At 44.5% G+C, this 144,179-nt stretch overlaps 1 protein-coding gene and 1 long non-coding RNA gene across 2 annotated transcripts; one reads left to right on the top strand and one right to left on the bottom strand.

Moving 5' to 3' along the window:
- Positions 1–41,010: 41,010 nt before the first annotated feature.
- LOC118125671 (ephrin-A5b) lies at positions 41,011–109,562 on the bottom strand. The gene is made up of 5 exons (XM_035184503.2): positions 108,715–109,562; positions 52,980–53,272; positions 45,764–45,829; positions 45,594–45,674; positions 41,011–44,689 (listed from the first exon to the last, which is right to left on the bottom strand). Exons 1-5 carry the CDS (start codon positions 108,840–108,842, stop codon positions 44,565–44,567), a joined length of 693 nt encoding a protein of 230 aa, XP_035040394.2. The 5' UTR covers positions 108,843–109,562; the 3' UTR covers positions 41,011–44,564.
- Positions 63,657–69,313, top strand: LOC118125672. Its single transcript, XR_004698875.2, has 3 exons — positions 63,657–63,870; positions 66,504–66,667; positions 69,091–69,313. It is a non-coding gene; the product is annotated as an uncharacterized LOC118125672 (long non-coding RNA).
- Positions 109,563–144,179: the final 34,617 nt, after the last annotated feature.

Genomic DNA, 144,179 nt, shown 5'->3' on the forward strand with positions numbered 1-144,179 from the left:
GTTTTTCAAGACTTATGTGTGACGGTGATTCTGACGTGAAGTGTTTTGAAAAAGTCGAGAAGCGTCGAGCAAACTGAAGCTGCAGAGTGAAGAAGTTGATCTTTTGCTCCTGGCACACTCCGAGGTTTTGTGATTCAGAAGCTTTAAGAGGCTTTTGTGTCTGTGGATTCAAACTCTATAGTCACTGTGTGTCGCACGTCACTGCCATCTATTGTGGAGCCAACAGCTGCTGCACCCCCCCTGTGACAGACAGACAGACACACACACACACACTCACACTTTCAACTCCTTTGTAGTTTGATATGATGCTTACATGTCGATTGCAGCATTTTTCCAGAATAAAAAACTAAAGCCACACAGACTGAAGGACGAGCAGAGACGCTGATCCAGTCTGTTTGGTTCTGTTCTACTTTCCTTTGTTGCACAAACACTCAAACCCTTCGTGTCAGAGGAGAAAGAAAGAAAACGGAAAGGTAGAAACAGCTGAAACGTAATCATCCCTTTAAATCTCCACGGCAACCATCCCTGCACTCGCTCCATCTGCTGCGCAATTTAATGACGAGGAGAAAGGGAGCTGGAGAGAGGAGTGGATGGAGGAGGAGGAGGAGGAGATCGTCCTCGGCCCGGCACAAGCCGGCTGTCATTCATCCATTCACAACCAAATCCTGACTAAGAGCAACATCCCCCTGCAGCAGAAACACGACTGGAGCTGAAACCTCTCGCTTCACAAGCATCATGAAATCTCTCTCATGTTCCGCTGTCAGCTGGAGTCAATCACTCAAACTTTATTTGTGTAATCCATATTCACAAATCACAGTTTGCCTCATAGGGCTCAACAAGCTGCGACAGCCTCTGTTCTTAACCCTCCACAAGAGTAAAGAGTTACACTGTAGCTTAGCTTAGCATCAAGACTGGAAACAGGGGGAAACAGCTAGCCTAAGGCCCACTGCTGTTTGACAACACATACGCAAATGCACTGTGAGCGTTACTGTTCACGTACTTGCGTAGGTACTACGAGTACTACTGAGAGATTGCAGTAGTACCTTTTATGTGCATGTTGCATTTTGCATAAGCGTCACGTTACTGAGGATGAGCAGAACCTACACACCAAACGGAAACAGATCCAACTGCAGCTCTGTCCAAAGTTCAGAAACACACCTGAGGAAACCTGCACAGGTCACGAAGGCTTCAGATACTCACAAACAGAAAAGTAAAAATACTTGTTTCTTATTAAAAACACACTATTCATATTATTCTGTGTGTCTGAACTCTGTCACCCTGAGCCCTGATGGCTGCCCTCAACCTCAACCCTGCTCATACAGAGCTCGTCGCTGCAGCACATGCTGCTTCTCAAGTGTCCTTTCAGAGTAAAAGCCTCCTCCTCCTCCTCCTCCTCCTCCTCACAAAGTCTTTTCTGTGGGGCGCAGAGCTGCAGCAGATGGTGATGATGGGCTGCAGGCAGAGAGTGTGTGTGTGTGTGTGTGTGTGTGTGTGTGTGTGTGTGTGTGTGTGTGTGTGAGTGAGTGTGAGGATGACTTTTTAGTTTGTTGATGTTGTGGTTGAGCAGGTTGCCTTGGAAACAGGCATCACGCAGCCTCCTCCTGCCCGTCGGTCTAAATTCATTTATTTTTATTGGTTTGTTTACATGTGAATTTATCTTTAAATGACACATTTGATTAAATTATCAATAAATGACACAGTCAGTAAATGAATAGAACTCTCAGAAGTCTCAGAATAAGTTTAACGAGTAGGAGAGTGAAGTGAAAACATTCATTCATTCAAACTGCGTTTTATAAATTAATATCTGAGGAATCTCTTGAATGATTTGACAGTTTTGGGGGAAATTGTTTGTCGGAACAGTTTTCAAAGATGAATCCGAGCTGAAGAGTTTCAGACGTTAACCTCGGCTAACTCGCTGTCTGATAACTATGCTAATATACTTTTTAAACTATACTAATATCGTCCTCCATAATTAACATAAGCCTGCTGTTGTTATTCTGCAGGTCAGCACACACACACACACACACACACACACACACACACACACACACACACACACACACAGACACACACACGTGCGTCCATTCCCTCAGTCATCAGCTGTTGATGCTAATTCCCGTCTCACTCAGACCTGATTCAGCTCCTGATGAATCTAATCATTAATCAAACTAACGAAACCTGAAGCTGCTTCTCTCTCATTGGTCGACTGAACTTTAAAACTAAACCATTCTTTACACATTCAAACACTTTTTCTTTTCTCAGTCACATCAGACGCTGTTTATCTACAAGATAATTAGTCGTTAGTGTGAAGTGAAAGTGCCTCAGATTCTATCTGGACTGTAAATAAATAAATAGTGTGATGATCAGGTACTTTCATCTGTTTACGCTCAGTGCTGCAGCTCGTACGGACAAAGCAGACTCAGAATAGACAACTCACACACAGACACACACAGACACACACAGACACACACACACACACACACATGCACCCATTGCCAGCTGTTGCCAAAACACTGGCCTGCCTCTCCATTCAGAGCCGGGGCCCTCAAGGGGCTCGTTCAGACACTGCAACAACACTGAGTGAGTGTTGTGTTGTGTTGTGTTGTGATATCCAAATTAGAAAAATTCTAATCTTAAGCATTAAAGTTATTCTTGAAACCTGTGGCTTGACAGAAGAAAATAAATAACACTTATAATGTTATATCCACTCACAAGCTTTTTACTGGAGCTTTAACTGCACGTGGAAGATAAATACAATCACCTTTGGGCTCTGGGCGAGTTTTTAAATGACTTTTTTAGCAGATTATCGTCGTTTTAGTCGCCAAACAAAACCACAACAACCTACATGTGTGCTGTAGAAACAGATCAGATGGCTAACTGTGCTTGTACTGCCCCCCCTCTCCCTCCCCGATCACCCTCACCAATAACAGAACCCAGACAAAAGCTACAGCCAGCACTTCTACACCCTCATCAATGGGCACAAAGAGCAGAAGAACCAGAGGAGGGGCCCGCACAAAGGTGCACGGAGACCTCGGCCCTCTACGCTCCTTTGTGCAGAAGAATGGCGAGGTCCAGGAGCAGCTGCTGCGGCTGCACGGGACATTTGAGACGGCCCCTTTCACCAAAAAACAAAGTCTGGAGCTGTGAGTGTGCAGGCTGCAGGGCTGCAGGGGTGAGGGGTGGGGGTGGGGTGGGGTGATGTATACAAAACGAAAGGCACACTTTGCCAGATCCACGTGGAGCTGACTCCCCATCCACCCTGCAGATCCGCTGCAGCAGCAGGGGAGGCCGGAGGAGAGAGGAGGAGCAGGTCGGGGGGGGGGGGGTATGAAGTGAAGGAGGAAACCTTTAAAGTGAACGCGAGTCACATCAATCAGGACACAAAGGAAACCCGGAGCTCCGCCATATGGAGCCGGCTCGTCAGCTGCTCAGGAATCACTCAGAGAGATCATCCAGGGAGCAGCTCTACCCGGAGACAGCTCAGCGCCGGCCTGTGATTGGCTGCAGAGGTTCGAGTCATTAACACAGTTTCTCAATTAGCCGGACAGGAAGGAGGGCGCGGCGCGTTTCGGTGCATCAGGACGATCAGAGGGTGTCGGATTGATTAGAGCTGCTGGAGAACAAAAACAGGCAGGAGGAGGAAGTCGCGTTAAAATTGAATTGGTTTCCTCTCAACTTGTGGGGACGCTCTGAAACATGTCAGGCAGGAAATTGCTTTGAAAGACATTAATTAAAACTTTCTTTATAATCTAATGACTTTGTTTTTTAATAGAGAATTGGAATTGGACTTTGTGTTCGGCCGGTTTCTCTTCAACCGATCACAAGAATCAATCAATGATATAATGGAACAAATCAATGAGATGAATCAATACAGGATTAAGATCAAAGTCTAAGATTAAAGGTCATGCTCCTTCATTTCAAAATAAAAGGAGAAACTCTCAAATACACCACACAGATACAAAATCGAAACTTGTTTGATTTGATTCATCTAAAGCACAAAACTAAACTTCTCTCCATGTTTCCGTATAGAAATATAATTAGAAAACAGATAAAAGAATCATGTGGAAACATTCTTATTAAAATTGATTAATTCTAAGCTCAATAGTTCATGTTGATGATAGATGATTTTAAAAAGTCCCTTCGATACTCTTCATCGTGTGTAAGGCTCTTCATCATACAATGCATTCACGTTAAAGATGAACAAGATTAATAAGAATCAATCTAAACCTGCAGTCAATGATGTCATTGTGAAAAGAGGAAATAACATTTCAAAAATAATGAGCCGAGTTTGAAATATATTGATTGTTTCAATAATTTCCGGTCTCCATATGGACGAGAGGTGCAAAGATAATAATGTGTTATTGTTTAAGGTATATTAATATATATATATATATATATATAGAGAGAGAGAGAGAGGAATATTAACGTAAACAAGAGTAAATACTAAAGTACAAAATAATATGTCAATGAAACTTTCAACTGACCTGTTAGATTTTATTTGAAAGTCTTGTTTTACGAACCACTGTTAAATAAACACACTCCAGTCCTCTCACGCCCCCTAACGGTGTCACGATGGTACTGCAGGTTCTCATGTTCCTCTCAGGCGTCGTCACTCTGCTCCACTGAGGCTGAAGAGAACAGCACGACAGCCCCACCTAGTGGTCACGAACCGCTCCTGCATCACATGGTCTCCTGATTTGTTGTGATTTGTTTTTTAAATCATATTTTTAATGTTGTTTAAAGACATCTGCAGCTACAATACAACATCTGGTGGAAAGTCTTAAAACAGACGAGTGGAGGAGGATGGACGGATGGATGATGGATGATGGATAGATGGATAGATGGATACTTTATTGATCCCAAGTGAAATTTAAAATAATTCAGAGTGGGGGTGTCGTCCATCACAGCAGCAGATAACAATCTGGTGTCTCTGGATTAAGATGAACGACAGCACAGTTAAAGATCAGGTGTCCACATGTCTCTGGCCGTGTGTCTTCAGTTCCTCCACGACTTCAGCCTCTGAGGCAGCGTCTCCCTCCGGAGTCTGTGTCTCTCACTTGCTGCAGGAGGCTTTGTGTCCTGCAACACACTGATACCCAGAGTCAGTGGAGCGCACGAATCCAATTTGCTGTGTGGGAGTATTAGAGTAAAGTCGACTCCTGTGTTAATTTCTTTCTGAAATGACTTCCAGTCTGTTGTGTGTGCACCCGGGGACGGAGACGGGAGGGGGGGGGAAGAGAAAGACGGAGTGTGTAGAGGAGGGAGAGAGAAGTGAAAAACACAAGAGAGTGAATCAGAAGAAAATAGATACAAATCTGGAGGAACTAGAAGGAGGGATTGAAGAGAAACACTCAGATGGTTACATGTCAAATATGGATTCAGAAATATTGTTTTAAGACAGTCGTGTTTTGGGGATTTGAAAAGCCTGTAGGACAAAGTTTTGTACATACTTATGTTTCATATTAGGACAAAATGAAAAGTATGAGTTGACTTGAATGTCAGTCAGTAGAGCTCATACCTCATAAGTCTCTGAAACACACTCGTACACCCTCATGGTAAATAGATTTGTTTCTGGTTCTCCGTCACACTGTCATGACTTATTGGGACATTTGAATAGAACAGAGTCAAAGTTAAAGTCATTAGAAACACAGATTCTTAAACAGAAGCGTAAACACCAGCAGGTTAAAGACCGTAAAGTCTGTTGTGCGGCTCAAATGCTCCGGTAGAGGGACGTCTTGTTTTTTAAGAGCCTCATCTTATTTACACGTGCTGAACATACGTGTGTCTGCTGACGACCTCTGAGAGGCTTCACGTGGCGAGCAGCTGCATTTCCCAGAGCTGTGTTTTTCCTCAGCTAATAAACCATGAAAGTCAACTGCTGGATTTACGAGGTTTGGGCAGGATGGCGCTGATCCGCGGGCATGACGGACACATTATCAACAGCGGCTGCGTCGCTGCACCTCTGCCGAGCTCCTTAAACAATTTCCCCACGGCTCATTTTTTACCTGCCACGCAGCCGTCATCATTTAGCCCCGTAATTCCCACCGAATTCACGCATAATCAAACAAATTAGCCTTTAGCTAATTTCCTACGACTCAATTACGATGCAGGGCTGGCGTGAGCGACAGTCGTAATTAAAGTCATAACACTGGCAGAGGCATTACCAGGGAATGATGCGGTAATGGATACGAACGGAGGTTTCATCTGCTGCCGAGCGAGTTTACAGGAGTAAACAAACTCGGGTGTGTTTGTCCTACAACTCTATGAAAGGTCGGAGCAACGAAACAGACTGACGGACGAAACGACAGCTTTTAGAGAATCCTGTCTTTACGTCCGTCTGTAAAACTATCTGTGAGATATAGAGACAGACAGATGAATGGTGATCGTTTATGGATTTATGGATCATAATTCACTAAATGAACATCAGCTGTATTGAAGAAGACTTGAAACTAGAGATTGAGACATAAACTCATCAAGTTTACTGACGTTATAAAGTGAGAAGTAGAGTCACTTTCTCATTGACTTCTATAGAAACGACCAGTGGAGTCGCCCCCTGCAGGTCATGTGAGAGAATACAGGTTTCAGGCACTTCCACGTTGGCCTTACTGTCGAGATTTGTTGAGCTGCTCCAAGATCAGATGACAGATACAAGTAGGATGCATAATAAAACCAGTTAATGTGCATCCTCTCTCTTTTCCTATAAAAACATAAATAAAAACTCTAACTTTTCCTTTACTTATTATGAATGCTCTGTGGTGCCATTCACACATAATGACGATAATAAGTTCTTGTTATTTTCACAAACTCTTGCATCCTGGTTTAATTTTCCATACGGGGACGGTAATAAAAAACAGAACTAAACTGCGTCACGTAATGAAGAGAAGATTAAGTGTCTACAAACCATAAACTGGGACAAAGGCAGGTCAACGAGAGCGGTTCTGATCGGTTGCTTTCACATTACATAATTTGTGTGTTTCGAAAAAAACATCTCGAGAGAATTCCTGTGGGAGGAGGGAGCAGAGGAGGAAACTGTTCTTCTGGCAAACACGTTGATTAATAATCTCTGCTTATTACAGCGGGAGGATCTTTTTTTTCACGTCCGCTCTTGGAATTTGGTTCCAAAAAGAGATATTTGGCCGCTGATATCTGCCGCTGGAGCCGTGACCGATGGCAGTAAACGAAATCGCGGTCGTATCTCAGAGGATGGCCGGAGCCCAGGAGTTTGTGTCGACAGAATAATGAGGCATTAAGAGAGCTGGACGTCAGGAGTCTGCGGGGAATGATTCTTCTTTACTTCAGGATGGATGGATTGTGTTTTGGAAATAGTTCGTACACCCCCCCCCCCACCGGGCTCGTCATGGCTGAGTTCAGAGGTCAGAACGGAGGCGCTTGGCTCGTCAATGTGGGAGGGAATTTTCTAACTTGTGAAAAGCTGCACTGAGGTTCAGACGCTTCCCTGAGATCTTCCACTGGGGCTGGAAGTGGGAACGCAAAGGTCCGAGTCAGCTGCTCCAGATGTTTTCTTGAACTCGAGAGCTTTTGGGCGATAAAGGCCGAAGCCTCCCCTACTGGCGAGGGGTGTAACTACAAGGAGTTTTGAGAGTTGCATAGAAGAATTTTTAATTAGATTTGATTACATATTTAATACAGTTTAGTGCATTTTCTGTGTAGCCTAACTGATGCACAACCGTAAAAAGTAGCGTCTAAACAACAACGCTGATCTACAGCAGAATTTATACGTCATGTCCGGCCTCCTGCTGCCCCACCCAGGCTCCGCCCCTCGCCTGAATGCTCCCCCAAATTTTCCTGAATCCGACCCGAACAATCTCCTGCTGCGTTCCCTATAAAAATGTCGAGAAACTTTTTATTTCTGCATTCGCGTCTAACAAAACCGTAACTTTCCGTCACGTCCTCTCGTTGTGGATGAGATCTTTGTCAACAATCACAAACAACAACAGAACATGCGGGTCCATCAGGTTCTGCTTCCTCCTCGTGTTAGAGAGCGGCTGACGGTGAGACAGATGAATCCGGAGCAACCGCGGAGTAATTGCATATTTTAGGGCCCTCGGATGAATTATCCAGCGCTGATCTGTCATCATAACACCGAGACTCAGGCCGTCATTTGCAGTGAGGAATGTTGCTCTGGTATTTGCACAGCTGCAGGGGGTCATAAATTATTACAGAGGACATTCGCACATTAGTTCAAGTCTTTCATCACAAGTTCTCCAACAAGGTAGTGTCCTCCTCCTCCTCCTCCTCCTCCTCCTCCTCCCTGCATGTCGTCGAGGAGGAAACCTCTCACATCCTCCGTGTCCTGTTGCACCATCTCACCGTCTCCTTCCTCAATATTTGACTCTCTGTGTTTGATGAAGTTTAGAATCGTGCTTCTGGGACGTTTTCAGATCCGCCTGTCGTCCGTTTCAAACAACAACACTGATCCTGAGTCAGAGAATCACGGCGCTGGTGCTTCATTCAGACACTTACAGTAGTTTCCCAGACGTTCAGCCTCTTGTGGTCGAGTTTCTCAGAAGAGAAAAGGTGGAATTAAGTTTTCACTCTTGTTTTATTGCAATAATAAGTTTTTACGGAAAAGGTCTCATTTGCGGTTACATTCCTTCAACCGGAGCCTGTAAAGATTTAGCACCTCGTGTTTTACAAACATATTAAATCTGCGTCATTTAGTCTCGACCACAAAGCTCGCCAGCGATGACACATCTAAAGTGTGTGTGTGTGTGTTTCCTTCAGACTGACCACGACCTGCCGGGCAGACAAACTTTTATTTTGTCTCACGAGTCAGTGAAAAGTCGTCTTCTCTTGTGTTTCAGGGACGCAGCTTTTCTTCAGCTGATTTAGGCCACTTGAAAAATACACGTTTAGCTTCAAATAAAATGCAGTTTATCTGCTAAATCAACTTTTGTGCATCTGACAGTTGCCGTGATTTCTGATATTAGTGAGTCTGGTTGTGTGTCGCTCATTTCAGTGATCTGAATTCCAGGTGAGGATCAATCTCTACGTGCAGATCTGGAAACTCTCAGTATCAATCTGAGCCGACGTGTCGACACTAAAATCAACGCGACACACTGAATGTGTGTGTTTACGAGGATGTGCATGAACTGATGTGTGTGTGTGTGTGATGCGTTTAATGTCTCTCTTAACGACTCCTCATTCTCGCTGTGAGGAGGATATGGATCACCGCCGCTCCGCTGCCGCTGTTCAGTGTCTGATAACTCTGTCCAATTAGAGGACAGAAGCTGCTCGTGAGGGTGACAAATACGACAATTACCCAAAGTACCCGGCGCTGCTGCTCATTCCTTATTAGAGAATCAATCAGGGCCTGGAGCACCGGGGGGGGGCCCGGGGCTCCAGAGACCTGGGGGGGGACGGACGGACGTTATTCTCTAAAAGGGTTAAAAGTGCTTGTTGCTGTTCTGTAAAGACGAGTAAATAAAGGGGAGGAGTTCTGATTTTCCATCTTTTCATGGTCATATTCAAGGACGTTTACAGACTAAAACAGTCAAGCGTCAAATGCACTTTTATGAAAACAGCAAATTCTACAACAACTGATCGGGATATATTTATATTTAAGATATATAAGAACTTAAACTCCTCCCGTCCCTCGAGCTACTTAGTTCAACCTCTCATTCGGTTTCCCAGCGTCGCTCCACTCATCACTTCCGTGATCGTGGCCATTACTGCCGAGTCATCAGAGACAATGTCATCATCACCTTTAATTATGATCCTTATCATCAGCATCAGCGGCTGATTTGATTTGCGGCTCGACTCAGAGAAACTCGCTGGGGCTCATTACGCTAGAGGAAGTTGTGAGGAGTTCACTGACGTTCAGTCATTTTAATTCACTCTTAGCCGTCAGGCTCAGTGGACAGCGATCTCATCGGCAGGACGTTTAGCATCAGTCAGTCAATGGTGCTTTTAAATATACCCAAAGTATTAGGAGTAAAAGTACTTTACAATCTGCTACATCATTGAGTCTCGGCTCTGAGTCTCAGTGACGACCGGTCCTGTGTTTAAATCTCTATTAACAGACTCTTCATGTGAATAAACACAGACTGTAGGTGAGGAAGCAGATTGTAGGACCTGAAGCTTCTGGTTTCTGTTTCTGGCTCGATCAGCTCGGCTTCGGGGGCCCGGAGGTAAACAGAAAGAGGAAGATCACGCTGACCTCAGCTATCGGCTTGTTCATGTGTCCTCCTCCCTGTGCAGATAGATGTTGATGGAGATGAGCCAAAATGTCACCAGGACCTTAAACACCGAGAAACATTCGACTCGTGCTGTAAAAGGAAACAGCGTACGAACAGAAGATGGAGTCGTGGGTAATTTGTTGTTGTGATGCTGCTGCTGCTGTAGGAGGCGGGGTCTAATGTTACCTGCTCGTTCTGATTGGCTCAATGAACCAATTCCCCTCTTGTAATTGATTACTTTTAAAGATATATTATTAATAAATGAACATGTAACGCAGTGCTTTGTACAAATGTAGAGGAGTAAAAGTACCTGAAAGTAAAGAACAGATACATGAAAGATTTACGCCGGTGCAGTAATTCTTTAATGTCACTTTTTTAACATTGTGAGATGTGGGTTTTTACATTTTCTTTCATTTCCCAGGGAATAATTTATGGATCCTGATGAAAAATCAGGCATATTTAGGGGCTAATATCTATGAGTGAGTGAAATTTGGTGCAGCTGGATTGAATTAAAGTGACTGTTGGGCCTTTGTGGAGGAATGAGCCGAGAGTATGAGCTTCTATTTGTTATATAACATTAGAAAACCATCATTCTTGATTCATATATATATAAAATTTTACCATAATCGTCTCTAACCGGAGTATTTTCTCTTGCAATAGTAAAAACCAGCTGGAAAATCCCTTTAATCTAATATTCTTGATTAGCAGCAGATATATCATAATGTGCAGTCATGGTTTTTACCTCAGGCTGAGTCGTGTCTGTTAATGCAGAGTAAAAGTTGATCTTTTCTGTTTTTCATTTCCCAAGTTCTAAAGTTAGTCTAAAGTTGTTCTCATTTCTTTCCACCCGTCATCCTCAGACTGTTTATGGGCCTTTAATCATGTTTATCATGTCTGGACTTAACAGAAAACATGTTTTCTCATCAGCTGACACACTTGACTGCCGTTCGCATGGACACATTATTTTTCCTCTCAGGAATTCCTCCCTCCCCGGCGACCTGGAGCGTCTCCTCCAGACTCTCGGGATGACCCGACACCCGATCCCGTCCAGGAACCGCCGGGATTCTTCTGCCCAGCCAAAACGAACGCCCTGTTTAATGAATAAATAACGGTTTGGCCCGGTGCGCTGGATCACAGGCGGACATGTTTTGAGTTAGTTCACGGCAGGAAGAGGCGACACAGATACTGCTGAGGGAAATACGATGAGAGCGGGAATAACATTTAGGGGGAAGGAGAAGATCACAGCGGGTTCGGTGGAGCCGTCGCTCGTATCAGGACAAAAGGGAAGGGTGCGTATTTGATGTGGAATCAAACCGAGACGACCAGTGTCAGTTCAAATGGAGCCGGACTGTGCCAGAAGTGGTCGCTGACTGATGACTTACAGACCTTCACGTTACAGACACGACTTATCCCGATATATCTCATGCTAACGTGTTATCGTCTCTGCTCAGTGAAAACCATGTGTTTCAACATTTCATTATTTTTAATTCTGTTCATATGTTTTTCACTTAAACTTTAATAACTCGTGTTTATTTGTCTCCAACTTTCAAACCCACAGGAGCATTTAAGAAATAATTATTTTTCTTATCTAATAATGTGTTATTTAAAGCTTTACATCTGCTAGAGATGAAACAGTTTTTCAAATTCTGTATTTAGGGATTATAGTGAACAAAATGATCACAGGATTGTTGCTGTAAATGTTCAAAAATGACAAAGCTGTTACTCAAAAGCTTTGGCATTGGTGGGTGTGGAATTTGGAATATTACAGCCAGGCAAGTTTATGTGTATATGTGTATGTATATAGTTTAATAAAAGTGGGCCCAGAACCGAACCTTGTGGGACCCCCTTGAGTTCCAGTACCTCTGAGGTCAGTGGTGTGCATGAACGCTTTAAATAAGCACCGTTCATTGAACGTGATAATGTTTTTGGGGAACAGTAAACTGGACGGGTCACGTTTTACAGCCTCGTAAAATAGATGTTGATAGCCGCCCAATTTAAAAAAAACATTTAGTCTTTTGAAATCATGCAGCTGTAGCAGAAACCTCTATCAGTCCATTGCACAACATCTGAACATCATCTGTGCCACATTTTATTCTAATAAAGCGAAGCAGAGCAAAGTCAGAGAGGTCGTCAGTAAACTGAGAGAAGAAGTTCACCAGTAGGTGGCGGTAAATGCACCTTGGAGGAGTTTCATGGTGACATACAGATATTGGATTAGTGGCTTTACGAGAGTTATGGAGACAGAAGAAACTTGTCGCGATAAAACATCAGCGTTAAGACATAACTTCAATATGTTGCTTATTGATGTGAACTTTATTTATGAAGATACGAGCGAGACTCTTATTCTAAAAGATGAACTATGAATGTGAACTTCATTTGAATCTTTATGAACTTAACTTTGAGTCTAGCTCTCGCTCAGTCCGTGAGATAATATAAAACAAATGTAATATTTCTTAGATAACATAACTCAGCTTCCAGCTTCAACACTGTCTGGTCTCGGATTTTCCAACATTTCATCTCGGTGCCGTTTCTCCTTTTAAAGCCTGCGGTCGGGTGATGACGTGTTCAGACGTCCACATGCTGGATGTAGGTATGTGTTTTGGAACAGAAGTGTTGAGGTGCTCACATAAAATATATAGTTTGTTCGAGGAGGTTCATACATGAGCGGAGGCCCCCGGGGGCCCTCTCACTCAATTGGCCCCACGCCTCGTGTCATGACCCGGCTGCGACCCTCATCACTTCTCACTTCCCGCTCAGCATTTTCCCACCGACATAATGACGCACCGCTGATGGTCTCTGAGGCCGTTTAGATGCGACCGCTGCCACCTCGTTTAATCTAAAGTCAACAAAAAGCCGAAGGTCAGAGTCCTTTCAAAGATGTTTTCCTTCTTGTCCTTTTCAAAATAAACTCTTCCCCGCTGTTTTATTGATACACTGAGGGGGAATAAAATGGAAGGTTTGTTCTCAGATAGAAACGAGTTGGGAGCTGAGACTTTGTTTAAACTGCAGGTGAAGTGTGTTTACAGGTTAGTGCAGAGGTTCCTCTTGGAGTGACGGCCTTGTCAAATAAACATCACGCTAAGTGTTAGCTTGTTCCTTCATTTCCCCACAAAGAGTCAAACTAGCACGGCCATGTGTTTTACGCTACCGGCGTTCACCTCTCTGGAGAGTTTGTCGCACATGTTGAACGGGATTTTAATGACTCCTCGTGAAACACGTTTCCTGAAAGAAAAAAACTATTGTTCAAATGAAGCAATGTATAATTTGAGCGCCTGAGAAATGTCATCATTAACCATAAAAGCAACAAGAGAGAAAAGCTCGAGAGATTCACGTCACATTTCCCCAGGTCGGCATTTAAGGAAATCATACGTCTGTGAGTAATGTGCTTTCTCCACAGGGTTTATCACCCTGACTCCAAAGACTCAGTTCTCCCACAGTATTTATAGCCCTTCTGCATTATTCATAACAGCGGTGTCATGTTAAAAGAAATAAATAAAAGTTCAGGCTTTGTAGATGTTATCACACGTGTTCCTGTTCTGTACGTGCAGAGTATCGCGGCTGCAGGGTCGTCTCCCCCCCGCCCACTTAGTCAGAGGAGCCACTGTTTGGTCTGGTGAGGCAGAAATGTTTCGTCTGGACTCAATTGTCTCGATAATGATTGAATTTGGAGAAAATTGAACAGCTGCTCCCCCGAGGATCAATTCTACAGACTTTGATAATCCCCTGACTCTTCATTTAGCACCACCTGCTGGTCAAATCTCCCACTCACACCCTTTTAAATGTTTCAAGTTCGTCTTGGTTCATGTGCTTTGCATGAAAAGTGAAGCCGAAGCAGCTTGATCACCCCCTGGTGGCTGGCTGCAGTATAGCACATAAACTTTGCCTCCTCCGTGTCAATGTAGACATTAAATACATTTTTCTCAAAGATGGTTTCTGCTTTTTCCTCTAAAAAGGTCCACGTGATTGGCGTGGCACTACTCTCCTTCTCATTGGCTGTTTGTGTTGTCTGTTAAAACATGGATGAATGAGTTCTATCCACCATGTCTTATATTTCTATCGAGGAAAAGTTATTTAGCGATAATTATCTTTATCGTTTCATCGCCCAGCCCTAGCTCCGACTTACTCACGATTGGTCGAGCGTGTGTATCTGCAGCGGACTTACTTGTTGCCAAGATGGCAGCGTTTATTTATTTATTTATTTATTTGGATCTTCATTAATAATGTCTTCATGTCTCTACAGGAGGAAACTGAGGGAAATGAAACGGTTAAAATAAATATTGATAAATACGGTTTTAGACACGAGAAGAAATGATGTTTTAATCTTATTGTGATGAAAGCACAGTTAAGACAAAGGTCGATGTCGCTTGTTTTCTAACTTTTCTAAACTTCTCTAATGAAATGACGATGAAGTGTATGATTGCAGGTGTTGTTGTTGTTGTTGTTATTGTTGTTGGCCCCATTGACTCTCGTTGTCCACCTCCTCCTCCAGACCTGGATCTATATATAGAGAACATGACGGTGGTAACGAGATGATAAATGGACTCAGCGAGGCCTAATTTCGAGGGGCAGGAAATCACTGGAGAACAGCTAAACTGTAGAGGCCGTGATTATCCTCGGGGAGAGATCAGTCACAAACTACAACACAGGAAATGGACGTATCATGATTCACGGTAAAGTAACATGTCGTACATTCAATCTTCCTGTGATACCACCTCCGTCTGCTCGTGCCCATTTCTGAGTTTTCTCCGGGGGGGATACTTTCTGTGTGATATACTATTCAAATGACCTCATCTCAGCTCCGCACTGTTGGTCACTCACCACCGCTTCCTCCCCAGCTGCAGCTACACTGCCTCGTGTACAGTACACACAATACACACCGTGTTCGTGGAGTGATATACCGTCTTTGTGTGATGCATGTTGTTCTTTTGCGCCGTGTGGGATTGTGTTACTCCGCGTGTGCGTCAGCGTGCACGGCCCGAATATTTTCTATGTGTCCTCACGTCCACGTTCAAAGAAATGTGGAAATAAAATCCTGGCGGGGGGGGAGACTGCCGAGTCGATCGCCTGCAGAGCTTTTACAACTGCACCAGGGGGGGTAAGGTGACAAGAGCGATTCGTCAAACACAGAGCTACTGCACAGTTTCCTGTAATTAGAAAGAAATACAAACTCATAGGTTGTCTAAGCTTTGTGCTTATCAGAGCGAGTGTAAGAGTTAGAAGACGTCTAATGGTCAACATGACAGGAGCAGAAGAGGAAGCTAGGAAGTGAAGGAAACATCAAGTCGACGTTGTTTCCTCTGTCAAGGACGTTGTGTTTTCAGGTTTTGTCTATTTGCCAAATTCAAAATTTTTCAATTCTATTTCTATAGATTCACAAATCGAAACGCGACTCGTGCGGCTGGACAATGTGCACAAGGTGCGACATCCTCGACACCCTAACCCTATAACGCCCTGTTGAGGGAAGTGAACAAACAATCCTTGTTTGTCTGTTTATTCGGATCCACCCCAAAATGTCTTGGATCATCCCCCACCCCAAATGTCATAGAAACCTTTCCAGCAGTTTTTTGCGTAAATCCTGCTGACAAACACACAAAGCAATGAAAACACAACCTCCTCCCTGGAGCTAATAATCCATAAAACACTGTGTTTATGACCAGCGCATGTTCTATATTCCTCTGATTGTTAACACATCCCACAAAATGACACAATACACACGCACAACAGTGAGCCACACGATCCTCCACCACCACTGATCTCACGTTAATCCCACGTTCACCACACCCCTCTGCTGCTAATACTCACTAAAGAACCACGTGTGTGTCAATCCACCACGGAAAATAGTCCCCAACAAACACATCCTGGTGTTTGTGTTAAATTTGCGACACACAGGGGAGAGAAATCTGAAACTACTGAGAACCGACAACATTGAGTGAGAGCAGATTTAGTGATTTGAGGGTAAATAGCAGCAGTTGCAGTATGATACAAACATTTACTTTACAATCATTGCATATTTTCATTTTTTAGAGGAGTCCAAAAATAAGAATAAATATTTGGTGTTGAGCTTAATACGGTCGTCACCTCTGGATCACTGATGATGTTCCTATTCCATCTGCACCAGCAGAGGGAGCCATTCTTTGCCAGTTTGACCATCTCCAGTTCTCTTGGTTTAAACACACAAGTGTCAATCTTATCTTTGCAGGTCTTCACTGTGTGTGTGTGTGTGTGTGTGTGTGTGTGTGTGTGTGTGTGTGTGTGTGTGTGTGTGTGTGTGTGTGTGTGTGTGTGTGTGTTGTAATCCAATCTGCCTCGCTCACAGTGCCATTCGGCCTCCTCTGATGCTCTGGAGTAAATATGAAAATAAAGCTTCAAGCAGGAAAGCCCTAATTAGTCTGTCACTCCAAACGCACCGTCCAGCTCACCTCCCTCACCTCGTCCACCCCCCCGTCCTCACCCGCAGTATTTTCTCCCTCCTGTCAAGTGTCAGATTTAATCTGGTGCAGGGGTCGAGCGAGCCCTGGGGTGCAGGGAGAAACCCATCATTTTGAGTTTGTTTGTTTGTGTGTGTGTGTGTGTGTGTGTGTGTGTGTGTGTGTGTGTGTGTGTGTGTGTGTGTGTGTGTGTGTGTGTGTGTGTGTGTGTGTGTGTGTGTGTGATGGATAGAACAGACAGAGGAAAGGTTTGTGGCGCGGGGAAGGAAGCGGCCTGACAAATTCAATAAAACACCTCTGAAGAGCGTCCACCGCGCCTCCTGCTTCACTTCACCTCTCACAATAAATATGAGTTTGTCTAAATCCGCCGCTCGCTGCGTTACCGCCGTGTATAATCGTGTCATTCTTTCTGTTCCTGTTGTGTCTCAGAGTGAATCCAATTACAGGCGTCACCATCACTCATGGCGCAGGGTGGAGCGGATGATGCGGGGATCTGGACGACTGATCTTATTGATTAGCCGAACGCTCCGTCCACTTTCTATCACTCATTTCTTAACGAGGCTCCAAAAACCGCTAAATTTGATCTGTGAGAGGAAGTGAGATTGTATCTAGGACCCGACTCCGGACAGTTTCCTCTGAGTGATGCTCAGAGTGGAAACCAGATATTTGCCTCTGTTGAAAAACAACATATTTGTTGGAAACCGCGAAGAACAACTAGTCAAGAATAACAGTACTTTCACCAGATGTAAATGTGGTGGTTGTGCTGGTTTTATAAAAAGAAAACTTGAGCTTGAACTGTAAAAATCTCAGCTTCTTGACGAGCTGGAGTCTTGATTCTTGAGGCTGCATCTACAGAGTTAAAGAAAATAAAATGTGCCAGGTTTGAACTGAGAAGTTTGGAAACGCAGCTGGCTCTGTTTTATTTTGAAAAACTCTGGTTGGACCTTTGTATCAGAATCTTGCTGTTTTCCCACGAGCCAAAAACTGCTGATCCTACAATCACAACCTCAAACAGACGACAGACACACAACTGATTTGCGTGTGCGTCACATCCTGCACTGTAGGAAAGTAGATGGCGATAGTATCAGTATGAATGAAGCCTTATTCATCGGAAAACGAATAATTTGTCAGCTTATGTCACTTTGTTCACTTTTTCGAATGTTTTAATTGATTTATGTTCTTTCAAAACTCAGAGTGTGAACTCCTGAAGTTCACGAGTCACAGTGAACCTGATCCTTCTACTGAAGTTATGGAAGATTTATGGATCCTAAGAATGTTCACAGCTTCTTTTATCCCGAAAACAACAACACAGACATTTTGTGAACTAAGCGAAAAAAATCACAACAGCGTGGGTCTGTTCCTCGGCCGCTGGGGGTCAGGTTAAGTGACGGGGGTTAGAGGTGCAGAGAACCGATGCCCCGCTCCGAGTGTCAGGGGCCGAGGGCAGAACTCTCTCATCGACTGGCACCAAGTTCAGGACTGAAGTGAAACTAATGAATCCTTCAGCTGAACTTCACGTGGAGAAAACTTGAAAGATGAATCACACTCAGAGTTAGAAGGTAAAACATGTCGGGAGCAATGAGGGGTTAAAGCTTCTGCATAAGGAAACTGACGACACATATCCTCAACGTGTCTGAATATCACCTCTAACTTTTTCAATTATCTGCTGCCTAATTTTCATGTTCCAAAAATAACATCGTCGGTTAGTTTTACGGTGCATAAAAACTCATTTCCAGTGAGAGCGGCGAGACCTTTGTGGATGTGAACTTAATTAAAATAATAGTTGTACACTGTCTGGGAAGTCCGAGCACTTTAATTTGTTTCTCTGTTGTGTTTTCACTCCGACGTTTCCTATTCTCTTCCTCCCGTGAATTCTCTTCAACGAGTGTAAACCACCTTGAACTGTTGATAATCGATGTTCACCCCTTAAAAAACGTGGTTGAGCCGCTCCCCCCCGGGGGGGCGAGGCCTGGTGGCGTCTTATTTGTGAAACTCAACATGCGTGCGCAGAGAGTGGGCCGCGCTCCTCGGGCGGGGGGGTATCAGCAATCGTCTGGAATAACTTCCAATTAATGAGCCAGATGGTATTTTCACAGTAACACCTGGGAAGTCCAGGAGCTCAGCAGGCAGGAATTAATTCCACTTAGAGTAATATTTCAAAAAGCGTTATCCCCACATCCCTGTTTCTTCTTTTCTCCGCTGCTGGCAGCTCGAAGTGTAAGAAAACACCCGTTGCATCTCACTCCAGCGAGTCGGACGCCACTGCCCAGACCTCCTCTCTTGTTCCAGGGGCTTTTCAGACCTTCGTCATCCTGCTGAAAGACACAACTGTCTGAGAACGACTTCCAGGGGCTGAATAAAATGGAAAACGGCAAATTCCATGTGTTGCTGTGTGTGTGTATAAGTTAAGATGCCAGTCGGGCTCCTGCGGCGCCGAGCGAGGACCGTGGCCCCGGTGCACACGAGCTGAATCGTATTAGTTAGACAAACACGGCAACATGACAGGATTAACCAGGAATGTGAGTGAAGGCTCAGCGGCGTCCGATCGCTCGACTCACAGCGTCTTGTCCTCTGTAAGAAATGACTAATTATGACCAAGACCACATTAGCTGCATCGATAAATACAGAACGTGTAATGAATGGCTCTCTATGGGGCCGTTTGGACAGAGTGATGCATTCTGGGTAAAAGGTTTTTGCAGGAAACTGGCTTCTCATAATTAAGTCAGTGTTTTAATTTTAGATTGATTCACTTAGAAAAATACGGAGCCTTGAGGTGCCAAGTAAAACCTTTTACCGCCCCCCCAAAAAAAATCATAAAGTGGATGCATAAATAATAATACAAATAAATATTTCAGAAGAAATCAACAAGAATATTCATATTTAAAAAAAAGAAAATATGAAACAATAAAGTTAATAAAACCATCAAAAACTTCAAATTAAAAACAGTAATTTTCAAATGACTGATTTGAAAGCGTGAGCAGAATTACATCTCCTGCCCCTCCGCTGTGAAAACAGAAAATATTCCCAAGGTTCACAAAGTCAGAAAAACTATTCTAAAAAAAAAAGTAAAGTGTGTTTCTACAGCGCTTCAGTCCGGGTGGTATGAACATCAGAAACATGACAGAGAGGGAAAATGGCCGAGTGCTGCTCCAGACCACAGAGCTGAGGTTCACGTCCCGGCTCCGAGCTCCAGGCCCGAGCAGCTGATCTCAGAGCAGAGGAAGGGAAACGAAAGCAGCACTTTCTGTGACATTTGTGCACTTTTGTTTTCTCGAGAAGACGTCGAGTTATGGCCACGGAGAAAAAATGTGGGAGGTCAAATTCTCAAATGATTTAACCGCATTAACACAATGGGTTTAGATTTAAGAGGATGGAAACACTGCAGCAGCTTTTTATTACTTTCACTCCTACATGTTTGGAGAAGTGCTTCCAAATCCTCAAGAAGAGAAGTTTGTTATTTTGTTATATAAGAAACCGAAAATATGAACTGAACTGGTTTTTTTTTGTTAAATTAAAAGGATCTAAAACTTGTTCACAAATGTGTTTCAATCCATGTGAGTGAGCATGACTGTTGCAGAGGTGTCTTGAACAAACCCACCACATGATGTGAAAGGAGACATTTTCAGGTTGATAATCTTATTTATCACTTTAGGGGGCGTGTCAGACGAGCTGCTCGCTGTGCGTCGTGCAAACGGGACACGATGACGCCGACGACGTGTTTCAGCTTCAGTGTTTTCTCTCTTTACCTCAGACTTTGGGCTTTTTTAACTTTGCAGAAATTTTACACTCAAAGAAAAAACCCTGAACAACACACGAGAGGAAAGAAACGTCACGTGTTCTTTACATGTTATCACTCGTCGTGATAGTTGTGTTGTTGGTCGTGGCGGGGGCTGTAGTCAACACCTTCCACACAACACCAGCACAAGATCCAGAACAGATACTGAATCCTGACATCGAACCACTGACCCTTATTTTGTTCAATTTCTTGCACATATGTTTTCCGAGGGTGAGCGTAATATCTAATAATGTAATTTGAAAAGATCTTGCATGTTTTTTATTCCCGCTCGGGGTCATTATCTGGCAGCCACTCGTGTAATGTGTGTGACCTCTCGGAGGACCTCAACCCCCACGTCGGGATCCATGATCTAAAGAGAAGAGTGGGGGGGGAAGCAGAACTTTGCTAACTGCATCATCATCATCATCATCTGTAGAAATTAAAATAATTTCTCTCGGGGCATTGAGAGGAGGAACAGATTATCCCGACCCATCAAGTGCATAATGCAGCCATCCTTCCACGAGTGCGATCATTACCTTTCAAGAGGAGGAATACTCCAAATATCCAGACTTCGGCACCAGAGCCCATCGCCCCTGCTACGAATTTGAAACGCACATAATGAAAGCTGCCATGTTTCGTCTGTGCCTCTTTGCAGCGACAGTGAGTTTATAGTCGAGTGCACAATGGGCGTGCTGTGATGAGCCGTCTTTGATGATCACAAATGAAATCAGAGCTCGTTATGATGAGTTTGTTGATCATCAGTCGCTCCTCTTTGTTTTTTCTCTTTCCTGCTCATAACGATCAAAGTCTCCCAGGGATGTGCTCTCACATGCGGTTCGCTGTCGCGTCGTTTCCAGGGGCAGAGCCGCGGCCCGGGGGCTCGGCCCTCCATATGGAAGACATATGCACCCGGCTATTTGCTGGTGTAGAGACAGCCTGCCTCTCTGCCCGTCCGCCACCGGGTAATTAGTAGCTTCCCTTGTCAGGAATGAGCTTTGCTGTTTATCTTTGTCGAAGCCCGTCCATTAAATCATTATTAGCGGGCTAACTGCTTCAGGAGGAGTTTGCTGTCTGCTTCGCTGACTTATGACCAAATATCGTCCGTGTCTGACTCTCCTGTAATTGATGGCTCTGGTTAAACGCCGGTCGATCCATAAAGAGCAGTTTCTGCACTGTGGTTGATGCCGGCCTGGACATGTAGGAAATATGAGCTGGAGGAGGCGGTGAGTCAGCGGAGGACACACAAAGTCCTCAAAGTAGATTCATCCCCGTAACGTAATGTTGCTCATGTCCACCGCAAATTACTTTCTAGGAGATTAATACGAGGAGGTTCTCCTGAGGCCTCTTTTATTGTTTTAATCTTTTATTGCTGTTATGAGACAAATATGAACTATTCTAGAAAAGGTCTGGGCATGTTCCGGACCTTTAACATCGTTCGGGTCGGACAGAGTTCATCCTCAAGGAAGCAGGAATACAAAGATAAGATATTTGTTGTGTGCATGATCAGGCCCCGTGTGGAATGTAAATAACATACAGCTGATCATCCTCTGGAGAGAATGACTGGGACTATGTCCTGGATGCACGTGGACATTTTGAGGTGATGCAGGTGCTTAAAAGAAGTCGTCACAAGGATCCTCCTCTGGGGACCATGACTATTCGCAGCTGCACATCTGCACCACACTGACAGCAGGTTCAAAATAGTTTGACACCTAGAATTCATTATCTTCTTTTCCACGAGGGTTTGTTTTCTTACCTGATTTGAAGAGAACTCTGTGTGTGTGTGTGTGTGTGTGTGTGTGTGTGTGTGTGTGTGTGTGTGTGTGTGTGACGAACACTGCAACTGAACTTCTGACATAAATGTGAAATATTAAAACCTCCTCTCGCAGTTTGAAGTCGGCTTTCCTTGGCAAACCTGCAGAGGACTCACAGGGAAACGTCTGTCTTCACCAACCTAGTGTGTGTGTGTGTGTGTGCTGTTGTTTGTGAATGTGTGTGTCCCTCTGTAGTCCCAATTTGCCAGGAAGTCTGGCTCTGTGGGCAGCATGCAGTGATGCATGCTGGGAGCCTGAGGCATGGAGATATTAATTAGCTCAGAGGAAACAATAGATGACTGACGAACAGAGAGCGTTTTACGAAACAGGCTCATTTTGGTTCGAACTAAGTGAAATATCTTGTACACTGTTGTGAAAGATTCACTCCTGGTGTTTTTAATGGTTCAATACAACAAGCTCCTATTAAATTCATGATGGAGGATGAAGCAGGAAAAAAGCTGCTTTGCAAAGAAACTCTTAAACAAACAGAGCGTCTAGTTTGAAACGTACTAAAAAAAGTAAACGTGAGCACAAGTCTTCGTGATAAGTTTTCTAATTGTTTCCCGACACATCGCTGGGTGGTGCCGTTCCACATTCAGTTTCCCATCAGGCAACAAACATTAATTAAAATTCTTTGTGCGGTGAAATCAAACATTGCCGAGTTTTCATCCAAAGTGGTTTTTGTAACATTAATGTTTCAGATGTACTGGTTTGAAATGGGAACATTATTATTATCATCACACTGAATTACAACATCATAAATTAAGGTTTGTGTCGAGATCAGGAACGGTCACTGGTTATTGTGACAGTGACGAGCGTGTTTTTCTGTTTCTAATCAAACTCTAATTTGTCTAAGTTATGAAAATGAAAGACGACTCTGGATTCAGTGTTTGTTACTTTGGAGTGAGGAGAAAATTCTCTTTGTTCCTTCTCCTCTGGAGCTTGTGTACAAAATGAATAATATAACAATGGAGGCGACCCACCACGGTTTGAGGAGAACTGCTTTGAAGTCTTGGCGCCATCTTGGTTTTCTGAAACCAGAAATAATATTTGGAGGGGGGGTGGAGCCTGACAGAGCTCGATGACACTCCGCCCTCACCCTCAGCTGTCAATCACGTGGTATCCACTCCCCCAAAGCATCCGGTGCTTTATGATCTATTTGACTCTCAATGGATCATTATTTACTAAATGAACATCAGCTGTACTGAAGAAGACCTGAAACTAGAGATTGAGACATAAACTCCTTAATGTTTACTGACGTTATAAAGTGAGAAGTAGAGTCGTTCACAGGGAGCCAGTGTAAAGACTGGGAAATGGAAGGTAAATGAAAACCATTGGTCTAAAATGCACGTATTCACCCATTTCTCAGAGAATAATTCACGAGTCTTGATGAAAATAGATCAGACATTTAGAGAACTGATGTTTATGAGTGTGTGGATTTGGTGCAGCCCGACTGTTGGGCCTAGTTGGAGGTATGAGCTCTACTTTTATAGTTTTACGTGTACATATCAACAATTCTAGCATATTAGTCAATGACACCGATGAAGGACATGACACCTCTTCAACACCGTTTTCCATTTGTTTTCCACTTTACACCAGGTTCCTCTAATGTGCCTCCTACTTCCTTTTCTTTTTTATCATCCTCGTTGATACCTACGAGCAGTGAGTTGAAAGTCGATTTACTAGCCCACTGAAAACCTCAAAGGTCGCAGCAGGGTGCAGGCGGAGAAACCGAGCCGACGCTCCGCCGTGACGAGGTGAGAGCTGCTCTCGTGAGGCTGCGTAACGAGCCGCGGCTGCAGCGGGCGAAGCTGCGATTTCCGGCCATTAAAACAGAAACCCCCGGGTTCGGCCCGGCCGTCGTTAAGAGGCAGCTGTGTCTGCGAGGGTCAGCGCTGACACGGAGCGGGACTCTGATAGCGTGTCTCCAGCTAATTGTGAGAACACTCATTATGTCTGATAAAGAAGAACATAAATCACAGGGAGAGGCTTGACCCGCGGCTGGCCCCGGACGTTTGGCACAGGGAAACTCTCAGGGGCCGACTCTGAACAGCTAAGATCTCATTACGTCGTCGTCTTGACAAAGAGCCAGCAGCATCTTTGATACCGCAGGGGAGACCTGCTTTCATACACACAGCCTGTTCTGTGTGGCCGGATAAAAGCAACCTGAGACTGACACCAAATCGGGCGGCGAGCCTCTGATGCTGTTGGCTGGAAGTCCTGCCCGCCTCGCTGAAGAGACGCCTGCGATCCAGACCAACAACCAGAGGTGAAAATACTGTTTTACATTAGAAGTTGTTTCTGGACACAAGAGGGAAACTGCAGCGCCTCAGAACTGTGCTGGTTACTGGTCCGTCCTGCAGCTGACGACTGGTGAGAAGAAGAAGTTCCTCTTGAGCACTCGGGGAGTTTTCACACTGACCCTGAATCAGGTGCAGCTTGGTGTGAAAGCTGTCAATCAAAGTCTGGTGCAGACAAACACGGACGTAACTAAGTAAATTAGTTTATTTATATATATAAAGATATAAAGCACCTTGAATAGCAGATGGCGTTAAGTGCTTCACTACACAAGACAACAACTCACAACAGGACTGAGACCACTTGGTGCAACGTAGACGACCCAAAGGACTGTGGATGATTGATTATGGCATTAATGCAAAAGCTGAACCTCCGAGGAATCCAGCGTCTGAGAGTGTCGTCAGGTTGAGTTTAAAGGAAACAGAGAAATCAATGAAAATGTTGTAAAATCCGATATCAAAGAGTGTGAGAATAAAAAAATCCTGGCTCCGCCTCCTGATCTGGATCCACATCCAAATGGAAAGAGTTCTTTCCTGCTTCCTTCCACCAAGTTTCCTGGTAATCCGTCCAGTCGTTGTTTTGTGATCCTGCCGACTGACGTCAAACAACCTCTGTGGACGAGGTAACGACAGATCTGCTCACTTGTTCTCCAGGACTGGGTTACAGCACGGAGGACGTAGCAGTGTTTGACTTTCTGTGATATCACGACTGAAGATCAAAACTCACCTCAACTTCCTCCAACACAGACCCAACATTTCACTTTTCACCGGGTTCACAGATCGTGGACTTCATCCCCCGAGTGCACGAGAAAGAAAAAAACGGGTTAAAATGTGGAAACTGATATTTGGTTGTGTTTTTGTACGTTTTTCTCTTGACCCGTCTCCACGTCCTCCGTCCGTCCTCCGTCCGTCCTCCGTCCAGCTGCAGCCGCTCCACAGTCAGATGTTTTTAATGGGAGGGGGATTTTGGTTTTTGCAGTAATTTACTGTTTCCTGATTTAAAATAAGATGTTGATAGAAAACTGTAAATATCTATTTTAGATGCAACCTTTGCTTTTCTTCCTTCCTCTTTCCATCCTTCTTTTAGACCTTGTATCTGTCCTTTCTTTCTTGTTTCACTATATTTCAAACCATACTTCCTCTTTACATTTCTTTCTGTTCTCGTGCTTTTATTCTCATTTGTTATTGTCCTCCATCCCTTCTTTATCTCTTCGTTTGCTTGTCTCCTTCACTCCTTTCTTGTTTCCTTGATCCCTACATTCTTTCCTTCTTTTCTTTCCTACGTCTGATTTAAAAGCAAATAAAACATTTATCTCTATTCATTATATATATATTTTATAATATTGATGTGTTTGAAACATTCAAACCTTTATTATAAATCAATCTTTACATCAATGTATTATGTAACTTGTAAGTAAAAGTACGTGATTTCTTCCTCAGATATTCTCCACTGTAAATCTGAAGTTTAGTTGGAGTGGGCGGTGTCAGAGTTCAGCAGGGGGGGGAAGTATAGGTTTGAGGAAGTGTTTGACCTTTGACCCTTCCTGCACAGCACCAGAGGGTCGACAGCACTTTCCCTCCTGAGGAGCAGGCCTGTACGTTACTGCAGGATGATGACACGTGCTGTTATTCCAACACGCGGCTAATTCTCTCCCCGACACGTTGGAAGCCAAGACAAACCTTCCCTTCCTCTCCCCCGCGTGAGTTTGGTTAATCAACCGGGGGTGTGACAGCGCCGGGTGGAACATCTTGCTGCGGCGGTGGACGGCTGAGAATTCTCTGACTTGACGTGAGATGTGTCCACCTTCTTAGACGGAATGAAAGTAAACACCGGCAATAAACGTTTCCATAACATTCCAGCACTGTGAGAATCGAGGCGCAGCCACATCTGCACAGCGCTCCCCTCCTCGCTCAACCTCTGGCCGAGCCAAAGTCATTTCCAGCATTTAGCTGCTTTTCAAAACGCACTGACTTGTGCTTATTTTATCGGCGGGCACTTCGCTGAGTGTGAGGTAAGGAATTTACGAGAAAGAGACAAGAGAGAGAGAGAGAGAGAGAGAGAGAGAGATGACCCTGAGAGATCTTTGTTCTCCTTCACTCTTCTCAGGCCTAGAATATATGAGACAACGGTTCACATGTCTCATTGCATTTTGACAAACAGCCTCCGAGGAGCAGTAAAGTAATCAGAAAGCTCATTCCTCCGCCAACAGCCCTTTTTTAAATTCAATCAAGCTGCACCAAATTTCGCAAACTCATAGATATCAGACCCTTAAACATGCATGATTCAATTTGATCAAGATCCATGAATTATAACCTGGGAAATTGGTGAAGATAACAAAAAGAAATCTCACAATGATAAAATCCTGAATGTGCCCCTTGCCCCTGCTGTTTTGCCACGCCCATTTCCAATTACTCCAGAATATGTAAATTTGTATCAGGCCTGACGCGCCCGCAAAGTAGTTTTCTTTCATTTGTAATCTTGAAAACTATTGTCGTTCGTCCTTGATTCCAGAAATGACTCACTTGGAACAAACATTTCTTGACCTTGCAGAGATGATGAAAGATATTCTGGAAGACATCTGACGTGTAAACCAAATGTTTCTTCATTTTTCATGCATACTTATGTATTTGTTGCCCCTTGTAAGTTAGACTGATATAGACCCATCAGTACCAGACTTCGATGACCAAGGTCTAGTGGTAGATAATACATGTATTTCTTTTCCAAGAAAAAACTAACAACCCTTAAAACTGACCTTAAAAACACACGGAAAAGGAACTTAAGGCAGACATCTAAGTTAGATTTCTTTTTTTTTTATTAAATTTGTATTTCAAATACAAGTTGATAGATGTGAGAGGAAACTGAAGCACTCAGAGTAAACCCACCCTACCCTACACGTCATATCGTGGTTATAAGAGCTAGAGAGGCCCGTGAGACTCTCAAGTGAGAGAGAAAGAGAGAGAGATGTTTCTCTCAATTGAAGAAGAACTTGTAGATGGCCCCTCTGGACAGCTGACGTTTCAAAGAGGTGGCGATGCATTTCTCCACCTCGGGCTCCTTCATCCGCATGGCGACCAGCAGCAGCTCTGGACAGGCCCACCTCTTGCATAGGTCCTTGAAAATGGCACCGTTAAGTTTTTTAATATTTTTCGTGGTGAGATCCAAGTCGGTGTCTTCCAACTCAGCCCATGTGTTGTCGAAGAGATTTCCAATTATCTCCACTACATTCTCACTCGTCAATGCCACTTTGGTCTTTGTGTGCGCCTTCGTGACGATCTGGTTCACGAGTATACGGACATACATCTTCTTCTGGGTGTCTGACAGCTCGTTTGCTCTCCTCTTCTTGATCTTGTTCTTCTTGTTCTTCACTTCGTCACTGACCTCTGGGATCTCAGGTGTTACTGGTGAGCTGCTACAAGCGGCCATCACCCTGTTGGTGTGGCTATCGACCTGCTTGTTCACAAACCAGCTCATGATGGACAGGAAATATGAAACCTTCTTCAGTATGTCCGAGTACATTTTGGTGCCTGACTCAGGAACAACCAAAGCGCTTGTTGAATCTGGATCGATTTCCTGATTTGTGACGTACATGTAGAGGAGATCAGCGATTTCTTTAGTGAACAGAAGAACTCTGTCAGGTGGAATGTTGTTCACTTTTTCAAACACACAAGTCTCATTTTCAGCCGTCAGCCTCATCTCCGTCTGGAGCAGAGCGTAAATGTCCTCCATCAACTGATCGATCGACTGCCTGCTCTTGACTTTTGGTTTCTTCTTGAAACATCTCTTGACTTGGCAACAAAAATTTTGAAAATCCATGCTGTGGCAAACGTCTTTGCAAATAGGTTCTTGATCTTCCTCCTTTTTCCTGTGCTGCTCTTTTTCTTTTTGGAGTTGGAGCTGTTACTTTCACCTGTTAGAATTTTTATGCTTTCCTCAATGGCCGGCTTGGTAATTGCCTCTGCAGCATTTATGATCTCCACAGACGAATTCTGCTTGATGTTCTCAGCGTCTAACATCTCATCAAAAATGGGCTCTGTGATGTCAGTCACCTCCTCCACGATGACTTCCTCGACAGTCTTACATTCGTCACTGCGGACGCTGCTGGGTCTTGAGCTACCCATTGAGTTTATTGTTGTCTCAATGGTTGAGAATGAGGAGATCTCGCTCACGAAGCTCTCTGCAGGGTTCTGCTCCTGTGAGGGAGTCATCCTGCTTCGACGCTGTCGCAGTTTGCCCCCGTAAAGGCGTTTGATGTTGGTAGCGAATGCCTTGAACATTTTGCTGATGATGCAGATCATCTGGTGCAGTTTGCCAGGGTCTGTGACACGGGTCAGTAATACCTCCTCAGGGGGAACATCGATGGGACTATTACTCAGGCTGGAGTTGATAGTGTCCGTCACCTCCTGCACAACCAGGTCTGTGAGATTAGCCAAATTCACAGACTCCAATTTGCCGCCAGGCGCAAAACTCGCCTTGATTGTGTCGCCCAGACTGTTCCGAACATCCTCCTGAGTTATAGTTGAGAAAGAATCTTCCTGAGTCTTCAGCAGAGCTGTTGAAACAGTCGCTAAAATGTCAAGAAAAAGCTCTGCCAACAGAACCTTTGTGATGTTGTCGGGTTTGCCTAACTTTAACAGGGCCCACTCCTCTGGAGTGGTTCTCGTAAAGAAGTTCTCAATGAGCGGGCGAATGGTCTCCATTTTGATGTCAGGTTGAATATCTGACTGGGTCGCCATGGTGATTGTTTCCATTGCTTTGTTTCAGCTTCTCTGAAACTCTCTTCTAAGGTTTTCTCAATGGAATCGTTTGATCGCACAGAGGTAGGCTGTGGATATAACGCCTATTTGTATAGAGACGCAAGTGGTGAACTATTTGTATCTATAACGCAGTTTTCTCATCTAGTCACAGCCTCTTCTTCTGTTACTTTTATTGGCAGGTGGCATCCAACAAGGAGCATTATACATAAGCCTATAAAGGAGTATTGAAAGACCGAAATCTTCAAAGAAAAAAGGCTTCAAAGACAAGTGTTGTCATTCATGCAAGGTTCTTCTTTGGTAAATAGTGACATCAAAGGCATGTAAAGCCAAGTCATAGCATTCAATGGAATGCTAGGAGTTTTTTGGTCAATGCATTAGAATTCAAAAGTATATAGATTTAAGCAACTAGATGTTATTTGTGTACAGGAAACACAGTTGAGACCAAATTTGGAGTTTTAGAATCGTTGGATATGCTCCTGGTAGATGTGATAGGAGGTCAGGAGAACATGTGTGGGAGATGTTTGGGGCACAATTAGGAGCATGAGGGGAGTCAACTCCTGCGTCTGCTCCTCGGGTTGAGGTGGTGAAAAGTCTTTGCATCTTAGGAGGAAACAGTTGATGATGAGTTACTAGGTAAATCTTCAGGGGCATTCTGAAGGTAAACATCCAACAACAAAAGGTTCTTCGTAGCCAGAGACATGTCAATTAAGTCAGAAAAGTTATATCCCTACTGAACCGTTAACACCATCCTGGCTGTTCCCCTCAGCGTCGACCGATTTCTACCTTCTGGAAAAAGTGCAAGGACGATGTTTCATTGGCCTTGTGAATAAAGGCCAATGAAGGGGTGGAACTCTGATGAACTCTGAATTAGTTCATTCAAACCACACAAAATCTTAAGTGCAAAAGCTCCCAGTGATGAGAGCCGCTTGTGGAGTATTTTATTATCTACCAGGAGTCGACACGCACCTGTCTCAGGAGCAGTGTGCTGCATTATCCTCAATATGAAGCTGCAGTCAGTGGGTAGTGTTGTCTTCATAAACAGTTGACGGGCAAAGAAAGCCAACGCAACTATGTAATCACCACAACACAAGTGCACTGGACATGAAAACAATTATGTTGAATTTTGTCATGAAACTTGTGCAGGTCGGACAATGTCTGGTTAAATTAACACGTCACAGCCACTAATATGGTGGATCCGTCTTAAAAGTCACATCAGGTGGTGTTTGATGACAAATCCCAATGAGCATAAATATTCTATGATTAAATAGTTTGGAGGAGTGACGCAAAGAAACAACACAGTGCGGCCAAATGCTCAGACTGAAACAAAATAATTTAAGTGCAGTTACATTTTTCATTTGTAATAATTGGCTGTCTCCCTGCGACCCCTCTGGCCCTGGGAGTGGTGCCTCTTAGTGGCACATGCGTGACTAATGGACCGCGGTTATTCATCCATCAAACCATGTGAGCAGGCGTCAGCGAGCCACCGTACAGAGTCCTGATCCCCACGCACGGTTAGTGCCACATGGGAAACAGAACCAGGTGTCACCTCACTGTAAAGCTATGCTAATTAGCCCCGGCAATAAAAAACATTCGGGATAATTAAGAGCTAAAAGGCATGTAAAAGGAAGGAATGTCAAAATGTCCGAAGAGGGAACTCAAACTGCGGCTCACAAAAGAAGGAATGTCGAAGACCAAACACCAGCTGAGGGTGAACGTGCTCCGGTCTGTCTGCAGGGCTTTGTGGGTTGCATTTTGTGTGTGTGTGTGTGTCTGTGTGTGTGTGTGGGCGCGCGTTAAGGGGTTTGTGTACGAGGCCACAATGTCTGAGAAAATCCAACCCCTTCCACATGTCGTCTGAGGGGTTTTATTTGATATTTCCAACAATTTTCTGCAGAAGTTGTCGACAACCACTTAATGCTCAAATTGTAGATTTTATCAATTGATAAATCTCGATGAAAAAAATCTATTAATGTTTAATTAACTACACCGAGGAGTTCCAAGATCCAAGTTCATATTAACGAGTGTACGTACGTCTATTTAAAGGTTAAAAATTTGATTATGATCAAATTGTATGTAAACAGGAATACAGATACATTTGTCAATGTATTAATCTCAATCATTTTATTGTTTAATTAAACATTTTCCAGCAAAAACTGTAAATCTTGACCCACGGTTGTCATTGGATCACGGAGGTCATAAGGAGTCCCACTCTGGGGACCATGATTGTCTTCATGTAGTAATTGTGGAACCATTTCTGGACCAAGGTGTTGGACCAACTGTAACGAGTCTGGCAAAATGCTCACAATCTTTCCTCTTAAACTTAAACCTCTCTTTATAGCTCAGACTCTGAATACTTATATTTATAACGAGACTTTTCACTTCTCTTAAATCCCCAGGGTAGGAGGCATATTTAGCTTTACAACTTCATTTTAAGAATTATCTCGAGATCCTCTTTCCACAACATCTGGAGTGTCTGATGCATGTGACCCTGTTTCATACAGGTCACGATGATGAGGTGTGTCCTCAGTTATTTTTTTTACCCAACAGAAGTTCTGACAGGACAGTTTCGGTCTCGTAGATTATCACGTTGTAAACAGTGAGCAGCTGTACGAGGTGCAGCGAGGAAGCTTCCTGAACCGAACACAACGCAGCTGCGTCGATGTGAGGCAGTAAACCGGACTGTAAAGAAGTCAAAACAGGAAGAACTTGGAGATTCCAGCACATCTGGGTGTTGGACAAGTATTTATGAGAGTCAGGTGAAGGATTGAAAACACCAGGCTGCCATTCCGGCCCAAGCTCCTCTCCTGCAGAATCATCTCCCACCTTCAGTCCGGGAGGCAGACACCTTCTCTGCGTTCAAGAGTCGACTTAAAACCTTCCTTTTTGATTAAGCTATCAAAATCTGGATTGTGGATCGTGATGGTGGTGGCAGCTGAACGTGGACTATGATTCCAACAAGACTTCTTGATATACAATACATCTCCTCAAAAAACCCAAACTGAAGGAAAGCCCTGAACGACCTTATGGAGTCGTGAGACCCTGAAGTGCCCTCAGTGTTTTGTCTTTCTACTAAAGCAACATAAATTAAGTACTAGTCCAAACAAACATTAGCGCTAATGAGGCTATAATAGAAGAACAAACAGTGGAGCTGCGGCTGTGGTGATGTAGTTGCTGGTTTAAAAGCAGTTTGACGGGACGGCGGAGATGAAATTAAAAGCCGATCGCTGATCAACGTGTTCCGTATCTTTCTCCTTCGACACAGACTCTTCACCTGTGGGAAACCGAAATCTGCTCAAATGTGATTGGTCAGAACCAGAGGGATTCCAACCCCCAAATCTTGTCCCTCGCCTCGAGATTCTTCACATTCACAAACTGAAACTGTTCACGGAATAAAACAACAGTCATTATGTGCAGAGCTGATTAAAACCACCGGGTTCATGCACTTCTGGCCGAGCGGGTCAGTACTTTGTCGGAGTCTTGGTCCTTCCGGGTCTTATCACTGACATTTGCAGACACTTCACCAGGCGCCCAAATATTTAAAACACGGCCGACAAACAGTTTATATCCTGGTCTGCATCAGAGAGACGCTGGTACTTCAGCTCAGAGTCATTCCTCACTTCCACTGCTGCCGTTAACAATAACATCTGCTGAAATTCAGAAGGCATCCCGGCCGAGTGAGAGCCTGGACGACTTAACACAAGTATGTTTGTACGTTCCCACAGAAGAAGGAACATGTGAGCTGATGTTCACAAGTAATAGGTCAACCTCTCCATCATGAATGTCCTTATAAAGCTGCTGGGACAAGCTGCTGGGACAAGCTGCTGGGACACTGATGATTCAACTCGTTGGTTTCCAGGATCTTTCCCCAGGATCTCTGGGCTGGTGTGATTGTGGCGTCCCACCCGTACATGCACTCGACCAATCAGAAGTCACGCTCAGCTGTCAATCATGACGGTTCACCTTGATTCTATATCATCAAATAACCAATCAGAACCAAACTTCATCAGAAACATGAGCACATGAACAAACATCAGTGTGATAACTGAAAAGGCCAGAAACCATTTTAGAGAAGATCAGATGTGTACTTTGATTTTCTTTGTTTGGCTGGTGTCCTATCTGCTAACATGGAGGAGGCAGGCTTTATGACCTTATACTGCAGCCAGCCACCAGGGGGCGATCCAGGTGATTTGACCATCATGGCATCTTTATTTACAGTCTGTGAGACAGACAGTATCCAGTTGGACGGACATGGCTTCAATAGGTTTGTACATGGACAGTTTCAAGAGCTCCAAACTAATGATTTGTGACATGTTCTAAAATTAAAAAAACTAAATGTCCAGTTTTTCATTGCTCGCGCTTTTATTTTGTTTCCAGTCACCGAGCGACTGAACCACTTCAAGAACAACGATTCTCTCTGAGGGCGGAAGCTGCTGAGTTTAAACTGTCTTTAAGAAAAAAGACTTTTATTATTTGCCTAAGTTACGATCGGATGCTCCAGATTTTATTTCCAGAACTGCTCCAGTTACCTCGTAACACTTTGCACTAACTCTGCCCGGGAGGAGGTTACCTCCACAGCGACAGGTTGTGTGTGTGTGTGTGTCAGAGTGTGTGTGAGTGTGTGTGTGTGTCAGAGTGTGTGTGAGTGTGTGTTGTTGAGCTGCCCTGTCTCTGAGCTGGCTCCTGGGAGCTCATACAGTGACATTGTTGTGAAGTGTGTGTCTACATTACAGTAACAGTAAGTGTGTGTGTGTGTGTGTGTGTGTGTGTGTGTGTGTGTGTGTGTGTGTGTGTGTGTGTGTGTCTCCGAGGCCCCGGGCTGGGAGAACACCTGCCTCTGTGGTGCCTGCAGCTCCGTGGTTTTCCCGTGTGTGTTCGGCTTCATGTTGTTGTGTAACAGTTACTGAAACACGCTCGTACCTCTCACTACTACTCACACGTCGAACTGGGTTGTGAGTAATTCAAGTCGTGAGTTGATGCCGTGAACATGAGCATAAAACATCTGCAGAATCGTATTTATTTCATTAGCACACAATATTAAAAATCCACTTTCAGCGGCTGCTTTTGGAAAGTGTCCATGATATATAATCATAAATCTACGTGTCCTGTTGTAGAACATAATCAACACCGGGCTCCAGTTTGTTTGGTGGTTGCGTTTCGTCTCCGTCCATAAATCTCCTGGTGCATTTATTGCTGCTGCCTTCAAGTGGGATTTTATTTAATGAGTTCATGAGAAGTCAGTTTCAACAACACTGCAGTTTGGAGTGAAAGCTGCAGGTTCATGATGTGAGTGAATAACGAGCTGAACTTGTTCAGCTGAGAAGACAACGTGTCCCATTGATTCTGGGTGAGTCACCTTTCAATCAATGTGTTGCATTTGTTGAAATGAATAACAAACACATTTCTTCTGCATCTCCAGACATGTAGAGACGTTCTCTTCTGTCATTTCCTCGCCCTGCGTCTGCATATTTCAGGTCTGATGGATGTTTTCACAAAGGCCGATCAGAGCAAGATCCAGTGAAGGTTAAGATGCTTATTAAATATTTCCTACATATTTTCCCAGTGTTAATTCTTTATTTATCTCTCGTTAAAAAAACTAATATCACAGTATTTTCTTACATCAAAATCATGGTCTCTTTTCTGCAGGAGCATTAGAGCTAAAACAAAGATTTATATTCCATTTTCCCTTTTAAGAATAAAGTTAAAATGTTGAGAATAAAGTCAAACTTTGAACATTTTATCAAACTACTAAAGTTAGCAAAAGGCCTTGTGAAGATGAACTGGTGAACTCCTTCTTCAGAATCAGTTTTAGTAACGATGCAATTATTTCTTTTTTGAGGAATAAACGGTGTCGTCATTGGTGTTTGAGGAAACTGTGCCGATAACTGCGTCTGTTCACAGAAGGAAACCACACAAACTGGGAAAGATGGAAAGAACCATTGTAGAGAGAAAAAGATTAATTATCAGACAGGATGCTCCACACTGGGCCGTTTTGCCAATATTGATTTTTTTCCCTCAGGTATGGGTTCTACCGTTCACTCCTGTATTTGTCTGAATAATAGATCCGGCCCGTTTCAGCAGCCTTGAGTCAATCACAGCTCGGCGCTGTGTTTTCTCTGGCTCTCTCCTTTCAGGGAGCCCATTCAGCTCGGAGCCTTGTACAGCGAGAGCACGGAGCAATGAATATGTTCTATTCCACTCGGTCTTTATTTTTAGTTTGAGTAGACTTACAGATGGCCTACATAAAACTGAATAGGGCTTCATTTTAACAGCAGGGCAGAGAATTGGCCGGCGAGCCTTTGTGCGGTCTCTATTATGGGAAAACGGGGGAGTTGGGTAATACAGCCTTTCCGCTGTACCACGCGCACGCAGCCAAGATGATTTTTTAGCGATGATTTCTGAAATGGGCTCGTCCTCCGGGTTCACTGCTGCGCTGCCACGCGGTCGAAGGTGACGCGGTGCGATTCTTTGGCTGCTGATATTACATCTCATCTCCCTCAAACACTATTCATCAGACGAGCGATTCCATCAGCTCGGGGCCTTCAGGGGAATTAAAGATGAGTGGAATAAAAGTTTGGAGATCTCCCTGTGAGATTAAATTAACACCAGACGCTGTTAAGATCAACACAACGGGAAAATGAATCAGAGGAATGAAGGATTATGAATGAGAAGGTGTCAAACCTTTAACTTTCTGCGTTTCCCTTAAACTGTGATTCTTTATTTAATACAACCTGAAAGACCGATCAGTCAGTCAAAGCTTTAATCCAACACAGGACCAGATCAAACTTTATCTTTCATGACGGCCACAGCCTCAAATTAGTCAATCTGAAGCCATTTTCACACGTGACCTGCAGGTAAAGTCTGATCAGGTCCGGACTTTACTCACAGTTTTCTTTTCACACATGAACAACACAGCGGGAGGTTTTCTGCAGATCCTCCACATGATTCAGGTGAGAGGGGGAGCAGCCGGAGACAGGAAGTGACCTGTTACCTCTGCTGCAGAGATCGTGTGATTTCACAGAGATTCACTTAAAGGTGAAGCTGTCTGGATGCCCGGCACATGTCCGCTGAGGCCAGCGTTGAACCCACAGGTTTAATTCATTTAGTACAAGTCTCCTGAGTGGTTGTGGCACAGGAGGTAGAGTGGGTCGTACACCAACCGATGCCAAAGTGGCAAAACACCGAATACTAAATCCTCCCTGACACGACCCGGCTCGGGAAGCCAGAACACAAAGAGAGACAACTCTGTTAAAGGTTTGAAGAATCCTCCTCGAACCACAGCACATGAACTCAACTATTCAAAGTAAATCTGTGAAGTCAGAAAAGCTGAAGGACAAACTCAGGGGAGCTGTTGATGTGAAAAGGTGTTATGTAAAGAAGCTTTGTGAGGAAGTGAGTCGACTCTGAGTGCTAAGACTTGGAAAACTGTGTTAATACAGTTCATTCAGCATTTACTGTTCCTGACCCCAGAAACTGTGGAGTGGCTCCAGGTCAGTGAAATGAAATCTTCCCTCTTCGCTTTGCAGTGATTAGACCCCGCAAAGAAAATCCTGACACACGTTTGTTTGTGTTCTCACTATTCAGGTAAAATAAGGAAATGATCCTTAACTTTCATCTTTGCTCCTGACTCCCGGGTCAAATGATCAGATAGAAAGATCGTTAATCTAAAAAGAAAAGGTTGGTTCCAAGATGTTTTACTCATTTGGTTTGAATAGAAATAACAGTAATTGGGTTCAGGAGGAGAAACTGATTCTCTGTGGTGAGAACCCACAGGTGCCAGGTGCCGTGACGACACGTTTTCTACACGTGTGTCGGCCGCTTGGCGAGCGAATAAACCACGAGGCCAAAAGTGTGTGGACACCAAACATTACAGCCAACATCAGTTAAACAGTAAAAAAACAGACAAACTTCATTTTGCTTATTTAAGGCATCCACAGGATTTTGCTCCTGATGTTGTGCAGATGTTTGGTGATAGCATCTGGCTCGATAAGCTCCAGATCACCTTCACGGTGTGGGATGTGCTGGAGGTCAGGTCGATTCAACTCTTCCATTCATCCTTTATGGATTTGTGTCGTATCGTTGGATTAACATTTCCCCAGAAGAACCCAGACCATGAAAAACAGACTCAAAGCAAAGCAGACGGTGTCCACATAGTTTTTGGGGAGAAACTCTCTGCAGCTGCCGTGTCTCCACTGTATCTCAGACTCTCTCAGACCACACAACAGACTCCACTTCCTGTTTTCTGGAGGTGGCAGGTTTCTTCACGGCGGCGTTAATAAAGGTGACGCACCTCGCACCTCCTGCTGAGGCGTCTGCGGAGGGAGGCGCGCCGCAGATGGAGGAGCTGAGAGGAAACAGCTTCTAGTCTTTTACTGGTTTTAAAAGGAAATAATGGAGCTGGTTTCCTCCGCACGCTCTCAGGTGGTTTAACTCTCCCATGATGTCACGTCACTGTCCACTGAAGAAAAACCCACAAACTTTAGAAAGGATTACGATGGTCTTATTATAAAAAGGAACAGAAATATCCACCCAGGGTTATAAAACTGTCTCTTTTCTTTGATTCACAGTGAAAGTGCAGAGATGAGTTTTTAAGAACACGTCCCTCATGATAATCTGTGAGAGTCTCACGTTAATCTCTCCAGCAGCAGAGCGGACACACTGTGATTCTCTGCAGATAATCCTGCTCCTGTCAACAGGTTCCTGCCTTTATCCTCCAGGATCGGACAAAAACATCCCTCAGTGCCGGAAAACACTGATTAAACCCTCGCAGAGAGACGTGGGTAACCATGACTGATGCAGGGTTTTGATGATATGCTGGAAAATTATATAAAGATGAAAATGTTCATATTACTCGATTTAAATAATGACCTTTATAAAACGTCACAAGACAGATCTTTGCTCCTGAGTGGAGGTTGTGATTTGAATCTCTTCCTCAAACACTTGTTATTCAAGTTAACTGATGTTTCATTTTCGTCAGATCCTCTTTTTTTCGTTTTAATATGTTCATGATTTTGTCCTGAGTCTCGTCAGGTAGATTTTCATCTGCAACGCTGGTGAAGACAAAAACTCCCATGATCCCACGCTGCTTCACGACATCATCAAATAAAGTATTTTGTTATTGTTTTGATTTAGAGACCCCTACTGGCCAAAGGTTCATATTGTAAGAAGTAGATCATCGTGTTATTTGTCTGTACTGTGGTTACACAAAGCATAAGCAATATAACAATGTATAATATAAATCGTTATGTTGCTATCAATTAAATTTTTTTCGAATGGAATTATAACCTTTTTTAATTTTTGACGTAGTTTTTAATTGTGTATTTTTCATGATGTGAAGCAGTTAAATAAACTTTACTGACCTTAAAGCGACGGCTGGAGCTGTGCTGAGGCGTCTGATGTCAGGTGGTAGTGATGAGGAGAAAACAACTCGCTCAAATAAATCCTCACTTTCTCTGTTAGCGTCATGTTCGGCTTTCACAGACTTTATTTCCTCCCTCGTATCAAACTCGACAGAAATGAAAGATTGACGTTGTTTGTTGTTTCGTCGCAGATCAAACGTGCGACTCTTCTTCAGGTCGAACAATTTCACTTTCTCTGTTTCCAGCAACAAACAAACTCTTCACAGTTTGAGCTTCTTAGCGATTAGCTCAGTAACTTGTCTGTGTCTCTTTTTCCTCCCACGCTTCCTGTTTCCCGCCACCTGCAGCTTGACTTCGGCGGTTTCCTCCACTTCCTGTTTCCCTACACCTGCAGCTTGACTTCCGGTTTCCTCCACTTCCCTCCACCTGCAGCTCCACTTCCGGTTTCCTCCACTTCCTGCTTCCCTCCACCTGCAGCTCCACTTCCTGCTTCCATCCACTTCCTGGTTACCGACCACGAAGCCCCGCCCACAACCAATCATGGTGCGTTCACGTGCTCCTCGGAAAGTCCCGTGTCCTAGGTGGTGAAGTCATGTTCATGAGCTCTGATGTCAGAATGTGGATAAAACCCGGAGCCTGTGAACAACATGTGTTGTATTTATGTGTTTAGAGTTTAAACAACATCTTAACTTTACAACATTTACATAGTGAGGATCAGGTGTTACAGGCTTAAATGTATATAATTTAAAACATGTGCACGTTAATCATAAAAACGTCTTTATCTGCTAAAAAGTGATGTTGGGTGCTTGTGAGAGATGAACATGCAGTTTGAAAGTGTTCACATTAAAGGTTATATTTAAAACTGGCTGTAAAATTATGTTAATGAGCCGATAAGTGATGATGATCCAAGTGTGAAAGTGATTTTTCAGATTATTCTGACACCACATGAAAGCACAGGCTGCCCACTCTGCCAGAGGAGAACCACGATACAACGAAAACCAGACACTCCAGGTCAGACAACAGAAAATAAATCACAGTGACCTATTAATATTCATGCAAAAATACTTCAACGTGACAAATACACATGAAAAACAACCAGTTCTAATGTGACCAGTGGATTCGTCCTTGCAGCTGATTCTGTTTATTTTCGCTGCGAACTAGACGCACTTTTCTTTATCAGTTGTTCTTTTCTCTTGGAATCTTCTTGGATGTATTTTTATTTTGCAGCGTGATGTTTGTGAGACACACGACAGGGACATGTGTGTTTACTTCACCCTGAGCGGACAGGGATTCAGCCAGAGGCTCCGAAGGACACGTTCTTCAAACAGACAAAATAAGGCTGTCGTGGGAATTTGTTTTAATTCCTGAGTTGCTTTGCAGTTAGTTTTTCACCCCGTCATGAATGTGTATGTGCAGAATCATTTAAAACTGGAATTCACTCTGTAGAGTTCATATCTCAACTGTCCCTTAAATTTAATAAAGCTGCAGCAAATTCCACACATTCCCCCTGAATCCATCTGATTTATTTCATCAAGATCTTTCATATATCTATTATTCCTTGTCAGTGAAAATGTAAAATAATCTCACAATGTTTAAGAGAGTTTAAATCCTCCATGGCGTGTGTGGGTGTAATGAACGACACTGTCAGGTTTTCATCACAGAAGTTGGAGAACTCTCGTTTTGTAGCTTCATCGATTCAAAGGGAATAAAATCAAGGATATTTTATTTTCAGTGTCTTTTGTGGGACTCAGTGAACTTTGCGGAGGAGCAACATCAAACCGCTGGAGTCCAGAGGAGATAGAAGAAGATTTCCTTCCCCACCAGGAGGTCACGACTCCTCCGAGGCAGAAACCTGGATTTCACTCCTCAGCTGCACTTTATTACCGTCGATAAAACAGCTTGTTAGTTACATCTGACCAAAGAACAGCGTGTTCTTGACCTTTTTCTGAAAGATTTCCCGACAGCGTGCCGTTCTAAATGCTTCGGGGGTGCAACGTCCCGGTGGAAGGTGGCAAAGTCAGAAGAAGAGCAGGAGGAGACAGACAAGGTGAAAGTGAGAAATGGAAGCAGACAGCAGAGGAGGCGAGGAGCACAAGAGCGTGCGAGACGAAGTTCTCTTGGCAGAGCTCCCGAAAGCGCTGCACATTCCCGCAAGATTAATCGAAGCTGTTTCTGTTTTTGTTTTTTCAGCCTGCGAATTACCTCCAGATTATAGAGAAACAGCTGTTCACCCACTTCCCCCGGACTGTGTGATTATGCAGCGAGTGACAACCAAGACAAACACGCGGCGCTCGCTCGAGCCGCCGTCACGCCTCCTCCATGTTCTTTCCATTTCACAAACTGTCACTCATTTACATCCGCGTTAATAAAACAACACCAGACACAGTGATTACAACGACAAAGAAATATTTATTAAATCATTTTTGTTGTTTTGCTTATCTTGTTAGTCATAGCTGCTCCGACACGTGTATTTACAAAGAAATGGCCTTTTTGTAGAAAAGTCTAGTGAGGGACTGAGCAGGAAACAGACAGCAGAAGAGTCTGGATGAGTAACAGCAGAGGACGGAGCTCGTATAGGCACAAGGTACAGATACTACCATGTCAAACAGAAATGTGCGGCGCTGCGGCACGTCCAGGTGTCGTTAGGCTGCGAAAACATCACGTGGCTAAAACAACTAAAGTTTCCCAACGCTGACAAAAGCACACGTCCCTTCTCGGGATGGAGAGAAGCTTCCGGCTACGTGGAACTCGAACCATGTGAAGAGTCGTCCTCCTTCTAGCACATGTTCCAAAAAAACGTTGATATCTGATGCGGAAAACACGTTTTTCTTTCATCCACAGACAAACACATCGAGCGTTTTCACGGCCGGACGAGAAATAAGCGAGAGGCCGTCACGTGCGTGCACCTCGAAGACGACGGCAAAGATGAACAAAAGCAGATTCTTTTTCTTTTTTTAAATAAAGGAGATTCTCCGTTCTTTCTTCTCTTCGATCCGTGATCGCCGCCCGACCACGCTGAATGTTTGATATGCGCCACGCTCGCACTGACACACGTGCCCACAGGGGGCGCCGTTACAATCCTGCATTTTTTTTCTTTCTATTTCATATAAAAGACATATAAAATGAATTAAAGCATTTATTATATCAAACGTTGACTTTTTTTTTCTCGCTAAGAACATTAATGTGTCAGTTAAATCGTTCCTTGAAAAGAGGTGTGAAAAAGGGGGAAGTATCTAAAATCGTATATGTTACAACAGGCTAACTGCTGGATACACAGTATCCACGAAAACAAACTGATCGGGGTTTTGACGTTGTGGCGAAGGACTCCAGTGACAGTGGACTTTTATTGTGAAATGTACGCAGGCGGAAAGGTGTCAGGAGGAAAATAGTTTTTAACATTTTTGTCCCTCAAATTAAAAATCATTCCCTGAATAATCAACATGCTGAAAACACATAAACTTCATACCCTCAACATGCTTCATTTAATAATCATAAATTTAACGTCATCACCGGAAGTTATTTCCTCTTTCAGCTGAGATTTACTGTTTTTAAAATGATTTCACATTTGAGATATGAGATTATTTTTTTTAAATCTGGAGTGAATATAAGAAATAATACAAGGTTATTGAGACGCAGTAATATCAGAGATTTCTGTGACTATTTGGGATTTTTATTTTAAACTCGTTGACATTGTTTTTAACGTCTGACCCTGATGACATCACAGTGACATCATCAGGGTTCAGGTTCGATCTCGCTGACACCGAGAAGTTTCGCTAGTTTTTGGGCCACTGACGAGAGAAATACACGTCTAGGAAATAATTTTTAGTCTTATAATAATGAATATTTGTTAAATAGATTTTACATCTTTATTCATATATTATTTTCATCTTTGTTTTAAATGTATGACTTCTTCTAAAATTATTATTTTTCCTTTTTTCTCTATAATAACACCTTAATATTCTTTGTTCTCCTCATATTGTTTCTTTTTTATGGTAAAACTCAACTTTATTCTACTGACATGACTTTAATAAAAGACTCTTTATATCAAAATGACGATTTAATCTCAGTCTCAGATCTTTCCTCACAGAAGTGGCCCTAAACTGCTTCGCACAGTGACATGAGCGGGAGCTGCGTGTGTTGTGTTGTGTTGCAGACGAGCAGGTTGTGTGTTTGGCAGTGAGTGCGTGTGAAGGTAACAGTGCTGCATCTGGTCTTTAAACAAAGAAAAACTCGAAGAAGAAGAAGAAGGAGAAGATGAGTATCGATCGGAGCAGGAGCAACACGCAGCTCCACGCTTCTCCTCCTCTCCCCCAGTCCCGGGTCTCGGTTTCACTCCGTCCAGGGGGGAGAACCGGACACCTCGCTCTGTCTGGCCCATCTCTCCCCCGCTGGGCGATTTTTCATCCCAGAAATAACCGGCTGCGAGGTTGCCCCTGGTGTATCTTCTGTACAGACGCCACTTTACATGACATCAAAGAACGCAACCCCACACGCACACGCCGCCGCCGCCGCCGCCGCCACCTGCTCTGCAACCCGCTCATCTTCAGCTACAGGAGACTTGTGCTGCTCCACCGGAGGAGGAGGAGAAACCCCCTCCGTTCAAAAAAACAAAAGACTAAAATCATCTTTTAAAACCTCATGTTAATCACGGACACATCCCTGAACTTTGTAGGAAATTTGCCTCTATATACAACAGTTGTGTTATGACAGTGATTCACAAAAGCAATAGTGTAATAGTAAAAACAACATTTGTGACATTCATTAATGACAAAAACACAAGTATTCTACCAACTTCTACACCCTGATGCACATCAGACGGCTCTTTTTTTCTTCCTGGACTTTGTTAAAAAATAAAAATAAAAAACAATTAAAATCCATCGTCAGCAATCGATGGGAGCAGATACACAAACTGTTTCCGTGTGATTGTATCAAATGAACGTTGTGTAACGTGAACTAACTGTAATGGATTAGGTGGTTTTTTTTTTTATTGCCTTTCTACTTTGTACGTACGGACTAGAACCAGAAACAGAAAAAAGCACGAGGACTTCACAATAAATAGGAAAATACATTTCGCCTGGCAAAATACCCAAATCCACTTCTACACTCTGTTCAAATAGTTTACTGTACACCCGTGTTGGCTGCTACACTTGAATTACGTGACTTATCAAAAAAAGAAAAAACAAACAAATACATTAATCCGTCATTAAATCGCCCCTAAACAACCACTAAGAGATGAGTGCTTCTTTAAACTTCTTTTTAATTCTTTTTTTTTTAACTCTCGACGAGGCTCCTCCACTCCTCTTTAACCTGAGAGGAAGGTTAAGTCATCAAACGCCTTGGCAACAGTCTCCTAGCAACAGCATCCTCATTGTGTTTCCTCTTCTTTAAAACCTTCTCTCTGCTTTGACGTGAGATTTAATCATGTTACATGTTGGGCGGGGGGTGTTTCTGAAAACAAAAATGTCAAACGTCTGTAAACTCTTGATCCTGCTGTGAACTGGGAACTGATTGTGTTTTAATGTGTGTGTGTGTGTGTTTGTTTAAAAGCGTGTACGTGTGCTTCTCTTGGACACAGATACATGTGTAATATCTGCAAACTGTGAACAGCAGCAAGGCGAACAGGTCAGAGACTCTTTCAGCTCCGGTGCGACCACCTTCGCACCCGGGAGCCGCAAAGTCAGGAATCGAACTAGTTGGCATTTTCCAAAAAGTCAAAAAAACAACAACGGCTTCGGCGTCGAAGTCCCGTCGTCTCTCGTTTCCTCCGAGAGAGACCGTCAGTGTTTCTTTTTATTTTTAATTTCTTTTTTTGTTTTGTTTTGAAAAGTGCTCCTTCAGGGGAGAGGGGTTGGAGGGTAGGGCGGCCTGTGGTCCAATCAGGACAGTCCATTCCTGGAGAGGGGCGGGGTGGGGGGTGGGGATGGCGATTCCTCAGACCAGGTGCTATAAAGACAAGATGGCAGCCAGGAGTATGAGGGCGGAGCTGAGAAGGAGGACAGAGGTGTGGCGTCGACCAGCGGAGTTGACGTTCCTCCGGGCCGGCTCCGGCGACTCGTGGCTGATTCCGTCTGAGGAAGGAAGAGACGAGCGTTAGCGGAGAGAACAGCTGACGTGTGTGAACGAGCGCAGGTAAACATCGGCATGTAGAACGAGGCGGGAGAATCAACCAGCCGCCGCGGCCCCGAGGCCACAGCTGCATATTAATCATGTGTCATAGACGGTGAATGAAGATGTCTCCACCTCCTCCCACTTCACAGAACTGAAGACAAAATGTCCCGGACGTCGAGTCGGAGTTTCACGTAAATTAGAAACTCTACAGGTCTATGTATTACAAGTTTTTATACATGTAAAATGGTATGAAAATATAAAAACGTTTATACAAACTAATGACGAAAGTATCATCAGTTTAATAGAGTGATAACGGCTCAGATTCAGTTCACTGTCAGGTCCAATCATGTGTCACTGTGACGTCCTCCAATGGTTTGTGAGCTGCTGTTTTGAAGCCTCTGAGCCACGCCCACCCACACCTGCGACCTGCACCCATTGGACGCTACGAGCTGTCAATCACCCCACTCAGAATCTACTTTACACAGAATAAATAGTTTATTAACAGCCGTAGTGTTTATCCACAGCTCAATGAAACACAGATTTATCCTGTTTTTTTGTTTTAACAAACTATTCTTCATCACCATCTTCATCAACTTGTGACATTTTTAGCAGCTTATAAGCTTTAAGTGTCGTTCTGCTTTTAATTTAATTCTTCAATTATTAAACTCGGCTTCAAACAAGTCGTCCATAATGAAGTAATGAAAAGAAAACAAGAGAAAATTCAAAAGGAAATGAAAAAAAAGAAATGATGGGAACACACGCATACACAACACACACACACACACACACACACACACACACACACACACACACACACACACACACACACACACACACACACACACACATTATCTTCCCACCCACCTCTGGGTTCTAGTGAGTTCTGGTTGTTGTCGTCGAAGTCGACCCCTTCCTGAACGCTCCCGGAGTTTTTCACACAATTGTCTGTGGGAAACAAAGAGCAGATGTGAAGATTAGTGGAACGTCCCCACGTGCAGGACGGCGTGGACAAGTGGACGGAGCCTGGGACTCACTCTGAGGCCTGACGAAGACTTTGAGTCGAAGGCAGCTCCTCCTCCCCTTGTCGTCGGTGATGGAGGCTGTGGAGAAACGGGAGCGCCACACGTTACACTTTGTCATTTCGAAACCCTGAACGTGATCTAATCTGCGGCTGCGTCATTACACAGTGAAATGAATGGAACCATTTTGTTCTCAAACAATGAAAACATGACTCTGCTGCTGTTGGATACAAAACTTTAAGATTTTAAACAAAGCAAAGACTTCATTTCCACATTTTCAAACACAAACAATATAAATGAAACAGCTTTAAACTTGTACTTTATGAACCAAAGACACGAAGTCTGACTCCAGTTTTGAGGAGTTTTCTAGTCGCACTCGACTTTCTCCCTCTTCACCGGAGAACTCTCCACTCGGAAATCTACCTTCACTCAGACTCAGCGGCAGAAACGTTCAATCTGACAAGGTCGATTGTTTCTTCATCACAGGTCCTCCTCACTTCACGTCTTTAATTACAGTCTGAAGGGCTTCGGCTCCACTTCCCTCTCGTCCCGGTGTAAAAGCGTTTACGCTCCGTGTTTTACGACATGAAGCCGCTCAATGTCACCCTCATATTTCAGAAGTCTAAAGTGGCCACAGGCTGTCGTTTCTGCAGATGTTCTGCTCACCTGCAGAACCTCATTCCCTCTGTTTCCTGATTGTTAAAGGCGGAGATTAAAAAAACATCTCCTTTTTGTTTTTTTGAGTTGTTGTTGTGATTGTTTTGCAGAACTAACAGAACTAATTAGTTTAGGAGCGGAGCTGGGGACCATGAGAGACGAGGACGTCTCCAGCTGTGACCAACGACTCTGCTCCTGTCTTCACTTTAGAAAATGTTTATGTTTCTTCTGGTCTTATCTTCATCCTGCAAATGATTTTCTCTACCTCTTCTCCTCTTGTGCACTGATACTCTGACCTCTCCTGCTGCCTGCTGAGTCTCACAGACACACACACACACACACACACACACACACACAAAGACACACAAACAAGCTTATGCATGTTTGGATATGCTCGACCGTGTGTTGGGTATACGTGCATGTATGTGGCTGTGGTTTCCTGAGTATGTGCATCTGTGCACGGACGTGTCCACAGTTTGTCCACACACACACACACACACACACACACACACACACACACACACACACACACACACACACACACACACACACACACTCCTCAATCCTCTCAGCCAGACGCTCCGTGTGATGGATTCTGGCCCCGGCGGTGAATTCCCGGATAAAAGTAAACCATGTCAGTGTTTCCAGTGTCTCTCATTTCAAAAGGCACTCTATCAGATGGCGTGCGGCTGCGAGCGCAGATAAAAATCATCTTTAAAAACTCCACCAGCAGAGGGGGGAAATAAACGAGGGAGGAACAGTGTCAATCACGCTGCTTCTGTCTGTGTCAGCGGGTATCGAGTAACTTACCTCACACCCCCACAGAGGCTGGAACTCACTGACTCACGGCCTGTGTCTGATCTCCACTGGACTAAACTCTTCTATCTTTATCTCTCTCTAACTACTTCATTAAAAAGTCGACCTGTGAACTCCTGCATGCGGACGAGCAGCTACTTGAAAGAAAATACAGAAGAATAACTGTCCACGGCTCCAGTTACTGCTGCAACCAACCGATTTACTGGTTACGAGCTGATCTCCTGGTGACACTTGATTATATTACAAGTCATTTATCTATAGAACTGTCACAAGGCAGAACGGTGTCCCTTCAGTCCCAGGAGACTTCTGTAAAAGACATATTCTGTCAAAGCAATGATCCAAACCACAGAAATATTAAATCTATAACGATATGAAACAGAGGAGAGCTGCAGCTTTCTACAGTTCAGAAACAAACTGATGTTCAGTTTATCGTTGTAGCTCTATTATTCAGATAATTATCCAGAAACTGATGTTTAGAATTAGTTTTTTAAATCCGTGAGTGAAATATAAAGCTGCAGGTAACCATAGAAACAATGCACATTCACACTGTCGTGTCAATACATGGATTTCCTACAAATTCACAAACAGCCAAGGATGTACGATGGAAAAAAAATGTTTCCACAACAACAGAGATTTTAGCTATTTAAAAAACGTAACTGCTTCCTGGAGACGAGAGAAACTAAACTTAAGAGGTGAATTTGTATGTGACGCATGTTTGATGGACATCTGTCGTCCCCGGCTGCCGACATGATTGATGCTCTTATGAAAATGTCAAATGTCACCAAAAAAAGGAAATTAGCTCCAGAGGTCGAGAGAAAAGATCTGCACGTGTCCGAAAACACCAGCTGACAGCAGGTTGAACTCTAAAGTATTAAGTTGATTTTATACCATTATATGTCCTTAGATTATCATATTATTAATATAAGCGTCCCTGGTTAAATGCCAGATGTGTTACATGAATGTAAAACGTCATATTAATGATGTAACCAGGCAAAGCTTCACTGCTGACGAGCTGTCAATACTTGATCAGTGTTATTGATCAGTGACTCTGAGCCGCTGCATCATCTCATCACTTCATCACAACACAACGTGATGTACCTTCCGTGTGAATCTGTCTCACCTGCCTCGGACCCTGAGGACACGTCAGACACGGAGCTTTGACAGTCTTCATTAAACAGCCTTAGACAAACAGTGGCAGTGTGAGACGTCTGACCTTAAACACCATGTGTGTTCCTGCAGTTTCACAATAAAACCTTCAGGACGTGCACGGCTCACCGGAGCTGACAGCTGATCCTCCACCCCGACGCTTTGCTTCCCCGGGATAATGAACATTTTACGACTCATTACTTTGCTTTAGAACTGATTCGTGCAGCTTTAAGTTCACGTTGAACCCAGTTTAAACTGACTACATATGTGAGATGGATAAATATTGAAATCGCAGTTATCGGCCATGTTCTTATTGTTCTTACGAATGAAGGACGTCTCTGTAAAGACAAAACAAGCTGAGAAAACCACAGCAAACCGCAGGAGGTATGATACGACTCTTAATTTAATTCTTTGCAACCAAGTAAAGATGGAAGCCTCAAACATAACACGCCGGCTGCAGCAGTAACAGTAGCTGACATTTAATCTAGATTTTAAAAAAGCGACATTAAAAGGTTGAAATCCACGGAGGAGAAACCTCGGCCTCCAGGGGAATAAAACACAGCCGCTCCTGTTTTCCTTTGGTAAGTGATCGTGGTGAAAGCAGGATATTGCAAAGTCAAATATCAGCAGACGTCTCGTAGTCATTATCTGCTTTGATTTATTTCTGAGGCTGACAACACGTATCTTAAATATAATATTTGTTTCTGTACATGTCTCTATACCTTCTGCTGATCAGGGATCTGTGACTACACCAGCATGAGACGCATGTTCGGCTTCATCCTGATACTTTATCGATCTCCGTCCACACGCGTGTTTGAGCTGCGCATCAGTTACTGACACACCTGAAAGTGCAGATCACATGACCACTCATACTTTAGAAACGTGTGTGCAGGTGTAAACAGGAAGCAGGTTTTCTCTAAACCACAAACGAGAAACAAGACGAGAGATTTATTTTCTTGGAAAGTGGAACTGAGAGAGTGACAGTCGAGTCGTGACTGAACCAATCAGGAGGAGACGGCATTTAACGTTTTTAAAAACAGGAGCAGCAGCGTTTTTTAAAACTTCTCCGACTCTCAAAGTAAACACAGCAACAGAGATGAGTTTTAAAAAGAAAAGGTCGACGTGTGGATGAAGCCTCGTCACGTTTCAAACTTTGTCCTGTTTGTTCTTGTTGCAGCTGTTCCAGGATCTTTCCTTTATTATTTCCCTCCTCTCATCCTTCGTCATCCCCCCCCCCCGTTCCTCTCTCATCTCACACATCACAGATTCCAGCACGCACACAATTATCAGACTGTCTCTCTTCCTCTCTCTCTCATGTCTGCCACGGAGGTCAGAGTCTGGGTTTTCTGTCCTCGAGCAACACACAGAGCCGTGCTTCACCGTGACTGTAACTCCAGCTCAGCCTGCAACTCTACACTGCAGCGTCACTCAGGTCATCTGGACGCCGCCTCCACCACAGCCATGTTAAACCTCGCGGTCACACGCTCGGAGTCAGAGTCTGTACATGTTCAGCCATGTGATGTTGATCAGCAACACGTTACTGAACACGCCGGGCTTTCGGCTTTAGGTGAATCAGCGAGACTGGGACATATTAATACTGTGAGATCTGATGTTTTTCTTGCGATGATCAGTTTATCTTGGCGAACAAAGCCCGTTGTCTTTGCCTCAGCCGCGAGGAGCTAAAGGGAAACCGGTGCTGCGCTGCCGGGGTTCATGTCATTACCGATGTGAATCTGCAGTGGCTGCACAGAGCGGGACCCGAGCGTTTGAGGGCTTTGCAGGGAGACAGTCATCCCTCTCACACGGGGAGAGCCAGACTCTCAACTGTCTCCTCTGAAAATTGGATTTCTATCCCCTGAGATTAGGATCAGACTTCCCCAGCTCCACCGCGGCTCTATTAGAAAAACATGCCGCCCTCCGAGGCCACGAGGAGCTCGCGGCGCAGACCTCGTCGTCATGGCGGTGACCTCTGACCTCCTAAGACCAGCCGCAACACTGATCCGACACCAGGCTTTCCCCCGGGTGTCTGTCTGTCTGCCAGACGGACAGGCCGGTAGCCAACTGCAGGTGTCATCTATTTGACGTGGCCCCGCCTCCCGCCTCCCGTCCCCCCCGGCCTCGGGCAAATGACAATCACCACGACGGAGGACAAAGGAGCGTCTGTCTTCACGGAGACAAGCAGACGTGAACCTCCCGTCTATGTCACTTACATGACCACTTAGCAGATTCCCAAACCGTATTATCTGTACAACACAGGTATTAACTATCAGCTATTGTTGGCTTTGATAAAGAAAGACACTGTTAACACGTAATGTGAGTCTGATTCCAGCAGCTGATAAAACACAGGGTTCCTCTGCTGAGGTTCTGGATCGGGACGATGCTGATGGGAAGAAAAACAAGGATCCATCTGGGGAAAACGTGTTTTTTATGTATTTTCTTACTGCATTAATATACATGTCAAGACTTCCAAGAAAAAGTCTGAGTGAGTAACGGATGAAATAAACTTTGAGTTAATCAAAGAAAACCGTTTAAAGTGTCACTGACGATGGCTGGATCACCTCAAGCTCTGGAAAGCCGTCAAACTCTCGTACAAATTATAGGAAACTGCATTTTAAAATATCCTGTTCTCTGAAAGAGAGAATAGAAAGTACAAGCCCGTGGGGATAGAAAATGTTTTCAGGAACAAAACCGAGCCTGAAATTCTAAGAACGCACTAAAGCAAAGGATTAAACAGCAGAAACCTGTTAGAACATTCAGCTGCACTAATAAACATTTCTTATTAACAATGGATTCAATTACTTTGTTATGTAAGAGCAGTCATTCAGTTATTAGGGAGAGAATTATGGACTCTGCAGCTGCTTCAGGTCTACACAGTATTATAGAGAAAGTCGTGTTTGTATTCTCCAGGTCCGTGAATGTGTTTTATCTATTTCTGCATGAAGTGCACCTATTATCATATAAGTTCATAATACTGCTGTAGTTTAACTCTTCACAGTGGAACACAATGGTAATAAACACTTCCTCAAGCAGTTCCTCTTTCCAACGACACAACTCCACACAATGAGAGCAAATACTGGTTTCACGTTGATCTCTATGAGTGAGTGGTCGAGGCATGTTCCCTGAGGTGTCTCTTGTTGTTTCGGAGTTCGTCTCCTCACAGGAGGAAAAAACGTGTCCTCGCCGAACAATGATCTGATGGATGAGTCATGAATTTGAGTCAGCGAGAGATCGGTCCATATGGTCTGAAACTGCTCAAAGCCATATGGACGCACTCTCTGCCATTCTCTCTCTCTCTCTCTCTCTCTCTCTCTCTCTCTCTCTCTCTCTCTCTCTCTCTCTCTTAAGACGATCAATCATCATCAAAGTCTGAGAGAAACTCGTCTTCCCTTTCGTTTCACATCAACCGGCGCCAACGGAAACAAATGAAGCGGACTTAGCCAATATATGATTTTTCTTATCGGCATCCAAGGGCGGTGACGTCATCTATTCTCTGGCAGACAGCAAACCACAACTTCCACTAACTTCATGCAGTTGGTTTCAGATCCATCAGAAACGTGTGGTGAAGAGATTTAGATTCGGTTAAACTTGCATCAGGACAATTCTGATGATGTAGACGACACGTAAGGAGATTGATTTACTCCCAGAATCATAAGAAATCTACTTTATTTTAGATCTAGACTTTGCTGAAAATAACCAAACCAAACTTATTGTTAAAATTTAAATAAAACTTAAACCGGTGTGATAAGAACTACCGACAATGACAGAAAACAAATTTGAAAAAAAATGTATGGTGTATTTTGACTTTTGACTTTGCTCCATTAACATGGAGGAGGCAATTGAGACATGTTGCTGATGTAATGTCTTTAAGAATTTTGATTTTAAAGCAGCTTTTCTAAAACACCTGCTCCGAGTCTGGAGGCTGAAAAGCTTTCGACCAAATCTTTTTCCCTGGATCTGATATTTTCGTGATGCACCTTCTCTCCTCACGATTGGTTCCTGGTAAAACTTCTGAAGTTCCTCTAACCACAAGTGTCGGTTAAATTCCTCAAATCTAGCGTGGAGCTGGCTGTATCTCATTTAGTCCCTCGCTTCTGCCCCTGCAGGGCACTGACTTCACTTATGAAAACATGACTTCCCAGCTGCTTGTTTTCCCAAGCCTTCTCACAGGAGGAGGAGGAGGAGGAGGAGGAGGAGGAAGCTGAGTGCAGCCAGTCAGCAGCGAGGAGAACAGAGCTTCAGACGAGACCTCGACAGTAGATGTTTTGCTCCCTCAGGCTCATGTTTTGGCTCAACCATCTTTCCAAGGACTTTCAAAACAAAACCCAAACACTGCTGCTGTGTTTTCACAAGTTTCTGAGATGAAGCTGATACCAACGCGCTGATGTAAGACCTGGGTGGAGCTGGGTGTCTCGCACTCATCCTGATATAATACCTGAGCTTCAGAACTGATACTGAGGGGCGAGGAATGTGAAAAGTTCAACAAATAAAAAGCTAAATTCCCATTTGAATAAATCAGGAATAAATCACTGAGTTTTCGAGGCCATTTACAACATTATGGGAAAAAAGTACAATCGATTCTGCAAATACTCCAGGGTGGTAAGTGGATACTCACAGATATAGTAGTACTCTCTGCCGGGGCGGAATTCAAAGCCCAAGGAGAAGGGGGTGAAGAGCTGAAACTTCTCGGAGAACTTGAGCGGCCCGTTCGGCGACAGAGGCCGGTTGCACTCCCAGCGCTTGAAGCCCTTGGCGGTGTGGTCGCAGGAGCTGTAGCCGTCGTAGTTCACCATGTAGAGGATGTAGCGCTCGGCCCGCTCGTCCGCCACCGGGCCGATGTAGTGCGGACAGTAGACGTCAAGGTAGTCGTTGATGCAGACGTCGATGTGGTAGTCGCCCCGGTAAAACCTTAAGGAGGAGGAGAGAGGGAAGAGGAATTTAGGACATATGCAGAGAGAAGTATTTTGAGGATATTACAAATGAATGATCAATGTTTTTCTGATCTGAGGTTTAGAGAATCAGATTTGGTTAAACTTGACATGACAGTCAGTGACTCCAGATGCTCATTTGGCACAAAGTCCAAAATCAGTGAGGCAAAGACGAAAGTGTTGGACGACATGCAAGGAGATAAATAAACTCTGTAACTCTTAAACATGCACGTGTCCGTCATCACAAACCAAGAGGTTCATTATAACAGGTCGCAAAGTATTCAGGAAAACAAGATGGGTTTGGAGGTGCATACAAAACTTCCTTCAATGTACAGACCTTGAAATTAAATATTCTACCTCTCAAAGTTTTAGATTTTGGTCTTTAAGTTATGTCCTCAGTGAATCTCAAGTCTTAAATCCTTATTTTCAGGATTTAAAGATGTGTGTGATGCAAAACTACATTTCTATCAGTAAGAGTAAAAAGGTGTTTATCAGATGTCTGTGATGTCGGTCTTCCAGGTCGAGGTATTTCTAAGCACAAAGGTAACTGCACGTATTGAAGATGTCTTTATGTTACAAAGCTTCTTCAGTTCTGTTGTTAGGCTTCAGGGTCAAGAGCTGCGTTTCATCGATTTCATGAAAAAACACACACCGAAGCTGTAAATCAGGTTTTCAGGCCCTGAGCTCTGAAAGATATATTCATACGATCCCGTGTTTCATTTACGCAGAAGGAACATGTGGCCACTTCAGCTTAACATGTCTGGAATCAGCTCAAACCACAGTGAACACAGATGGTGTTTGTCATGTATCTGGTATTGGTCGTGTGGTTCTCGATGTTTAGATGCAAAGATAATTCCCACAACGGCTTCATACAGAAAACAGCCATGTGATCACTCGTCATGACCTTTCTAATGATTTATTAATCGTGCACACATCCTCTCCCTGCAGCATGATGCTCTGTGGCTTGTGCACATTTAAGACCCAGACACCCTGAGGCCCTGCTTTGCTCAGGGGCACATCAGAAGCAGCTGTTTAAGTGTGCGGACGTTGATTTGTATCCTTCGCCCTCGATGCTTCGCTACGGAGCTACAACGAAACCTTGGGTATCTCAGCGAAGCCACAACAGAAGAAAAATTGACTTAATGCGCTCGCAAGCTGAGGCCGTACTTTAAAAGACACGTTCAAGCTGCGGCTCCTCTGGTTTTATTTACAGGGTCTCATCACGTCAGTCACAATCATCCCAGGCCTCTCGTGGGACTCCGATGAAACCCCCTGCAACACACCCGCCGCGGCACAAACCTCTTACCACACACGCTAGTCAGTCCTAAGCCATATATCAATGTTAGTGCTCAGCGGTGATGACTTATGCTGGTGCTGAAATTAAAGTCCCCTAGCGTTACAGGGCTAATCCCCTGGTTAGCATGTGCCTTTAGCAGCTTTAGGAGGATCCCTCTGCAGAATGAGATTTTCATTAGCCTGATATGACAGCTTGATGAAGGAGCCCCTCGTGGAATCTCCGAGTCTGGGAAAATGAAGCCCGCTCTCGAGCATCGACTCGAAAAGGCCCCCAGATCTCGCGCCTGGTGTTTACTGTAAACCGAGTGGACAGGAGAAAGGGCGAATAAAGAGCAGCAGCGAGAAATGCCAGGTATTCGTTCCAGTGATTGGAAACACATATTCCCAAAGGCGCCGTATAAGGTTGCATTTCTGAGGCTTTTAGCGGAGACAGATTAGGGTTGGAGGGCCGGATGGTTGTGTCTTCGTAGCTGCTAATGGCCCCGAGTATCACTGTCATCCTGCGGATGTCTTCAATACGCCAGCTCTGTTCCCTGACACACTGAGGGGCCGACGACAGAGCCAGAGACTGAGACATGCAGCGGGACGACGATCCGATAGCAGTGAACTCGCCGCTGCACCACAGGGGGGGGGTTTTACACTGACGTTAGGCCATCGCTGGTCACATATCGGATATTACTCCTGCTGCTCGCCGAGGAGACAGAGTCGCAGTCAGCTGATCTGAGGCCAGGTGTGACAGGGAGGGAGGGGCGGAGACGCAGCTGTTGCCGCTGACACGTACATGTTCGGGATTCGGGAGGCATGAGCAGCATAAAGAGAGGTGTGTGCTCGCCTGCTGGGGGTATCAAGTTGTCATTGCACAGATTGTAAATGTGCTGCCAGATTAGTGGCCGTCCTACTGGGTTTGCAGGGGCCACAAATGAGCGGATGTGTGTGTGTGTGCATGATAGCGGAGTGTGTTGTGGCATCGTCGGCCATACTGTAATCTTTTTCCCTCTCTAATTATAGTCTGGTCAGGAGGAGAAACCGAAGCTCTTGTTTTCTCAAACAGGTTTTTGTCCTCGCTCCAGTCCCAGCTGAGCACTTTGTCCCCGGGCAGACGGAGCACGGCCTCCTGCTCCGGAGCTGCAGGCCGATATTATGACTTCCAGGGGTCAAGCGCCTGCACAGTATCGTGTCCTCGCCCAGAAGCGCTGTGGGGACGGGCTGCTTTGTCCTCCCGTGTCTGGACTAAGCCTTAAATGTTAGCTTCAACCTTGCGAGTGTCAGCGGCCGTCAATCAAAGCTGACCCGGGAGGAACGAGTGAGATTAGTCGGGATTAAGAGGAATTTCTAACTCAAACCTCCGGGGGGAGAAAGGTGGGAAAGGACTTTGTGAAAGTGACGATGACCCTGTGGGGGGCGATGGAATGATCCTATCCTGATAATCCAGACAAATTGAGACATCACTTTAACAGGATGTTGCTCTAGAATTTGAAATGTCATTTGAAACTGTGAATAACACAAACTAGACACAACTCACTTCCAGTATATTGTGCTGGGAGCAAAAAAACGGAAAGATCGACAACTAAAAACCAAACAAAACAGAGGATCCAAGTGCGTCTGACAAACGAGGGAATGTGAATGACTATGAAAATAACAAGAAGTATGATAAAGATCAGGCAGGAAGAATTAAACAAGAAGCGCTTTTTCAAAAAATTACCAAAACTGAAATCTGATTGGATTTCGTCCTGCAGCCAGAGGGAACTTTGTGGATGAACTTCTAATTTCCCCAGATGTGTGTGTGTGTGTGTGTGTGTGTGTGTGTGTGTGTGTGTGTGTGTGTGTGTGTGTGTGTGTTGTGTGTGTTCATTAATCACTAAAAATGTTCCTTGGTTTATGAATCCCAACATGAATCCCTGTGCACCTGCATATTTATTATTATTGGCTGTTGATGGTCAATCCACAGAACACACATGTGAATGGGGGTCAAACACGGCTGAACACACGAGTCTGTGACACACAACCGAACCACCGACTGCACTTTTTGTTACAAAAGACGATAAAATGCACAGTGAGATCCGGCACATGTTCCAGATGTTTGCCAGATGGACGACCACGAGGAGCTCTTTGAGTGGCAGAAATGAAATATTGATAAGACACGGAGCCATAAACACAGCGGCCGCCTCAAGATGTGGTGGATGACATTTCGGCTCTCGCCGCCTCCTGTTCTCCTCTTTAACTGAGACTCACCAAAGACTTTCTCCTGCTGGTTTCTACTCTGATCTCCACCATCTCTACACTGAGCCTCTGATCTATCCCCCCCCCCCCCGCCTGGTGCGGACCGGGCCGAAGCGTGAGAACCCCTCCATCCTTCGTTCATTTACCCAGATATAAACCTTCGGCGGCGCTCGTAATCTGCAGCAGCGTCGCGGGTTTCTTCCTTTTCATTACCGGGAAGATTTATTCATCTGTTTTCTCTAAATGGTTTAGTTGTCATAGGCTATTTACTGAGTCATTTAGCCTTCACGGGGCTGATCGGGGCAATTTCAACAGTTGTGTTTTCCTTCTGGCGTTGTACGGAGCAGCAGCGGGGGGGGAGCGAGGGCTGATGGAGGGTTCAGGGTTTTCATAGCAGGAGGCGGAGAGAACGATCCAAAAAAAATAATAATAAAGAAAGAAAACAATCTAAATCCATTTGTCTTGGGGATTAATGATCCCTGATTGGCTGAATTACTCACGGCTAGTTAGAGGAGGCTTATCGATGAATCAGCCGCTGGAGCTCTTAACAAAGCACACATCTATAGGATAATCCTTCTTATCTGTTACCTCCCCCCCCCCCCACTTGTTTGCTTTCTTTAGGCCCATTTAGTGTTTGGCCCCGGCGCAGGTAACGTACGGAGGGAAACGGACAAAGAGAGAGAGGGCGGGGGTGTGGATTTAAAGTGGTGGATGGAGGGTGAGGAGGAGAATAGGAAACAGTGATTGACCTCGATGGACCTTTCGCTGAAACCTAATCCTGCTAAATAACGGACAAACAAACAAAAACACAGCCTCCATGGTGGCGGTAATTATTCCATTAGTGGAGAAGTTTCCGTTGGCAATCAGCAAGTGATTATAAACACAACTCACTGAACTCTAACTAAAGGAACTTTAATTGGCAGATAACGCAGCTCGTTCCAAGAACTGTGGAAGAAAGTTACTGGAAACATTAAACTGTTTTAAAATGTTTTTTTCTCCGTGTGTCCATGTGAAAGAGTGAAACCTTTAGTTCCTCTCACACACCTGCCACATATCAGGTGTGCACAGATGGCATCAAAGTCATCAAATATACTGAATATAAAAATACAGCACAAAATATAATTAATCCCAGAACACTTCTAGAAAAGTTCCTTGTGAAAAACTCTCGTAGAAGCTAAACTTAACAACTTCGTTCACTCGTTTGTTGAGTTTAAGTCTCCTTCAAAAATTCAAGACTAACCGAAAACCAACAGTAAAGTTCTGTGAGGCAGAGGAAAGGAAAGAAGAGAGGAGCGAAAGGATGAGATGGAGAGAAGAGGGGGAGAAGTGAGTGGAAAAGAGAAATGGAGCAAAAGGGAGAAAGGGAGCAATTAGAAACCTGAAGAGAAGAAGAGGAGAGGAAATGAGAGGAGAGGAAATGAGAGGAGAGGAAACGAGAGGAGAGGAAACGAGAGGAAAACAAAAGTGAGGAAAAGAAAGTGTAGAAGACAATAGAGAAAGAGAAGAGGTGAGAGCACAGGAGAGGGGGTGAAGAAAGGAGGAAAGTAGAAGAACAGAAGACAAAAGAAAGACGAAGGTGGGAGGAAAAGGGAAGAAGAGCAAGAGAGAGGAAGAAGAAAATGCACTGGAAGGAGAAGAATGTAGACAGGAGCGCAGGAGAAAGTAAAAACAGGGGGAGGAGAAGGGAGGAAAAAACCTCCTGTTGTTTTCCTCATGAACAGTTGGGTCAGACGAGGGTCAACTTCCCAGGCTTATTCCAGAAGGAGAGAAAAGAGGAGATGCTTTCAGCTCAAAGAAACACACGATGCACACACACACACACACACACACACACACACACACACACACACACACACACACCGCGACACTGTCTCCGCTGACTGAGTTCAAGAGACACACAAACCACAGACCTCATGCTGCTTCTATATCAAATCCTCCAATTTGCTGCTCCACAAAAAAACGATGTGTACGAAATGACTCTTTTAAAAAAAAAAAACCACACCATTAAAACTCTGCAGTTCCCAAACACAGCCTCTAGGGGGAGCTCTTTGTGGGGCCAGAAAGGGGGGGATATCAGGCCTGGTTCATGTGGTGTGACGTCACCAGATGGGGGTCTGTCCATCCCGTCGCCCTCAGGGCTGGGGCGGGGGGTTTCGATCAGCCTCTCTCCACCTGTACCATCATTCAAGGCTTTTCGCCTCTGGGAGGTTAAAGCCATTATTACTTAGTTGGCTAATTATATACACACATCTGTCCGAGCATGTCTCAAACACACATGCACGGGGACGGCATTTAAACATATAGTGTGTCGGCCGGGAGGCTCGGGCGACTGGGTGTCGACAGCGCAGAGATGGGAAAAATGGAGCCGGCAACGCAGAGACAGTTCCCTATTTCTGGTTTTTTTTCTCCTACTGGGAACAAAAAACCAGAGGAGGTGAATAATTGGCCTCAGATTGAAAACACATTGTGGGAAGAAGGCACCTCGGACTAAAGAGAATGAGGCTGGAGAGTGGGAGAGGGGGGGGGCAGAGCCGGGTGGGGGGGGCCTGCTCGTGGATCCTGGTGGTCCTGACTGTGCCAATCACTGAGTCGTCCCTCGGTGCAGCTGCAGACGCACAATGTGCCACGAGAACAACACACAGTGTGTGTTATGTAAAAGCTGCATGTACATTGTGATCCGTCTGCTGGCTCACTTTGTAGCATGCACCACATGTGATGTGCGTATTTAGGAATAATTAATGATGATATCCTCGTGTTAAAAGACTCATTTCACACATTTGAAATGTTGTTAGAACAAAAGACCTCTAGAAAAACTCTTTCACTTTTCCAGAACAACATTTACAACTGATGAGGAAAGTTAAGGCACTAACTCAAGAGTATTAGTCTCTGTTATGAGTCAGACCTAGATTTCCCATAATGCAACTAAACACCACCTTTCCTCTGACCCTCTCTTTCTGTTTGATGTCTTTCATGATCAGAACGGACGCATCCAGGGAACTAGACACTGAGCAGAAAGGTCCAGTCACTTTTCTAGGATCTGGGTTCACAGACATGTTCTGCAGCAAACTGCACGTTAACATTTACACCATGATGACGTCATGTGAACAAATATATTAAAACCATCAATCTGACATCATCTACAGGTCCAGGTGAGCTACACATTAGCCTCTAATCTCAAATATCCAAATAAATATCGACTCACTGTTACTGACTTCTCTGTTAAAATTATATTAAAACTCTGAATAACAAAATACTGAGACTTCACACATCACGGTGTGTATTTCTACGAGTACACAACAAGCAGTGAATATTCACATCCTGTGATATGTGGATGAGGTTAATTATTGGCGACTCTATTCTGGTATTACAGGGGTCAAAGCAGCAACAGCAGCGTGGGGTTAGTGTCAGTCAACGCACACACATACATATACACACACACACACACACATACACACACACACACACACACACTCACACACACACTCACTCACACACTCACACACACACACAGCAGGGCTCCATCACTCAGTCAGTGTAAAACCCCGGGGGAGCGACAGTCAGACTCATAAACCCCCTCTGTGACAAACAGGGTTGTTCGTGTTGCCATGACGCGGTTAACAACAACTACACAACGTTCTGACGACACTTATGACAAACGCGACAGCAGCTCGTACCTGTGTGTGTGTATATACATACATGCAGGTGTTTGTATACACACGGCTCCAAACAGAAACACACACGGGCCGAGAGCAGGTCGCCGCTCTATTGTTTCCCATCAGCACCTGCAGCACAACATGGACGACGCCGCACTTCACCTTCTAATTACTCGTGTTTCTATGCTGACGATCACACTGTGTGCTGAATGAATTCCTGTTTAATTGAGCTCCGTGCGGACGCTCCAGGACACAGACGGCGGCTCTGCTGCACATCCCAAGATGCCGCTCGCCAGTCGAGCCGCTCGCCGCGCTCGGCCGGTATCGATCTGACACCCTAGACCCCGAGCTGGGGTCAGGGGTCAGCGACAGCCCATTATTCAGCCTGAGAGCCAGTGTTCGGTCGGTGTCTGAGCCCAGGTGACGGGCTGACCTCGCTGCCGTCCATCTTAGGAGCTGCTGAGGGATGGAAGGCGAAGTTTAAAAAGCCCGTGAAAAAAACACTCAATTTCCCATGAAACACTTCCAGCTTCTTCCCTGTGAACTGGATTCCTCTTGCTAAGCTCCTCCTCCTCCTCACTCCTCTTTGGGGTTATTATTTACTAAAAGACAGATGGGGCTAAAGTTTCTAAAACTTTCTGCTGTGGTTTGTTTGTCAAATGTATTTTCTTGATTTAAAATAGATTTGTTAAATAATTTGATTGGTTTAGAATCTACCAATCTACTTATATATTTACTGTGTTTATGTTAATAAAGATATTTGTATGCAAGGAATACATAGAATGTGTATTAGTGTATTCGTGTTTTGTTAAACTAAACTAAACTATTCCAAGCCAAGAGCACATAAAAGTCAGTAAATGCAAATATACAAACTTCTTCTTGTATCTTAGCAGTTAGATATTTTAGGTTATTAGTTTCTATCACTCATGTTTATTATTCTGGATTGCTGCTGCACGTGTGGAATCTGTTACACATACTACATGTTTCGCTTCAGACGTGCATGAAAATGTGAAAATTAAATCCATAACTAACATTATGGATTGATTTTTATCAGATAAACAATGTCCACACAGACAAACCCAGATGTGAAGTAGACAAAGCAGCAGCCACTTCGGGGAGGCCCCCACCTCGGGTATGTTTGACTAACACGGCCCCGATCCCGGCTCGCCAGGGCCGAGACTCTCACCTCCGACCCGCCTCCCCGGGGGCGCTCCGAGCCCCCTGCGCTGCCCTATCACTTTACTGCACCCCAGGGAGCCGTGGCCCCGCCCGCCCGGGGCCAACACACTCTGAACCCACAGCCAGAGGAGGAGGGAGGGGACGGGCGCTGGAGAGAGGAACCCACAACGTCTGGACTCAATCACCCGCCCATGACAAGCCAGCAAAGCCCTCACTCACACATACACACACACACACACACACACACACACACCAACGCCAGCACTTATCCACCAGTGAGGTCTCTCACACATCAAAGTGCGGCGGAGCTCACTTGGTTGAGTAATAGGCGTTCTGTGGGGAGATGATGGTGAAATGTTCAAAACTCAGGCTCGGAAAATTTGTTGTGTTCAAGGCTCTGAGTGGGGGGGGGGGAGAAAGGGTGAGAGAGGATTACATGCACGGTTTGGAAGGAGGGAGAGAGAGAGAGAGAGAGAGAGAGTGTGTGTGGGGGAATAAGTGGCTGAGTGAAAGATTGACTATTGGAAGAAATGTGAAAGAAGAAGCCAAAATGATGTGAGAAAATGTGAGCGAGGGAAGCGAGAGAGAGCACATCCCTGATTTAAAACTCCCACAGGTCCTGTAGAGGAGGTAGGAGGTCTGCGTGTGTGTGTCTGTGTGTGTCTGTGTGTGTTTTCTGTGTGTGTTTGTCTGTGTGTAGTTATTTGTTTGGTCCACTTTCACACACAATGTCTCAACAGGCCTTCAACATCAATGGCTCCCAAGCAGCACAATAAGACACCAAACAAGAAAGATGTAGAGAAATCGTTGGAGCTCTTCTGTGTATTTCAAAGGGAAAAATGACGCAACCAAAAAACGTTCTGACAGAGCAGACAAGCAGGGAGAGGGGCGGTGACGACAGGACGTCTCTCATGGAGCCTGGGGCGTCTCGTAATGGACGGAGGCAGCTGAAGGCGTTGGCGGGCGACTCGTAAAGAAGTGGACATCCCAGTTCTCCTTAAATTCTACATGTAATAAATGGGCTTTAACAACCGGCGACGCTTCCCTGTGGATTTATCGCTGTAATTGCCTAAAATTACCAGGATCCACACGTCAGGATCGTCCCTCCAGGTTTAGGAGCCGCTCTGCAGAGCCGCTGAGTGACAGGAGATCAGAGAGGAGCGCGCTTTATTCCCACCCACTCGTCTAACCCCCTCTTACGACGCTCACAATGGACGGTGTTTAGAAAAGGCATGTGGGCCTGTTGCTACAGGTTCGGGTGAGAGGACGACCTCGACCACTGGTTCTGTGGAAATGATTGCAATAGATATTAAAACTGTAAAGGGTAACATGCATCAGGAGGAAGAAGAGGAGCCGTACACGTAGAAGACGAAGACGTCAACAAGACGAGGAGATTCCAGAGCTTTTGGTGATAAGAGCAGAATTTAAACGTCATGTCCTGCCTCCCGCTGCTCTACAGGCTCCGCCCCTCGCTCCCTCCGCCGCTGCTTCCTGTCGGAAAACCGCTCAAACGCTAAATGTACCGAAACGTCTGTGTCGGCTGCAACACAGACGTTTTTTACGAGGCTGCAGTGGAGGTGTTTATGTGGGCGGGGATTAAGGGATTAAGACGAGCAGGTTGACGTTTGAATTGACCGGTAATTGTCACATTCAGAACTGAGTGGATATATTTCTGTGTGATGTTTGACAGAGTGTGACACTCACACACACTAATGCTATTGTCCCACAGTCAGTAACAGAAGTCTGAAGAGTGTGTTGAGGGCGACAGGAGGAGATCCACTTAGGAGGTGCAGCTCTGGCTCCTTTACATCCCGCAGCAGGCCCAGAAAAAACAGCACATGTAACATCATGTAAGGACTAAACATAGACGTGCCCTCCGAGTTCTCTGCATGCCAGTGCCAAGCCGTACCACCTGGCCCGCTCAATCTGCCCCCGCGGGGGCCCCACGCCGCCCCTCGGCCCCGTCCCCTCCACACAGAGTGCCTGTCATAGTCTCGTCCATCAGACCGCAAAGCGGACACTCTCAGATCTGCACGTACCGCCTTAAGAGAGGCCCGGCTCGGATTCACACGGGCCGCCTTTAGAAGTCCCGGGCTCGGATTCAAGCGTTCCACCTTAAGGGGCCGTATTTCATATTCACACCTGCTGCAGAGCATTCCGGTGTGAGCGCCCGTGGAGGCCGCGCTCCTCATTCACATCTTCGGCGCAGCGCGGGGCGAGCAGTCGTGAGGTAATAACCCGTCTTTTGGGACTTCACTGGGCACATTTCAATGCATATAAAACGGGTTCCCACTGCTGCAGCATAAATGAACCTCAGAGGCTGCAAAGATTCAAGCACATGGGGATATATAGGGTGTGAACACACACACACACACACACACACACACACACACACACACACACACACACACACACACACACACACACACACACACACACACACAGTGGGGAGCTAAAGGTTTATGGAGGTGTCTGAAAGGCTGCTGGTTTGAATCCCCGACCGAAGTGGGAAATATATGAGTGAGAATAATAAACACATTCCTACAACGACTGCAGTCGGACATTCGTTGATTTTATTACACGGACGTCAAATATCTTTATCAAATCTAGAGGGATTATTCTTTTCAATACTGATGAATAATTAAGTTTAAAGAATAAAACTTTTGTCACAAGAGACGAAATTAAGATTTGTTAAAAGGGTCATTTCACCCAAAGGATGTTATTTCCCCAGTCGATTCCATTGGGACTATTTCTATTAAAGAAAGTAGCTCCATTCAGACGCTCCTGCAGAAATATTGTAAGAACAAACTGAAACCCTGTTCAGCTCCTTTGTTTGAGGATGGAAGCAGATCTCTGAGAAACATGTGTCTCTTAACTTCACTACTTAGGAAGCAGATGCTTAAACACAGTTGCGACTGTTTGCAGCAGTTAGAGCACCGTAGGTGGTAATGTGCCTAAAACAGGGCGTTGCCTGGATAAATAAACATTAAGGAAAACAGCACACGTACAAATCCCACCGCCCACGTGCACTTCGCAAAACGCAGCTCGTATAATTCTGAGCGAAAGGCCACGGAGAGCAGCAGAAACCTGGTCCAGGCCGGAGCGACCGGACCGGCGGGGGCGAACTCGCCAAGAGAAACATCACCGGCTGCTTTCTGACAGCTGATCGGCATCAAACCAAAACAAACCCACTCGCATTCAGAACTGCCAAAAGGTTTAAATAAACTACATCCACATCACATCCAAGACCCATCATGTGCACGTCGCCCTCCTCGTATATGTGTTTTGAAAACGCTCGCTCACATTCAGCCCCATCCGACTCTCCCTGAACCTCACGACTGACCCCAGCTCAGCTATCATGCGCCTTCCACGCCACGGTGAGCGCCGCCTCCGCTGAATCCGGGGCCGGTCGGGGTGGGGGGAGGGGGGGAATCGCTAGATGGGAACCACATGTCAGCGGCTGCGTGTCAGTTTGAGGAAGGATTTACTGTGTGGATGTGATGATGGAGAGGGCCATAAAGGCGAGATAGAGCCGTTGTTGAGAGATCACCTCACCGCCGGCCGATTTCCATCTCTGAGAAGACGAGGCCTCTTCGCCTCCGCGGCTCACAGAAGGGAGAGAGAGACACAAGACAGATGTGTATCTCTTTCTACCTCCAGCTCGGCGTTGGGAACTTCCCCTTTTCTTTCCATTTACGCCACCCTGAGTGTTTTTACATGTACAGAGCGCGCCTGGGTTAAATTAGGCATTTCACGGCAACCGAATCCGCCGCCTGGGCCGGAGATTTGAGGGGAGCAGGCTGCAGCGATTAGGCCCAGCCGCTGAACCTTGGGCCACCTCATTTAACACACCACTTGATGTAATTATAATCGGAGTGGAGATCCCACTGTTCAGACTGCTGCAGCCCTCCGCTCCGTCTCACTGTCGCTAAAGCACCACCCGGGCCTGTTTGTGAATAGGACTGAAAAACACGGAAATCAGGATTTGGCAAAGGCCGCAGAGCTCTAACAGAGGGAGTAAAAATGTTTCTAATGGACGCCAACAAATACAGATGAAGAGACTAATTGTTGAGCCAAAGGAGGAGATAGTGTTTCTGTACAAGTGATTTGTGACCCAGGAGATTTGCAGGTCGTATATATGTGTAAATTGGCTCTGGGGCTAGTTTTTACAGTTTTCTAAATGACCATATATTAATGTGTATAAATGAGTTCCTTCCTGGGACGGGACCAGAAGAAAGAAAATTGAAAGTGAAAGATTTAAAAGAGGCAGGAGAGGAAAGGGGCGAGAGCTCAACCAGGGACAGAAACATGTTCCGGAGTGTCGGGGGTGGAGGACTGGATAAATATACTCCACCGCACTGAACGACAGGCATTCTCATCCCTCATCTCCCCCCCGGGGAGCCGGAGCGAGCGGAGCAGGGCCGGACCTGCCATCTTAACCTCTCTGCTCATTTTACACTATTCCTTTCTTCATCCCTCTGCCCACTCCTCTTCCACGCGCTCTCCGGGCTGCCATCGTAATCCTGTAGCCATAATGATTTTAATACAACTCCTAATCCTCTGCCTCCCGCCTTCCCTCTCTGCCCTTTCCCCGCTATTACCAGCCCCTCACCCCCGTCCCAAATGGCATGTGACCGCCATTATCGCCTTGTGGAAAGAGCAGCGTCATCATGTGTGCCATGATTTTCATCCATAACCATTAGGAACGTAGTAAAAAGATACGACCACTCATGGTGTCTTCAAATAATGGACTGTAGGCACAAGGTTGGACAGAAGCCGGTCGCCATCATCGCTAGACGCTGTCATTACCTTTTACGACTTTGAGTACTTTGGCCCTTAATGCACATCCTTCCTGTCCTTCAGCGTTCGAACCCGGAGGAGTGGAGCAGATTAGCGGTGGGAGAAACCATCCGGTGATCAAAACAGCTGCAGGTTCAATCTCTGCACCAATTAGCAGAGCTCTGCTCCCGGACTCGATCAATGTCAGCGTTATTCGTCCAGGGAGGGGCAGCGGTTCAATAACAAAGGTAATCATGTTTCATTACAGCCAGGTTATGATGCCGCACTGTTTTTTTTTTGTACTTTGAATGATTAATGGGGCTCTGGGACACGGTGGAGAAACGACCAGGATGGACACTCGTCCGATGTCAGCAGGGGACTGGCTCCAGTGCCCTGCAACACTCAGGAGGATCAGCGGTATAAGAAAAGGATGGATGGATGATTTAGCATTATTTAAAACTGGAACAGGAATGTCAACCCTATTCTATTTCTATTTTAAAATATAGTGTGTTAAACCAAATGAGCCCTGAGTTCAATTGAGAGCAGCGTTAAACCTGTCGACCTTCGTTGAATGCTTTTAATATTTCTTACGTTTGCTTAAACTGGAGGATTCTGATCAGTGCAGATTTTTGAAAACGTAGCTGTAACCACGGTAACAATATCCCCAGAGCCTTCGTGATCCTGGTAATTTATTTAGTTTTTGTTCTTTGGAAGACAGGAGACAAAAAAATAAACTCAATTACTGACTCAACGTCTGACATTACACTAAAAACTTTATGAAATCCACTGGAAATCAAGACGTCAGGAGCGTCTGACGCCTTTTAGGCTAAGATACAAGCGCAGCCACAGCCCAGAGCAGCTGAGGCTGTGGGGACATGTGCTGAACAAGTGTTTCTGTCGACTGTCGGAGCTTCAGTGAATAAAACTCACCAGCTGAGGTTCGACCACTGAGGGAAACGAGCTGCGCTCATGGAGACAGTTTAGGTGAAAAGGGCCAGAGTTTAAAATCACTCTGAACCAGCGTCAGTCAGCACATACACACTCCTGAACACACACACACACACACACACACACACACACACAACACTTCACAGGCTCAACACTCCTCAGATAGTGTTTACCCTCCGAACATCGGCCAATTACACGGACAGGGCGGCTTTCAGCAGCTAAAGCCGAGACATTATATCACAGAGACGCAAACATTTGGACGTTTTTCATGTTATTCTGCACAGCGAGTTGAATTTAATAAAAATCCAAACTGACCCACGGAACTCGCTGAGGAAATAAATAAACCGTTTTCAACACACAGCCGCCGTCAAAGTGTCAGTGTTATCAAATCTAATTATTATTACACTGTTTATAAAACATGGCTGGAAACTGTCACACAAACAAGACCGGGTGTTGACCTGTTATGGCAAAAACATGGCTTCCTCTTGTTGGCTGCAGAAGAAGTAGTTACGAAAACTTTGACTCCTCTTATAGCAACGATTAAAATGCACTTTTACTTTTTAAAACTTCGTTAGAGACGATGTTTGTTTAAAAACTGACTTGAAGCTTGGCTATAACAGATCCCGTCACATTTTGACGTGGACACAAACAAACGGACGGATTCCACGAATATTTTATCACTTTCTTTAACTTTGTGAAGATTTTTTAACACATTTTCAGCAATTTCCATGAGAATAGTTCATTGATCTTAATGGGAAAAAAGCATATTTCGGGACGGATATGTGAATGTTTGTAATTTGGTTCGGATAGAAAATAAATAAATGAAAATCTGGCTTTAAATGTGATTTTATCTGGTTGTTATTACTCTTCATTGTCGCTCAGCAGAGCTAAGAGGGGGATCAAAGCTAATTCTGTTATATCCAGTTTTCCCATTTTATCTACTCGTCCAAATTTATTATACCAGCGTGTGGAAGTCGTAAAGATCAAATCAAAGCTTTGTTTGACTATTTTACTGCGGAAAATCTCATCCTCCAGCTGATTTATAAAATCTATTTTCTGCAAATCTTAATCCAACGGGTCTGTGATTTCCCAATAAATAATTAGAACGATCTGAGTATTTTGTGATTAATTATAGGGAAAGTGGAGCCGAAGTTCAGACATTTATTGGGATTGTGTTGAGTTTACAGGATGGTGATGATTTCCATAAGACATTTCAACGCTGCTGATACTAATCCTCAATTCACACTGCATTTATATTTCCTGTCTTACACTGTATATATTACTTTAATTACATTCATATTTCTATATCTATTTTTAGCTTCCTTACACTTAAGTTTTGCAATTTAAAGTCGTTTTCCATTTTTTTTTATATTCTGCATGTTTAACCTACGTGCTGTTCTTTGACTCAAGACTTCTGTAGATTCTATAATTAATATTTAAATCATTTTCCTGTTGGTATCACACTATGTTCATCCTTAAAGGAAACAGGTTTAATTCTTTCTAGAAAATTAAAGGAAAGTTAAATAAAGTTTTACCTTTTGCTCCCTCCACAGATCAATCTCTTAAACTGTAGTAACGACAACTGACAGAGAGTTCACTCCACATAAAAAGATTCTTATGAAGTTATTAACTGTGTAAAGATTTCCCGTCCATGTGTTTTTTGCTGCAACACAAATTGAACACATCTGAGTTTTACCATAACTGTTGGTGTTGCCCCTGTGAGGTCATGGAAAGCCAGCTCTGCGCTGAGGGTGAAGACGTCACCTCACACACTCGACCTGTCCGACGGGCAGAGCCAAGGTCGTCTCCGCGGAGAAGAGGTCTCGGTTTAACACCCGCAGGTCACACGGCGCACCTTTCCTCTGTCACCAGGCGCGAGCTGAGGCCGAACCCGGGGAGAAACCCGAGTCCCTGGAGGCGGCTAATCCTCCTCAACAAAGGCTGTGTGCGGCTCCGACAGCCTGAGCGATCACCAGTCAGGTAAAGCAAACTGCTCCGACCTGACCACAGTACACACAGGTGGCTTTACTGACCGCTCTGTGTGTCTGAGTGGGTGTGTGAGGCGACACAAACGCATTCAACAAAGTGTTTCTCCGCCCGCCTGCCTGTGTGGTTGTGTGTGTGTCTGTGGTTGTGTGTGCGTGACGTGTCCGGACCTGTTAGGTTTTGCCCGACATGAGACGGTGCAACGCCGCGACCGAGGCTGCGGCCGTCACAGCCAGACAGACTGATTAGGTCGACTTTTCTCACGGCAGGTAAAGACTCAAATCCCCATAATCCCTCAAATGATTAGACTCGGGTCAGAAGTGGCGGCACAGACACGGGCTCTGAACTCCAGGAACAAAACAAAAAAGAAAAACTTTTTTAATGAAGCTCCACGGCTCATTTTGGTAAAAACTAATAAAGATGCAAATTTCTGTTAAAAATAACACCTACTTTCGGGTTCAATCTGCATCAGGTTTAAATATCTGGTGTTTCTGACGCACACTACAGCAACACATGCATTTAAATAACAGGGCCAGCAAAATACATTTCCCTCTTAATAAATTCTAATTACGACACTTGAGGAAGAATGTGCACCGGGGCAGCTGGCGTGATATGAAAAGGGAAGTGAAGGCTGGTTGAGACGCGGATTCATCCAGAGGCAAACTGACGTCAACAAGCGGACCACTGCAGTTCTCTCCGATTCTGAAGCCGTGCGGGGAATGAGAGACACAAACACATGTACAGAAAATCGTCTGCTGCATTCCTGTGTTGCCTCCTGGCTCTCGTCCCTCCACACTTGTCACCGGGCAGCGACGGGGCCCTGCAGTGTGCGCCGGCCGGGGGCCTGTTGGCGTGCACATGGTGTCAGGTGACAAGAGCCGGAGGCCAGAGGCTGCAGCACCGACATCTCTGAGGGGGAAACCCGAGTCACTCGGGCTCAACGGACAACATCCAGTCAAGTCTGGATTATAATTATTTTGAAGTAGTTAACAAGAGGCTTAATTTAAAGGCTCTTGCTTTTTTTAGAAAAAAACCCTTTATTTAAACATGAGCTTTAATAAACATGAGGTGGACAGAAACTGAGTACATTTATTTACGTTATTTATTTATGCAAGGTCAGAGACGTTATGTGCTGCAACACATCTGCCACTTGTAAACCTTGCACATCTTTTCCTGCACAATCTGTTACATGTTGCGAATACTTATATTATATTTACAGTTAAGTTTTTACTTTTATATATTTGCTTTTATTATATTTCTTCCTCGTACTGCTCTTGCACTGTGTTCACGCCGTCATCTTTCTCCTTGTACTTCTTCCCCTTTTTTCTACTTGCTATGTTTATTATGCACCAAACTCCAAAGAAAATTCTCACATTCTCAAATTTCACAATTGTAAATACACGACGACGAAGCCTGTAATAAAAACGTATTCACGGCGTGTGCACGGACTGACAGACGGGGGACATGTGTGCGGACAAAGGCTCAGACAGACGGACACTCAGGGGTCAGTGCTGGCGGTGATGTGTGTGTCTTAATTGGAGGGAACTACTTTGCTCTTTCAGCTCGGCAGCAGATGTGAAGCAGGTTTGTGACAGACAGCTCATGAGCGCGTGACCTTCACGACCTTTTCCACCAATCAGACGGAGATCTGTGACACCTCCCGTCATCATTTAAATAATATTAATAAAAGAAATAACAAAAGTGTGTTCCCTGGACTACGGTTGTTTTTAAAAGCACTGCCTCTGTATCTGTGTCTGTGGGTTCTGTCTTCACCTCGGTCCGTTTGTTCGTCAGCAGGATTACGCAAAACGGATTTCCACGAAACTTGGTAGAAGGATGGAAGGATGGAAGTCCAATAAAGAATCCGTTAATGAGTAAAGAGTGGATCTGTTTTTTATCATGTTTTGTTATTTACCAGGGAATAATAAAGCAGCGAGGCTGTTGGGGGGTGGGGGGGGGGTTCTGGGGAGGAGACGGGGCCTCGACTGAAGGGTCACAAACCAGCTGTGCTCACTTGGCTTCATTTCACTCAGGAGGAAAAGACAGGGAGGGAGGAGGAAAAAGAATTACAGGAGATATTAGACCAGGGCTCAGGGATAATTGACTTCACTGTGGTTTATGTGCGCAAACATGTGTCCACTAAAAGTGTTTATACGTGTGTAGTACATAGAAAATGTACTCAGTTAAAGAATTTCATATTTATACGTGGCAGTGTATGTATAGTCTACCCTGCGCGGAGCAGTATGTCTTGTCGTGTCTTTGTATATCGTCTGCAGGACTCTGTTTATGTTTTACCACATGTTTGAGAATAAACTGTCCCTGTCGGCGTCATTAAGACAAATCTTTGTCTATTTAATGTTTCCTGGTGATTAATTGATCCTTTATTCATTAAATGCCCGTTTGGCAGAAGGTCTTTCATTGTCCTCAAATGTAGCGCAGATCAAATATCATTACACCTTTTCTTTAGATTCTGTTCATGTGTGTGTAGTTCTATTCTATTCTAAGTAATATAAGTAACGTGTGTACAGCGCGTACGTTTACAATGTATTTGCGGTTGTAGTGGTATGTGTGGTATCTACATGTATCCGCCCTCAACCGCGACCCAACTGAAAGACAGACGATCACAACACGTGTGATCTCAACGGGGAAACTAGTGACTCTTAACAGCTGCTAATGAATCTCGGGCATGGTCTTTAATTTTGAAATTCTTTCCGGCGCTGTCTCGTCCTGTATTTGTCTTCATAAAGAGGAATTTCCCCTGTTTGGAATAAATATTCAGCTCCCTGCTTCCTGTGTGTGCGTCGGTGATCTGACACCGGAGATGAGAGCTCATCCAGTACGTGTTAAAACACACACACACACACACACCTCCAGGCTGTTCTACCTCTCATTAACACTGCAGTGAAGTTCACGAATGTGTGCACACAAACGCACACACACACACACACCCTCAGATATCCACGTGCACACTCGCACTGAACGTCTCAAATTGGGGGTTTTCTTTCAGCAGAATCAGTCATCGTGCACATCACCGAGTATTTGACACAGTTCTGAGTTTCTGCCACTCACATCACAGGAGGCTGCGTTCAATCACTCACTAGCGTCCTCTCACAAACACTCCTGGGCTCCGCCTGCGCTGCCTCTGGGCCTCTCGTCCTGAGTGAAGCACTCAGTACCTCGCCCTAAATGGATGAGAGCGTCGGGGTGGCCCGGCGGTCAGCGGGACCGGCCCACAAATGACACGTCACAGATTCGGTGCCAGCCGATATGCGCATCTGTGGCCGTGCTAAGTGGACGGTGTTGACAGTGAACGCTGCACAATAGGATGATATTACACTCGATGAGTTTTTAAATGGCCCCGAGTGGATTTCTCAGCTCAGAGAGTCGCTGTCTGTCCAAAGGTTGCTCTGACGGTGGTAAACGACCGCACATGATGATTCAGCAGCATGAATTCTGATATCAGTATCGATCCGAAGTCACAAAGACCCACTGCGCGGCGTTAAAGACGTTAAAGAGCTTCAGGAGGAGGTAAAACGGATCAGGAGCTGTCTCATCTGCGACGGGTTCTCAGATCAGAGAACAAAAGCCTGAAGATGGTTGTTCTTACCATTTCCCTTTCTGATGCACCATCTGCACATCGCCCTCCAGTCTGGTGTCATTAATGGAAACAGGGGAGGACGCAGTGCCAGTGATATGTTCAGCACAGATTATTTCATTATTGCAGTAAATATATGTAGTTTATAAATACATGTGTGTGTTTTCGAGACCATGATTAAAGACACAAATAATGTAGCAGGGGAAATTCTGCACATCATGGCACTTTGCACATTGCTATTTGTGTTTTTTTTTACCAATTTTGGCCGTTTTTGGTCGCCCCACGGGGCTGCAAATTTGCTGGAGCGTTTTTAATTTAAGCCGCTAAGTGCCAGCTTCGGTTTCCATTCAGCCGAAAATCACCAGAATGCCAGTGTGACAGCTGCGATAAGTCCGACTGTACCCCTAAGAGTAAGGAGCAGAGGCTGGTTGGGGGCAGAGGAGGAGGGAGGACTGGTGAGGGATGATGAAGGGCTCGGGGGCTGGCAGTCATGGAGGAGGGGCTTCTTGGCCCTTCACTGCGGCTCTAATCCGCCCGGGCTCTGGAGAAGGTGTCGGCGTGGAGAGCCGGCCTGTCAGCACCCGGAGACTCTTCCCCTTCATCCCTCTTTCCCTCTTCCCTCCATCTCTGATCTCCATGCATTCCCACATTCCTCAGATAAAATGGCAGGGAGGAGGGAGGAGGAGGAGGAGGAGGGAGGAGGACGAGGGGAGGAAGCTGAAGGGGGCAGCTGTGGCTCAGGGCAGCGGAGGTGCGTCGGGTAAAGCCCACCACCCTGATAAGCGTATCTCCCTGCCTCATGTGTGCCGGACAAACCCATTTGCTTCTCATCTGTTCCCTGATTTGGGCCTGACAGCTCGGGGGAGGGGTGGGGGAGAGCTGTGCCGGACCAGCGACAGAGTGATGGAGGAGAAGATGGGATGAATAAAACAATAACGCAGGAAGTGACACGGAAAGCATGGCTCCCTCTTTCTGTTGTTCGACGCCGAGCTGAGATTATTTAGTCTCATGCTACGGATTTTTACTTTTTAAGTTCACACACGTTCAGACATTTAGTCCATTTACAGCCGCCATAGAACTAAATGATTGTTCTATGTACCTGTTGAATCCAAGTCTAATATTAACTCCAACTTTCTTCAACAGCTATAGTTGTCTGAGTGCGGCTGTATAAGAATAAAGCTGGAGAATGTCCTGTAAAGTGGGCGAGTGTTGATAACGTTTCTAAAAAGCAACGGACGACAACTGGAAGAAGACATAGACGTAGAAGATACCGATAAAAAGATGCTAACCTTAAAAGACGACGAGATTCAAGAGCCTTTGACGATAACGGCCGGATTTAATGATGAACAAAAATGTGATTCCCTCGGAGAATCTCCTGCTATGTTCTTAGAATGTGAAACTAGACAATGTGCAGGCGCAATGTTGTTCTGGACATTTTCCAGAGTTCACAAAGATGTCGGCTGTGAAACCTAAACAATGAGCGGAACGACCCTGTGAACGTACAGATAGACACTTTGTGATCTCATGACTATCACTGTCTACTGTTGTTATTGTACAAATATTAGCTGTAACCATCGCTTTACTGTCCAGAAACATTGTAAAACATCTAACGTTACAATGTGTCCCACAGGCTGCTGACACAGTGTGTACATTCCAAACACACAATAAGACATGTGGTGCGACCGTGACCGGAGCAGCTGCCGCTCGGAGCTCCACCTTATTCTGATTATTTACAGGAGAACGGGGACTAACGAGGAGTGCAGGGTCGTGCAGGGCTCCACCGGTAAGAGCACGGCACTGCCGTCGCCCGGGTGGCGGTGACGGTGACGGTGCTGAAAACGAACCCACGCATGGTACGGTGAGGCACTTTGGATAAATGGTGCAGGAGGAGAAAGGAGAGGAGGAGACAGGAGGACACGCCTGCTGTTAGTAAGCGGACGCTCTTCCTCCGTATTCTTCCCTTCATCCTGCTTTGTGTGAATGTGGCTCTCTCATCCCTCATAATCCTTTCCCCAAACACCAATGAGTATGTCCTGACACACAGACCTATTGCCAGACTCGGCCCTGCCTGCCGGGGATTTACTGCCTAAATAAACACCGTGTGCACACACACACAGAAACCTGAACACACACGGAAACACACACTCGCATAAAAAATAAATTGGAGCAATAAATTCACAGCGACATATGTTACTTAAGGGCTGGATGTTGCTGGTAATTTTCAGATTCCTGGTGACGAGACCTGCGATTCGGGACAATACTTTTCATGATTCCTACATTGAGTTGTTTTAGCAGAAGAAGCCAAAGTTTTAAGACGGTAAACGTTGTCTGGATTTGCTGAGTAATGATTTGATAATCATTTTAATGAGCCTTTTTATGTCTCCTATACAACGAGGCCACATCTTTACGAGCGAAAAAAAGACTCGTCATCTTTCCAAACAGCCTTTGAGTTTTTCAAACTAAAACGAGACCAAAACTTCTAACCCTTTCCAAACGTTTCTATCTTAGCAGCTTTAAAACTGCGGAGGAGACGTCAGGCGAGTCCGTGGGGTTCTCAGGAGAAAAACTACAAAGCCTTGCTATTAGCACTGTAACGAATGCTGTGAAAGTCGGTGTTTTAAACGACAAACATCGGTTAATGGTGCGAGTTTGACTGCAGTCGGCTTCATTTGTGAGCCGGTGTCACAGAAGGTGTGTTTTTATAGCTCGCGGAGGAATTATGCATCTAATCACATCAGTTTATAGGAGAATCTCCAGATAGACTTTTCTTCAATAAAAGAAATAGTTCTGCGTCCAATATTTGCAGCAAGCACCAAATTAGTCGTTAAAGTTAATTTGCTGTTTGATGTGTTCAATTAAATCTACATCTCACATATTCTTTTTTTTTTTTTTGCTGTATCTTCTCATTTTTTAAGAGCAGCTGCAGGAAGCGGGAAATTAACAAGACCACCGGTGTTTCTGGCTCCTCCACCGACAAACGCTGATAAACAGACAAACACACGTTGTTTCAAGTTCTTTCCAAATAAAACCCAATTCGATTCAACGAGAGGATAATAGTGGGAAATTACTGCATTTGATTAAAGCAAACCCCAATAAACTTCAGTCCTACAGAGAAGACGTGGATCAGGAATCTGTCGGCTTCCTGCAGCCGACAGATTCAACAGCTATTGCAGCAGAAAAGCTGCATCCACTCCAGCTCTCCTGATCCTTTATCGCTCGGCACCTGAGATGTCCCGCTGCCCGAGAGCGTTTAATTAGCATCCGTTTCAGTTGAGGTTTTCATTGGGGCGTCAGCTCGATGCTTGTCCGGGGGGGCCAACATTAATCCTGGGGCGAGACCTGGTCTAAAACAAAGTTAAAATCTCATCTAAGACAATATAAAATTTTATGTTCCTCGTAATGTGATACGTGGAGCCGCGGACACAAATGGCTCCCGGGAGGTGCTGGTTATTCCCCCTCAGTCTCACTTCCTGCTCGCCGCCGCTCGCCCTCTCCCCTCTAATGACCGTGCGGCTCACTGGCGCACGGCCGGCGTCCATCGACAACCACCCGTCTGCCCCGTGTGCGCCGGTCTGAGGAGGCCATGATGAATTTGAAGGTGCAGAGGAGAATTCAGCGAGTGTGAGTGTTGTCTTGTGTTTGCACTATTTTCCCGGCACACCTGCTCCACACACAACCAGTGCACGGTGTGTTAGCTCCTCTCAACACTCTTGCATTGTGCCGTTAGCCAGCGTGGCGTTGCTAATCCGCAGTGTTCGGGGGGTTAGCTGGAGTCCAACCGCGCCGCCTGTCTTTACACTGGTGTGAATGAGGGAGGAATGTGGCACAGATGTTGACTGTTGGACTGAATGTGCACTTGGCGCCGACATGTGCTTACCTGCGTCGAAGGATAATGAATTTTTATCACGTCGTTCCAGCTACACTTCATTTGCGCTGCGTGACGCCATGTTTCTCCTGTGACTTGTGTATTAAGTGTATATAAAGCTCGTGAGCTGTCAGTGGGCTGCGGTTTTCATACATGGATTTAAGTCGGTTACTCTGTCGTTCAAATCTCAAATACTATTCAAATATTCAAGAGTCAAAATTTGTAACAGATTTATTTTTACTGAATATTACAAAATATATGGTGCACGATGGGATTTTTACTTTTGTGGATTACCTCGTTTTTCGTTTCTTATATTGTTTTGACTTTTATGTTCGAGACTTTGCTTAATTTAATTTGTGGCAATTATTTATATTTAATTTAGATTTGAAACTATATTCAAAGGCTTTATTGTCATATGCAAAAATAAGTTATCAATATAATTAATTTCTTATTTATCTATATGTCTTTAACTGGTGCCGTCTACAAATATCTACGTAAAAAATATGAAAATAAAATTAAGTATAAAAAGATCTGAATGAGATATATGAGAGATGCTTTTGCTTCTGTCCCATGATTTTGTTACTGTCTATAATAATTTTAAAACTTATCTTCTATCTTTTACTGTGTTTGATATTTCCAACATTTTACATTTTATCTTCCATCGTTCCTTGTGTGACACTAACTTCACCGAAAGGCTGATTATTCATCTTCAAGTTTACACAGAAATTTACTTTTGTGAATATTTCAGCAGGAATTGAAAGTTTAAATCATTTGTTTTTTTCCATTTTGCATTTCTGACACTTTTTAGGTCTTCGGGGCAAAACACACCCACAGTTTACGATTACAACACCAGGGTGTGCTGTATATTTTTTTTATGCGAGCCCACTCACCATCACGTGTCGTCATGGGCTGACATGTGACAGCGTCTGCCCCCCCCCCCCGACAAAAGTTGATGATCTAGAAAACAACCAGTTTCCTCACATTTGGCACATGCACCTCCACTACATTGTCTGTGTAGAACATCCGGGGCGCGCCGCAGGCATGTAATGACATGACGCTACGTGACAGGGCTAGCATGTGTTGCCCTTTAGCTACTGGCACGCTGTGGGAGCCTTATGGGAGCTGTAGTCGCCGAATGCTAATGAAATCGTTGTTTATTTCTCGGCTTGAATAGGAACTAAATTTGGGATACAGATTGCAGCGAAACAAGCGGACGCCACGAGTGACGGTTGAAGTCAAAAGCATAAGCGATGAGTTATTTTAACAAAAGGCCAAAGGTGTCTTCGCTGTCTCGGTCAAGGACACAGCAGCTCTGGCAGGAATCAAACCACACGATGTGACATTGAAGCCGCGAGCGATCAGGTCGCTCCAACACTCGAGCACCAAACCTGCGGCTCCCTCTCAGAGCTTCTGAAGAGGGAGACAACTTCAGCAGGGAGACAATGAGGCCGTAACTCTTCCTGCCTGAAAGGATGGCTATTATGACAGCAGACCCATTAGCTAAATGGAGAAAGAGCATGTGCAGCGTGTAGCTCCGGCTATATAAATCTGCATCCCTCACCCTGACCTCCAGCCGTCCCTCCCAGGAGGAGGTGACCTGGGATAATTCCAGAAACCCCATGATGGCCTCCCCCGAGTCAGGTCACCGTAAATTTCATGCTGATCAAGACCAAGTGACACCTGGGAACGTCCCCTCTTCTCCCTGCGGCGGTCAGGAGGTATGTCAAGGACTTTGTCACGGCCTAAAAAGTGCTGAGCTGGTCAGCTGGTGGTCAGGACGCGGCCGCGGGTCACGTGTCCTCGCTTTTGGTTTTTCCACTGGAGATATTTATGTGTGTCTGTCTCCGCAGGCCCTCGGAGAGAAAAGAATTAACTGTGGCTAATAGCCATGTTAGCTAACGAGTCACACGTGTGCAGGGGTTACAGAATGACTTCCCCTCCGTGCTTTAAAACAGATGAGGGCTGTGACCGCACAGTCGCAGAAAGGACGTAAATTAAAGCCTGCTCCTTCTCCTGTGCCGGAGAAGTGTTGGGCGAAAATAACGCTCTTAAATCAAACGCCTCCAGTCGCCTCCATCCAGCTCAGGGAAAGCTAGACCTCAAAAATCCTCCTCTAATGGCGCAGAGATTCATATCAAAGACACGAGCTGGAAACCCGCGGACAACAATTCCCAGCAGAGTAATAAGAGCTGATCTGATCGGTTTCTTTAAAGCGGGGACATTTACAAAAGGCGGAACAGCAGCGCTAACAACATGTGCTACGACTTTACACCATTACTACTGTCCGTACAATTAATGTGACATAATTAGCTGAGAAATCCTCCTTCAAACTGTATTTACTGTGTGTTTAACTTGTTTGATTATTCACTATAACCAACCACAACACCAGGGATTTGGTTTAAAGCAAATATGCAATAAATCATCAACGTCCAACCAGAGATATTAAAGGAGACACACGATGTTTCTTTCCTTTAGTGTGTTCTATAACATTTTGTGAATCTAAAAGTTCTGCAAAGTTAAAAACCCCACAGTCCCGAAGCCCCTGAAACACCTCGTCAGTAACCCGACTCAAACCTTCGAGGATTTGGCTCCTGACATCACGATACCCAACATTTACTTAACGCACGCCCAGCGGCTAATCTGGCACGCCCCCTAAATAAACCAGGCAAAGGCGAGAGAGCGGAGGCCGACATTTCCTACACGCGCTGGAGGCTGTTGACCAATCACAACAGAGTGAAACAGCTGGCCAATCAGAAGACGGGGCTTTATCAGGAGGCGGGGGGTGTCTTAAAGAGACAGCAGCAAAAACCAAGTGTTTGAGACAGAGGCTGAAAAGAGGAACTGCAGCGATGGACAGTCTGAGGCAAAGTGATGTTTTTTCTGAACATTACAGCAAGTAATGATAATTATTTTAATCATAAACCTGAACATGAGCCTCTTTAAAGGGGGAGATGCATCTATATAACCGTTTAACAAAATCTTAAACTATAAAACACCATATATTGCCTGATTCTAGGAGATTTTGCCAAAATGTAAAGTGTTACGTACAAACTGATCTTAAATGTTCCTACGTGAGGTGAAATACAATCACTATGACAACAAAGTGGCCGTTCACCCTGACTCGAACCACAGTTACAGTACGTCACTGACCTGTGCAGGACCACAGGAGTGCAACAGCAAACTAGCCCCTCTGTCACGGCGGCTCTTCTCTGTAAGTGACCACAGGTCAATGACCGGGACCATCCCACTCCTTCTGCCATATTGACATCAAGTGTTTTATCAATATCAGCTGTCTGGACACGTCACCGCACACTGGCAGGAATCCTGTCCTCTCAAAGAGCATCAGTGACGGATGTATTGACCCGCTCCCCTCATCTGCTTTGTTTGGGTGGGTGTGTTTCTATTGATGATCTCAGGAGTTGGAAGGGGAGGACGGGATGCGGGAGGAGGCAGCGACACCCTGATAAGGTCAGTCCCTCTTACATCTCAGTGCTGATAAAGCAGGACACACACTCACACACACTCAGACACACTCAGACAGCCATACCAGAGGGACTGATAACACACCTCTGGATTATCTGCCTGGAGGTTGGTCTGCAGCCACGACACCACCCACACTCGTTCAGGCAGCGCGGGGCGTCGACAGGGAAAATCCAACTCAAAGTGTTTACAGTTTATCGCCTAAAGGTTTTATAAACAAGATTTGTATCAGTCAAAATAAGCAGAATCGTTAACAGTAAACTTCGCTCTGCTCGTTTGCTGCTGTCGCACGTGTCACCGAAATGTCACGTTTCACAGTCGTAGTAAAACAAAAGGCAGATGGTCGTTATCTGTGGTTATTCAACGTATTTCAGAGGGACAGGGTTATTAGAGGGATTTGAGTCAAATCCTTACACATGATTGGTCGCTGCATTCATTAAGTTGATCCGCAAATATGATGACGCAACAGAGCTGAAAGAAAGAGTGAGAATAAGAAAGAAGGTGCAGAGCTGTCAGCGTCAGCACTTAGGATAATGGTTCAATCACGAATTTAGACCTCAACCAATTTCCACTTCCTCCCATTGTACAAAAAATGATTAATAACTAATATATCTCGACAGATGATGTCATGTCTGTGCAGTAGATATTGTTTCAGCCTGTTTTTCTATCGTTAAATAACTAAAATAACATTTTATTTGACGTTTTAGTGTGTCCCATCTTCTAACATGGAGGAGGCTGGGCTTATGACCTACAGGCAACCACCAGGGGGCAGTCAAGATGATTTCTGCTTCACTTTTGGGGATCAGTCACGTCGTCCCATCTTTATTTAATCTGGTTTATCAGCTGTATGCAAACAACTATAGGATAATACTGGTCTGCACGTTACTGTCGGCTACATCCGATGGGGGAGGTGAGCTAATCCCGGCCCTGGGTGCACAATAAGTCATCAAACATAGTTTTTGATTTACAGGATAAAGAAAGAGAAGTACTTTTATGTGTACTTCACATGTAATGAGAGATAAGGGAACAGTTAATACAGAGGAACATGCAGGATGTTGTATTTTTCATTGCTACTTTGACTTTAAGGTGTTTTTTGAGCACGTAATCCTCCAGTTTATCTGAACATTCATGAGTTGCAACCGGGAACCGCAACGGAAATGAAGATTTTTTTTATCTGCAAATAAACTATCGCAGCCATTTAAATACATTTTGTTATTTAAAACTTCAGTTGATAGAAGGCACTAGAAGAAATTCCAAGAACACTCTGCAACGAAATCACAGTCAGACAAGGTAAACTGAGAATTCTTGGGCATTTTGACAAAAGCCGAATCCAGACAATAGTCTTATCCCTCATCCAGTACAAAGCCCATTGACTCAGCTCTTTCATCTGCGCAAACAGGAGAGGGAGGGGGGAACAGAAAACATTTGATCGAGTCAAAGTTAATCTTCCAACAGTTTGAACTCACCGAGCCGCGTCACAATGGGACCCATCAAAGTGTTTCTGCCTGAAAGTCTCAGAAAAAGAAACATTTCTTTTCTGTGTTGGTACCCGGCGTCCCTCGGTGCTGAAAACGCATTTTTGTGCTGTTTCTTATCAAAGTTCTTCTTTTCAAGGTTCTGCTTTTTAAATGTAACACTTATTTTGATTTTTTTGCACATGGGAACTTAAAAGGAGATTATATAAATTGACATAACAGATTTTTAGGGAGGCAATGAATCCTGCCCCTTCCTTCAGTCGCTTCAAACACCCGCAGGTTGTCTTTGGATTTCAGGCTAAGTTCAGCGTCGTCAAACAACCCGGGGGTTTGTAAGACCACTCAGAGGGTTCAGGAATTCTTTCTTGTTTATTTTTGTGGTAGTCACATATGTACAGTATGTGTGGAGCTCACACGTTCTCTTCACACCGCGCTCTGCGGACATGTTCGGCCCCTCGCTCCTCTGCTCAGTTGTCAACACGTCTCTTTACCAACAAGAAAACTAATTCCTCTTCATGCAAAAAAAAGATCAAGTTAATTCCTGAAACTCCCCCCCCCCCAGTTTTCCAGTAACTGTTCACTCAGTTGTGATTATTGTTACCACACTTTTCTGGGTGGAAAAGTGGAAAAATATGCGAGAAATGCATTTTAAAAACCCGTGAAATCTTCTGGGCAATATAAACATTATCTATTGAGTAACTTGAGTCCAGAGAGACATTTCAGAAACTCGACCCCGAGCACTTGATAAAGCAATAAACGTAAGTTATTAAAGGGCATAAAGTAAACAGCCGAGCTGAGGTCGGCTCCTCGGGCCCTCGGCTGGCACACCGGGCAGCAGCGCCACCCGATCCCGGAGCCACGGGGCCTCGTCGCCGTAAATCAAGAGGATCCGAGACGCTGAGCTCGCGGGTGAGACAAAGATGAGACCGCAAGCAGACAGACAGGAACGCTGATGTGTGTCTCTGATAACACTTATAGGACACAAACACACACACACACACACACACACACACACACACACACACACACACACACACACACACACACACGTCCTCAGTGTTCCCACTCCGCTCACAACAGGGCACCATAAAACTGTAGAACACAAGAGGAGATCACAGGACAACTGACATAGTTGTGTACACACTAATTAGGCACACTGGCATGACCACAATGGGCTTTTTCATAGCCTGCATGCACAAATCACACACACACAAATCTCACTCACACACACACACAGACACACAGACACACACACACACACACACACACAGAGTGGGTATCAGGGACGGGATCTCTGCCATGTTTGCTATGATACCCTCTTTGATCTGGGGTGAGAAGTTCTCTGCCCTCGGAATAAAAAAAATAAAAGAAAGAAGGAGAAAGAGAGAAAGAAACAAGACAGCCGGGCTTGTGAGGCGAGGGCAGCGTTTGTGGAGTGTTTGACAGTCGCAGTGTGAATGGAGGATGCTGTGTTTTGTTCCGGCGCTGTATGAACAGGCGTTTTGTTTGCAGGCTGACATTCAGACAATGGCTGCAGGACGGGTGGAAGGAGGGAGGGAGCAGGAGGGAGGATCTGTTGTCAGCAGCGATCATATGAGCAACGTCTGAAGCTTTTGTGGACCCCTGAAGAACAGAGGGGTCAGCGGGTCAAGACCGGGTGACCTCTGCTGACATGGCGGCACAAGATGACGTGAGGAGACAGGAGCCCATGTTGGGTTTTCCACCTGACACAGTTCTGTCTTACAAATGGAAACTTTAAATAGCTTTAAAGGAGCAAGTAGGTGTGTTGTGTTGTAGCTGCTGTAAATTCACACCACCTGTACACACATGAAGGAGATGTTCAAACTTCTCATCTCAAGCTCAGCAGCTACAGGGTGGTAGTAAATTGTGACAGTAAAACCAGCAACAAGAGAGTGCTACAGCCTCCGAGTTGCACGAGCACAGGCTGCAAAAAATAGATGAAATGCACGCAGATGAATGAAACCATCTGTTGTGGAAGAAGAGAAACACGAGTACACAATACCTTCCAGGTAATCTCCTGCAACGTTGTAGGATAACGCCAGAAAAATATCACGATGAAATACAACGAGAGGGAAAAACCTGCCAGAAAAACCTCCAGTAACATCATCTGTTCACACCGAGGCTCGAGTGTGATGAGGAGCTTCCTGCCGCCTGTTTGTCTGCTCATCTGATCGCTGTGATCAACACGCAACAAGTCGTTACACACACGCACATGCACAGACACACACGTGCAAATATTTAGGTCACAGCTGATACCAAATAAACACACGTCGTCCTCGTCAGCGGAAATTTGCCTTAGGTCAAAACACCATTAAAAACACGCAAAATCTACAACATAAAATAAAAATAGTGTAACGTACAAATCTTATAGAACGATAAATGTCCCTAGAATTTAAAAATCCACCTAGAATAACTCATAGAACGTATTCGTACCAACTTCTTTCACTTCTCTTCTCGTTCTCTCGACCAGGATAAAGTTAAGCCCGGTCCCTCGCAGGTCCAGACAGAGTGGGCGTCCCAGAGCCCTAAGGTCGGCCCTCATCCCCCTGATTTAAACACCTCATCATCCTGGACTCACACCTCGACCAGAAATAGACTCTTTCCATAGATAGTAAATAAAACAAACAGTTGTGTGTCTGTCTGCGCTGAGAGGAGGTTTCAGCTGCTCGAGGGCAGCGGTTAAAGAGGATCCCGTGTTTGGATCTGACATGAGAAAAACCCCCGTCAGGTGAGGAGACACACAGGACGTTGAGGTGTTACAGAGAAGATGAGAGAGACTGGTCTCACTGGTTGACTCCCAGTCCGACCTCGACATCCCGCTCCGTACGCTCTGACCCGCGACAGGAGGTAAAGAGAAACAGACTTTTATGATACGGCGGCGTGCGGTTTGCGAGGCCGAGGAAAGGAGCAGAAAAGAGTCTATAGGTTGTTTTCTTTCGGGGGTTAGTTTCCCCATCAATTTCACTCAAGTCTCAAAAAAGGTCCATTGAGGCGAGTGGAGCAGCGACAGAGGGAAACGTGACATCCATCACCTCCGCTGCTTCACACGCTCCAAAGAAAGCTGGCTGGAAGAAAAGAAAAGTTGTTGAAGTTGCGTGTGTTGCAGCGAAGCACAAGCAAAGCGCCGTCTTTTGTGTACAATCCTATCAGTGTCACAGAGGTCACGCTCCCTCAAGATAACCCGCCGAGATTGCCGCGGGCTCCGGGGCAGATTTTTTTTTTCACTTCTCTCTTTTTGTGATTAGGTGTCAGCAGAATTTCCTTGGTGAGCAGACGATGGCTTTCATGTCGGGGGTTTCTCATGGTCTCCCGTCCCACCGAGCCGCCCATTCAGACAGCCTGCAAAGCTGCTGCGAAGCAAAGTACACATGTCTTTTTGTAGTCTGGTCGCACAAGCACGGATCCATATTTACCCAAGTGCTGCAGAGCTCAGTGCCGCTGCCAACTCGGTCATTTCAGACCCTCCAAGTCAAAACTGCAGATTGTTTTCACAAAAACCTCGAGTATGAAAGCCGGAGAAAATCCCAGCTTGAACGGATTGGAGAGAAAACTGATAAAAATCATGATCTTATTGTATTTGAGCTGGAGAGATTGAAAACATATCTACATGTGTTGTGGAGGAGAAATCAGCAGGGAAACTCTGAGTGGGCACAGATGTGGCAGCGCAGGCAGAGAGCTGCTTGGCAAACGACTCCCAGTCTCTGGAAACAGGATTTGTTCCTCGGCAGCCACTTGGGTGAACTGTGGTCGGGTTGGTATGTATTTGTCTTTTGGACCCAAACTTTGCGTTTAGTGCAGTAAACATCCCGAAGGACTCGTGAACACTGCACCGGTGATTTCCATCTGTGTTCGTGTTTGTTTATTTCAACGTGTTGCGATGTTTTAGAAACGTGTTGTCGAGCATTTTCATCAAGATCGGAATCGTTTTACTGTGAATAAAATAAAAAACATTGTTCTACATTTTTACTAAAGTTTACAAGAGTTTACTAAAAAAAAAAGTACCTTGAGTTACTGTGTTAAACAACTTTTACATCTCTAAGTCTGGGCCCCTATTAAGACGAGTCATTATTCATAATGGCCACAGAAATACAAGATGTTCAAATGAAATCTTAGCATCAGAAAAGAGTTGGCAACAGCAGACGATAACAGTTCTGCTATTAAGTTGAACATGTATTTGGTTTAAAGCTTTAATTTACTGTAAATATATTCTATACCGTAAATGTGTTCTGGTCTGAAACCAAATTAGGAGAAATATATGATTCTGACAATGATGTCAATGTTTAAAAATCTAATGTAAATCACGAGTTACACAAACTTCACAGTATAGGAATACTTTGAGTCTAAATAAAGTTTTTAAATAAATACACCCTGATTTTAACGTAAATGTTGAAATGTCTTTAATTTAACACCATTGGCTTTTGCATGGTGTTGTATATATAACATTAATTTCAGATAATCACCTATTGGTCCATGTTTCCACAACTTTTAACAAAATAGAGCAACGTTCCAAAACAGCTTCTTCATTTATTTCAATGACAATATTTCATGCAGAATAAGATGCGACAATAGAAATAAATAATGTTTCATTGTCTGCATAAGGTTGCACCTCACTCAAGTTTTGTTGCAAGACGTTTAACTCAGGTAAGTTTACGTTTTGGTAGAAAACCCAGTGGCTCATGTAGCTTGGATAAAATTAGACTCTACATATTAATATTTACTTTTCATCCCTATCTATTTGTTTTTCCTATATTTGCTGATGACTAATCTCTCAACTGAACTAATACTTGTCCGATCTGGTTTGATAACTTTAAATTTAGGCACTTCTACTATTTACATCACAAATATTGCATAAGAAAAAGCCTAGAAAAATGACCGATTCCACAACTAAAGGCGAATAAGTTGAATAAAATCTTTTATCAGGAGCTTTTATACGAGCAGGTTTTCTGTTTTCATGCACAACTTCACCAAGTTGTAAATCCGAGCCTGGAAAAGGAGAATAAACTGCTGTAAAATGAGCTGTGTTTTAAAAACCCTTTCACTCTTACCGATGGCAACACCAGTGCAGAAAGTTATGTTTTTTTTTGTTTTGATGCAGCTGCTGTGGTTGTGAATACAGCCTCTCCCGTGGTATTCATTGCATTCTGGATGAGGCCTGAAATGTAAATGTGAGTGTGATTTACCATGGGAACTTCATGGCATTCTTCTTGTTTTGGACGACTGTGAAAGGAAGCGGACTCGAGCCAGCTGAAAGGAACAGTGAGGTCTAACAGCCCAGAAACGGCTGCAGTGACGCTAAATTGAGAACGGTGTATAAATCTTGGCTTTTTTAGAGAGCAGCATCAACACACACACACACACACACACAGACACACACACCAATGATACACACATGCACAGCCGCTCCTGCAGAAAACAACTGTTTACAGCTGATATGTTAATAGTTCATCCCGGGGCTGGTTTGGAGCCAGGGCCCCGAAAACACCGGCCTCCGGAAAAAAAGCTCCGGTTCTAATGAAGACGAGTTCTCCAAACTCATTTGCACACGGCGGACAGAGGAGAGCCACTGAAGGGTGTCCTGTAACCCAACACAAGCCTGCCAGCTCGTCAGTGTGGGTGCGGGCATGTGTGAAATGTGAGTGTGTGTGCAGCATGTGCAAAAAGACAGAGACGAGGGAGATGGTGGTAGATGGCAAGAGACAATGAGTGAGTGAGTGAGAGGGAGGGAGAGAGAGAGAGAGAGAGAGAGAGAGAGAGAGAGAGAGAGAGAGCAGGACCAAGTGTCAAAGCCAAACAGTCCCGGCTCTAATACGACCTTGAGGAGAAATGTCACAGGAAGACAGGGGGAGGAAGGAGAGCGGGAGAAGAACGTGGGAGAGTGTTAAGAGCAGCGCACAAGTGAAAATGGAGTGAGTGAGTTGTGGAGTGAGGTGGAGGGGCTTGAGCGGCGGTGGAGGAGGCAGAGGAGGTCATCAGGCGGCTGGAGGAGCGAGGAGCAGCGGTTGTCGAGGAGGTGAGAGAGAGAGCGATGGGCTTGAGGGAGGATGGAGGAGGCTTGGGGGAGGTGGGGGGGGGGTTTCCTGGTCTGTGACGTCACAGCGTGGAGGCCTCAGCTTTTAAAACTGACCCCAAGTCTCAATCTTATCAGGCCAAAGTCTAGACCCTACTATGTAAAGTGCCTTGAGATAATGTATGTTGTGGCACTAAATAAATAAAAATGTAAATTAATTGAATGTTATCTGGTTTCTGATCATGAATCAAAACAAAAGACAAGCTCATGCTCCTTCTTTCAGACATGATGATGACAAAGGAGGAGAAAAACCACAAAGATGAGGAGATCCCAGAGCGTTGGGTGATACAGGCCGAAGCCGGTTTACTGTAAACACAAGCACGTAATCCTCACCGTGGCATTTACACGTGTTTATAGTTTATACACGTCTGACCACAGACTCTCCTGCTGCTCCAGAGAAAGTCCTGACCCCCTCGTCTCCAGAGTTCACGTGTGAAAAACGTCTCTGGTGGAGTTCGACCATCATGAATCAAAACCATAATCAAACACAAACCCCCGAACTGGGCGAGAAAAACCAAAGACGAGCTCTAAGTCCAACTATGAATCAAGTAAACCTCCTTGAAATAACGTAGGGGTATTAGAGATGGTATTTTCCACTTGGCAAAGAACATGGTCTGCAAAATAAATAAAGGAAATCCATTATTAATGGGGGGGGGATTACAGTATGCAGCGAGAGTATGTTACTACAGATGCCATGTGAGTCGAAACGAGAACTGTGTGTTGCTCATTAGGTCAGCAGAGTTAGAAAGTGCAAGGCCGGCGTAACGACCAAACACAAACGGGAAACTCTGCCGCTGCCACTTGTTTATTTATTTCTCTCTCTGGGTTTTCCCTTCATGCTCCGGCTCCGTCAGCACACGCTAAGTGTAGGCCAAGGCCAAACACCCGCAGGGAGCAGCCCTGTCCTCGTCACCGCTGCCTCGCGCATCGCGCAGCCTCTCTCTGCCTCCCACTTAACCCTCACCACACACACAAATATCCCTCCCCGCTGCCCGCACACACAAAATATGCTGAGACCAAATAAGCATGCCGAGCCGGTGAGGAAACGCGAATAAATGCTGAGATGTAGAACAGGAGTTGTACGGATGCGGGCGATGCAGCAACACACACACACACACACACACACACACACACACACACACACACACACACACAGACACACACTGGGGTCTGCAGCAGAGCGAGGTGTCAGAGCCCGTTAGAGGCCTTTGGCTGGACGCAGCTCCAGAACAAGCTGGACAAAAGCGTTGCCTGTCTCCCCTCATTAAGTGATTTAAGATCCCGTGTTCCCCCGACTCCTTTCATCGCCGTCCAAAGTGAACACACTTAAAAGGCCCAACAAGAATGCCAGGGCCTGCTGACATGAATGGGGTGAAGAGGGGCAGGAAAGCCAAGTTCATGGCAGAGGACCAGGGTCTAAAGCTGAGCTACGCTAGCCGCTCCTATTAGCCTGCGAGCAGTCAGAGGAGGGGGGGGGGGTCCAGCTTGAATAAACTGGGGTACGATCGAGGCTTGGCCCCCGGGCGGGAAACTGCAGCCACTTAATCCATTAACGGTTCTTCCTCCACAGAAGAAGCAACGTTTTCCCATGAAGGTTTCGTTTAGCAGAAACGCGGCGTCTCCACATTCCTGGCTAACAAGGCGGCGCGAGCTGGGAGAGGTGGGAGACGACGGAAAGACGGAGGAGCTGGATGGAACATCAGAGCCGCGTCCAAGACCAACCTCAGGAGAGCGTCGGCTGAGTGGCTGAGCGGTGTCGTGATTATGAGTGATTAAAGCACGTGATCGTATATCACACAGTTTACCAGCATCTGCAGCGAGAACTGCATCGCTGCCTGTGATCCCGAGGCTGGAGAAGTATCAGCAGCTGCAGCGGAGAAGGTCTCGAGCCATCGTGGCGTGTTACCGAGCAAAGTGACAGGGTCTTGTTGCGTCAAGAATTTTTCTAGAAATGAGTCACTGTCTTAAAAACAAGGGGAACAACACGGTTTGAAGTCAGAACGGGAAACAAAACGCAGGATTTAACGACAGCTGCTAAACTCATTTCAGGACATGCTTGTGTTGTGTGTGAGGAAGATCTTCAAAGTCCAGTTGTGTTGAAGCAGATGGAAAACGCTTAATGGGTTTTTTCACTGCTTTTCTAGAAATGACTTCCAGTGTCTCGACGACATAAAGACGTAGTTTGAAGATGAAATGAGATCAGTGGGGGGGGGGGAATTAAAGGATTTTACTGCGAAAAAAACCAAGAAGAAAAAATCCACTTGATGTTAAATTAACGTCGGCTTTGAAAAACAAGAATATAAGATGGAAAGTTTCATGTTATTTTACATCTGCTGCACAAGGATCTTAATCATATTTGTTTTTCAAAGCCTACAAGTCCTGTTTTGCAACAGTAAAAAAAAAATACAATAGAACAGTATAAAATATAATACATGAATGATTGAGGCAGATTGATGAACTAGAATAAATCAAAATGATCTTTTTATACAGTATCTTCAGCTGGTTTATATAATTGGTTCATTGGCTGGTTTGTGTGACAAAATAAAGATTTACAGATCTTAATAATTGGATTCATGGCCCAGACAGACACACACATATCACAACTAAATGCCTAAACCTAATTCCAACCCTAAAACCAACGTCCTCTCAATCATGGTATTGAGCCCAAACTGGAGCTCATAACTATCGACATGTGCAGATAAACATACCACCCACAGCTCTAATGAGCAGCTGATAGGCAGCAGGCTCCTGCGGGCGCCGGTGTCATCTGGTAGCGTTCAGACCGGGGGCAGGAAAGGGTTTGATGTTCATACCTGAAGCAACGTGCGTCTCCTTGGGTGATCGGACAAGTACAATGTTCACACCTGATCCTGTTACCTCACAGGTTTTCTGACTAAAACAGTGTTTTAATACTAAAATGATCTTCATCCACGAACAATTTAGCTCCATAATTCTCCCCATACTAACATCACCAAGGTGTTGGCAGCCTTTTGTCACTTTTGGTGCCTTATCTACCAGAAACTAAAAGAAATCAAAAATAATTCAGACTTGTTATTTTCCCTGACGTCATCCAGACAAACCAAATCACCTAAGATGTTTCACGTTGTCTCTATTTCAGACATTGTGGACGAAGCTAGCTTACGTACGAATCACGAAGAACTTCAGATTGCATCCATGTGCATAAACGCTGCTGAGAGAATGTGGCCCCGTGCATCCCGTGTGGTCTGAGCGATTGGATCACCGCACGTCTGAAGCATCTTGGCTGCGTTCACACCTTTATTTGTGATGTCCGTGCGTGATGGGATCACCCAAGACGCATGTTAAATTAATGCCAGGTCCTGAACAGAGCCTGTAGCAGAAGAGAGACCGAGCCGAAGTTGGAGAAACCTATAATTTCCACTGGTCTGATGCGGCACAGAGCTGCATCAGAGCGATGGTGGCGAGCAGGAAATCTTTAACATGTCCGTTAAAAGAAGGAGCCTAATTGGAGAGTGAGTGTGGTCTGAAGGAGACAGTGTACAGAGAATGCAGAAAATGCACTATTCGGATTTGGAAGGGAAAAGAAATCCTCAGAGGAGCCAAAGTCCAATTAGTGTGGTGTACATGTGGGATCCAAACATTTGTTTACAAGAGGCTGCTTCTTCCTCAGCTCCCTCTCTCTGTCCCTCTGTCCCCCTGTCTCTCTGTCTCTCTCATGGACGGGGGAACCCTGGTCAGATTCCACGGCGGCTCCACAACAGAGTGGGTGTGGCTACACCGCACAAACCTCGGGGCCTTTTGACATTACACTGCGCAGCCATGAGGTCAGAGGAAGGCTCTTTCTTCCCCTGCACAAAGGGGTGATTTTTCACTCGCTCCGTGAGAACAGCGGCGAATAATGAACTCTCGGGCCCCTGGTATCACGTTCGGTTTCACACGCGTCAACTCCATTCTGGAGCGGAACAAAGGGGCAGTAGGAGAAACATTTGTGGGGAGGGAGCCGTGTGCCCAGGGCCAGGCCGTGGTGGGATGCAGTTTGAGGCCTTTTAATGGCAGTGATGCTCATGAGGATGTTTCAGACACGTAGAGGAACGTGTGAGTGCAGGTGAGTGTGCAGGTGTTATTCAACCTGCAGCAATACGCAACAGAGAAAAAGACCAACATTTGTCTGAAATCGTGCTCTGAGTTAACATCTGGATGCCGAAGGGTTGACCACACTGTCCACGTACTCGTTCAAGTCCCACGTACATGCCCTCTGTTCCATTTCGGGTCAGGTCACAGATGTTGGTGCACGTGGACGTCCACACAGAGGTCCACGTGTAGCCTCGGGTGAACGGCGCCATTTACGTCACAAGGACCATCACCAAACTATGAATTTGCCTTAACTGTGAATTTCCCAAGGGAGCTTTACTCATTTCTGGAGAGTAGATTGGACTCGACGTGGTTTTATATCGTAAGTGAGTTTCAAATTGATTTGCCTTGGAAAGAAAGACGATGGAGAGTAAACACAAGAGCAGGAAACACAGCGGGAAGGTACAGGAATCATTGTTTGTGGGTTTTACAGATTTTCCCCACGTGGATCCGAGTTTAACTGATTTAAACCTCGGATTCGTGAACCCAAGGTTCAAAATGTAGTTTAGCTTAACTTTGTATTAATATATATATTACATCCATCCGTCCATCCGTCCATCATCTCTACCGCTGATCCTTCTGAGGGTTGCAGGAGGAGCTGGAGCCGATAACAAGCATCTTAACTGAATATTCTGGTTCCCCCGACGTCTTCCCACACAACTGAGCCGTTAAATAACAGACACAGGAGAGTTCAGGCTCCTCACCTCCTCAAATTAACTAGAAATCACAAACTGTCACAAGTCGAACTCAGACGAGGAATAAAAAAAAAAAAAAGCTTTAGAGACGAACAATTCATCCGTGAAGCAGGAACTCGTTGGACTCTCGACACAAACTGGGACGAGAAAAAAAACCCAGCGACTTCACGGCTGTGGAACCCTCAGAGACCAGCGTCTGCCCCCTGCCACCCTGCTCTGTGTCATCTGCTCCGCTAAACTATAAAGCATTTGGGAAAGGCCAGACGGATTAGGCTGCAATTACTCCGACATGAAAAGCTGCACTTAATTCAAAAGCTCTCATGGCTGATTAATCACAAATTATGATCAAACAGCTGACTTACAGGATAAATACACGACACCCTGCTCACAAGTCTGCGTCTGCATCTGTGTGTGTGTGTGTGTGTGTGTGTGTGTGTTTGCCTCCGTGTGCAGGCATGCATGGCCGCTGTGTGTGTGTATGTGTGTTAAAAGTACGTGTGTGCGCCATCACACTGTCTCCCCAAAGTCTGCAGACTCATTTTCCACACCAGATTAAACGTGTGTGTCGGCACCCACGGAGCACATCGCCAAATTAAAGTCACCAGAGCACCGACATTCGTCTGTGCAGCGTCTGAACCTGTTTCTGTGCAGCGAAGCGATTTTCTCTAAAAGACGCGGAGGAGGATCGACTCAAATTCACTAAGAAATAGAGAAAAGTGGCTTCGCACCGATCGCAGCCAACAAACAAGAGTCCAGTGGTCGAACGTCTCTCACAGGGAGGAAGTGGCCGAGAGCAGGAAAACTGGGAAAGTGTAGGGTTTTTTGTTTGGGGGGGGGGGGGGGGCAGAAGAAAGCTGTGAAATGTGAGAAAGATGAATCGCTCTTCTCGTATCTGATAGCAGAGCAGCAGGAGTCAGCAGCTGGATGACTCACATCTGGAGGCCTCGGAGAGCAGAGCGGGATCAACAGAGAAAACCTGAGCTGCGTGCACTATGACATTTAGATCAGGTGATACTCCACCGCGTTCTTTAAAGGAACATTTACTGTGTTCTTCATGAAGACAGAACGACGCCGACATTAGGGACAAAGACATTTTCTATCCTAATATATCAGCAGATATATTAAACAAATTGTGAATGATTCCTAAGATGTCGGAATCAAACCCTTATGACAAAGAAATTTAATTTAGGCTTCATATTTTACAGTTTAACCTTCAATAAATACTATAAATAAAAAGAAAGCACAAATACAACCAAAAATATAGAACTTGAATTGAGAAAATAAGATGTTTTACATGAATTATATCAGCAAACATGAACGCAGATACTGATATGTCCATTAGATAGATAGATAGATAGATAGATAGATAGATAGATAGATGGATAGATGGATAGATAGATAGATGAAGTGCTACGACACAGGTTTGCAGTTATATTTACATTTTAGTTGCACTACATCGGATTTAGAGGATTTGATTTCCATGTTTAGTCCCATTAACACATTAAAATAGGTCCTACAAGCAAATTGTGAGATTATAACAAAGATTTGTGTTTTTTTCTGTATGAAATAATAAACTAAGAGTGACTGTAGAATGAGTAAGAAGCGCAAAGTGAAGAAAGATAATGAGAGAGCACGAAAGCAAAGTCAGCTTCCCTGTGACCTTCTAACATTTACACTGGGGTGGACACTGTATCTGTGTGTGTGTGTGTGTGTGTGTGTGTGTGTGTGTGTGTGTGTGTGTGTGTGTGTGTGTGTGTGTGTGTGTGTGTGCATGTGTGTGTGTGTGCTGTCCTTGCCACGATGCATGGAGAACATACTGATAGTGATTTATTCAGATAGTTGTTGGCATTTAAGTTCACATCCCCCAGAAAGCAGCAGGCTGCTGCAGCGTGGATCCAGCACGCTGCATTAAGAGCTCCACTCCCTCCAGGCAACGGGAATTCTGGGTTATTTCTACCCTGGTGTATCTGGCACAGTTTTGGTGATCGGCGCTCAGCGGGCCAATGGGGGCGCAGCTGCTCCACGCCTCATTGGCTGCCACGCGGTAATGGGTTAGGTCTGATTGGTGACTTTTTTCCGAGAGGACACACCCCTGTTTTCTTCCTTTTTTTTTCATGGTGGTGGCGTGGCGGTGGGATGGGGAGGGGGGGGGGGGTGAATTAGCATATCCATCCACTCTCACTCTTCACTGTAGGACGGAGGATTTGTAACCTAATTTTTCTGGTAACACTTTTTTTGGCCCCAAAAGACACAATTCTCACCAAATGTATAAAAACAGTTTCTCCTCAGAGTGAAAGTTCAACGAGGGAATAATCATTAAACGGACATGTTCATGGCGTCAAACCAAACTTAAATCTATTCTATGATCAGAAAATAATGTATATTCTGATTGGACAAGTCAGGAAGTGTGTCAAACAGCGGAGCTGCGCCACAACACCACATCTCCCACTACACCGCTGGGTTGCTGGGCAAACTTTGGAGCAGGCCTGCCTCCACACAGGAGTGGCTTGGTGGATGGTAAATGTGCGTGACGTTTCAGCCGGCGTGTTTCCTAACCCCCCCGTGTATCGCGTGTCTAGACCTCACCGGCACTTCTTCTTCTTCTGGACCACGTGACCCCCACAGGAGTCACAGGAATTCAACATCCACACATCAGGCCCCCGTTTTCTCCCTTCGATCAATTCGTCCCTTTTATTCAAGCCTATTATCAAAAAGGCTGAAATGTGTGAAACTGAGGGAAAGCGGCACGAGTGGAACCCGGCGCCGGCGACACATGGCGGCTTCAGAGCCGGGTTCCACGCCGCTAATGGCTGCACGCCTCACAATTTACTATTTGCACCCCGTAATTTAATTAAAACTCAAGTCACAGGACTAAGGATTACTCTAACTTTCAAAATTACAACTGCTCCAATGCCAAAAATTATCAAGCAATTTGAAAAAATAATAATAAATACAATTCTGGCGGATACGAGGTAATTTCATTTATTGCAATTGTTAATTTGGAATTTTTTCCTGTTACAATTTGTTCTTATTTAATTGATTCTGTACGTCGAAGTCAATATTCAAGATTTTATTTAAAATTTAAAAAATACGTTTATTGTTTAACTCAATGTAACTGTAATGAAATTATACATGTTGGAAAAGTAATTTCACATGTGACGTGTACATACAAATAATACATCCATGTGATTATACTTATATTAAAACTGTATATTAGGAGAAATATATCAGATTGAATGGAAATAAAGTATTTTACTTTCAAAATAAAATATGATTCAAAATTCTAACATTTATGCTAAAATTTTAAAACATTTTAAATATTATTAGCTTTGAAGAAAGTTTGAAAATAAGAAACTCTATTTTTGAAAAATAGGTATTAAGAATGACGAATGAATAATAATAGAATATCTGAATCAGTAATATTAAAGTATGTTTTTTAACAGTATAACCAGATTATCTTTAATATTCGTACATACTTATTTACACATTCACACGTTATGCTAACATTTTAAAAAAAACATTTCAAATAAGATTTAATTTAAAGAAAATTAGAAACAGGAAATCTAAATAGTTTTTGTCACTTTGAATAAAACAATATATTTATTTAAAAAATGGGTATAAAGAATGTCAGATGAATTGAATATCGAGGTATATGTACGAAAATCTATGCAGATATAGATTATATGGTTATATTTATTTAAAAAACATTCTTTTGCGGGATTATTTACAACTGATTCAGGTATTTATCGATAAATTGAACTAATTCACTGTGACGCCGAAATAAAACACCTGCCGTAAAATCACACCTCACGACAGAAATATTTATGGCTCAGAATCAAACTGCGGTTGGAAGGAAAATAAAGGTCATTAACCAAAAAAAATCACTGGTGAACTTTTGGTGACAAGGTTCCTGCAACTTAAAGTCCAGTAAAACTTAATATCACCTCCATCCACAGACAGAAATATGAGCAGCGAGCCATAAAGACTTCTGATGGAAACCTAAGCAGCCGGCACACTCAGGAAACAAATAAAACATCTTTATGAGCCAGATTTTATGATCTTAATAGGCACAGTCCCGGTCCAGTGGCCTCTAAGTGCTCCGCTGGACAGGTCTGTGTTTGAGAGCCGACTTCAAACACCGGCTACTGTCTGCACACACACACACACACAGACACACACACACACACAGACACACAACTCTGCACACCTCACTGTTCTCATTACGCCGGACGGATAATTATAAGAAGACTTTCTCTGCCCCTGAAATTTCAACGAATTCTCATTAGCTGTGCACATTTCGCACAAAAACATGAAACTAACTGAAACACGACAATGAGACGTGTGTATGAGACGTGTGGTTTGTGGAATAGGAAATAAAATAAAAGAGAAAAGTATTTTGTAAGTTGATATTTCTCTTTTGTGGGATAACTACACTGTAAAACCATATTTAAAATAAGTGAAGTTCTGTTTTTCTTGTTGAAAATTATGCCGCGTTTCAGCAGAAATCCGAGTTAAGTTTAAATCGGAGTATTTCTTGTTGTATTGTAACTTCATATTGTTGTATTTGAAGATACTGACTCTCGTTGCCGTTCCTCTATCGAGCTGTACCAGGAGCGAGGGGATTCACCACCAGCGGGAGATTTTATTTACAGGAAAATACAGTTTGCAGATTGAATTAGAGATAAAATTACAAAAAATTACAAAAAATACACGGCTTAAAGGTTGTTTTTTTTTGCAGTGCTGTGTTGTATGTTATAAAATATAGAATTAAATTACTAAAAAAGCGATTGACTCAAGTAAAATGGCATTTGTAAAATAATATGTTCAATTAAATCATAAATATTTACATAAAATAACCACTCAAATGTATATTAATCAAATATTTTACATCCAAAAATGTAAAGAAAATGCAACTATTCAATATTCAGTCCAAATCTGCTTCTATTTCATTCCTGTGAAGTTGTCGGGAGTGTATTTAGACCCACTAGCTTCTTGAATATACAAATTAAAATAATTAATGACAGGAGGGAGACGGAGGGTGAAACCTGTCGCCTTTTATTATATAGTTTTATTTGTTCCCTCGGAGTTGCTCGTCTCTCTGAAGCAGGACGGGACAGGTTATCTGTGACCTTGTAGCTTTTGTTAAACAGACAATGCAGACTTGTTGGGCCATTAGCTTCTCTTTGTAGGTGCTCGTCTAGGTGTGATATCCACCCTGTCACTGCTGATACCGCAGAGGACGCACCGCCGGGACAAAGAAAACCTTCTGAGGGAGGACAAGAGGAAAACCCCGAGGTGATTTACAACACTCCTTTGAAGTCAAAGTGGAATTTCCGGTAAAATGTGAATAATCTGAAGTTTACAAAGATTCAACTGGAGCTTTAAGACCTTTTTAAACGACAAAAGCTGCGAGAAACACTAACAACCCGAAGAGTGTCTTTTCCCCGACTCACGAGAACGTAGTACTCCGCTCAAGTGGAGCCGTCCCATTGGCGGAGAAGGGGGAGCGCTGCGATTGGCCGAGCCGGTGACATATTCTGTGTCAACTCAGCCCTGGGACCTGTTACGCCAGATGCCCTCCTCTCGTCCCCTGCAATGTTTGCAGCCCCACGCACGCGATCCCTCGCTCCGCTTGGCTGCACCCTCTCATCGCATTACTTCTGCTATTCTAACTCCTCCATCAATTATGCACTAGAATAACTCAGGGCCCTGATGGAGCCAAGACATAAAAGGGGATCATCGGTTGGAGCGCTCGCAGCGTCTGCCCGTGTGCTCCCACCGTGCTGCCGCCGCGACCACTGATATGAGCACCGACGCACCAACTCGTATAGGGCGGCGGCGGTGGCACACGCCATAAACAAACACAAGGCAGGTCGTCCCATCAGCATTGTGTTAGTGGGTCAAAGGGGCTGATTCAGCAAAGTCGTACAAGCTTATTTTATTAATCATAAATCAAAACACATTTGAGTTTGATTGTTGATCTTGTTTCAAGGTCATTAGTCCTGTTTTGTTTATTTTACAGAAGAGGAGGAGTCTGAAGAGTGAAACTCAAACATCTGCCAAGAGAAAACTCAAGAAGTTTGACTTATTCCAAGAATAAGTGAAGTTTGAAAACTGGACAAAAAACTACACAGTCAATTAACTTTAACTCCAGTTTTTATAGTTTCACAACTTTATTGCTTATTATGCATCAAGAGTCGAGGTTGGATGATGTTTCAGCAGCAAGATTTTTATGATAGTTTTAGGAAATCTTGTCGCCACATTTTTTTTGTGGAAAACAAAAATCTAACTTATTTGTTGAATGTTTTTTTGCAGTATGTTTTTCCTTTACTGATCAGCCTGTACAGGCTTTAGAATCTGAAGTGGCCACAAAGTTAGAATGAAGATTTACATTTTCAGAAATGCAGAACTTTATATATTTTTTTATGCAATAAATGAGAATCAAGAAATCTAAATTTCTGCAAACGAAAAACTTGTTTCAAATAGAAATTAACAGATTTTCTTTTAATTTCTAGAAAGAGTTGTGTATCCCAGGCCACAGGTCCCTGCAGCAGTGGGAACAAAAAGGATTAAAGAAAAGAATAAAATATTTAAATAAGCTGATGAGAGTTCAGAATAACTGAAATTCTCTGACAGACTTTTTTCAAGCTTGAGGAAAATCAAATAAAAAAAAGGAACAGCAGACAGGAATGATTTCTACCACAGACGTCAATAACTTCACGAGGAGATTTTCTATCAGATCAGAAAGATCAGAAACTGCTCAAGTGACATCCCAGGATTCGTAACCTACTTTTATTCCCTGAAACAAAATGGAGTCGGAATTTGGAAAATGGCTGCCTGCGCTCCCCGCTCCGCCACACACACCAGAGAAAAGGCGAGACGGGGAGAAGTCCGTCAATGGGGAAGTGTACGGATCTTGGCAGTCTGAGAATTCAATTAATGACCCTGCAGCTTAAGTTGCACGATGATAAAATACCAAAAACTATTTAATCACAGTCATTCATCACCGAAGCAGCACGGGGCCAGGAAAGAACTTGAGGAAAAAAAAGGAGAAGTCGACACAACGTCGACCCCTCTATTAAAGTCATGGCGGTCCTGACCTGGATTTCTCCTGGTTGCGTGTGAAGGTTTGTCCAGGCGCTATCGTGAGATCACAAACAGCATTTTTAATATTGAATGTGTCCCAAAGCACCGAGTGAGCAGAAATCCAGCAGGAGGAAACACTTTGGGTCTCCGCGGAGCAGGGAGCCACACGAAAGGTCCCGCAAAGTCACACCAAGTTCAGGGAACAACAACGGCTCCTCACCCGGAGATAAATAACAGTGGTCTTTTTTTCAATATTCCCCACCGCAGGATTCTGAAAGAGGCAAAACAAGCTGAAACTTCTCCTGTGTTGTGGTGTGAGAAGCACAGCTCCAAACCATCATCAGATAAACGCTCATACCCGAACCATTACACGAGACATTTGAACTGGAGAAACAAAAGCAATTAGAGGAGCAGCAACTGCATGTTTTGCTTCATCCGAGACATTTTGCTGCGTCTCCGCGGCTGAAAGAAAAACTGGCGATCGTGTGTGTGCAGCTCGGGGAACTTTATCGCTCTGTGAATCACAAGTGATTCAGTGGAAAAGTAATCCGCTCACACATCAGCTTTGTCTAATTTCTTCCAAGATACACAGAGAAACTCAAAGTCAGCAGCCGTTTAAGATCAGGAAATGTCGGCCTGATGAGGAGGTGCATACTTTGTGTCTCGGGCCTCGCTCCAAAGCCGCACTGACCCAAATATAGTTCCAGAAATATTTACTCGGAGGTTTGGCCCCCGACTGTCAGAGTGATCACATTTGCTCTTTATCAAGGTTTTATTTACATTTCAGCTGTGATCACAAATGATTCCAATCCACTGATGTGCCAGATTTCTCATTAACTCCATTTGTCTCAAAGCGGAAAAGACAGAGCACATGTCCACACGATAGAACAACTGACATCACAGCCAAGTCAAAGCTGAGCACGTTTAACTGACGAGTTTTAACCCAAAATACAGGCTAAAGATCCCCAGAGACGTTCTCACTCTTTTATTCAGTATTTTATTATAGATTTCTTTGACTATGTTTTGACAGAGATAAAGAAGAAGAGACAGGAAACAGACGAAAGCTGTTTTCAGACCTGCACTGAAGTACGGACATTTTCCAGAAATCTTCGAGAGGGGCTGTACGTTAGAACACAAATATGCAAGTCCGGACATTTTCTAAAACTTGTCAGGAAAATGTCAGAGAGAGTCCAAGTGAGAAAGCAGCTGGAAAATGTGCGGAAAATTCCCAGCGAGCGAGTGTTCGTGTTGATGACCCTAAAGTGTAAGAATACAAATATCTCAGGAAGTCAAACACGTAGAAGACGCAGACGCCAACTTGGAAAGACGAGGAGATTCTACAACACCGACCTTCCCTGAAAGAAAAGGTCATGTCCCGCCTCCCGCTGCTCTCCTAAGGCTCCACCCCTCGCCTGAATGCTGCGGACATATTCATGTTGTGAAAGACTAATTCCGCAAAATCTCCAGACCCAACTTTCCAGACATTTTCCAGAATCTGTGTCTGAAGCTCGACAGGGTGAGGAGATGCAGTAAATTGACTTCTAGGCTGGGAGTCGACCCAGGAATCAAGACCTTCAATTCTTTCCATGCAATCAAGTCATTTTGGCCTTTATGACACATTAAGCTCAACAATATAACTTTCCTCATTTTTTCCCCGTGCATTCTTGACCAGAAACCTTTTAGATGCAACACGAGAAGCAGTTGCCGGGTTTTCTTTGGCTCCAGCTCCCAAAGCAGCTCCTGACAAACCATCTAAACTTCAAGTTTCACCATTTTTTAAGGCTGTTTAAAACGTAAAAACCTGCAGCCACGCACCCACCCTGCCATCTCCGACACGGTGCGCTGCCCTGCGAGCAGCGGCAGTCGGGCCCAGTCTGTTAGCGGCTTAGTGGCTCTTTAGGACCGTTTTGGAGGCACTTTTCAGAAGCTTTACTGCAGTCATTAGGAGCTAAGACTGATTAATGTGAATGGTCAGGCAGGCCCTGGCTTTCTGAGAGAAGAACAGAGAGGGGTGAAGGGTCCCACAGGAAGTGTTTTGTGTCTCCACACAAAGGGAAGGCTGACCTCTTAAGCCCCTTAGAGCCTCTTTGCTAATACCCTCACCGGTGCCTACAAAGACACAGGGGATGCCATTTCACCACTCACATTTAAACAGCACACACACACACACATACACACACACAAAATACCCCACTAAGATTAAAACAGCAGAAAAGTGAACCTCTGTGCAGCCGAGTGAGACTGTGAGATTAGGCCTCCACTAATCCACTGACGGTCGCGCATATCAAACACAGGAAGCCAAACACACGGAATCTGACCTCAACACAAAGCATCTCATCAGGTCAATTTCTGTTTCATGATCTTAAGACAACTGGAAGAAAATGCTACTTTCCAAGAGAAAGTTTTCCACATTCTAAGAGAAAATCCTGGGAGGAAAGTTTGTTGTGTTTGAATCTGATGAGATGATCCTGCTGCACCGGCTTCTTCTCCCATTTCTCGAAATCACGAAAAGAGTCATTTTGGGGGATTTCGGTGAAGCAATGTTCGTTTTATAAACTCCTTCCAAGATACTGAGACTCGGAACATTCTTGTAATTTGAATAAAAGAGTTTGCTTTTTTAACGTCTAGGTTGATTTCTCTCAATACTGTTGAGTTTTTCCTTGACACTGGCAGAAAATCATAGGAAATTCTTCTTACAGGCGACTCTATTTATTGGATTTGGTTTTGGTCTCCGATTCAGGAAAAACAAGATTTTAGGGCTCAAACGTTTTAATTGGAAATTCTTCTAAATAAATCGAGCAAGAGTTGCAACAGATATCATAACCACAATGCAGCAACTTTATTGTGTTCAGCCTTATTCCCAGATACTGAGACGTGATTTTAGCAAAATCCTTGAATTGACTTGTTCTGTAATCTTCTTGCAAGATACTAACAAAATTATAGAAAATTCCTCTTATAGCTGACTTCATTTTTTGCTATTTGCTTGAGCTAATCATTCTAACCTGGGTCACTTTTGTAGATTGGAAATTCCCGTGGTGCCGAATGCATCGTAAACTGCAGCCAGTTGTCACAGTTATCGGAGCCACGGTACATGTGCCGGGCCCAGGGTGCAGAGAATTATTGCCGTAAACCAATAAACCTGCCACACTTATTAGTAGCCTCCTGACGCTAGTTCCTGTCAATCACGCCCCGGCAGCCCGAGGACCTGGCCTTATTAGTCGCAGCGGAACGGGAGGGTCTGGGCGGCTTCTCTCTGCAGGCAGGGTCGTAGAGAGCGCGAGGAATGACGGGCGTCCCCACAGGACAACTGACCCTAACCCCAACCCCCCCCCCGCCCCCACACCCCCCGGCAGAACACACTGCTTAATTGTCCTGCAATTGTTCGTTCTTTTAACTACATTCTGTAAAGTACAATTGGGTATCTGAAATAATTTGAGATGAAGATCTTATCTGAGATGTGATACTCTTTCATTTGGTGCGCTAAGAGACTAAAATGCTGCGGGGGGGACTTAATGCTCCGGCACTTTGTAGTAAAATGGAAGGTAAACCTCTGATAAGAAGCCTCTCATCCTCAGTCTGATAGTTCCTGAAGCCCCCTGTGCAGGAAATCACATCCAGTCAACTCTCTTTGATGCCGTCAGAGATTGACACCTCCTCGGGGTGGAAACACTGGTTCTGACCCCACCCTGGGACCCTGTAGCCTCTGGCCTCTAATGCGGAAGTTTCTCTCGCCCCCCCCAGGACTGTGTCACCCCTCCTGTTGCAATCCCGCCAGCCCCACCTCGGATAACATATGCACACACTCTCCAAAACCACCTCTCCCGTCTCCTCTCTGCAGAGCTAAAAGACGGCTATGGGCCGCTGAGTACGGGCGGAACAATAGCGGCCTTTCAGGCAGTCTGCGCCGGGCGCTGGGAGAGGGCTGCAGTCCTGAGACCCAGTCAATATTTGGACGTGGTTGCCTTTTTGTGTCCGTTTTTAATCCAAGCGGAACCGAGCAGCGGGGGAGCAGGGGAAAGGCTGAGAGGGGAAAGCGAGGGTAAACACTGGGAACAATGCGAACTGGGAAACTCACAATGCCACTGGGAAACTATCACAACATCAGCTCACCACCAAGTGAAAAATGGAGCATTGTTTCTTTAAGTGGAGATTAAAAAGAGAGCAGTGTAAGAAAAGCAAATAGTGGAGGTTATTCTGCTCTGAGAAGAAATGTGCACAAGTGTCAAGTCATGAAGCTTCGTGAGGTGTCACCTCAGCCAGAAATAACCAGAAACCGTGAGGGAGAAGAAGGTCGGGATCAGCAGAGGGCTCTTTAAAGTCAATAACCACGTTTAAACCAAACATGAAAAGACGCCGCAGAAAAGATTGTTTGATTGTCTTATGGAGAAATATGTTGCATCTGCTGGGGAAAGCTTTGGAGGGGCATTATCAGGGCTTAGAGGAAACCCCTGGGGTGACGGTGCTCTCCCTGAATGCTGGAATCCCTCTCTCCCCAGCTGTCAGGTCGTTAGTCCCACCCAATGAGCTTCTTTGATGACGAGAGGTATCGGTTTCCATGGCGGCCGAGACACAAACAGCTTGGGAGATTAGGGACGGAACTCGGCCCTGATTCTCCGCTGATCCCACCTATCAGCAACAAATAAACACCTTGGGCCACGGCACCGCCTGCGTGCAGACCATATGGACCCGGGCGGGTTTTAATGAAGCAGCTAAAGAGCTGGTGAGCAGCAGATTCACTAATAGCTCCTTGTCAGAGCAGCGGTAAATACCCCACTCACACACTTTATTCCATCATTTGCTTTCTGACACAGACGGCGGAGCTGACAGGGAACATCTGTGACTCATTTTTCCTTACATGACTTTTCCACCACGAAGAGCTGCAGCTTTTCTTCCCCACGTCTTTGATTTCATGGCTTTAAAGCCACTTATGTACAAACCCTACTTAACACGAGCTTTGTAAACTCTCACCATGACTTTATTAATGATTAATTAATCTGCTAATGAGGCTTCACATACTAAACAAGAAGCTCGTTTCATGTTCGATCTCATCTAGACACAGACATACTTTAAACATGAAGAGTTTATTAATAGTAATTAATGGCTTTATCGATATTGTTTATTAATAGATCATAAATCAGTTAGTATCAATCTTGTACATGTTAATATCTTTTTATTTATATTTTTCTATGTGCCACATTATGTGAAGGCTTTTTAAGTTGTAACTAATGTTAAACAATGATTAATAAAGTATTTATTAATATGGTAGAGATCAGATATTATCAGGTAGTTAATACTACTTCACACTCCGATCTACAAAGACTTTATTAATAATTTACTAACCATTTATTGATTTCTAATAGTTTCCTGTCAATATGACCGTAGCTGCATTATAACAGCAGTTACACTCTGTATTGCAATATCTGAAAATATGTCGTGTCTACAACTAAATTTTAATTTTGCTACATATCTTTTAATTATAAGTTTCTATCTTTTTACTGAGCAGACAGATGCGTGGTAATAAAGGTCAGGGAGTCATAAACAAAGGCTTCTTCCAGTTTCCAGTGTTACAGTTTAATGGGTCGAGATGTTCTCCAGACAGACGTGGGACGGTCTGTTGGAACAGCTGAGCCACTAAATCCTCATATTACATATAAATGTATTGAGATCAGATATATTCAGTTCATTACCCAGATCCGCACCTAATTTAATATATGTAAGATAGAAGTACTCTACACATGCCACATATCTTTACATAAAGATCCCTGCATTCAGTTAATGAAAGCGAACAAAGAATTCTAGAATCCAACCCTCAGCTCCGATAGTTGTACGCGTCCTCCCTTGACTCACAGCTCACCCTTATACCAAGTTTCAATAAAAAATCGGTTGTACAGCTTTTGCGTAATCATGCAAACACACAGACCAACAGAACGTCCTTGGTGCATGTAACCAGTAGTTATAACCTTTAAACCCTGATTATTATCTGCCTTCACATAAAGTGAAACCAGCTCCTGACGAACCTCTTTGTGCTGCTGATGCTTCTACGAGCAGAGAAGAAGAAGAAGTGCTCGTTCGTAGTTTCTCTCTGTCCGATTTTATTTGCATGTAAAATACTATCAGGTCTCGACCCTCTTCTGGAAAGAGCCTTGAGATAACATGTGTTATGATTTGCTGTTGTATAAACTAAATACAATAGTGCGGATGCTACGCATTACTCTTCATTACTATGCCAACAGTAGAAACCACATGAGTGCACAACAGACAAAACAGGGGCTTTTTTCCCCCTCGTACTCTTAACAGATTTGCGTGAATCACATTTTTTCATGATTAGATCCAAACCTGGATTCCTCCCAGAGTTTCCAGCCCCGCTTGCACTCTAATGGGCTGATTCTGAGGAGACTTCACTGCAGCCTCTCCACCAACAAAGCAGCACAGTTGTCTGAGGCCGTTTCAGGTATTTTTTTGTTGGTTAGACATTAGAAACCGGAGTAATTACTGGAAATGTGTTTCAGCAGGTTTCTAAACAAGGCTCCCTGATACAGGAGTTTCATTTAATTTCACTAAGTAGCTTCTACGAGCACAGAGCTACTCGCTGTCACCGTGGAAGCTTTTCAAACTCCAGACTGCACCGTCCTCGGGGCTGTAAATCCCCCCCGCACCGCTCCCAGGCCTGCTCGTCTGAGTCCCAATCAGCAACAAGCATCAGTGCAGGGAGATGAGGCCCCGAGATGAAAGCACAGCAAACATGAGCACACGTTTATCTAAATTACAAAAAGGCTCTTTTCTGTCCCCACTGAAACAATAGAAAAACATGAAAATGTCATTGCATTTCCATTTTTCACGATTCACTTCCCTTTTCAATTCCGTGGCTCCTGTAGGGGATTTCATGAATGGCTGAGTATGAACTGCTGCTCTGGATGCCATTTTCCCCTACTTTGGTCAAATACACAGCACTGAAGGCAGGAGGGGGGGGGGGGTAAGAGGCTCATCTGGAAGTTGGGACTGTACCACAGCAGGTTCCCAGGGCTCCAAAACCGAGTATGGTTACATTAAACAGTGGGGATCCAGGGCCCACAAGCTCGTATGGAACGCTGTCAGGTTCCACTGTGGGTCAGGGGGCCCCGAGGCTCCAAGCACGGCCCTCCATTACATTATACAGCCCGGGTCAGGTTTAGATTAAAGTCATGAATGAGAAAAGGAGACAGTCATTTAGAGTTACTCATTTATTTAGCCCCCCATTCTGCCGAGACAAAGCCCGAGCAGACGGGGTGCCGAGCAGGGGCCGTCACCGGGCCCCAAGGCCGGCGGTACTGCCCCGGTTTTGACCCTGACAACGGTCCCCTCTGTGCTGCTTAACCCGCGACTCGCCTGGTTACTACCGAGTGTGTGACCTCAGCATGTGTGGATCTCTCACAAGACCGAGCACCACGCTGGGTCTTGGCCGCTGCTGAAATACCCCTGTGTACCCCCTTATTGTCTGCCCCAGCGTGGGCCGGGTGGAGGGGTGGAGGGGCAGAGGGGGCGGAGGGAGTGGGGAGTGGGGGGGACACTTGGACAGGGGGGAAGCATGGCAACCAAGAAACCAGAGTTGGGAACTGGGAACTGTTTGAAGAGAAAAACAACCTGCAGCCCGTGAGTGGGACTTATCAGCCTCAGATATCTGTCTGATAGCAGAGCAGGAACTTTCAGCCTTTCATGTCCACCCCAGCACATTTGCATCTGTGTCATTAACATCCTGTCAGTTCCACTCCTCCACGCACAATAAACTCCGTGAACACACATCTCCACTGGGGCGCTGTTACTAAGACACACAGCAGAAAGCCCAACGAACCAGTTTCTCATCCCTAAACAAATGTTGTGAATATTTTTTGACTCACCCTGAAACTGTGGTCGAGGCTAATGCTGGTAAATGATGGCACTGCTGGCCAAGTACAACAATGTGACACACACACACACAGACACACACAGACAGTATCACTAAGCTCAGGAGCCACTGAGTCACCGAGGGAGGTGCCCTGCGGGGAGTTTAGGAGGAGTAATGTCACTTTTGTATCCACACTGGAGGAATCTGGGCTCAAATCCAAAACTTTTTGCAGAAAACTTGTGATAATTAGAACCAGGCAGCGGCCCAAACTTCTCCAACTGCTGGAGTTTACTCAACCAACACAAGAGAAATGCACTTTATCAGCAGTTGATTGCGGAGCAGTGTGTCACCGAGATGCTCCGACAGATAATAAGCGGCATAACCTCGACATAACTTGGCATGAAACGTCTCCAAGCTCCCGCTGGATCAGGAGGAGGCTGCGCGCTTGGCACAAAAACAACCCTGTCAGTTCTAATCGACGGCAGCAGACTGGGAGCGACTCAGCATCATTTCATCCCAGCAGGAGAACATCTCTCCCTCTCTCTCCCGGCGCGTCTAACGCTCCCGTTTCACTCTCCGAACCCGAGTGTGTGCAGCGAATACTGAGCATTAATGCGTAATAGCGCGTAATAGCTGGGCAGCCTGCGTGAAAGCGTTGTGCGTGTTCCAGTGTCAGGTGTGATTCATGCCGCACCGTGCGCACGCCTGATTGCAAAGATGAGTCAGGATTATTAAATCTCAATCATCACCCAGTGACCAGAAGAACCGGGAGGAGAGGGAAGGACCCGGCCCCTGAACCCGGAGAGCGAGTTTATAAATGTGGTGATTCAGAGCAAATGTTACAACGTGAGAAGCATTCGTAGAAATATATGCAGTTAAAGGATATTTATTAAAAAAAATGTGCACATGTAAAGTGGGGTTTTGCTTTGAGTGTTTAAGTGGAGCAGTTTGATTTATAGAGGTTCAGACAACCACACTCCACCAAGTACTGCACACCGGGCAGAGTGCAGCGTCACCCGGGCAGAGTGGGGACTGGAGCCGGGGGGAGGGAGCCCCGGTGTGCCGGTGTGTCCCGGCGGAGAAAGCGGGGCGATCGAGGTACTTACTTGGGGTTGGTCCGGTTCCAGTTGACGGCGTAGCGGTCGGACACCACCTTGGAAGCCGGGTCCTGGCCGTGCACACACACCCCGATGAGGAGGAGGAGGACGAAGAGGAGCATGTCCAACTGCGGCATAGTTGCACTGGAAGTCCCGATGGTCGACTACAGTCCCTCCTGGTTCTGGTTGAACGGTTCTGGGGGATGTGGCGGTGAAACGCGGGGATGAGAGTCCACTCGTACCCGCACAGGTGTAGCTCCTTCCTCGGGTGTTTTATAACCAAACACAAATCTTATTTTTTAAATCTCCCTGTGGAAACTTGTTCATTCAGGTCGTCTCCCTTCACTTGGAGGAATAAATCAGTTCTCGGGAACCGGGGGGACATCCACAGGGACCGTGGCAGTTCGTCCTTCCCCCAGATCAACTCCGCGCAGCGAACACTTTCTCCAACTCGCACAGTTTCCCGGAGAGAAAGCGACGCGTTTACGCAGAAGTAAAAAATATAAAAAAACAAAACAGAGGTTAAATGTTCCAAGATTAAAAAAAAGGCAACAGGAGCGAAGACACAGTCCCGGCGCCACCTCCGTCTCCAACCCGGGATCTCTGCCACTAAGACGCCGAAAAGAAGGAGCTCAACCCCGCAGCAGCGGCTCCGGTTGAACCCGCTCCTGCCCCGCGGAACAACAACAGGACGCGCGGGTGAATGGAACCTTCTCCGCCGCGCGTAAAACGCACCGTCACCGGGGGGAAATCAGTCCGGACGAGCGGCTCCAACTCCGACCCGAGAGCGCACAGGACGCGGTGTTGTCAATGTGGAGGAACCACACCGAGTCAGCGGGCTGCTGCTGCGGCCATGCTCCCACAGACCAAACCCCCTCCTCCGCCTCCAGCTCCCCCACCCCCCTCCCACCGTGCCAGCCGGAGCACGCTGCAAAAAATGACTCGTCTTGGCCGCAGAGGCGTCGAGTCTTCAAATCCCTGGAGCTGGTTTTCTCAGAGGAAACGATGGGGACATGAGAAATGGATCAATCAGGGGCTGGTTTGATCCAGATGTCGTCGTTTTGTCACACGTGTTTGAAGAATCACGTCCATCCACACGTGAGAAGTCAAACTCCTGCACAGACGACAGGTTTTACGCAGCGCAGTCTTACTCCAGTTGTCTTCACGTAGGGTTTTTTTGTCTCACTTCTTGCAGTGTACAGTTTCACGGTTGCGCACGGATCTCGTTGGCTTGGAGTTTGAATGACGGGCGTTTCGCTTACAAAAACAACATCCCTCCTCCTGGGGGGTATCTGAGCTTCCCAGGCCGACGCACAGATCTCACATCATTTCATAAACACGCCGCATAACAAGCCTCCTTCCACCGGTTAAAGTCAAACCCATAATAAGCTCAATTTGTCCAAGTTTCCCTTTTCAACATTTGTCCAGTTACAGTCATTTGTCATCCTCTTGTTGCCGGAGCCGAACTTCTGCTGTTTCCTTTTGCAAATGAACCAACTTTACGAGGTGACCAACATTGATGATATCGCTCCAGCCGGTTGCAGGACACTGGTTTTAACTGGCAGAGAGATGCCCAGAAACCAGTCTGCTGACAGGAGGCTCATCTGGCACAGCTTCCAGTTGTTTTGGGGGGAAACAATATTTCCACTCTGCACTTAATAACCGAAGCATTTTATAGTCATGCACAAAATCAGCTTTCATGTCCTCGGCACTTTTATTGGCCACACATTCAACTCAGCTCACAGTCATGATGAAACTGAGGCTCCTGCAGGTTCCAAGGCTGTAGATCTGCAGAGGCACCAGGACTCACTGCGCCACGTAGTGGTGGTCGTGGGAAAACCATATTATAAACCATAGTATTATAAACCACAGTGTTAAAAGAGGAGCAGTGTGGATTAGAGAAGGTTTGAGCTGGATTAAATCAAGAGGACAAGCAAGAAACTACATATGTGGAGATTTTATAAATGATTTTAAACACCTCCTGCAAAAGGATCTTCCTCTAACTCAGTGTTGACTTGTGCGGTGGCATTTCCCCCCCAATAAGCCCTTAGATCCCTCTGACTACCAAGCATGTACTAAAGATATACGTAGTAAAAGCATCTCAGTTTTCAGTGCGAGCCGTTGTTGTAAGTGTAACCGAGATGACAGAGATCCCTGGACATTCTCCAGAGGGTTAGTTAATATTAATATTTTAAGTTTCTGTGTTGCTATGAATGCACGGAGAATCTCCTGCTGCATTGTTCATGTGTGAAAGGCAAACTACGCAGAAACTCTGCAAACATGCTCCAGAGGTCACGTCTGAAATCGTCTCGAGGACCCACAATGAGTCTCTGTAGGAAGTTAACGCCCTGCTCATTAAAGAGGAGGCAGTTTTATCCTCCGCTGGGGGTTAAAATAGAGGAATATGAAGTATTTAGTCTGTATAAACACAACCGGGTGGACCAGGGAGATGGTCCATTAGTGAGTCCGTGCAGAGACGCATGGAGCTCGGCCTGGTGGTTGAACTAATCCTCCTCGTAACAACCGTACCACTGGGGAAGCTGGCCTGGGCTCCTGCAGCAGGGTTGTAAACTTTATGGAGACACTGAACAGTCTCCTCAAACGGTGGCTTCTGTTCACAAACAGCCTGATTTATTCCACCTGAACGGGCTCAGTGAACTCCATCACGCCCGCTCCACAGCTCCTCTCCATCTGTTTGGCCCCTGATACCCCCGCTGCGTGCACACTCGCTCGGAAAGTGTCGGGCCTCGCGGAGCACAGAAGTGAAATAGCTTTTTATAACGGACGAGTCGGGATAATTCCTCTCGTGATGAGGTGTGTATTTTTTTATTTCAGCAGGACACGAGCTCTGGGGTGAGCACCCGCAGAATGAAGTGAAATAGAAAAGGGGCGACGGGGTTGATACCACATCAAATACTTTACTGCCTGTGACTTAGCTGCGCGGTAGCTAAGAGGCGCACGTCGCTGTGTCGGAGCGGCGCTGCGAAAAGCATTTGTCACAGTGGATCATTAGATACTGCTGAGAAAACTCAAGGCAATAGGTTTCAATGTAGAGGTCTGAAAATGGATGTGGTCGTATCTTTGACGTCCAGATGGTTGATAGAGGAGCACAAACACAGTGGTGCTGTAAATACACATGTTCCTTTACTGTTCTTGTTGTATTTATATTATAATACATTTATATTTATGTGGCACTTTTCAAGTTTAAGCACAAACTACCTTCTAAGTAAAAAACACAGTAGAATCAAATGTTTGAAATCAATGAAACATGAAAAATTGGATAAATGTGGCTACAAGATGAAGTTTAAATAAAGAAAATACCAAGGTGCTGTGCAACTTTGAATTTTAATACTGTATGTATAGTATTTGTGTACTGTTTTATCAAATATAATCAGTAAATCAGTAAGAAAAAAGTAATTAGAATGTGCACGTTACCTTCCTGTCGCAGTTCAGGCTCTTTATCTGCTCCATGTTCTCTAACTGTAGTTTGCAGCTGAGCAGGTGGAGCCTGGTGGTTTCATCCCAGTTTGATTCACTGTTAATATGAAAAACATAAAGGACTCAGAGAGCTGAATGGATCCACAGATGGGTTCTGCTCTAAAAACGATTACAGCTGACGGGTGTTTCATAAAGTTGGAGCAGAGAAACAGGCTTCAATTGTAAAAATATTTACCAACTGAAGCAGATTAAAGTTTCCATGAGCAGGTTAGAGCTGATCTGAGGTCAGAGTTCGTTTAGTTCATGCCTGTGAGACACAGGATATTTTAAACATTTAGCATAAAGAATAACTACATCGGCTATTAAAGCAAAACTTCAGAAAAGGTTTTCAAACTGTAATCCGGCAGTGAGCTCAGGTTTGGACCCGAGACAAACTCACTGATCTCTGTTTGCTCCGTCTGCGGCTGCTTGTAATCATGACAACGGAGGTTCATGTCCTGAATATGAGTGTTCTTCTATAACCACTACAAAGAGTCCAAAAATAATGAACATATAAAGTTACGATTTGGCTTTAATCTGCCCTGATATTTAAAATGCAACCCCAGATTTAATTCAAGGCAAGAAAATGAGACAATTAGCAAGTTCTCCGTCAGTTATTGTGCAGCTTCTGTTGTACTGATTATAATAACGTCATATTTACAATAACTAGACACACAGATGAAGACGTGAACTGACAAAGACGACGAGATTCGTGAGCTTCTGCCGATAAACAAAAAACACTGATCTTTCCACAGCAGAATTTATACGTCACGTCCTGCCTCCTGCTGCTCGCCTGGATTTCTCCTGAACATTTTCCTGTTGTCATGAGAAGCCTGAGTTCCTGAAATAAACCTGGTTTCACCGGCAGCAGCGTGACGTCACGAAACCCTCTCTGTGCACGTCTGCTCCTACGCTGCACACACACACGCACACACACACTTCCTCAAATCACCGAGGATCGAGCCGAACCTACACTTGACAGCATCATAATCATCTTCCACCGGGCGTTACAGTAAATCCTCCGCACACTGTGTTTGTTTGGGTGTGGTGGTGAGGTCACTGGGTGCACGCGTGTGACCTGTCAATGCATTCATGTGCATACACAACCCCTGCACGTCTGAGGGCTTTTTTTTTTTTGCATGTGAACTCGTGTGTGTGTGTGTGTGTGTGTGTGTGTGTGTGTGTGTGTGTGTGTTAGGCTGATCATCACCTCGCCCAGGCAGACTAATCCACGAGCTATAATCACCTCATCTCAGCAGCTAAAGTGCCTGTCCTACTTCATTTATGGCTGATATATGTCTGTGTCCCCCAAGACAATGGAGTCATTATAAATTAGGGTCAGTGGGGCTGCGAGCACAACACACAGCCGCGCATTCTAATGTTTCTCATGGCCTTATAGGTCTCCACACACACACACACACACACACACACACACACACACACACACACACACACACACACACACACACACACACACACACACACACACACACACACACACACACACACACACACACACACACACACACACACGAGGAATGAACGCGCTATATGTAGAGTAAATCACAGTTTTAGCTGCAGGTTGTTCCGATTTTTTGTGTTTTGTGTGTTTATGTTGTGACACAGACATCACAGCCCGTCCCCCGGTCCCCGGTCGTCCTCCATCAGCAGCTGGTAAACAGATTGTGGCTCCGCAAAGAAAAAATCCATTTCAATATTCCTAACTAAACTCGGGCCCAGAACAAATTGTTTCTGTTGTCTCGCTGCACCCACTCCAGTTGTTATTGTTTTGTGTATTAATTTCTGAAGACTTCAACAAAGATCTGTTGGTGTTAATGTGAGGAGAAGAAATCTTTTTTCGTTTTTCTGTCCAAAGACCGAATAATACAAAACGGCGGAGAAATCAGGGACGTGGAAGAAAAAAGATCTGCAATAAATCCATTGATATTTCTGAAAACACAAAATGCTTTTCTCTAAATGTGTTTTTCTTTTTGTTGCTCACAATTATTCCCCAGGGCAGAATAATAATAATGTATAATAGGACATGAAATAGCTTTACAAATATTTTAACCTCTAAAGTGTTGTTTATGTTTTTCTTTTCTTTATCTTTTCTATACATCGATTATTTGGTGCGTGCAGACATTTGTAAAATTACCATATGAATGTGGAAGTTGATTTTTTTTAAATCTCAATTCAAAATTTGTTTATGTCAGATTTCTACATTATCCTCTGTCTGGTTCTTTGTCAGAATGTTTGTATTCATTTTGATTTCGTTCCTGAATGGATCATAATTTACCAAATGAACATGATGTTGTATTGAAGAAGACTTGAAACTGGAGATTGAGACATAAACTCCTTTGGCAAATGTTTACTGACGTCATAAATCATTCTCTAATAGACTCACTTCTTCCAAACCCAGTGGAGTCGCCCTCTTCTATCTTGTTTTGTTGCAGCAGCGTGACAGTCACATTATCAATTCATCCTAAATGTCAAGGTCAAAGTAAAGTTACATCTGCTCTGGTTAGGATTCTGTAAACGGACGTTTTATCAGATGCAAAACAAATTGCAATCAATTTCTTCCAAATGAGATCAGACTGAGCTGATATTAAACTTTTCACTTTTAAACCAATCAAAGCTCGCTCTGCCTACTCTCTCTTATTGAAACCCACAGGGTGTTGCAGGAACTCGCCCCGGCTACAGATCTGTGTCTGGTGCTGGTTACGGTCACATGTGTTACAAGCTCTGCTCTGTTATAGGAATAAATTCTGCATCATAAACAGACTGATGAGACGTGTACTTCCCTTTCTGTCCCGCTCCTCTACTCTCGCTGTCCCATTCCACTTCCTCTCACTTCCTTCTCTTTTCTTTTTGTTTTCCGCTGCTTGTAATGCGATTACCGTCGCCTCATGGAAAAGTAAATGTTTATCTCTCCCCCAAGGGAGCGGTTTATTCCTCCGTCTCTCCTTCTCCATCGCTCCGTCTGAAACTCCAGCGAGAACCTTCCCATCTGCTCGTTCGTGCAGCGCAGGCCTCAGGACCAAGGTGTTGAGGTTAGAAGAGGAATAGCCTCTAATAAAAGATTTGGCCATGATGGAAAAATATACAAGTTAAAGTGAAATAGGAGTTGGACAAGAGGGAGGCAGGGGGGGGGGGGGGTGAGGAAGATGCACGATGACAACTCGGTCGCAGAAAGACGTGGGAGGTCCAAGTTATTCCTGTCGAATCTGCACTTGTGGGTCTGTGTGTGTGGCACCTGGTTGAACTCTTTTTGTATACATGACCTCTGCAAACACAAATACACAAGCTCACACTTGCATACAAAGGCCAGAGAGTGTGTGCAGGGTCGCGCACACACACACACACATTTTATGGAGAAAATAGCTCCTCCTCTCCATCCATGTTTTCTTAGCGCTGTTTCCCTGCATGTAGGTAAGTAATGTCTGTGACCCGTGGAGCCCGCCCTGCTTAGAGTCATTCAAACTGAGCGCCGCTGACACTGGAATGCCAGCTATGTTGATGGGGGAGGTTCTCACCAGATCTGTACATTCATTCCAGTGGCGTGCACAGGGGAGGGGGCAAGATGAAGTGCCCCTTTTTGTGGCCTTTATCTTCCAGGTTTTCGTGCTTCAGGTTTGTTCACACCCAAACTGGACTTGGGTGGCCCGAGTTTCCTTCTGTTTCACCGTGCACCTTTGCCCTTCCAAATTACCCCCAAGTGCCCCTTTACTTGGCCTAAGCATCCATCCTGTTGTGACCTTGTGATCAGTGAAGAGGGCCCTGAAGTGCACCTGTGGTCAGCCCAAGTGCCTGTCGGGTCGCTCAAAGCCGTCAATCCAAATTCCCCTCAATCCAAGTCACCGTGAGTTCAGTCAACTTGCCCTTCTTGTCCCTCTGGTTCACCAAAAATATCTCCAACCAATCCAAGTGTTGTCTTGGTCGACCCAAGGACACAGATCACGTCCCTGTGAGTGTCTCCAAGTTATACTAACAAACCATGAAGTGCTGGTTGAATAAAGTGTCTGGATATTCCCCTGAGCGCTGTCAGCCCACATGCCGCTTCATTCTTCTGATAAGTTCGGTTTTGATTAGTATTTGATGCTATGAAAATAGGTGAAACATCACGATTGACGCCCGAGATTGACTCCTGATGATCGAGCACGTGAAAAGAAGGTAAACCAAAATGCAGCCACCATCTGTACCAGTCCAGCCTCGACCAATTGGCTCTTCTACTCAGCTCAAGTGGACCAAAGTGCCCCAGGGGCCTCTGGGGTCTCTCTGGTTGACCCAAGTGACACGGTGCTCAACCAACTTGAACCTCTAGGTGAATAATGTGCAACCTTTGGTCAATTAAATTGCTCTTCTAATCAGTCTGAACGCCCTCCGGTCAACTTTTGTTTCCTTGGAGTAATCAAATTGCCGTTCTAGTGAGTCCAAACAGCCCTGTCCATCAAATGTCCCAAGTGCCCCTGTGGCAGATCAAAATATTCATCTAGTTGACCCAAGACTCAATCACCCTTTCATCTCCCAAAGTGTCCCTGTGACCAAACCAAGTGTCTGCTCAATGAGCCAAACTCCCCCTGTGGTTACCTCAGACGCCTTTTCTCATGCGACAATGGGACAAAATACCAGGCAGGAGACGTGGCCCTTCATCATTCTCCCCTCGGCCCCTCAAGAGAATCTGTGTACGACACTGATTCATGCAGTTCACGGAGAGGTGAGCGGGTCTGACCCAGGATCAGTGTCTCTGCCGCCTCACTCGAAATCCTGGAACAGACAGAGCTGTCAGCGGCTCCCGGTCAAGACTAAATGAGAGGGCCTCATCCAAATCAAAGCTGAGTCGGCCTCAGGGAGTCACACACTGTGGAGCTGAAGGTCCAGCGCACAGATACGTATTGATCCGCCCTTATTGCCCTTTCAATCCTCCCCTCCCCCATTCTCATAACACAATTCTGTCTGTGTGGAATAGGCTTATTTTTAAAAACTGCAGGAGTCGAGATGAGATTTGGGGAGAGGAATAAAGAAAGATGGGATTAACATATGTATTGAGCGCAGGTCACTTGAGAAACATAAAAACCCCCTCAGGCCGCCTGTGGCACCTGTAAACAAAGAGATGACCGTTTCAAGTTGCTTCTTCTCCATCACAGTGATTAATCATACGTGCAGCTCTCGCACCATTTAGTTCATCGAATGAAAACGTCTGGAAATTAGCTTAGCCAGCTTTTATTCATTAGCCCCTGATCTGAGGCATTTTAAGCCGAAGTGGGTACTTGATCATAACAAGACATCGGGGAGCGGCGAGTCCGACTGCTGGAGCAGAAACTGCTCCGAGCGCGGTAAAATTGATCTGACGCCAATGATGGAAAAGGACTCATCAGCTCATGTGTCTCCGTGCGATGAATGAGGTAGAGGGGGTCGGGGGGGTTGGGGGGGGATCATGTGTTGGCAGGTCGACATCTCGACAGGTAAAGGGGGGTGGGGGGGGGTAATACATCGTCCGACTCAGATATCTGATCCCCCTCCGGTCGAGTCCGTGTGAAAATGAAACTCTTCACTGAATAGAAAAAACACCAAATCACACAAATTAACCTAAATTAAGGTGTAATGATGAAAACACATGATAAAATATGACTCTTTGCTTTGTCTATAAACTAAAAGCTTAAAAAGAACATTTTAAAATGGTGTAAATATTATATTCCAACAGCTAATTGATTTAACACTCCTAAAACCCAAATATTAGAAAAATCAGATGATTTCTGTCACTTTTGCTTTTCTTGTTTAGAAAAGTTTCACATTGAAACCTTTCTTAATAAAACTCTGCTGAGAAAGTTGGTTAAAAAAAATAAAATGCAATCTTCAATGGCCTTTTGAATATTTTTTCATATAAATGACAATAGATTCCAGCGGCACAGTCGGGATCGAGGAGACACGTCAGAACATTCTTATAAAACTGGATCTGTGAACCAATCATTTTGCCTTGAGCAGTTTGTAGATTGAATATTTTCGTTATGTTTTATTCAGAACCTCTGACTATGCATAGAAATCACACTGAGACACTGGACGCCCATGCTCACCTGCCATTTTGAACTTTTGTCTGTTTGTCAAAGTTTGTGCCTCAGTCCCCGTGAGCAGAAATCATAATGGTGTGTTCAGAATATTTTGGCGACAGATTATGATTTTCTCCATTTTTGCGAGTCTGGACCAGAACATTTATTTTTTATTATTGTTCATAAACCTTTTAAAACTTCGTCTGACTCTTTCTTCTGCTCTGAGTCCAGCCCATAATCTCGTGAATCAGCCCATAAACAGATGCTTCTCCCAGTTAAATGTGGAAGAACTTGACTCTAAACCTCGTGAGATGACCTGCACGCTGGGCCTCGTCAGCCAGCGACAGTGAACGACCTCACTCAGGCTCTAATGGAAGTAAATTCCTGCACCCGGGCTCCAAAATGTGGTGGAAAACCCTCCCAGAAGAGTGGAGCCGATTATAGCTGCAAATTAATGTGGATGGTTCTTGGAATGCCATCGTATAAGATCATAAAATCTAAGTGTTTCGGCCGTATAGTTTAAAATACAGCACTCAAGCAGTGATTGCAGTTTTCACCTACAGTGAAGAGGAAACAGCGTCGAGACAAGCGACATCCTCCCATCACAATAATGACGTTGGAGCTCAGTCTCATTCTGAACGTCTCCATAAAGACACTGACAGGATCCAGCTGAAACGACTCTGTGCTGCCTGAAGGGGAAAGTGCATCAATTTAACAATCAACCTCATGTAATTCACATTTAGCATAAAGCCGAACAACTTTAACGTGGATTCAGATTCAGATTTAAACATGAGCTGTCAGTTTGAACAGTGTGTCTGTGGCTCCGCACCAGGAATTCCTGCAATGCATCCTGGGAGCGAGCGAATCATCGTGAAACTGTCACACAGCCACCCGGCAGTGACGGGCGGGAACATGTGGTAACACCGGTACGTGGGCGACATGGATGACGTCACTCCGAGGATCACCTGAAAGTCATCGGCGTTTACCGACACCTCTCCTGGAAGTAGATGTATTCATGCCGTGTATAAAATTGACAAATATGTGATATATGTCTTAAATCTGATGATGCATGGACCCTATAATCGTTTTTGTCTCCTGCACCCAACTTTCACGTTTCATTCTAATTCTGTGCTTCTCCCGGTGGAAGTTACCTCTTGTTTGGGGCCAAACTTTTTGATATACCGGCGCATTTAAACATCCCCTCAACGAGCTACGGCTAAAATATCACCGCTCCACATTGGGCACGCATGCATGACTTGTAGACGTTATTACAGCTCAGCTACTCCACAACTCTCTGCCTCTCCTAATTAGCAGACAGCCTGCGGAGAAGTGTGGGGCTGAGGTGACACTGCATTGGCCGGGGCTGGTATTGATGGATCACAGGCGTCTGTGTGCCAGCCCGGCAGAGCGGCACAGGCAGGGCTTAGTGGAGGGAGACAGCTGCGAAATATCTGCTCCTTCGCTTATTCCATCTTGTACTTAAGAGTTTTAATCTGGATGCAAGAAACAATACAACCCACTTACTCACCTACTAGAAATAATAAATAAATAAATCCCTCTCTCCATCGTGTGAACCTGTCTGAGGTTCACCTCCTTCGTTTCTACGTCTCTCTTTCTTCGTCTCTTTTCGCCTCCTCCAGCAACGCAGCTCTTTTCCTTTTGCTTGTTAGAGTTTCCACTCTTATTCTGCTCGTTTCGCCGTTTCCACAACCCAGAGGAAAGCTACAATCAGATAATAAAATCTACAACTTTTCAAACAGACACCTTATGTATGTTGGCTCCTCTGGATTTTCTATTATGCAGTGTAATCCTACACTGTATAAGCAGGCGGTAAGTGCCCTAATTAGTGTCTGAGCACTAACGGTGCTATTTTTCAATTACCTCCAACAGTGGGTGAAACCAAATCTAAGCACTGGGAGATTTTCATATTCACGTAGATTTTTTAGGGCCTGTATTCAGGCACAAGTGCAGCAGGAATGACATCAGGAGGCAGAGACTTCCCTCCAGTGCTTTGGTTACTGAGAGGCCTTCAAAATAGAGGTATATATAGTATATTATATATATATATATAGAGTTATGCCTCCATTTCATCAAACAAAAGCAGATGATTCCTGATCATCGTAAACTGCCTGTGAAGACAAACCCATGTGAACAAAATTGAAAAACATGTATCTGCGCGAGGAGGAGAAAAGATACGAGGAGGAAAACAAGAAGCAAATTGCTCAACTCCCAAAGGAAATGAGTGGAGTCTTTATAGTTGACGAGGTGGGAACCCAATAAAGAGAAGAGATGTGATACAGGTTGGTTTGATTTTGAAAACAAATGGAAAAGAGGGAAAAGAGGGACGACGACAACGAAGAGCAGGTAACTACAGTGTTTACCTCGAGCCTTTGATTCCTGTCCCCACTGTACAGATAACAATCACCATGATTACTCTGATACTGGAAGTTTCCGCGTCGAACAACACGTTTGCTCAAAACCGTGTGAAGAGGCTTCGAGGTGCGTTTTTCTCCCGTTTGGTGGGTGTGTCACGAGGTGTTAACCAATCAGCAGCAACGAGTAAATGAATCCTGTCGTTTCTAAAAAATCAGTGCCTTTAGATTTTTCGCTCAAAACCCTGCAGCTTGCACTCAAACAGCCTCCGCTTGTCCGTAGATTTGTTTAGATGGATTTCCTGCTCTTCAGCTTCAGCTCTTCTCCTCGCACTCACGGCCACTTCTGTGCAAAGGTGAAACACCTCTCCGATTTCAAGTACAAGCGAAAGGGTGTCGAGTGAAAGCTCTGCATCAGACTGAAAGAACCATTATCTGCTATTCCTGACAGCAAAAAGCAGAGACTGTAACATAAAGCGTATTTTGAATTATTAAACACTTATTTAAATAAATGTCATCTACTGAGATTTCTGCCACAAGAACGCAGTGAACGACTTCAGCTGCCGTAGCTCGACACACGACAGAGTTCAACGCGCCACAGTTTACGTTTTCTAACATGTTTTGCTGCGTTTGAGGACTTTCAGAATCTGTGTTTTCACCTTTTTTAACCTTTCAGAACCAATATATGACACCAGAGGAAAAACCATCATATGTCTCTTTGCATTTTAACTCAACGCTCCATCTCAGGGTGATAAGGCGCAAGCTCTCTCGCTTTTATTCATTCCCCTGTATTTTCAGAAAGAAAGGTCATGTAAACCAGAGGTGTGGAAGCCCCCGGCAGAAAATATGTTTTTTTTTTCTTCAGCTTACGCTCAAGGACACTTCAACGGTGAGTGACAGAGTGATTGCCGTGAAGATGAAATGTGTGATTTCCAAGTCGCAGGATGCCCTCGGTGGCTATCGGATCCCCCCCGCTGACACAAACAGACACCTTCGCCTCACTCGCGGTCTTTATTCCCCCTGTGCAGAGACGCATCTCTCGCCGGTCTCCTTGAAGACAGATTTAGCCTCCAAAGGTGATGTATTTGTTTAGTTAATCTCCTTCACAATCCTGAAAGCCCTCGCTGGTGAATTGTCAGCGAGGATTACTGGGTAAATCTGTGAGGGGCTGAAAGCAGGGGTCATTTGTTTTTGAGGGAGGAAGAGCAGCTCTCTTCTGACTTTATCTTTAAACTGGACAGAAAGCGAATGTTTCAAAAAAAAAAAAAAACATGTTCATCAATCTATAAATACGCTTTTTTTCTCCTTCTACTAGCAGAGAAACTTTGACTTTGACATTTACCTGCAGGATTCCACAGCGTGAGTAAATTCCTCTCGGCCCCTGGTTTGTGTCACACAATGGACGCAGCTGAAGTGATTCATACAAGGTTGAATGGGAGCAGCGGTGATAGCTCAAGGTAATCAGTGTTCCAGGGACGGAGGTGTCTGGTTATTGTAACCTTGTCATGAAAAAAACAAAGGATTCTCATCATGAGCTGAACTGAAGCTCCGTCTCTTCCCCTCCACAAAGGAAGGAGAAAACAGCTGAGCGGCAACTTCTTCTGCTTCCAGAGCGAACGATTGTCTTTTTGGAGCGATGAAGACGAGGTCGAGACGCAACCCGACGATGAAGACGCTGCTTAAACTGACACACTTAGTCTCTATTGTCACCTTTATGAAAACAAAGGGGCCGAATTAGTCCTCGTTCCTGCAGTTGCAATTCTCCTTAACTGCGTCTTCTTGGATATTTTTTTGTCTTGCGTGTATGAGCGGTGCCTCAGTCACGGCTCAGCGGTGCGTCCATTATATTTGTCTTCTTCATAAAGAGGCTGTGGAGCTGAAAGACTTTTCTTTGTCTTTCTATTGAAGCTTCACAAAGACTGTTCACGCAGCTAAAGTGCAGCATTCTCAGTGGGTCCTGTATCAAAACACTGTCAAGTAGGACTAAGAAGTTTGTCTTTACTTCAATAACTATCTCCAAAGTGCTCTATTAATTTTACAGTAAAAAAACTTTTTATTGAATAGAACTTTTACAAGGAGGTTATGTTCTCACCCCTGTCCAGTTGTTTGTTTGTCAGCAGGGCGACTCAAGAACTACTGATTGAATTTGAAACCTGGTAGAGGGATGAGACATGGGGGGGGGAAGAACTAGACTTTGGGATGAATTCAGACAAAGAGGCAGATCCAGGAAGGTTTTTGTCACTTCTATTCTTAAATGTTCTTTTCTCCAGGGCTCATCATCAAATAAATAAGAATCGGTACTAGTTTCATAAGGCTGCAACAAATTATTATTTTAAGAATCAAATCTTGCATCAAATAGTTGTTTAATGTAATAATAAATAACCAGATTTTTTTACTTTGTTCAGCCAACAGCCCAAAACATAAATATACTAAATGCACAATGACAAATCCTCACATAGCAGCTCAATGAACGATATGAAAGATAAAGTTATTGATAAACTGACTTCCAGTGTTAGTGCACACACTGAACATAACTGGGTCAGAATCGAACCAATGTGGGTCAATACGGCACAAAGATCGATGACTTCACCCGGCAGCCATCGGTTGAAACCAGTCGCTCAGACCCAGTTCATTTCAATATCTAACTGAAATATGCTGGTTATATACTATTATTTTATACTGTAGCTCTTTTAAATGTACATATCACCATTATATATGGACATTGTTTGGTACAACTAACAGTAACGTGTTTGTTCTTTCTTTTAATTATATTACAATGGAGAGAAACACTTAAAATAGATGTAAAAAACATATGAATAATGACTATGAAGTTCATGCAACTTTTTACAAGTAAAATTGAACATACATTTTAGATTGTAGGACAAGAAATATCTTTTTGTTGGTTTTTTTTTGGGGGGGGGGGTGTTTATCTAGTACTTATGAGAGCATGAAAACATTAAATTCAAGAAAAATGCAAAAACACCCGAGCTGACTTCCTCCGCGTTCCATCTATCAGAATAATTATGTGATTTTCTGTAAGCATTAAGGCCAGTTCTGAGAAATACTTTATCCTTGAGAGTCTATTACAGCAGAGAAACAATAAGCCCTGCTGCGCAAGCATGGCCATTAACTTTGTATTGCCTCCGTCTCTTATTGCCACTTCATGAATATGGTTTGTATTTCTTCTGCCAATTTGGTCAATGAATAAAATTCCAATAAGCAGTTTCATTGTTTCTGCGGCTCCTGACAAACTGTGATGGAACAAGACTCTGGTGATTTCCATCAGGCTGCGGGACGGAACATGATCAGTCCATTGTTCTCTGTATCATGTGTGTGTGTGTGTGTGTGGTCATGAATACATGCGTTTGATAATTTACTTATGATAATATGACCATTACATTGTCTTGTGGCCTCTCTGTTATTACATCGGATGGTAAAACTGACATCGTTCAATCACTTGCAGAGGTCAAAGTTCAGCAGCAGCTCAGGACTCGAGTTGTTCTGACGACACGACATCGCTCAACTCCCAAGTGTGAGGCCAAGTCATCTGGATCGCCTCCATGTTAGCGGCTGGGACATGGACATGGATGAGACTGACTCGTGATTGGCCGAGCTCGTGTGACCTCGATGGCAGCACGTGTATCTGGAAAGTTTTAACTTTACAGGAGGAAGTGGAGGCTCCATCTTTACTCGATACAGAATCTAAATAACTGTGACATTCAAACAATTCCATAGACCTGCTCTGGTTCAGCCTCATCTGGGACCTCGACTCAGGAACATTTTTTCCATGTGAGCTTATATTTCCACGGTCCTCACAGGAAATTCAAAATATGCGAGACCGTGCGCAAACCACAGAACTCGCACACACCCTAACACGCCCGTGCACCCAGTTTATGTTGCGGCCTGTTAGCAGCTAGTAAAACCACAAGACTTGGGAGTAAATCAATGCCCCTGAACGCAGCAGCCACTTTGACAACATTTACTTCTCTCTGTGTAGTGACAGTGGTGGTTATGGTAAAACCACTATTATTATTATAACTGCAGCAGCAATTACTGGTATTAGAAGTAGTGGTTGCATGATTAGTCGGGGGTGGTACACGGTGAATCAGGGTTTTTAATTAAATCTGTGATTTCACAACCCGGCAGCAGCATGTCATCCTATTAGCTGCGGTTTGAATTCAGCAGAATAAGAAGTGCCTGGTTCAGAGGTGAGTCCACTCGTCTGTTGTTGCCTCTGTGACTCGGCGGCGCTCTGAAGCTTTTTTCTTATTGCCACCTTCTCCTAAACCATTTTCTTGTGTACGGGCGACAGATAAGAGAGGAGCAAATGAAAGATGATGATGATTAAAATAATACGCCTCTTATCGCAGCGGTGAGAGTCGGCCCGTGCCCACTGAAGAGCCCGTTTCAGACGGTCGATATTGCCTCTGTGTTAAAAATGAAAAGTATTGATCGTTTTTTTTTTTACCTCAAGCCGCTCAGCGGATTGAGCCTGAGAAAATCTGTATCAGCCGCCAAACCCCTCACAAGCCAGGCCCAGAATGATAACGCGGAGGAAAACGCCTCCCAGTTCATCTGAGAGAAGCACGTTTCCTGTCAATATGATTTCAGGGAGCAGCGCCGAGCCGCTTGTCCCGTAAGTCACACTGATAACAGCTTTATCTCAGGGACGCCTCCGTCCTCAGTCACACCTGGACATCCTCCAGGTTTCCAGATGCAGATGTGCGTGGTGCAGTGTGCCGGGGGAGGCCAGGCGTGACCTCTCGTTTAAACGTATGCGTCTGAGCGGAGCTGCCGAGGTGCATGAATTGAAGCAGCGGCCGCTCTCTCCCACAGTAATCAGTCTGGGAAACAGCCGGCAGCTATCAGTCGGCCCAGACACAGCTTGTCATTGAGCAAAAGGTAACGTGTTGACAGACTGAGGTCGGTGTTCACTGGGACTACAGTTCTTTCATAAACACATGCTCACTGAGCTCACAGCTGGATGATTAGATTAGTGTGACCTGTAATCGAATGACAGGGTCCGGTGACACACACACACACACGCACACACACACACACACACACATACCAATACAATCACGTATGTTGCATGAAGCTGAAGCGAGAACACAAACACAGATCTCCACAGTGATTCCTTCCCGTCACAGTCTCAGACACAGAGATCAGCTGATCAGCGACATTGATCACAGAATGACACTCACAGTTTTCACCACTGTGTGTGTTTGTGTGTTTGTGTGTCTGTGTGTCAGCAGGATTAGACAAAAACTAGTGAACAGATTTCCACAAAATAAGTTTGAAGGATGGAACATTGTCTAAGAAAGAACTCATTAAATTTGGGAGTTTTTCCCTGACTCTTATTGAGGGTTAAGGACAGAGGATGTCGCAACTTGTTAAGTCCTATGAGACAAATTGTGATTTGTGAATATGGGCTTTCTAAATAACATTTGATTTGATTTGATTTAAATCTCGGCAGAGATCTGGACAAAGTCGTGGATCCAGGAATATGTCTTTATCAAATTCTCTAGAATTCGGAGGCATTTGTAATATCAGGTTTTACGTTATTTCACATCCACCTGAACTATTTTACAAATTCTGCCTTGGTTTAAAAAAATATTCTTTCTAAAAATGAAAAATTCTATCAAAAAGCCGTTCAGGACTTGGATGAAAACAGGAAAAATACACCCAACAGATAATATAAACTGGGCAGTGTTGGGTTTGTATGTTGTATAGTAACCCCCTACTTTTATAGCAATGACTAGTAGTGTAACTAATTACTTTAATAATGAAGTAAATCAATTCTGTCTCCTGTGAAGTGGACAGTGACAGACCACAGCAGACAAATGACCCATCACTCGATTCTGATTCAGTCAATAAGCATTTTTCCAAACACACACAACGGTCGACAGTCCGAGTTACACCAGGTTTTTTTTATCCTGGGAACGAAGTCAAGGACACAAATATGTATTCAGACATTCTCCACATCTACGAGCGTAATTATAATCTTCTGAAGAAGCTGGTAAATGTCGGAGAATCAGTTGTTATTCATCTCACACAGCAAAACTCTATTACTGACTTGGTGCTTGATTTAAAGTCCTGCTGAGGCGACAATGAATAGGCCTATCACAACACGTCAGTTGTGTTTTATTGTTCCACTGCTTACTTCATCACACTGATAATAGGCACAACCACGGACACATTTTCACAGTTGTCGTGTCCTACTCCGTGTCACAGGCTCAATATAGAGCATTAATAAAAGAACTGACGCTTTTAAAAAGTAACTCACTAGTTATTTTTAAACTATTTTTAGTAGCACATAAGCCAAAATCATTGTTGATGATTAAAAGTTCTCAAATATGTCCCTAACTCTCAATGTGCACATATGCATCGGTATGATACGACAGAAAGAAGAAGAGGGAAATGACACCATTACTACCTGTTACTGGGGAGAGAGGATGAGCAATGACAGGAGAAGGAGCAGCGAGAGGTAAGAAGTGGAAGAGGAGAAGAGGAGAAGAGGAGAAGAGGAGAAGGTTAAACGGTGAAAGAGTAGAAGCATCACAATGATGGAGGGGGAACGAGGTTTTCTGTGAAATCCGAGACAGAAAGTGGAGGACAAATGAAAAGCAGGAGGACAAAGACATGTCGGAGTGAAGGGAGGACAAGGAACACGAGAACGAGGAGCACAAGATAGATGGCAAATTCAGTGTACTCGAGCAGGAGGAGGCGCAGGAGGGAAGGTTTAAAGGGGGCGGAGGAGGAGATGACTGACATGGAGTAAGAGGAGTATGTGACTGGCACTGAAGCTCCGGGCTGCATCGAAGGGCCCGTCCGCAGGTCACGGGGCCACAGCTGAATCCACAGATGCTGCTCAGTCAAGAGGATCTGACAGTGACCTCCTCCCTGAGAGAGGAGGTGATTTATCATTTAGGCAATAAATCAGAACGTGTGACCTCCCCTGCACACGGATCGCGCCCCGGACTGTTTACTCTGCCACCCCAGCGATCCATTATGTGGCAACTGTCACAGGTCCAGCAGCAGCAGATACACCCATGACACACGGGGCTGGAGACAGACTCCTGCCCCCTGCAGGGGAATATCACACATTCAGACACGTGGACATCACCAAATTATTTCTGTCTGTTTTCCAGAGATCTTGTCTCTCATGTTGGCCCCAGACTGAGAAGATAATCTGCCTGATTTCAGGTCAGCTCCTGACGGTTGTGGGGCCCCTTGTCGATCCCAGACTGATCCAAACAGATAACGTGGCCAAATCATCCTACAGTGTGATAAGTTTACAGACAGACTCTGACCAGGAAGCATCACCGAGCGGATGTTGTGTGTTTTTTTTGTTTAGAAGCGAAACGAGGCTGCTGCAGCGTAACTGACACGTCTGTTTCCCAGGAACCAGGGGAACAGGGGAAAAGGTTTTCAACTATATGGTAAAACTTGTATTTCGCTCGGAGCTCATAAACACAAGTCATTCATGTCTTTGTGTTACTTTATGTATAGTTGTTAACTGACTGATGATTACTTAATGATTATCATTGTAACCAAACTACAAAAGTTCTTCTTCTGGTGTTTTTATTAAACCGCTCCAGGCTCCGACCTTGCTCTGGAGTGTGGGAGGCCCGATCCTGATCTCTATGCAGCCGGGACGAGATTGTAATTAGATTTGTGATCCGGCCAAAAGAGACACGTACAGTTTATATGATGAAGTGCACATGTGAGTGTCTGAAGTCTCGTCTGGATTTTTATTACACTTGCAACACAGCTGAAATAACAAATGTAAGAGGAGCCATTAAATCTCATTTTTAAAATTCTATTTCACACATTTCTAGCAGAATGTACGAGGAGAAAAAATCATTTAGAAGCCTTTTCAAACGCTTATGGGTAGAGAAGTAAATTAAATGGAATTTCAGCATCATGAGGTTTCATTCTAGATAATCCTAGAAACAGTTTGATGAGAACACGTTGTTATAAGACTGGTTCTGTGTCTTGACTCGGCTGGATTCACAGTCTTTACGTCTCTGTATCTGAATGAGTGACAGCAGCAGGAATCACAAACCTCCTCTCCGCTCTCCCACCGTGTTGGTTCAGATAAGCTAAGTTCACAAACTTAAGCTAATCAACCTTAATCATCTGAAAACAGAGGAATGTAAACAGTGACTTATCTCATGGCCGGAGCCGGGGGGGGCGGGGTGGTGGTGATGGTTTGATACCAGGTTGTGATTTTGTGTCGCTGCTGTTTTTACACAACAGAAGTTTCCTTCAAGGTTAATTAAGCAGAATTAAGATATTTTATTGTTCAACGCATCAATTTATTGTATTTATCTTCAAAAGCTACTAAAACAGAAAGTCATTTATGTACAATACAAATATGTAACTGTGACGTCCAGTGTTCATGTCTCTCTTCTCTTCTCTGAAACAACAACAGAGCTTCACAGGAGTTGACATCATTCTCATCCTGTAGACCTCAAACTAACTGACCCCCTGTGACCTGGCTGCAGCGCCTCCTGGTGCCTGAGCGCGAGCGGCACAGGCTGGCGTGAGATCACAGCACAAACAGAGAAAAACATCTCCCGACTAATTCCCACCCTCTTCAGACACAGAGGGGGGGGGGAGAAGAAATGAGGAGTTAATCAAAAACTGAATGAAAATAATAATCAGCTGATTCAGCTGTGAGGTCAAATCAAAATTGGACGATTAAAGCTCATGTGAAAAAACAAACGACTCAATAGTCTTGTGCCTCTTATTGATTTTCATAATGAATACAGGTGTTTCATGAAGTGTATGAATTCAAAATCTGCTGATATTTGTTTAAAACGTAATTGTATTAACATTTAATACAAAATTTAGACCTATTATTGTATTTTATTTGTGTAAATGTATTAAATATTGTTAAAATATTTGTATGGTGTTATTATTATTATTACTACTGGTTAAAGGGAGATGTTGACCTGATGATATCACTACAGCAGAGGTCAGAGGTCACCAAGCGCTTTAGGGCACATCTGCTGCCGGGAAACAGCAAATTTAAAAGGAAATCCACCGTGAGGATGAAAAACAAAAACATGACTCTGAACAAAAGCCTGTTGTTGAACTGTATCACCACCAACTTCTGTTTCTAATGAGGTAAATCTCGCCCACACCCTGGACTTGCCTAAGTGAGTTGTGTTAATGTTTTGTCACCTTATCCTGCGTCACGAGAGCTTGCGGTGCTAACTCCTCGCGGAGCACATGAGCCGTCCACATTCCACAGACGGAGCTCTGCTCGGACGTCCAGACAGGGGTCCTCATTAGCAATGACCTCAGAGTTAATAGCTCTTAATTCCGCATGAGCGTAGCGACCTGTGGCGCAGCAGGGGTCAGAGGTCGTGGCACGGCCCTCCTTAGCTCCGTGAGAGGACACTGGTTACATTTTACATCCCGGTGATTGAAGCCTAAGCTGCGGCTCGTCCCAATTTGAAAAGTTTACTCAACCCTAACACTAATGCACATTTCCACCCAATCAGGTGCTTGCCCACAATCCTGATTCACTCTGTGATCCCCGACTTTCCCTCCTCTCCGCATGGTGCCAGTGTCCAACAGCAGAAACCGGCTGCCAATGCAACACTGACTTATCTGGTTAAGCTGGTTAAAATGGTTAATTAGGTTAAAACTGTTTCTTCTTAATTCTGCAGATACTGAGCAATGTAATCGTTCTGGTCAACTGGCACATTTAAGTCCTGCAAACTTCTTCTTTTAGAAAACAGTTTGTCTTCCACATGTGAAGAAGCAGCAGGAGATTGTCCGGGTCTGACTTGTTCACAACGGCGAGGGGGTGGAGTCTTATGACGTATATGACGACCCTTATTTAAAAAAGCTCTCAAATCTCCTCGTCTTTCCAAGTGGACATCTTCGTCTGCATCTGCTTCGTTAATGGCTCCTCTTTCTCATTCTGAGATATTTGTATTCTTCCAGTTTTGTCTACCTGAAAAATCTGGTATTCACCGGATGATGCCATTATTGAGGAAGCCAGTCGGGGCTTTTTCACATGAAGTCATCACAAGGGTGTGGAAGCTGCAGAGATGAAGCCCCCCGACCAGAGCTTTACACATCCAAATATCACCAAGACTGTGAACTCAAAGATTGAGTTACAGAAAACAAGCAAGCGCTGGAGCTCAGGCTTCAGTAAAATAAACCTTTTATTCTAGGAATTTATTAATGTTTCTGACTTGATTTGATCCAATAAAAAGAAGTAACTTGATTATAAAGCTTCTTTTAACAAAGCAAGTTTGTCTTTCGAGAGCAAGACAGGACAGGAAACAAGACGGCGAAACGCAAGAGGGAGAAAATACAATATCGTATCACAATTGGAACTAAGTGAATTACCCGGATCCTGATGTTTAATTACTTGTACCTGACTTTAATGAAATATTTATTGGATCTTCACGGAGGCTCCGCTGAATATCTTACAGGATATCATTTCTTAAACACTTGGAATGTTCAGATTCTAGTGGGTTAGAAATGAGTTGGTAGGAAGGTGTTTTCATTGAAGTGTCAGAGTTCCTGCTCATCAATTATCCTCCAATTAAAATTGGTCGATTAATTGATACAATGGGAAATATTTTAAGTGCACACATCTACAAAGTTGTAAAATATCCATACACTTTACTGTGAAGGGACACAACTCTATTTTGAAATTCTGGTCAATATTCGTATTATTATATATTATTATTATTATTATTAAAGTTTACGCTACTAAAAACAACCATATGGAATATAAACAACGATAATACATAATGTTTTTAATGTGTGTGGATCAATGGAGTGAATCATCATCACTTGTTTGTGTGGGTCTCCTGGAACTGAACCCAGTAGTTTGTCTGTGTGTTGATAAAACAGAATCACAGAGTGTGTATGTGTGTTTGTGTGTGTGTGTGTGCGGGGGGGGGGCTGCTGATGTCGAACTACAAATGCACACAAACAGTAAAACAGCGTCACATGATCACCTCAGGGCCCATCAACAGAGATGTCAGCCACCGCAAACATATTGAGTTGTCTACCAAGGCCTAATGATAAACAATGGCTTACACAAAGAGACACACAAACACACACACACACACACAGACACACACGGGCGTACTGGGAATTGATGCTGACAGTGGATGTGCAGCTCAGCTGGTGGCGTGCAGAGACAACACACTGTTCAAAGACTGATAGACAACATGGTTTTGCATACTCACTGCTGATATTAGCCGGCGCTGCTAACACCTCAGCACAGCAGGCAAATAACACCACTAATGATTTTTGCAAATTAAAGACGCAAAATCATTAAATATTGTGACAGATAATGTTTGTTCTGTTTAATGTGAACGCCTCAGATGTTATATCATTGTTGTTTTGTTGTTTTGTTTTTTTTTATCTCAAACTGTTTCTGGGATGAGAAAAATAATAGGATCAGACGATTAGTAATTAATGGGTTTGCAAATACAGTTAAATATGTGGCTGGTGATTAATCTCTCACAGGTAAGAAATAAACAGGGAATCAAGAACGAGGGTTTCAAAGATAATTGTTGATGCTATTTTTGAAAATGTAAGAATGTTTTTTTCCCTCAGTGATGTGAATAAAAACATCTTCTGTGTCACAGCCAAAGGACGAGGTCATCGTCTGGATGTGACAGTCCATCAATCAAACACTTTGCCCTCGTCCCCTTTTGAAATGATCTTTATATGCAGCTCGTTTCCATCAGTAAATATGTTTTATTGTTTTTCTTTAACATAATGAGAACATACAGTCTTATGTTCTCATTAGTTCCCCAAGGCTGAATCATTGGGTCTTTATATTTAAATGTACAAGTTTCTATTAGGCCAAATAATACAAAAATTTAATTCTATTATCTATTATAGATTCATGTAGATTAAAATGTTAATTTACTGTTATTAAGCAATTACAGTCCCAAGAATTCTCTCTGGTCACTGAGCAAATCCAGTGACTTGATGTGCATGAACTTATTAAAGCTAAATGCAGACAATAGTCAAATTAAGTTAAATAATTATAATTGCTACAGCTGTATTTTATAATTTTATAATTGTTAATTATAGTGTACATATAACACTAACCTAACCTGACTTGATGGTTATTAGAAAACAGAAATCTAAAAATCAAAAACAATAATAACGGTAGAGAAGACATGAAGACAACAAAGCAATATGAAGTGAATCATTTCCATTTCCGAGCAATGAGACTTTTCATTTACCCAACATTATGTTATAATGATTAAAATGACCCTGAATCCACCGGCAGGACAATAAATAAAACATTTTCCACCTCTTTGAAAGATTTTTCCAGCCATTATGCAAAGTGATGTTTTTTGTGGTCTATCAAGGAAGTGGGAACATCGTATGACTGATTGCAGCTGTGCTGCAGGGAAATAACCGAGCGGAGGAGAAGCAGGAAAGCACATGAGCTCAGGAATTCTCTCGTAAGTAGAACAATGGCTTTGGGACGAACTGTGGGCACAGAACACACCGCTGCAGACCTATCCCTCTTTCTGAGGTATTCAACATAGTTTTGGGTCAAATCATTTTATAAGTAATGTGGAAAAAATGGTAATGACATTAGATAATTTCATTTAGCCTCTAATTGGAATCACCTGATGTTTGACTACGCGGAGCCAGCATCGCAGAGCAGGGGTGGAGAACATCCAGCCTCCCGACCATAAACTGCCCCTGAGACAATCTGATCCGGCCAGCGAGACACTTCATAAATACAAGAAAGAGCTACTCAGTGCAATGCAAAGACCATTCTCATGGCAGCAATGGTTAGTTTCTCTGGGATAAAAAGAAAAACCAGTAGACTAGCACGTCCTTCAGGCAGGGTCCTACTGGCTGTACGCCTGTTAGGCAGGTCACGCTACATTTCATAGCTAACAAGAAACATGGCAACTGTTAAGAAAGTATGCAATGATGAAAAGGGCTAAAATGTGGAGAGATAATTTAACCAAGTCTGACCCCATTCTTTGTTTTGTTTCCAAAGCCCTGAATCGTGGAATCAGTTGATGTGAAAACCCACAACACAAAAGTATTGAGCTGCACGGCAACAAACTCCAAACTGTACGTGCAACACCCCTCCCACAAGCACAGCTCCAACGTGGTCTCTTCCAGAAGACTGTCAGACCCCAAACCTGGAGACCTCATCTGCCATAAGCACCATCATCAATACCATCTGACATCAGACGCCGAGCCGAAGACACTTGCAGCCAATACATTAGAGAGAGACTAGATATGTTCAATAATTTAGTACGGCCTGCAAAGGATGCTTTAAAAAAATCGAAAAAAGGTTCCGAACCACTCCTGATGTGGAGGCTTTGATAAGACGACAGACCAGGGTTGGGACATATCGACAAACTGCATGAAGACACAAACCACACATGCACATAGAAACACACACAGAGACCTACATCCTGGAAACTTACCCTCAACCTACACCTAACCAAAGACCCCCAAAATCTGCTGCTTGTCCTCAGTTGACTGTTGTCACCAAATTAGCCTGAGACAGAAAGACACACACACACTCAAACTAATTAGTCTTTATCGATCAATCAACTGTTTGTCAAGCGGAGCCTGTCCTCGTCTGAACCGCTCTGTGTGATGCACTTTCTATAGGTTGCTAAAGTCAATGAGAACTATGAGGCTGACGTTTGCTGTTGAATTTGTCTTGTGACTGAACTGAAAGATATTTATGTCAAACTCCCGCCCTTCCATTACCACCTCTAGTTCTGGTAGCACAATGGAGACAACACTCACACACTGTAACAGATGTTAATATGGTGCGAGTGGTAGACGTGCTGCTGAAGGTGTTTGTGAATAGATGTAAGGTCATACAGGATCCAAGGCTGCAGAACAGAGAGTGAAGCCGTCGTTGCTCCGGTAGACGGACATTTTGTTTAACAATGTGTAATGTACGTCTGCTTTCCGGTTGTTTTGGCCTCTAATCGGACGGACGACAGCGTAGCCGGACCACATACACACACGTGTGCTCATGTCAGTGTATCTGAAGCTGTTTAGACCAGTGACAAAGTAAGGCGATCAATCAGCTGCGTTTATGGAGCGACTCCCCACAGCTGTCGACGGACTGGCCTCATTACAGGCAGCATCTGCCCCTGATTACTGAGGCAATGAGAACAAGTGGAACGGATGCTGACATCATAGAGCTTTGATATTGTTCACGTTCCCTAAATAATAAGTAATCTTTCTTGGGCCGTGTCCCAAATCACTCACTAATCACTACAATGCACTGTGTAGTGAGTTCGTCCATTTTGCATGTTTAGCAAAGTTGATGTCGTGCACTCATTGTTTCCCACAATGCATCGTGAAAATCTACCATCGTGCAGTGCGCTCGCGGCGGAGAGACGAGAGAAGCTCTTCACACTCCTTTATGTATTTTCTTGGATTGTTCAAGATGTTTCTTTGTGTCCTGGTAACAAGCAGCAACATCCCAGTGTCAGCTATTTCACACGTGTATGTGCATTTATAAATACATGTGTGTATATATATAATATGTAAGACTAATGAGGCCGGAGATGAAGGCACATCTCGCTCCCCTCGGCAGAACGGATGTGGTTTGCATACTGTACATGTACCTGTGTGTTCGTCAGTGAAGGCCTGTGCATGCACACATGTGTAATGAATGACCTCCACCTCACGGCTGTCAGCATATTTGTCTTATTGATAATCCTGCTGTTGCTCCACAGGCCCCAGTGTTCAGGTGCACAGGGATTTGGAGCAGCCTTTGTTAAATGTGTTCCAGTGTTGCTCACATGCCTCAGGCCAGCTGGCATGTAAACCAGGGTAGGTATGTGTTTACACCCCATAATCCCTAAAGTGCATCCACCCTCGTGCACAGCAGCTACAACCCTCACATATCGGCTTCGGGAATGTGGGGTTCTCAATTGCTTATTATTTATTTAAAGCTACACCGAACAATATCTTTATATTTAGAAAACATTATGTGAAAGAGAATCCTCGGTCACTCTGCAGCCTCTCGTGGCTTCGACATGTGTCTGGACACTTAAATGTACAATGTGTAATTTCAGCCACTAGAGGACTATGAATCAAAACCATGACAACAGACCTAGTTTGATGACGTCGTGAAGCAGCGTTGCATCATGGGAGTTGTTGTCTTCACAACCCCTTGCCGACGAAAATCTACCTGAAGCGACTCAAGCTCATGTTCATTTATTGACGTTGTTTTATTCACGTTACCCGGTAAATGCCAATGAATAAACGTGATCCATTACGATTACCGATATTAACAGACGAAGGAAAGAACAGCTGACTGGCTAACTGGCTACCAGTGAGTTTTATTATTATATATAACATTGGTCTAGTTGTTTTAATTAAAAGAATTGTCAATATATCTTTAAATATATCTTCTTCTTTCCAGATTGCAGTAAAAGGTCACTCATTCCTCCACAGTTGCAAACGTCCTTCACACAACCCTCCACCAGATATTTCTAATAGATGCAGTATATTTACACTAATATCCAGGGTCTCTGGTTTATAAACATATCTTATTTTACCATAAGATTCTAATCTTCTACCTTACTTGACATTGTTATATTCTGTGAAGCCTTCTTAGGTTTCAGGTCTTTGCCAACACAAACTCTTAAACAGTTATTGGTGGCTGAAGCACTTCTGACCGTCAACATATCATGTTCCCGGAGGTAAAACAAAGAGAACCTGATCTTTTCATTTTTGGCCCCTTTGTTTTTATCATCGGGGGGTTCGGTTCATTTTTAGAATCACTGACTGTGAAAACAGTCACGGTGTTCTGAAAGAGATACGTCGGTTTGGAAATGTTGCTGTTCCCCCCCCGTGTCACACAAAGTCCTGATTCTGTGATTTCAGTCGCAATCAGCTGGATGTGTGAAGGACTGGGAAGTTGCTTCTAGGCACAACGATGCATGGTTGTATGGACGGGCAGAGACATAGCTGCTTGTAAAATGTTCTTTCCTTAACCACAACCTCTGCAGGTGTTACAGTACATATGCATGAAAGGTAGACATTGCGGTCGTAGACATAATCTGGAGGGGAATGTGAAATGTGAATCCCAGGAACTAATAATTTTCTCCTCTAGAGACGTTCGTCCACACCTGGAAAAGCCTAAATTTCTTGGCTGCATGACTTTTCCCTGAATGGATATTCAGACCAAAACAAACCCTGTGCTGAAGTGGAACTTGATCGAATCGGTTGTACATCAAGTGTCATAAAGCTTAAAAAAAAAGATTTCATAAGAGGGAGCTGCTTAAAGTTTGATGATTTGCTTCTATGCACTTATCCGGTGGGTCTGAAGACAACAAGTTTGAAATTATAAAAATCTGCCTGGGTGGAGTTAGAAAGAAGAACCAGACCTTTGCAGCCCACTGACTTTTTGGTTAGGTCCATGTCCCATCTGCTAACGTGGAGGAGGCGAGTTGATGGCATCATCGGCTTGGTAGCTGTCGTATCCAGGATCATTTGGCTTCATTTCTGCATAGTGGGAGGAAGTGGAGACTCCAGTGAAGACGAATCCAAGCCAGGTAGCTAACGAACGTTAAATGTCAACAATAGCTGCACATAAAACACAGTTTCGCTGATTTAGCAAAGACGTCTGTCCTGCAGCCAGAAATGTGACAGCCTATTCCTCTTATACCTCATTCAACACCGTACACACACACACACGCTGCAACACTGCAGAGAGGTCGGCTCGTTCTGTAAAGCCACGGGAACGGGTCAGTTTCAGCCTCTCGTTGAAGGACGACGACAAAGACAGTCAGCGTGATTCTGGAGCCACTGACAGGAAACCCCTCGGAACAGGAAACCCTCCTCATCCGAGTCTCCGCTCTCCACAACCGAGACTGTGCCTTTGACCCCGGGGTCATGTCCTTGTTACAGTTCAGACTGAGCCATGTTTGCATTTCTCTCTTTTGTCTCTGTTTTAGAAAACCAATGCATTCACATGGGAACCGCTCCTCATATGATGATTATTATTATTATTCTATCCTATCCAGATCTTTTTTGCCTTTAATTCCCTCTCATTCCCTCCCCCCCCTCCTCTGGATTGTGACTCCGCTGGCCTCGCTGTCCCAGAAGCCCCTTGCAAGGAAAGCAACCTTACAGAGGAAACCAGTCAGCCTGTTATTGCTGGCAGCCAATGAGGCGGCTGTGTTTTAATATGTATCCACTAAACCCCACGTACCACATAAATCAGAGGTGCAGAGGGGCAATACTAGACCTTTACCCACTGTTACAGAAACCACAAGCGTCCTTGGACAGGAAGAGAAGGTACAGAGTCGAGCGGATTGGCAGAGAGGAAGGGATCGGCGCTGCCAACAGAGAAACTGAGCCGCTACATCGATAAATGAGGAGAGAGAGAAACTTTGAACTTTTCCTGTTTGAGGGGAAAAGAAAAGAAAGATGTTCTGTTCTTGATTTAGATTAATCAGACTCGGGTTTACTTTGAGTCTGGAAGGTAATAGATGACAACAGTTCACCTCCACGACGCTGTTGACAGACGTACAGACAGCCGACTCTACATAAATATATTCGTACGTCATGATTCAACATAAACGTCCGTCAGAATGCGCAGGTTTCCTGATTCGTCAGAATGAGAAGAAACAAGGTTTTGCTTGGAAATAACTCTATCCTTTCATTTGTTTTGGGGATTTTGCAGCTTTTCAGTCGTCGTATGACATAAAGCATAACTAATGTGTCTCTGTGTGAATTTCTCTTGCGAGCCCCACACAGTGTACATAATCGCATTTCAACAGATGGGCCTCGGCTGAAAACGCAGCCAGGAGCAACATTCCCAAAGGAGGTTTGAAGTTCAGCTTTCACTTCACCAAAACTCTGGCTGTCGTCTGAGTCAAACCTGCAAACTTCTGGGTGTCACGGCTGCTCGGGCAGAATAAAGCTGTGATGGAACAAAGCTCGGTTAATGAGTTAACAGTCGTGATCTGCGATGCATCCTCAGCCCGACTCCACCGCGTCGCCGGCCTCCCAGGCTGAGGCCAACAGCTGGATTCTGTCCTTCACTTCTGAAGCCAAGGCCACAATCCAGAGCAGGGGCGTAGTTAATCCTGCAGGACTAACAAATTGGCTCTTATCTGTCCTCCGGGGAATCAACTTGTCAGATCTAGCAGATAGTCCTCGTGCAGGGAAATGGCAGAGCGTGCACCGTTTAAACATATAAAGCCATTAGCGTGTCACGTTGGAACAGTCCAGGTCCCTGGGTCCTATAAACCCACTTTCAGTCAGGCATAGGGATCAGCGGCCTTGGAAGCATAAACCGGCGCCCTGACATGGATCCTGTCACCAGCTAATATGTCAGTCGGCGTATTTGTAATCCGGCTCTCAGCGCACAGACGCACACTCGAGCTATTCACTGCTGTCAGACCCTCGTGAAGGAAACAGAAATCTCTAGTTCAGTGTGAGGCCAATGCTGCGTTTTTCAGCGAATCCCCAGAAGCGCACAAATATTGTGTTACACGGCATAATTGATAAAAGCAGGTAAAGGTACAGACTCTATACGTTTTAGGTTTAACTTGTATATACAAGGTAATTCTGCTTGGGAGCAGGGGCAAAGGTGTGTGGAAACACGGTGCAAGTTTCCCAAATAAACCTCCAGCTTGGTAACACCGGGACTTTCATGCACGTCTACACCAGTGGAAAAGCACTAAGTTGTTTCTAGGTGTCCTTAAGGCCCGGTGTCACAGGGAGTATCTGGTGTCAGGTAGACGCTGCACAAGCTCACCTCCCCTCCTCGTTATAGAAAACCCAGATGTTTATTAGGAGATTTATAAGCAGCCGAACAGCGTGTGTGGAGCTGACGCTGTGTAGCAGACCATAGCTTTCAGCCCGGCACTCTGTTATTGCAGGTTGCTAATTCTTTCAGGAGCGTGCAGTTTGAAGAGGAGGTATATGGAGCCGAGAAAAGTAAAAGCACCCGTGGGCCTGATAAAGTCAAAAGCAGCCTTGATCAAACCTGCGCCGGGACGCTGGGAGGATTTCTTTTCTTTTTTTTTTACTTGTTTGTTGTTTGCACTGAAGTCGGAACATGAGGAGGTGAATATGTTGCCAGTTTGCCTGCCTATTCATCTGTGTGGGAACAAGCACCCTCTCGAGGACTGTTATCTGTGTAATTCTGTTAGCGGAGGCAAGGAGGACAGGGAGAGACGGAGAAAGAAGAGGAGCGGAGAGAGACGGATAGATATTGAACATACAGCAAGAGGAGAAGAGTTAAAACCCGTCAACCCAAACGTATACACATCTAACGTGCCTCATTTATAAAGACAGGAGAAGGTGGGAGCTGTATAAAGAGACAATCTAATATAAAAAGATATATATATATAGGACAATAAACACATTAATATAATTCTGTGCACAGGCAGAATTTTTCACAGCCGACATTTTTGATTGATTGTTACTAATGACCTTAACAAAGGCTGAGTTTTATTTATGTGTCCCAGTAAACCATGACAGTGACCAAGTGTTCACAGCTACAGGACACCAGGAAACTGAAGCAGCAACGTGGAGTTAAAGCAACACCACATCACTTTTACTGAGCAACAGCGCCCTCTGCAGACACACGTGCTGATTAAAGTCTGTTGGGCTCCGTGTCCGGGCGATGAAATAGTTTTCATGTAGAGAACAAAGTCTATGAATATGTTCAGTGGAGCTCTGAGTGTGTCGTCCCACTCACTGAACCGAAACCCAACTGAACGCTGGATATTACCCATCATCCCCGGCGTCCTAATTCCTATTTGCCGCTGTGACAAATCCACTGAACTTTGTTTAGGATTCTTCTTGTTTTTAAACTTTCTTTGCTGAATATCTGAGATGAACAGACATATTTAGAACAGACACTGCACTTGTCAAACTCATTTTGAAGATGCTATTTGGAGGCGTCTGTGGCTGAGGGGGTCGAGTGGTTGTCCTCTAACCAGGAGGTCGAACAGGGCGGCGGTTCGATCCCAATCTTCCCCATCTGCATGCAGAAGGTACTGGGCAAAAAAACTGAAAGCACTGTGTGGCTGGTAATAAACAGTAAGTGCTTTGAGTGGTGATCCAGACTAGAAAAGTGCTAATTAAATTCAGACCATTTACCATATTTTAAGGTTTTAAGGTAAAACGCTGCACGGTGCTGCACTTAAGTGGGAAATAAAAGCTGTGTTATCATTTTTTCTTTCAGAATTTGAAGCAAAGTATAATTGATGGAAAGGTAGTAATGAGTGGGTGAAGTTTATTATGCAGCTTTTTAAGGCCCGACTGAGGCTGTTCTGTTTGTTTCTTATTGTTCTGGCAAAACATTTTTCATTGGATTTTAGATTTGGATTTTTGTATTAGTCAATTCCTGTTTTACTTTGAAGCTTCTTACCTTCTGTGTATACCTCTTGATTTCTAGTTTTGGATTTATGGACATTGTTTGCCTACCAGTGACTTTAAACCTGTTTATTTTATCATTTTTCTTGGCTGCACTTCTTTCCAACTCTGTCATCAGCATTTGGTTCCTTCTCGCTATAAATCAGATTTTATGTTCCTTGTTTCCCCGAAGTGATCGTGTTTGCAAGATATCCTTTCACATGTGAAATGTCCTAAAACCACATCTGCTTATATAGAAGTTTATTATATAGTTTATGTTTCACATGTCGTAAATTCATGTTACATTTTTGTCACTTCCAACAAAAACTTTATAAATGTCCAAAAAAACCACACGAGCATACAAATTTCACTTCCTGCTAAATTATTTATCCAATGACAAGTTCACATGTGCTTTAGCAGAGGTCGCGTTCGTCCATCTGTGTTTACGTCCGTCTAGAAAACACTATAGAACCGGGCCTGTGCTGCAAGGAAGAGGGGGAGGACAGAGAGGAGAGATGGAGAAGAGATGAAGATGGAGAGAGCAGGAAGGAAAGAGCAACCGGAGGAGGACAGAGGAGTCATCCAGGCCTGGGGCGTATCTGCCCAGATAATGACTAAGTGAGAGGGATCTGTGTCACCGGGTGGCGAGGCTGGCAGAGGCAGCGGTTGACTCGCATGGACCAGCTGGACGGTCACAGGGACAGAGACGCAGCCATTTTGTTGAAAGTCCCTGTTCCGCAGCTCGTCATCCTCGACCTTATAAGAAACGACTGGGATCAATCGCTGTCAAATCATTTTCAAAGAACTATCAGGGAGAAACACGGAGCGGGACTCACACACTCTGTGATGGTGAGAAACTGTCAGACTAACAGACCGAGGGACGGACAGACATCCTGAGTGATGGTGACGTTGTCCCCGATTCACGTCACAGTCGGAGGAGAAAACAGGGCAGGAGGAACGTGACTCTTATTTTTATCCAAGGTAAAATAATCTCATCTCCTTGTAGCCAGAGGGACGAGATCGGACGTGACGTAATCTCTTGACCACCTCCTCAGTGAACATGGACGAGCACAAAGAGTCACATGTTCTTAAAACGTAAAGGAGACAGCTTCACTTTTCTCCACGACTGACGAGGTGTTTCAGGGGCGTCAGTGTTTTCTGTGGAGGACAGGAGCTTCCTCTACTACAGACGTTTGGCTTTTTAAAACCACAGAACTTTTACATTCACAAAATAACTATTTCAAACACACTGCAGGAAAGAATTTACACATTTAACTCGGTCAAACTGGGATTTAAACGTTTTTTTGGGGACAGTTGGAAACACTACGACAAAAACTATTAACAAGTTTCAGTTATTCCCCCTGACGTCCCCGTTTCAAATACTGAAAATATTCACAAGTCACATCAAAATGTCTTGATTATTTGAATTTTTTAGTTAAAAATGTTCATATATTGGATATTTCTTTGTATTTCCAATGTCAAATGGCCATTTATTCAGTTCCGTGTCTCCAGGATCTTGGAAACCTGAATCTTCAAAGGTTCAAGTTTCTCCGGTCCCTATACTTTCTCTCCCTTTGTCCCCGTGATGAAACTGCTCTTAGCTGCGTTTCTCTTTTGTCACACTGATTCTCACCTCTTCTCTTTTTCCTCCCCCTTCACTCTCTATTCATATCCACCTCTCACCTTCTCTACTCCCTGTCCAAAGTTCAGGTGCATCCCCTCCATCCCATTATCCGAACCATTTTACCATGCAGGAGCAGCGGCCCGCCTTTCATCGAGAGCTGCTCTCTCCCGTGAACACAAGGTATTAAGAGCGTCTACCTAGCATGCAGCTTTCACCGCAGTCTCACAAATGGAAATGTGTTGTCGGAAGGTGTCCTTCTCAAAAGGAGTCAGAGGAGTAAGTGCCACGCCACTGGCACTGTATGATTTCTTTTTTTTCCCGGGCTATGGCTGAATTAATGATCACATTAGTCTGTAAGAGTGGCAGCTCGCTGATCGATAGCGCGCCCTAAAGGTTCCATTAGCTCTATTGTTCAATAATGACTTGTTCTTTTGCAATGCATTTAACGGGCAGTAATGCCTCCGCACAGGCCTTCCTCCCCATTAACTCCATCCTACACGAGCCCTGCTCCAGCTCACAGGTGACATATGACACAATGGGCAGCCGGATGCCAGCAGCAGCTCCCAGCAGTCGACGCAATCTCCACTTTACAGAGTGGTCACAGTATAGTTAGTTAGTTTGAAGCGGCGAAAGAGACCAGTGGACACATCCCTGAAATTCTGTCAAATAATGATGCAGAAGAAACAGGAGTTTATTTGCAGCCAGTCAGGAGCCTCCCATTCCACTGTCTCAGAGGGGGCACGGCTCAGAATCCAAACCTAATCATGAGTGTGGTCGTTTGGTTTATTATAGATGATAATAAAAACAGTTCATATTTATCTGGGAGGCGTGGCCTCACATAATATATTGATGTTTTTTTAGTTTAAATTACACTGATGGCTTTTAAGGAGACAAACTCGTATTGTCTGCTGCTTGTACGGCTCATTAGGGACCGACAGGAATTTATGCTAAATCATTAATTCATCAATGTGGTCCCTCACTGTCAGTATATTTAAGGTGAGGTCATAATATCTGTGTGGTTAAATCATTTGAATATCGTGCTTTAGGTTATTTTACCCACAACTGCCTGTGTCCTCCTCTTATATCTGCAGAGAAGGTTCACCCAATTTAGTTAAATCATCATTTAAATATCATTAACACACGATTTTAATAGTCACCAGTGTCCCACTCATAATGTTTCTAACATCTTGAACTTTTGAATGGTTGTGTTTAGTTCATCTACGTGTTTTCATTTCTGTTTTAATTGCAACTTCCAAAGCTGCTTCACAGAAGTTAAAATGAAAAACAGAAGATAACGATAAAGTAATGAAATTGACTGTTTAGCAATTGCTTGTATTTAGTGTTTGGTTAAAAAAAAATTACATTTCTTAGATTTTGATCTAATTCGTGAGTATTTTTATTCATTTATTAGTTTTTTGCTTCTTTTGGGGGAATGAACTCACAAGTTGGGAAATATTTCTAATACAAGCTCAGTTTAATTAGGTAGTTTAATCTATGGAAGCAACTCTTTAACTAAACCTGCATGGAGCCTTGTGTCCTGTGGTTCCTAAACCAAAGCAGAGAGATACATTA

The sequence above is a fragment of the Hippoglossus stenolepis genome, chromosome 18 (assembly GCF_022539355.2).
Source record: "Hippoglossus stenolepis isolate QCI-W04-F060 chromosome 18, HSTE1.2, whole genome shotgun sequence".
Taxonomy (NCBI): Eukaryota; Metazoa; Chordata; class Actinopteri; order Pleuronectiformes; family Pleuronectidae; genus Hippoglossus; species Hippoglossus stenolepis.

What these genes read in the sequence shown, in the direction of transcription:
- LOC118125671 (XM_035184503.2), bottom strand. Translation starts at nt 108,842, where the DNA reads ATGCCGCAGTTGGACATGCTCCTCTTCGTCCTCCTCCTCCTCATCGGG. An exon ending in TGGAACCGGACCAACCCCAA is followed by an intron (nt 53,273 to 108,714) that starts GTAAGTACCTCG and finishes CTCCTCCTTAAG; the next exon opens with GTTTTACCGGGGCGACTACC. An exon ending in GAACTCACTAGAACCCAGAG is followed by an intron (nt 44,690 to 45,593) that starts GTGGGTGGGAAG and finishes TTCCTTCCTCAG; the next exon opens with ACGGAATCAGCCACGAGTCG.